Here is a 144179-nt window from a genome sequence, read left to right on the forward strand (position 1 = left end):
AAAATAAAGTAAAGAATGAAAATGTTTGATTGGGGAGTGCATTGCAACATTCAAGAAAGAGGTCAACGAGTGCTAGCTCAACTGGTAGAGCAAGAGCCCCTTGTGTCTAAGGTCTTGGGTTCAAACCCCCTTGACAACTCGTGTGACATGAAGCCCTAAGGAGTTGTTTCCCTAGTCCATATGATGGGTTGGCCAACCTTATCCGACCGGGAAGACTCACCTTAAGAGTTGGGCTGACTCCACCTATGGGGTTAGGTGTGTGTGTTGCAATTTCAAAGTTCTAAGTAATTCTCAAAAAAAAAACAACATTCAAGACAGAGTCATGAGTTCCAGTGGTAGGTTGTTGTTGAAAAATGTGAAGGATCCAATGTCGTATGTCTGATCAATTTTGAAGAAAGGCAAAGTTGAGGCATGTTTTGAGATCTTCCCTTCAGAGACAATGACTCTCTCTCTCTCTCTTCTCTCTCTCTCTCTCTCACACACACACACACACACACACACACAGCTAGGCGATCTTTCTAGTCGTTCCAGAACCATCTCGCTTCCCTTCATTGACCTTCTCTGCATCATATCCAAAAAGCTCTCGCCGCTGTTCACAGACCTCTCTCTCTCTCTCTCTCTCTCTCTCTCGATCAAAAATTTTCTGACGATGTAAGTATGGATCTATGTGAAAATTCCATGATCAATGCACATGATTGGCAACGGTGGCTCGCAGAGACCAACATTGCCAGTGAAGGTAGAGGCAAGGTATTTCATGGCCAACCTCTCTAGAGTTGACGATGTCGATGAAGATGACGATGAGGAGCTGATGGAATAGGAGGAGGAAGGAATGGGTCCTGAGTCGGAATTGCCAGAGAGATTGAGGAACCTCAAGCGTGGGAGGGTAGCAAGCTGCAAGGGGATTGGACCACTGAAACGATTGCCCTACAAGTTGAGGAAGTTCAGATAGAAGCAGTCCTTAAGGGAGGAGGGAATGGGGCCAAAGAACTGGTTGTGGGAGAGGTCGAGCTGAGTGAGATAAGGAAGATGGCGGCACAAATCAGAAGGGAGAGGGTCAGAGAAGAAGTTGGAGGGGAGCTCCAGATCTTCAAGGCTAGAGTTGCATTTGGAGAGGCTCGGTGGGACAGGGTTCCCTGCAAGTCCAGCATTCGGCAAGCGGAGGCTCCATATAAATTGGCCATCGTTTTGGTGCCAGAATTGCACGCCCATGCAGAGCGCCCCGCAGGGTTCAGGACTACATGGGCCAGAGGTGACGTTCACTCACAGAGCGAGTGAAATCTTCCATGCACTTGCTCTGGCATGATGTCGAGTTACCGCAATCAAACATTTTCAAACCCTCCCCTTGACAATTTTCTGCTACAGAGAATATTGGTCGAGCGCAGAGCAGCGCGTTTAGGAAGGGTAGAGTGCAGGGTGACAAAGGGGGTGGTGGGCCACGTTGAGAGGGAGAGTGCCTCGAGTGCTTAGCTCTCTCTCTCTCTGTGTGTGTGTGTGTGTGTGGCGTGATCAGCAGGCTGCAGAAGAGGGCGGAGAGAAGAGGATCTGGGGAAGGCAGCCAAGGCGAGGTAGGGGAGCACAATTGGGGATGGGGGAGAGGGAAAAGGGAGGTTCTACGTCTGTGCTTCTATGGCGTAATTCCCACAAATGCATTGTCTCCCTCAAGGCCAAGATCTCTCTCTCTCTCTCTCTCTCTCTCTCTGCATGAGATTCTCAATAATTGTTCATTTTTAAAAATCATGATCGTCTACCTTCCACACTATCTCGCACGGGCGTCTTCAAATGGGATCTACGGTTGAGGTGATTCGGACCGTCAGATGCACATTTGTAAATTCGGGACATGTGGTAAATTCGGGGCAGTCCCCGTATCCATGTCTTGAACCCGCAACCTCCCCATTGCGAGCCAATGGGATTCAGACGAATATCTTCCCACGTCACGGTGACTTAGAGGAGGAAATCTACATGCTTCAACCAAAGGGGTATGAAGTAAAAGGTAAGGAGAAAATGGTTTGCAGATTAAAGAAGAGCTTGTATGGTTTAAAGCAAGCATCAAGACAATGGTACTTGAAGTTTGATCGATGGATGTTGGATCATGGATTCACAAGATGCAACTCGGATCACTGCGTCTACACGAAGAATTTGGGAGATGAGAAATTCATCATCCTAATGTTATATGTTGATGACATGTTGATTGCAAGTGCTAATATGCAAGACATCAAAGACCTAAAAGAGGAGCTGTCTCAATCTTTTTCAATGAAAGATTTAGGTGCTGCAAAGAGGATACTTGGTATGAAAATATCAAGGGACAGGACGAAGAAGACAATAAAGCTATCTCAAAAAGATTATATCAAGAAGGTACTAGAAAGGTTTGCAATGCAAAATGCAAAACCAGTTTCTACACCTTTGGCTGGTCACTTTAAACTAACGAAGGATATGTGTCCAAAGACACAAGAGGAGATAGCCTATATGTCTAAAGTTTCATATGTTGCAACGGTAGGTTCTCTAATGTATACTATGGTCTGGACAAGGCCAAACATTGCACATGCAGTGAGAGTTGTGAGTAGGTTCATGGACAACCCAAGTAAAGAGCATTGGTAAGCTGTGAAGTGGATACTAAAAGGGACAACAACAAATGCTTTGTATTTTGGAGGAACTGATATTTTTCTAGAAGGGTATGCTGATGCAGATATGGCAGGTGACAAAGATACTCGAAGGAGCACTACTGGCTATGTGTCCACGGTTGGAGGCACATCAGTAAGTTGGGCTTCAAAGCTGTAGAAAGTGGTTTCACTTTCTACCACAGAAGCAGAGTATGTAGCAATGACGGAGGCAAGCAAAGAAATTCTGTGGCTTCACAGATTCTTAGAAGAGCTTGGATTCAAACAAAACAATTGTGTTTTGTACAATGATAGCCAAAGCGCTATCCACCTTGCGAAGAACTCAACCTTTCATTCAAGGACAAAGCACATTGAGGTGAGATATCACTTTATATGCACTCTTTTGGAAGAGGGACAGCTAAAGCTAGGAAAGGTGTATACAAGTGAAAATCCTGCAGACATGTTTACAAAGGTGGTCAACAAGGAGAAGTTGAGCTTTTGCTCATTTTCAATCGGCATTCAAGGATAAGAAGCCAGGATGGAAAGCAGTCAATAGGTTTGGTTTTGAGATCAGTCTCCAAGTGGGAGATTGTTAAGTATGGAGTTTGATTTACCTTGTAATCTTCTGTGGTAAAAGCGCACATTTGTAAGGCCCCCATTATGAGGAGAAGCCATCGTGCGTGAAGGATAATCACTCGCCGGAAACCAAAATTTTCATGGAAAAAAATCAGGGGCAACTTTAGGGGCCTCGAATTTTTTCCCTTCGCCGGAATATTATGGCCAGACGGCGGCCGAAAAGTGGACAGAAAACAACCGATCGGTTGGCCGGTGGCCGGTAGTCAATGGCCAGTGGCCAGTGGCCGAATTCAAAAGCAGACTTATCTTCACAAGGGAGGCCACACATGGGCAGATTGAAGGGTCCTATTTGAACCTATCTACACAAGGGCGGCTACACATGGCTGCCTCTCATGAGAGAAGGCAACCCTTATGGCCTATAAAAGAAGGCCATTTCTACACACATTTCATAGTGTGAAGTTGATGCAACAAGGTGAGTGTGAGGTGGTGATAGTGAAGCAAGGCGGGAGCTTCATTAAGGGTATAATCCCTTTGTAAACAATTTCTTGTTTTGAAGTACTAAAGCCATTGAGTGGCTGCTTTCCCATGGACGTAGCCCACATTGGGTGAACCACGTATATCGTGTGTACTCTCTCTCTCTCTCTCTACTCTATAATCTCGTGTATGTAAATCTGTCTCTCTCCATTAAGTAATCTACTCAATTATCTATTTAGCTACGTCTTATTTCCTAACACATAACTCTCTCCCACCATTTTTCCGTACAATGCCTCTTTCATAATTTGTTGATGGGGCTACACCAATTAGCCTCGTGCATTAATGCATGGTAAATGCCTTTAGAATGTGGTTTTCAAAAGAGGCTACTCCCGGGCCATCTCCAAGCGTCCCATTCAAAGTTGGATTCACAAATTGGCATCACCACCTTATCAAGCTCTTTCATCACCCTGTAGACTAGCAAGATCTAAAAGCCATTCAGTTGAAATTGGATAAAGAGTCAACAGTTTTCTAGCACTTACTATTGCCATCCCAGAATTGGTCTAGTAGAACGAGCCCCTTCCAAGCAGCTGAAAAGTGTATAATTTTTTACTGGTCGAAAGGACCTCGATCTGATTTGTGGGTAGATAACCTAATTATTGTACGATATCTCCTCACATATCATGATGTTGCGCATCAATTATCATCACCAACTACTTCTTCAGCTTCTCCTTCTTCGATGCGTCCTTCCCCCGCACTTACTTATGTGTGCAAGAAACACACCCGCTCAATAGATGGGTGGCTGGTAGCTCATAGCATGCTCTCTCTCTCTCTCTCTCTCTCTCTCCATGTAAGGTGCTTCAGAAGTGAATGTTGAACTTTGCTCAAGATGAGTGCTCCAAATTGTGCTCAAGGGTTCCTTTTACTTATGGAAGGGAGAGCCTTCCGTTCCTTTAGTGAGAGAGTGCAATGGACACAAACAAAGTGGTGAACACTGTGAATGAAGATGCATGAGACTGAGAGATAGAGAGAGAAGAATACGACACAAGGATGTTGTCAAAACCCTCCTCTGAAGGCCCCACTCTGTACGGCGAGAGCGGTCTACTATTGATTGCACAAATCTCTAAAATGCTTTGGACTTGCCGACGATGTCGACGACGATGAGGACGTCGATGAGATAGGCTGAAATCTGAAAACGCTAATGGCTGAAATTTGCAAATCTTTATCTACTGAATTCTGACTCTATGTCGATGACGACGATGCAACGACAACGCGCTGAAAACACAGATGCTGAAAATTACATTTTTCGGGCTGAAATTGCAAACTAAGCAGGATCTGACCGTGCAACAAGGATCTGCTGCGTTAAGGTGAGATCTGCAAGGTCTGGGGGTTCTATTGCAAAGTCTTGATGCTGAAAACTGAAAAATATTGATTAACTGAGGTTCTGTCGTGATGCATATGCAAAATGCCAAGGTTGCTCTGCAAACCAAAAACGCTAGGGCTGGTTCTGTCATCCTGCTGAAGAAATCTGCTAACACTAGGGTTGCTTTGTGGTCTTGCTATCGCTGGGCTGCTATAATGCAAAAATGCTAGCTGATCTTGGTGCAAAACGCTAGCTTGTTGCTGATGCAAAAATGCTAGGTCTGCTGATGAAGGTCCTGCTGAGAAGGTCCCAGTTGAACATGAAGTTCCTGCTGCCTCTTATGCCAAAAAGTGCTAGCACTAGGTTTCTTTATATACTTGGCTATTGAATTTTCCCTACCTAGTTCCCAACAAAAGTCACTTAAAAATAATAAGGACAAATTATCAAAAATAGGTCTATGCTCTATGAAAATGCTTCTGATGGGTTCTGATGGAAATCTGATGATCATGCTATGTGCAACCAGAGGATATGCATCTACTCTAAGTGTGTAGACATGCACGGTCTACAAAGAGACTCACAAAAGTGCCAGAGCACTTCCAAACCTAATTGAATTGAACCCATGTCATGAAGTAGCTTGTCCACGTACACATAGGGTTAGATGTGCAAGTGACTCTCTCTCTCTCTCTCTCTCTCTCTCTCTCTCTCTCTCTCTCTCTCTCTCTCTCTCTCTCTCTCTCTCTCTCTCTCTTTGTGTGTGTATCTGTGCTCGTGTGGAAATAGCTCTAATCCCCCTAAGGGTGGAATTAATATTCAAGTGGTGGGCAGCGTGTCGTTGCCCATGTTGGACCATGTCACCTCCGCCTACTGCAGTGCCCAGTTGCGCCCTCCACAGAGTGTCGCCAGTTTGTCTGTGCTCATTAACCTTGTCCTTGCTCTCGCCGTCCATGCTCTAGCTCGTGTCACAAATGTGTTGCAAGTCTGCTGCATAGCTCCGTTCGAGTTTTAGCATGATAAATCTATCTATTTACTATTTAATAACTTTCAGGCTTGTCATATTGTGTTTGACTCACAAAGCAAGTAGAGAGGCTAGGGCAAACTCTGCTCTGCCTTGTTTATAAGTGACATGGGGTCCAAGTAGAGGGATCAACGATAGAGAAGCTTTTTCGGCCACGCGAGCGACTGGGGCCGTTGGATCGACGCAACAGGGGGTGCAAGATTTATATAGCACAAGAGCTGCATCCATTTCAATTGATCGCGCTAGGCGAGCTGGATAAGGCATCGGAGGGTGTAGGGGCATGTTTGGGGTTCAAGTTCAAATCAACGACAATGGGGAGCCTTTTTTTAATCCGTGTAGATGGGCTCAATGGTGGATTAAACCCTCACCGTAGATCCCACTACTTTCGACGTGTCACTTATAAACAACGCTTTGCACCCCATGAGGAGGTACGACTCCTAAAAAATGAGGCGTTCATGGCATTGATACAGCATGTTGACAACCACACTACTTGCCCATCTCACCATCCTTATTGTGGACACCCAGCGATACTCTTCGACATTTATCTTCTCCGACATTTATCTTCTCCATGGCAAAGCTTCAAGAACTTCCCTACTACCCTTCATGGTTTCCACCTCATTGCTGGTTGGAACCGTCAGGTCAAAGCCATTCCCACAAAATTGCCCAGGGTTTGGCTACATTTAATGATACTCTTTGCCATCTATGCAATGTGTTTGTGTTTTGTATTTGAAAATTGAAATAGACCGATGCACTATGCATCAAACTTTGAAAAACAAGTACTACACGTAGGTGGCTCTACACTACAAAAAGCTATTAATTTATCATATTCGATTCCAAAGGAATCTTTGGACCTGAAGCAAAATGGGTTGGAGGCCATTTTTGCATGGGTTCATGCCCATTAGCGGAGCCTTTGTCAGCATATTCCATCCCCAACTCTATACAAGCCCCGCCATTGCTCCCTTTTGGCAAAGCTTGCGCTCACACAAACCATCTGTGTGTGTGTGTGTGTGTGTGTGTGCACCTACCATCTCCCTGCCTAAACGTCAAGGCGACCTGGGTTGAAAATTGTTGCTTCTTGTCATGCAGTAGCTGCCCTCATCATGCCTGACATCCATCCATCTATCTATATGTGTTGTGTGTGTGGGGGGGGGGGGGGGGGGGGGGTGGGGGCATGCATACACAGTGACACAAAGAGGGAGGCTTCGCTCATCACTGTATGGAACGGCTCTGGCTTAGAGGGGATCTAGGGCCCAAATTTTGGGGGGCGAGGCGGCTTTAATCTCAGCCGTCAGATCATGCAGTGAACTGGGGGTGAACTAGGGGTGAACTAGGGGTGGGTAAACTGAGGGTGGGTGAACTGGGAGTGAACTAGGGACGGTTAAACTGAGGGTGGGTGAACTGGGAGTGAACTAAGGGTGAACTAGGGACGGGTAAACTAGGGTGTGATCATGTGCCATGCCAACATGGACAACGACACACACTAGCGTGGTGGTAAGGCATTCGTGTGGCAATCGAGACATCCCGGGTTCGACCCACACTTCACCCCCTGAGGCGGGTGAACTAGGGGGGTGAACTCGGGATGCCATTTTTGCCCTTAGTTCACCCCCTAGTTCACCGAGTCGACGGACAGCTGAGATTGCATTGCGATTTCCGCTTCTCTTTCCCACCATAGATCCCCCCTGGCTGGAGCCATGCCATATAGTGACGAGAGGAGGCTTCCCATATACCAACTAAAAACATCTCTCTATTGGCGGCTCCCAGGCCAATCCCTGTAGAGGAGCGAGAGAGAGAGAGAGAGAGAGAGAGAGAGAGAGAGAGAGAGAGAGAGAGAGAGAGAGAGAGAGAGAGAGAGAGAGAGAGAGAGAGAGAGAGAGAGAGAGAGAGAGAGAGACCTCTGCCTTTCTCTCCCTGCTCAAGGTGCCATGCCCATGCTCTCATCTTTCTAGAGGGACCATCCTCGCCATTGCTAGATCTTCATTGTGCTTGCTCCCTTCTAGTGTCACCATGACATCTGCTTCGTTTCACAACACCCCCCCTCTCTCTCTATCCATGGCTCCGCATTATGCCTTTGTCTCATCAAGCCCAACGTGCAAAACCAACTCTGTGTGTGTGTGTGTGTGTGTGTGTGTGTGTGTGTGTGTGTGCGTGCGTCTATCGCACGTGTCAATGCAAGGGAACTTGCCGATACACTGTGTGCGAGCCCAAAATGGCTCCAAGCACGCAACTAGCCTAAACTAGTAAACTCAAAGATGGTGATGGTGTGTCACTCACCGCTCTACGCTTGCTATCGTGGAGGATTCCTCGTTGCAAAGAAGAAGGAGCCGCTACTGCGGCGCGCTCACCACTTCACCGCCATCGTGCCGTCGTCGCAATGCTCGATCGCACGCACACACTCTCTCTCTCTCTCTCTCTCTCTCTCCCCCTCTCTCTCTCTCTCTCTCTCTCTCTCTCTCTCTCTTTCTCTCTCACGCATACACACATACACAAAGAGATGAAGGAGAAGAAGATGGACATGGAGCAAGAGCACTCTTCAATTGCACAAATGAAAGAATGAGTGAATTTTAGGTTTAGTTGACTTTTATATGAGCTCGCCCCATTCACACTTGGGCGCCCATGCTTAGCCAACTAATCCCTTGAATGTTCCAGTTAGAGTGCGCCTCTCATCGGCGATCACTCTTACCTTTTTCCTATTGGACCGACAAGCCCGGTACTTGACTCTACCAAATAAATAATACGGTGTCGGTCTTAGGTGATAGGAATGTGGGTAAGGGTATAGGAATGTGCATCAGGGTTAACATGCCCCCCTTCTTGATGTAGGTTCTGTCCTCGGAAGCTATTGAGTTGAAGCTTGCTCGTCAAGGTGGAAGAGCATTTGAGATGAATGTCCTTAGCCTTCTTCAGTCACTGCAAAATCAACAACATTGGCATAGTAATTGCATTCTCATATACATTTTAAAAGCATATGCAGTTGTAGGCAGACAATTTGATTGGTAACAGAATTTTAAACCATTTGTCAGCAATAAACATCAAATTGCAATATAATCAAGTGCATAAACAATTGTAAAGGTAAAAAATTAAACAAGTCTGAGGTCGCTAACCCGTCGCTAATTTAACGGTCGAAAGGCACTAAAGATCGACTATTAATACCATGGGCAAGCTTCTCAGTTTTCTCTGGTCAATTACGTTGTTTAATCACGAGAGCCAAGTATTTCATGTCCGAGGGCTGACTAGAGGCTATACCTAGAAGACCTTGGAGTTAAGCTATGATAAAAGGAATTGCTCATGAAATCATCGCCTGACTTATTTACTTTTCTTTGATCCCCCAAAGTCTTTTAACATTGTTTCAATTTTGATGTGTGTGCTTATTTTGTATGCCTTGGGTTTTCTACTTTTCAAGGAAAAGCGCCCACACTGGGAACCTCTAGGGCTCTAGTACCATAGGTGATATATGTGAGTGAAGTACCAAATCAAGCTAAGATTTCTCTTCCAGCTTAAGATTTTACATTGTGGCACCTTTTTTTTGTACGTTTTCAGCATTTTAATTTTGTAACTTTGGGGGGTCATATAACACTGTTACCCTTCCCAGGCTCATCACATTAGCAAACTCCCTTTATAATACTTAAGCTAAAGGTCAATAGGGACTAAGCCCCTAGAAAGCCCTAGTAAATTTCACACAATGCTGCCCAAATCGGATGAAGAACCTAAGTAACCATTGATTATTAGGAAGGCATTCCCCATGGTGTTAAGAGAAGATCTATAACACCTAGCTTGGTCAAACTAGCTTAGTCAGACTGCTTGCTTTTTAAACCTAGGCAAGTGATTATGACAAAAAATTACATTGAATTTAATGTTTGGTACTAAGCAAATGATTTTTAAACCTAGACAAGTGATTATGACAAAAAATTACATTGAATTTAATGTTTGGTACTAAGCAAATGCGTTGAATATTATGCTACCAATCACAATTAAAGCAGACAAACATGGATGCAAAAAGATAAGGGGCAATGCTAATGGACAAGAAACACTTGTTTGTGTTGATGGTCGTGCTTGATTTGAAGAGAGAACAAGAGAAAGATTCCATGAAGGTCCAAATCCTAACAACAACAACACGTTCTTGTACACACTAGGAAACACAAAGAATACCTCTAGGAGGCACATCAGTGGGAAAAGGTACCAACACTTATTGAACACAATTAAAAAACATAAGGAACCCTAACCTAATTATTTGCACTCCCCCTAGAGAGTCAAGGGAATATGATATTGTAGAGATTGGGGGGAAACCCTAAGGCTAAACCCCTATCCTTGTCGTCGAGAAAAACAAAGTCATCATCCGTGAGACCATATGTGCCACGGCGTATAATCATATAAATCTTCTTCATCATCAGAGGCACCAATGTTTACTAAGAAGGTCACTAGACGCCTATAGTCATCTTGGTCAAACGGATAGGCTTGTGCAATGGGAGATACACTCTCTACTAAGTATGGATGGTCAAGAGACGTATCAACCATTCTAACTCCTCAAAATTCCTCTCACATGCTAGCGTACCTACCAAATCCCATTCACAGGCAAGCACCGAAAAGACCACGTGAAACATTTGTGAAAAGTAACGAGGGTACCTCTCACCCAAGGCAGGAGTGGATGACTCTAGCGTACTAGCCATATCTGTACACGCAAATAGATGATGGTTAGAGTGCAAATAATACAAGGATCGTGTTCTTGTGCATAATGTGTTTTATGATTTTGTGTTATGGCTCTTGCTCTTTTAATTTTTTATCTTGTTTTTGTGAGTATAAGGCTAATATATATTCCCTAAGATTGGAGATTGAGAGGTCAGGGAGGAAGGTTGAGAGGGAAGCGAGTGAATGATGGATGTCAGCAACACTCCCCCCTTCCTTGGGTAGATCATACCTTTTGGAATGATGTCCTCACCTTTTGAAACCAATTGTTCCAAGTTGTTATGGGTGAAGGCTTTAACCAATAGTTTTCGACCTCCCTATGCGGTTCATCTAGTTGCAAGGGTGGTAAGGTACTCTCCCATGATTTTATTTGCAATGTTGTTGTAGGTGGTGAACTTACAACGAGAGGTGCAAACTCTTTCTGTACAATGGTAGGTGGAGTTTGTGTCGAAGCTTCTATTTTCGTATAGGAATTACATGAAGAGCAAGAAGCTTCATTGACTTCCCTGTTCTTGAGCTAGGTGGAACAAATCGTTCTTTCTTTGGTACCAAACTAGCTCTGGAGCGGGTGTGTAGCATTCCGTGATTTTTTCCTTTCCGCGATCTTTGATTTGTTTTGGAGCCACAGGATTGAGCTCATATGGGCCCGATGACAAGTAAGAACACAATCTACGTTTTGGCACCCAGATTTGATCATTTCCTTGATAGTAGCCTTGGGCTTCCAATAGTCGTATAGGAATCCAAGCCACGTTTCTTTATATCTCTTGGGGAGAATGGGACGTCTCTTACCAGTCTCCTGTCTTTTAACACTGGCTATGGTCGCTAAAGAAGATTTAGGGACCCACTTGTATGTTTTCTTTGTTATATTGGGATGGGTCTTGTGTGTCTCAAGCTTTATTTCAACTACATCACTTGAAGCTCTAGAGAGTTGGGCTATGGGGACATATGGTTCAACCTCTTGGACATGCAACATTTTGGGTTTTATTTCCTTAAGAGGAAATATCTCAGGGACTATGGCTTGAGTGGCATAGCTAAGAGTTGGTTTTTGTGTTGTGACACCTCCTGTCCCCCAATCAATAGTGCATTTGGTGGCTATCATCCACGTGCATCCTAGGTTTATATTACCCTCCATAGTTCCAATAGGCATGACCAAAAAGTCTTGAGCTACAACCCCATTGTCATAACTGACAGAAGTGTGCCAGATTCCACAAACCACAGTTTTTTTCTTGTTGACACCCTTAACTTGGATAATACTCTCAGATAGAGGTGGCTTCCCTAAATGACACCACACCCCATATGATAGCAGATTATATTTAGCACTCGTGTCCAATAAGGCATTATATAACACTTTTATAGGTGCTGTTTAGCTCAATAGGGTATTGTAGAGGTGTGTTAGAGTCCAACCGATCATCGGTTTCAACGTGGAATGCATGTGTAACTCCAAGGTTAGCCTCTCGTTTTTGTCTTATGCGTTGTTGTCACTCCTTAGCCTCAGCTTGAGCTTGTATCTTCTTCAATTCTGTTTGTGCCTTGGCTGCCTTTTTTGTATGGATGGCACGTAGCTCCTCTTGGCTTAAAGGATCATAGTATCTTTTAAATTTGCTCCCATTGAGGAATCCAATGGTTTCAACTCCATCAAGAGTCTCCACACGAATGGTTCCTTGTGGGGTGATCTCACATACTCTATATGGTCCTTTTTCTGCATATTTTAACTTTTTCTTTTTGTTACACACTCTATACATAAGGACTTTATCACCAACATTGATATCTTTGTTCTTTAGATGGCGGTCAAACCATTTCTTCCTCCTATCTTTCTCCACAAGTGCATTTTGCACAGCTAATTGCCTCTCTTCATCTAGAGTTTCAAGGATATATAATCACTCAACTAAGGGGTTACCATCCCAACCTTCTTTAGAAGCTACTCGAAGACTAAGAACGACAAACTCCCATGGCATAACCGCTTCTTGGCCATACACCATCTTAAATGGTGTGCTGATAATGGCAACTTTGTACACAGTACAATAAGCCCATAGAGCTAATGTAAGCTTTAAATCCCAATCTGTGCGATGAGCTTCCACCGTTTTGGTCAAGATAGAGATTAAGGTCTTGTTGGTGCTCTCAGCTTGGCCATTTGCTTGTGGATAATAAGGTGTGGACTTATGGTGAGCTATCATAAAGTTGGTAGTGAGTTCTTTTATTACTCCATTTATAAAATGAGTACAATTGTCACTCATAATCTCAAAGGGATAACCAAATCTTGTAATAATGTTCTCAAAGAGAAACTTGGCCGTTGACCTCGCATCGGCCTTATGTGTCACCCTGGCTGCCGCCCTCTTTGTCACATAGTGAGTGGCAACGATAATAAATCGAGATTGAGTGCTACGAGCTGCCAGACTAATTGGGCCTACAAAGTTCAAATGGTTGAGTCACTTTAACAGGATGTAAGGGCATCTTATCCTTTCGTTGTGTGATCTTATAACGTTGGCATTCATCACATCCTTTTGCAAAAAGTGATGCATCCTTGAATAAGGCAGGCCACCAATAGCCTGATTGCAACACCTTTCTAGCTGTTAGTTCTCCTGAGAAATGTCCTTCGGCTATACCCATGTGGGCTTCTTGTAGTATGTATAAATACTCATCCTCACGGGCACAACGTCTAAGAATATCATCCTTCCCTAGCCTGTAGAGAGTTCCTACAATGAGAGAGTAAGGTTCACATTCTTTTAACAGTTTTCAAGCTATGTCCTTACGAAGCTCTTTGGGTGGAAAACCATTAACTAGAAAGTTCACAATCCTCTCACTCCATTCGGGTATGGTTTCGACTAGGAATAGAGAAGTATCGGGAAACTCATCATCGACTCCAGTAGGGGCTTCACCATTGGGTATACGAGACAAATGATCCGCCATGACATGTCTTTTACCAGGTCTTACCACAATGGTAAAATCAAACTCAAGGAGAATTAACAACCATCGTGTAATTATTCCCATGGAACAAGGTTTATTTACTAGATACAACAAGGCTTGATGATCAACATAGAAAACAAACTTGTTGGCCAGAAGGTAGTAGCGAAATTTCTTCATTGCATAAATCATACCTAAACCTTCTCGCTTTGTAGTGGTATAGTTTCTCTCGGCATCATTCAACTGATGACTTGCAAAGCTAATGGGGTAGTCCAGTTTATGTTCTCCTGATTGAGCTAGAACACACCCAATAGCAAAGTTCGATGCATCAATATGCACATGGAAAATCACATTCCAATCGGGCACTCATAGAATAGGAGCGCTAGTCAAGGTCTTTTTCAATGACTCATAAGCATGGTCACACTCCGGGGTCCATTGGAACTCAATAAGAAGCTTTTACAAAGGACGAGCTATCTTGACAAAGTTTAAAATAAACCGTCGATAATAACCAACATGGCCCATGAACCTTTGAACTCCTTTATAGTTTGTAGGTGGTGGCAATTCAGCAATGGCTTTAATTTTGCTCTCATCTGTGGAAATCCCATTTTTGGACACTATATGCCCTAAAATGACTCCATGTTTAACCCAAAATTGGCATTTGAAAGGGTTTAAGGAGATGCGATACAATCTACACTTCTCAAACATTTTGCATAAGCATGATAGATGTTCTTTCCAAGAGGAATAAACACAAAGGTCATCTAAGAAAACTTCACAAAACTTCTCAAATATTCTTTAAAATAAGTGTTTATTAATCTTTGAAAGGTAGCAGGGGCATTGGTTAAGCCAAAATCCATAACAGGAAATGCGAACACTCCAAATTCGGTCATAAAGGCTAGTTTAGCTTGGTCCTCCCGTGCAATTGTGATTTGATTGTAGCCAGAGTACCCATCTGTAAGCTTCCTTCCCTGAAACTCTTTCAAGCACATGTTCTGAATATGGCAAGGGGTAATGGTCCCTCCTAGTGGCGGCATTGACCTTCTTGAGATCCACGTACACTTTTAGTTTCCCATTATTTTTTGGCATGATCACTATTGGAGACACCCATTCTGAGTGCTCAATAGGGAATATGAATCCGCATTTCACAAGCTTTTCAATCTCTTCTTGAACGATTTTTGCATATTTAGGATTCGTGGGTAGGGTCGTTGCTGAAGTGGTTTAGCCATGCTATTCATGGGGATTGTGTGTTGCACCACGAAAGGTGGAACACCTTTGGTGGAACACCTTTAATATCATGATATGTCCAGCAAATATATCCCTGAATTCCTTGAGAAGTTCTTTAAGTACACACTCCTCAGTCTCTGTCAGGTCTTGGGCAATGAAAACAAGTTTGGATTCTTCTCCTGGGTCTGCTAACTCTATTTCCTTAACTATCGTTGGACCATCATAGACTCCATTGCTCCCATCGATAGGTTTTCTTTGAGCCTTTATATACACAACCTTACGTTCCTCTGTGGTATAGGATTTGAAATGTTCAGGTGCAGGGTGTAAGTTTGTGGGGTCCTGTTGTTCTGTGGACTGTGATTTCACTTCCGATTCCTTTTGTCGTTGAGCTAACTCTTGATTTTGTCGTCTCCTTATGGTATGGCCCAACTTTGGCTTCTCTGTAGCCTCTAGTTGTGCGATGTCAATGGATTGTGGGCTACACCACATAACGCTTTGAAGGTATTCACCCCAATTATCTGCACTGGGGGCCGTTTCACTCGGGCTCACGCCCGAAGCTGCGCCACGACCCCCACGCCCTCCTACTCATCGGGGCCTCGCACTCGCCACGATGGCCGGGTATAGGTCGCGCGCTTCAGCGCCATCCATTTTCGGGGCTAGTTGATTCGGCAGGTGAGTTGTTACACACTCCTTAGCGGATTTCGACTTCCATGACCACCGTCCTACTGTCTTAATCAATCAACACCCTTTGTGGGATCTAGGTTAGGGCGTAGTTCGGCACCGTAACCCGGCTTTTGGTTCATCCCGCATCGCCAGTTCTGCTTACCAAAAATTGCCCACTTGGAGCTCGCATTCCACACCGGGGTTCAACAGAGCAACCCTGGCCGCTTACCTATTTAAAGTTTGAGAATAGGTCGAGGGTGTTTCACCCCCGATGCCTCTAATCATTCGCTTTACCTGATAAAACTGCGAAGATCTCCAGCTATCCTGAGGGAAACTTTGGAGGGAACCAACTACTAGATGGTTCGATTAGTCTTTCGCCCCTATACCCAAGTCTGACGAACGATTTGCACGTTAGTATCGCTACAAGCCTCCACCAGAGTTTCCTCTGGCTTCGCCCCCAATTATCTACCAACTTTCAATGAGCATCACATGCCCCTATATAATTAAGCCATTCTGCGGTAGATTTCTTTTCATTTATTCTAGTACGCACATTTGCTCGATATCCTTGCCTCTTATATCTCTTACTCTTCTTGTCTAATTTTTGATTACGACCGATCTTTAGTGAAGATTCACTAGATGAATCGCTTCTTGTGTCTTCTACTCCCTTGGATAGATTGTCATCTGGGGTACCACTGGGCCCTGAATGGTTTGTGCCCCACATTTGCACTAAGAGTTAACTCAGATTCTTCGTCCTTGGAGTCAATTTCAATTGATGATTCTGACCCCAAATCATGTGGGTTATAGTCTTGTGAGGCACTACTGGTTCCAATGCCAGTCAAACCTTCATCTTGTAGGTCATCAGAAGCTATATACATTGCTTCTAGCATATTTAAGGGTATGAGTGGTGGCATTTCATCCCCCTCAGGTGTTACCCAGGTCGTCTCCCTATTTTCGCAAGTGTCTATGGTTGCTGCAGGTGGACCCAATCCACATTATCCGACTTAGTCATCCTAGGTAGTACATCCATAGAAGGAGAATCTTCCCCAACATCAGTGTCCGCTTTACACGTGTAACAATACTACAATGGGGCCGAGTGAACTATGGTGTTAGATCTATGATCAATTATAAACCTGTTTCCTAGGGGATGTGCTCGACCGGTTACAAGATCCACTCAAATGTCAGAATCTTGGAACTGCAGGTAGACATGGTTTTTAGACCAGTCATGCACCATTTTTGCTTCCCTCATGAAAGGACATCCTAAGATCATTTCCGATGCCATAGTGTGCTTGGAGAAATCCATAACAATGAAGGTAATTATTATTTTATGTCCAAAGACCTTGATCTTGAGATCTTCTAGCATACCAATAGGTTTAACAATAGACCCATTGTCCATCTTCACTACTATGGTTGTGGTCGCAAGGTGAGGTCTTCCCATAGTTTCCCAACAATTTTTAGTCACATTGCTAAACTCAGCCCCACCATCAAGGATTCCCTTCACAGTTAATCCCTTAGTAGTGATTGGTATGGTCGCATTGGATTTATCACCCTCAAAGTATTGTCCCAACTTGTTAACAGGTATTTCTAACACAAGGTTCTCATCTAGGTTGGGTTGTGGATCTAAGTGTTCCTCCTCTATTGGCATCTCCCCAGCTCCATCCATCTGTGAAAATTGTGGTAGCGCAAACTTTAGTTCTCCATTGAGGAAGGCTTGAAGAGCTGAGACTAGCTCAGGGTCTTTATATAGTTTGGGCATGATGGTGGTTCTAACTTCTAAAGGCATGAAATCCATCAATTTGGCAATGTTTAATGGCACCTTTTGGGATTCAGTCCCTTGACGTGGGGAAGATGGGATCTCCATTTCTTCGATAGGATCAGGTAGTCCCTCTGTGAACATTCTTTCCATCAAGAAGTGAGTACGCCCCTCGGGGGGTTCACTATGTGTAAAACTACCATATCACGTGCGTTCAAGACATGTTTGTAAAACCCCTTATCTGTAAATTTTGTTAGGAATATAATGTACCCTTTTCTTTTAAAATATGTAAATTTTTTTCAAATATGAAAAAATAATGTCCTTCTGTATATATATTTCTGTAAGTTTCAAGAACTTTAAATACCCTTCTGTTGAACTCACGTGATAGGTTACATTTTTCTTAGGTGACCTCCCCGGGGTACGCCCACTTTCCCATGACTTTAAGTCACTTTCTTCTTGGATGACACTAGGTATTGCTAAGGTTCTATGGACTTGGTGAGATTGTTGTTGCGTAGGGAACACGGTGTCTGTAATCTGGATCTGCTTAGGTGCTGGTTCTAGATCCCTTTGGGTATCTTCTACCAAACTCCTTAATTGCTTGACTTGCTGGATCTCCTCTGTAGGGTTTGGATAAGTTCCTATCTTCTTCTTGGATCCCTGCCATTGTGGCTCATGAAGATCTTCCTTGTTGGTTTCTATCTTAGTGGTTGTTTTGGTCTCCATGATTTCACCTGAATCAGAATCCTCTTCTGCGTCGTTCATATATACGGGGTCGTCACCAGTCCCTACGTTGGTCTTTGAACTAGGGTTTGACTTCACTGCTTTTTGCAATCTCTTTCTTCGTGTTTTCTTCTTTTTTTGAGATTGGGCAATTGATGCTGTGTCTCTTTCCTCAAGAATATAATTTTGCTTTTGGAGCATCGATCGTGTGAGTATGTTTACCGGTACCACATGTGTACTTTGTGATGGCTCCTCGGTAACCTCAATCAAGTTTAATGGCGTGATCTTCGGTGCATTTGGATTATTTGGACATTGGGCAATCAAATGATCTATGCCACATTGATTACACATGAGTATCGGCATTGTAGACATTCTCGCTTGATTGGTTTACATTAGTGTGGCGTTCTTTTGTAGCCTAATAGAACACTCGGCTACACGATGTGGACCTCCACAGTCATAGCATTGAAGAGGTGGTCTCTTAGAAGTGTAATTGATATTTTGGCCTCTTGCCGCAAGAGCAGCTACTTGATATACAAGTTTGACTTGTCCCCAATTGTCCTCCATATAGTATTGTGGACTTTCTTCAAGCACATCCATCCCATAGGCAATATTAGGGTCTATATCTTCCTCACAGCCTTCCAAACAAGAAATATATGACTCACAACCCACTTGATTCACATAAGCGATTCTCGGATGTGGTGGTTGCGGTCCTAGCACTGGAGGTGGTAAGGGTGTCGTTTGAGGGCCCTAGGGACCATGTGTTGTGCTATTTGTTCAAGAGGTGGGGCCGGCATCAATGCAGGCACTCGAGGTGTGTCTGTCCATGCTAAGGTTGGCCTATTGGCCATCGCGCGCTTAAATACTATGCACTCCTTAGCTTGGTGACCATACCTCCCACAAGCATTGCAGTTCCCATTGAATTTTACTCTAAAAGTAGGGCATTCACTGTTACTATGAGGTCCATAGCATACTGAGCACCATTGTTGCTCCCTTCTGGGATACATATGATTGTTTTGCGCAGCACGATTGTCTCTAAGACTCTCTTGAATGGCTTTGGTGAGATCTGCTAAAGTCATCTCATATATCTTTGGCTCCTTAGCAATAGGCTTTAGGGTCATTGGTTGATACCCTGATGCTTGCGAGCTAATAGATTTAAGCTCAACAGACACTCTCTCTCCTTGAATCATTAAATTATCCTCCAATTGGATCGCATTAGTGGCAACCGCTTCCCAAGTGGTGATACCTCTAATGACTAGGCCATTGTATATATCCTCATGTCGTAATCTCTTAATGAATCTATCAAGAAATTGATTATTATTGAAGCCTCATTTGGGTTAAAAGGAGAATTCAAATGCTTCAAGCGACTAATAAAGTCTCTCACCGACTCTCCTTCCTCTTGTTGGGCTTTCTAGAGTTGAGAGGCTACACCCCAAAGCACTCCCTCTTGTATGTATTCTTTCAAAAATAGTCTCCTAAGAGTAGGGTAAATCGTTTTTTCTTCCACCCTTAGGGTTCTAGGGCCAATCTCCTACCTTCCCACTTAAGGTTAGGCTTAAAGCATTACTCTTATGCAGGTCATTGTGTTCTCCTAGAGAATCACATATTTGTTCAAACACTTTGATATGATTTCTCACATCCTCGTCTCCATTGAATTTTTGTGTGAGCTTGGCTATTTGTACTGCTTTACTTCTAGGTTCTCTATCAGGCGTGTTACGCATATTCTCAGCAATAGATCAACCGATAGCTTGAGCAAATGTTGCCAAGTCACCTAAGTGAGCAGGCACCGCGGGTAGAGGTGCTCGAGAGACTACATGTGGAGTAGGTAATGGCATTAGGCTTGGCACCTAGAAAGACCTTGGGTTCCACATTTGGTACGGTGTTGTGCCATGTGGCGGTCCAAAGTTCATATGTGTGGCCCTAGGCATAGCAGACGTCAGATGTGACATGCTAATGCTAGCATGTATGGTTTGATGGAAATAAGATCTTGGGTGTTCTGGTTGTGGAGCATAGGTAGTTGAAACAATGGGAGGGGTAGGGGCTACATGAGTACGAGGACCCATGGGTGTATACGATTGGTACACACTTGTAGGTGCTGTTGTCGGCATTGAGCTACCATATAGCGGTGCTTTTTACTAACAAATAATGTCCATACGTGTTTCTTGGCATGCCCATCATCAGAGTAGGCATGGTAGCTGTGGTGCCATCAAGAGAAAGAGGAGCTAGACTTGGAAAAGTAAAGCTATCACTTGTAGGCTCAGATTGCACTGAGACCCCTGGTGAAACAACATATGGAGGATTCATCGAAATTACCGAGGGAGTCTCCATTTGTGATAAGGTCGGTTGTTTAGCCTTCCCTTTATCCAAGAATCTCATGAAACCCATTGAAGGCATGTTCATCCTCTTGTTCTGTCTCTCTAGCTCAATAACCCTATGGATGACTTCACAAACTCTTTGTTGTTGATCCTCCACACTAGTAGCCCCAGTTGTGGATTGTAAAATATCTAACCAACCCATGTGATAGGTGTGACCTGTGTATAGGTCAATTAGAGTTTCCGTTTGTAGTTCGTACCCCCAATTCTCATTTAGGAACGCTCCATCTAAGCTTGAGGTGCTAGGGGGATCCTTTGAACTAGATGCAATGGGGCTCTCTATGGGTTGACCCTTAGTGGTCGCTAATTCAGGAGCACCCGATTGCTCTCCTAGCAAAGATATTGACATAGGAGCTTTCGCTTTTAAATCTCTTCGTTGCGCTATCGTGCTGTGACACGTACATAGTGGGAACACATGCTACAAGATCTATCTTGTAACTTTTTAGATACATAATTATCTTTCCTATAATGTACATATGCATATTTAAGTATAATAATAAGCCTTCTATCTCATCCTATTATTTTTCTCAAGGATAACCTATCCTTACTTTACCATCAGAAAATACTATGGGAAAAGCTCAATAGCTCCGCCTCTTTAACTTGGGGCAAAAAGCATTGATTCTTTATTTCTACTATCTCATTATCATCTCACATCCTAGCTAGATCCTATATCTAGGGTAAACTCCAATATATATATATTCTATGTATTTTTTATACTTTTCTTATATTTCTTTTTAAATAGCTACTAGGAGGGAATCAAATCCTAGTGGGACACTAGGTGGCATGATTTCAAAGATACACTTATTTTATTGCATTATTGCAAGCATGATTACAAAACTTTGTCAAGGAGCAATGTCATGCTTTCATATGGCATGAGGTGTCCTTTGGAATTAAATGAAAGTTTAGGCTAAGTGGACCACGGGAAGACTTTTGCTGCCAGAAATGGACCCTATTTTGATGAATTTTTTACACAAGGTTCCAATCCAAATTGGAAAATGATTTTAAAATGAAAATCGTAGCTAATGAGCTGAAGTTTTTGCCCATATTTTTACTTTTTTATTTGGAGCCACGGTTGAGGAGATATGATCAAAATACTGGACCCCCGTCTGCCCACATCATGCAGGGACAACTCATTTCCAACTTTTCCAATTCCTATTCACACTGGCTCCTCTCTTCTTGTGTAAACCCTTGGGGGTTCCCTTCACCTATAAAAGGGGACCTCTTCTTCCTTGAAAAGAAACTCAAGCATTCAAGCCATTGATGAGAGGAATTCTTGAGGGAGTGAGTAGTAATGTCTAATTGTACTTAGCCATTAACATAAGCCCAAGCCTACACTTTCTCCTAGAGGGAGACTAGCCATTCTTGCAACAAGCTAACCTTGGAAGATCAACTCTAATCAAAGAAGGTCTTGCACTTGGTGTATCAATCAAAGTGGAATTATCCACTCTTCTTCTCTCTCCATCAATAATGTTGCCGAAGGGTTTGTGAAGTAAGATGTGTTCTACATTGATGTTTTCTTGATTTCTTGTTGTTTTCTTTTTCATCTCTAATCCAACATATATATATGTATCTAATCTCATCTCCTTAAGCAAACCTATCTCTCTCATTCTTAGTAATTCATCCTCTCTGCAAATTCTAGGTTCTCTTTTCTACAGGTACATCTCTCCCCGTAGTATCCTTATTGCCTACGCGCAAGAATAGGGCTTGGGAGGGAAACTTTTCATCTCTTCACTTCTCTCATATCTACATTTCTCACATACTATCCTAGATGAATAACCCACATGATGATCATTTCTATCGCTTTCACTCTGTACGATCTATTAAAATTAACGTATGGATTAGCCATAAAATACACTTTCGACAACGTATAGTGTTTCTCTTTGGCCCAGAAAGGCTTAATGAAATACTTCTATCACCGGATCCCATCATACTACCTCTCATAGACTATAACTTTTCTTTTGACGTAAGCGTAGTTATCTTGCTATGAACCAAGAGGATTTGTACACACAATTAATCCCAATCACTAGACAAAATCTATATATTATGGTAAGCACAAAACTACAATTCCAAAGAACAATTCGTAGCCTATTTGGCCAGCCAAGATTGAATGCCATTAACTCATCTGTTAACCCTTTCATATTACCCATGATACGATATGACCATAGCCTTGATGTTTTCATTTTCGTATTGTTTTGACATTCTCTTTTGTGTTCTTTCTTTGTGTGTGTGAGTGTAAGAGAGAAAGAGTGATTCTTCTTTGATTGCACTTATTTCCAAACCCTAGTCTTCATGGCATCTATGGTTTAACTCCTTCATATAGTTTTTGTTGAGTTCTCTCACAAACTCTCACAGCCATAAGCCCGGTGCTTTCCTGGCAAGACCGCAAATTTCTCGACATATTTTTGGTGAACCCGACGCGAAACTGCCAGGGTGAGAGTTTGTGGGTAACCATGGGTGATCATGTTGAGCAACAGGGAATGCATTTTGACGCAACAACAATGCAAATGTTTCAAGCATTTGCAATGTTCATGCAACAACAACATGCCACTGAAAGAATGGAGATTTCAGCAACGAAGGCCATACAAGCGGTCGTCAATAGAATGGATCAATTCAATGGAAAATATGTAACCAAGTACTTACGCGAGTATGTGAAGGAGATGGAGCTGCATCGCGTGTCAGAAGGTGAGATGATTCAAAGCTTTGAGCTAGTTGTTGCTCCAGAAATTAGGGAGCATGTTAGGGCAATTAAAGATGGGCATGGGAGAAATTGGGAAGAATTCAAAGTAGCTTTAAAGGAGGAATATTTCATGGAGGACTCTGAGAGAGTGACCAAAAGGACATTCTTAGAATGGGTAGTCAAGCCAAAGCAAGGACTCTCAATAACAGAGCTACTTAGGGAATTTGAGCGGCGCTATGCACAACTCACTAGGATAGAAAGGGCCACACTAGATGCAGAGAAGACATATCTTTTCTTACAAGCTGCAGGTAAAGAGTTTCAAGAAAATTTGGAGCTTCTTCTTGAAGATAAAGATGCTGAGCAAGGACTAAAGAACGACTGGAATGAGGTTGAAGGTGCTGTCTCACTGCTTGCCAAATGGCAAAGAAGAAGGGACAAGATGGTAGTAAACACTACAAGTCCTTCCACCTCAACTTCTGACAAAATGGTAAAGCCTAATTTTATCGCTCTTAAGTTTGATGAGTCCATGCTAGATGAGCTTGTGAAGGGAATGTGTGACTTGAAGGTGAAGCTTGCAAAGCTTGAAGAAAAAGTCCAACCATCAGGGCCACTTCCTAGGCAAAGACAACAGCCCAAAGAAGGATTTGTTAATAGATGTTTTTCGTGTGATAGTACAGACCATGTAAGAAGAGATTGTGATGATTTTAGTGATGCTTTGTTAAAAGATGTTGTCTTTTTTAAGGATGGTAAAATCCACTTAAGAGAGACAGGTCTACCCTTGAGAACTAACTTTGGGAAGGGGGGAATGCAAACCTTAGTTGAAGATATGGCAACTAAGCATGCCACCTGTTCAGTTGAGGCAGCTACTTATGGAGTAAAAATTGAACATTTTTGTGATGAAGAGGTGAGTGACCATCATGGTCAAATTTGGCCAAATGTCATGCAATTAGCTAAAAAGGGAAAGCTTACAAAAGAGATTCTACATGAAGCAGGTGATTGCATACGTCTAGAAACAGGATGGAATGATCCAGTGGACTCATTGTCAGTCCATGCCTACATTACAAAATGCCAACAAAATGAGGCAATTGTAGAAGAGAAGCGCATACGTGAGAATGCTGATGAAAGACCATAAAAAAGAGCTTCTAGAAGTGGGGGAAGAAGCGACTCAATGCCTTCTCAAACACCCTCAACACAAGGAGCATCTCCACCTGAAGTACTCATGGAGTAGTCTACAACAGGAAAGAAGAAAGAGCCAACGAAAGGTAAGACAAAAGGCCCAACTTATAAACTACAATCTGATATTGAGGTTGCTACAGATTTAAAGAAAGTCTTGGAGGACAGGATCTTGAATAGCAAGATTGAGTTTACTCTGGGAGAAGTTCTTGGCATTGCAAAGCGTGAATTCCATGAGGAGATCATTGACATCATCAAGAGGAAGAGGCAAACCCTTGCTGAAGTTTCTCGTCCACAGGTTGAAGGGGAAACCTCAAAGACACAAGGGATGCAACTGCAAAATAAGGAGAATGATGGAGCTGTGGTAGGATGCTACCAATCTAGTGGGAGAGTGAAGCAAGTGCATTTCTCAAATGATGATGAAGAAGTTGAAGATATTCCTAGGAGCTACTATTCACGAAGTCACTGGGCAAGGGCTACTACAGAAACTTTGGTCAAGGTAGGTGATCTTGAAGAGCCATTTGTTGCCTTGATTGACCATGGTTCAGAAATAAACATAATGTCAAAGAGTCTCTACAACAAGTGCAAATGAACGATGGACACAGATCATGGCTGGATGGTAAAAGTGGCAAACAATTCATTCGGTGAATTGTATGCAGCATGTCCAGGTGTGAAGGTAACAATAGGTGATGTAAAGATTGACCAAAACTTCTTTGTACAGGATACATCTTCATATCATCTCATCCTTGGACAACCCTACATTGTGGGAGTTCGAATGGAAACAAAGGTAATGGACGATGGTTCAACATATGCTAGAATATGCAACAAAGATGGTAAACGAGTTGTCCAATTTCTCACAGTCTGTGTAAACCATGAAAGAAATTGTGACAACCTCAGAGAACATCCTCTACCAAAGATAAGCAAAGAGTTTCATGATCATAGAGAAATGATGGGTTTTGGCCAAGTACCATTGTAAAGTGGGATTGCAGTGGTACAGAAAGAAAAAGGGTCTGGCCTGATCCAAAAATAGGCGAAACTTTCTCGATGAGCTCCTTGGTAACAAGGAATGGATCAGTATGTTTTACAAAACTTGAAGATTTGAAGAGATGTGAGAGGCAATATGTGCATAATGTACAAATAGGCATGAAAAAGAGTGGGTTGCTAGAGCCTACTGAAAATGTTTTGGGTTTGTGTGAACAAGTTTCTTTTGTAGATACTATGGGTGAGCTTGATGCTATAATGGGGTCTAGTTTGCATCTTAAAAATGAAGTTGTGGAAGTTTTCTCTATGGAAATGTATCAAGTAATAGAAGACTTTAAAGAAAGCCAAACAGTTGGCCCAGAAGTCCATGGAGATGATGTAGGTACAAAGTTCTATTCTATCTCTCATGTCAAAGGTAACAATGTCTGCATGAATAATTCACTTGAATTATTCTTGAAAGATCTTTATGAAGGTGATTGGCTTTCTATTGGAAGCTACTTGAGTACTCTAACAAAACAGGATGATTGGTCTGAACAAGAATTCAAGAGGATACGCAGGAAAGCATATGGGTACTTTTTGAGGGATGGTTACTTGTGGAAGCATCCTAAACAAAAGGGTGCTACACCACAACGGGCTATATGTAAAAAAGAGACTCAAGTAAAGCTCATGCAAGAGTTTCATGAGAGTCTATGGGTTGGACACAGGGGTGTGTGGGCAACCTTCTCCAAGTTGAAAGAAAAATACTGGTGGAAGGGTATGTATAAAGATGGATCTCAATTTGTAGATTCATGTGTAACTTGTCAAATGTATTCAAATATCCGACATCGTGATGGATTGCACCCTACATATCGACTAGCCATGCACTATAAATGGGTTGTGGATCTAGTCACAATGCCTCTAGGACTCTGGCAGATGAGATACTTGGTTCTTGCATGAGAGGACCTAACTAACTAGGTTGAAGGAAGAGCATTAAGAGCAAAAACCACAAAAGTTGTGTGCAAATTCCTTCTTGATGAGGTGATTTGCCATTATGGTTGTGTGGAAAAAATCACTGCAGATAGAGGTGAACTGGATGCCGAAGAAGCAAGGGAGTTCTTTTCTAGATTAGGAATCAAGCTTTCTCTTACTACAGCTTACAACCCTGAAGGCAATGGAAAGAGTGAAAGAGGGCATCCTCCTATCATCAAAGCTTTGGCCAAGGCTTGCGAAGGAAGAGTTGGTGAGTGGCCAAAACTGTTACCATATGCTTTATGGGCTGATCGTACAACACATAGCTCAGTAACTGGCTACATGCCTGCGGAGCTAATGTATGGTCAAAAGACAGTAATGCCGATTGAAGATACAATTCCCACATGGAATGTACTACCTTGGCAAGAGGGGCTTAGCAGGGAAGATCTCCTTGCACTGCGTATAAGGCAGCTAGAGAGAAGACCTGGAGACATTGAAGCTGCAAAAGAACGACATCGACTCAGGAGCAAAGCAATTGACTCAGGAGCAAAGCAATTGACAAAGGTGACTAGGTTTTGGTGTATGATAGTAGCCTTGATAACCAGCACACAGTCATGCGTAAGTTTTCAAAAAGATGGTTTGGACCGTATGTTGTAGAGCATGTGCATGAAAATGCTACTTACAGCTTGTCTGAACTAGATGGTACAAAAGTAAAGATTCCCATTGCAGGAAAAAGGATCAAAATGTTTAAGAGAAGAGGAGACAATGATCCAGAAGATGTTGATGAGGAAGAAGAGAAAACCACAGGTAAATATCAAAGTGAAGATGAAGATTTGGAATCATCCAGTGAAGAAGAAAGCAAGGAAGATGTACAAGAGGGCTGATCTTACAAAGAAATAATGTGGCACATACCGGAGGATGTGCAGGTTTAGAGGGGGTGGATGTCGTGCTGTGACACGTACATAGTGGGAACGCATGCTACAAGATCTATCTTGTAACTTTTTAGATACATAATTATTTTTCCTATAATGTACATATGCATATTTAAGTATAATAATAAGCCTTCTATCTCATCCTATTATTTTTCTCAAGGGTAACCTATCCTTACTTTACCATCAGAAAATACTATGGGAAAAGCTCAATAGCTCCGCCTCTTTAACTTGGGGCAAAAAGCATTGATTCTTTATTTCTACTATCTCATTATCATCTCACACCCTAGCTAGATCCTATATCTAGGGTAAACTCCAATATATATATATTCTATGTATTTTTTATACTTTTCTTATATTTCTTTTTAAATAGCTACTAGGAGGGAATCAAATCCTAGTGGGACACTAGGTGGCATGATTTCAAAGATACACTTATTTTAATGAATTATTGCAAGCATGATTACAAAACTTTGTCAAGGAGCAATGTCATGCTTTCATATGGCATGAGGTGTCCTTTGGAATTAAATGAAAGTTTAGGCTAAGGGGACCACTGGAAGACTTTTGCTGCAAAAAATGGACCCTATTTGATGAATTTTTTACACAAGGTTCCAATCCGAATTGGAAAATGATTTTAAAGTGAAAATCATAGCTAATGAGCTGAAGTTTCTGCCCATATTTTTACTTTTCTATTTGGAGCCACGGTTGAGGAGATATGATCAAAATACTGGACCCCCGTCTGCCCACATCATGCAGGGACAACTCATTTCCAACTTTTCCAATTCCTATTCACACTGGCTCCTCTCTTCTTGTGTAAACCCTTGGGGGTTCCCTTCACCTATAAAAGGGGACCTCTTCTTCCTTGAAAAGAAACTCAAGCATTCAAGCCATTGATGAGAGGAATTCTTGAGGGAGTGAGTAGTAATGCCTAATTGTACTTAGCCATTAACATAAGCCCAAGCCTACACTTTCTCCTAGAGGGAGACTAGCCATTCTTGCAACAAGCTAACCTTGGAAGATCAACTCTAATCAAAGAAGGTCTTGCACTTGATGTATCAATCAAAGTGGAATTATCCACTCTTCTTCTCTCTCCATCAATAATGGTGCCGAAGGGTTTGTGAAGTAAGATGTGTTCTACATTGATGTTTTCTTGATTTCTTGTTGTTTTCTTTTTCATCTATAATCCAACATATATATATGTATCTAATCTCATCTCCTTAAGCAAACCTATCTCTCTCATTCTTAGTAATTCATCCTCTCTGCAAATTCTAGGTTCTCTTTTCTACAGGTACATCTCTCCCCGTAGTATCCTTATTGCCTACGGGCAAGAATAGGGCTTGGGAGGGAAACTTCTCATCTCTTCACTTCTCTCATATCTACATTTCTCACATACTATCCTAGATGAATAACCCACATGATGATCATTTCTATCGCTTTCACTCTGTACGATCTATTAGAATTAACGTATGGATTAGCCGTAAAATACACTTTCGACAACGTATAGTGTTTCTCTTTGGCCCAGAAAGGCTTAATGAAATACTTCTATCACCGGATCCTATCATACTACCTCTCATAGACTATAACTTTTCTTTTGACGTAAGCGTAGTTATCTTGCTATGAACCAAGAGGATTTGTACACACAATTAATCCCAATCACTAGACAAAATATATATATTATGGTAAGCACAAAACTACAATTCCAAAGAACAATTCGTAGCCTATTTGGCCAGCCAAGATTGAATGCCGTTAAATCATTTGGTAACCCTTTCATATTACCCATGATACGATATGACCATAGCCTTGATGTTTTCATTTTCGTATTGTTTTGACATTCTCTTTTGTGTTCTTTCTTTGTGTGTGTGAGTGCAAGAGAGAAAGAGTGAATCTTCTTTGATTGCACTTATTTCCAAATCCTAGTGTTCATGGCATCTATGGTTTAACTCCTTCATATAGTTTTTGTTGAGTTCTCTCACAAACTCTCACAGCCATAAGCCCGGTGCTTTCCTGGCAAGACCGCAAATTTCTTGACAGCGCTGCCTTGCGTAAGCTCTCGATTTCCTTTTCTATAGCCACAATGAGATATCGCTCAACCTCTTGCACTTCGGCAAGGCTTCTACCATCAGGTAATATAACCTCAGAGGGAAATAGTTCTGAAGATTCAGGAGGTGCAGTGAATGGAGTATTCACGTTCACATTCTCTAAGGGTATAAGGTCTACGTTGGTCATGAATGGCGAATTTACTTCCCCACCCCCCTCATTTACATCGTTAGTTCCATGTTCGGAGCGAGTGGCTCTACTAAAGGTTTCCTTCAAGCGGGTAAGCATGCTCGGCCCGGATCGTGGACCCGTAGCATGCATGTCTTGGCTTGAGCTATCAGGATTAGGCATTGGGTAACCCTCCATGACGTCATAGTCAGAGGAAGAGTCACTAGACGCTATATGCAGGTCCTGAGTGGTGCTACCTTGGGTTCCCATTGAGGGCCTAGAGCCTAAGGTAGAGGAATAATGAGTGCCCGTGTAAACGGAAATACTCTCGATGTGCTTGTTCTCTAGCACACACCCAGAGCGTAGGTGCATGTGACCTTGACACTCTAAAGGTGTTGGTGAGTGCCTCTGGAGGCCGCTCACCTAGTTTTTTTTTTTAAGGTGTTTACAACCTAATTTTTTTTTGTACTTCTGGTTCCTTTTTTAACCAAGCCATAGAATATGGCATGCGATAGCTCAAAACGAGCATCTTGGTTAGAGCGACGTGCCGTGCTTTACAGCCCCCGGTTCGGTTACGTACATCCCTCAAAATCCTAAAACAAGTCTTTTCTTAGGAGCAGAGAGGGCTAGAATTAGTAAGTCCAAAGGGTGAGTGTGAAGGGGATGGTGGAGGACTTGAGGAACTTATCCCACATTCCCTCATTCCCTCTTGTGGAGGTAGGGTATATATATAAGAGTGAGTCTAGTATATATCAGAGGACTGAGGCCTGGGCCTGGGCTTGGGCTTGGGATAATGATCTCGATCCAAAATTTTCGTAGAACACACTCACGCCTCATGCTTAAATATTTTTGATTTTTTATAAATTTTTTAAAAGTCTTTTTTTTGGGTAGTCGCCGCGTGCGTGGTTTCGGTGGCCTTTTTGGGCCACACACACAAACTTTTTGCCTACACTAGCCTAACCTTATCTCTTCTACAACTAACTACTCTGCTAACTAAGCTTAGCTACTCTGCTGATTACTAATTGACAGTGAACCGTGAATCTACCTACTCTGCTAACTGTTTACTCCTTCACTAGCTAACACACTAACTATGCAAACGAATAAAAAACTGTGTAAGCAGACATTGGCAGAAACCAAGCTATCTATTAACTGTGTAAAAAACTGTGCAAGCAGACATTAACAGAAAACACTTATTCACTACTAACACACTAACTACTAACTGTGCAAGCAGGCATTGACAGAAAACAGGGATTACACAGAAAAATAACTTCTTCTTCTTCCTCTTCCTTCCTAACTTAAAGACTCACAGAAGAAGCACAGAGTGCCTCTTGAGCTTAGTGTAAGGCGATTCCCCGGCAACGACGCCAAAAATGTGCGCGTATGTCGCACGTCTCAATGCAAGGGAACTTGCCAATACACTGTGTGCGAGCCACAAATGGCTCCAAGCATGCAGCTAGCCTAAACTAGTTAACTCAAAAATGGTGATGGTATGTCACTCACCGCTCTACGCTTGCTGTTGTGGAGGATTCCTCGCCACAAAGAAGAAGGAGCCGCCACTGCACCGCGCTCACCACTTCACCGCCATCGTGCCGTCGTCGCAATGCTCAATCACACACATACACACACACTCTCTCTCTCTCATGCATACACACATACACAAGGAGATGAAGGAGAAGAAGATAAAGATGGAGCAAGAGCACTCTTCAATTGCACAAATGAAAGAATGAGTGAATTTTAGGTTTAGTTGACTTTTATATGAGCTCGCCCCATTCACACTTGGGCGCCCATGCTTAGCCAACTAATCCCTTGAATGTTCTAGTTAGAGTGCACCTCTCATCGGCGATCACTCTTACCCTTTTCCTATTGGACTGACAAGCCCGGTACCTGGCTCTACCAAATAAATAATATGGTGTCCCGTCTTAGGTGATAGGAATGTGCGTGAGCATTAACTCTCTCTGTGTGTGTGTGTGTGTGTGTGTGTGTGTGTGTGTGTGTGTGTGTGCGCGCGCAGTGCTCCACTTCTTGCCAACCCTCCTCTCTCCCACCATTTGTGCTTTTCCACCACCTTCGGTCTCAGACCACATCTCAGTCTCTCTGTGCCTTCTCCCTCAGACCATCGCTCTCCCTTGCTTCGCCTTCTCCCACACTTTCCCAAAATCTTGGAAGCACCTGAGTGACGACACTTGCCTTCTAATTTCCACAAGTGTGATGAGCACACACACATGAGCTGCCCTGCATACTTTAGGCATGCCAACACTATCTATATAAACCCTGCATTGAGAGAGAGAGAGAGAGAGAGAGAGAGAGAGAGAGAGAGAGAGAGAGAGAGAGAGAGAGAGAGAGAGAGAGAGAGAGAGAAGTTTCTTAGCTTAGATCTATCCCACTTTCTAGAGAGAGAGAAAGAAAGAGAGCCCTACATTTCTTAGCTTTGGCCTATCATGCTTTTCTTGTTGCCCTCATAAAGAATTTGTGATGATTTTGCATCCAAATTTGGGCCAATAGATGGTCAAAGATCACAAATTCAAAAGCAAGTGTGAGTGCTACACTGTTTTTTCCATTGTTGGTGTGTTTGTATGTCCCAAACTCCCCATGGTTGTGCAAGTTTAACAATCCCATTATGCTGCTTGCGTTTACCATGAGGTGCTTCAACCTTGACTCATTCATGTTGGTTGTAGTTGTCACAATTTACCTACTAGTTTGCTACCATGTTGTGACTCTTGAGTTGCTAGTGTCCATTGTTCACTCACTGCATAGTCTCTCTCTCTCTCTCTCTCTCTCTCTCTCTCTCTCTCTCTCTCTCCACAACCCACCTTGACATGGAGGATGGAACATGGGGTGTTGTCATGGAGACATGCACTCTAGCAAGGGCTAGGTCTCCCCTCCCACAAAACTGTTCATCAAGTGACATCCAGGAAATGATAGAAATCAAAATACGAGCCTACCACCCCCAAAAAAGGCATGAAATAGCTGTAATTATAAGAGTAGCTAGGGTAGTGACGACTCTCTTTCTGTCTCTCTCTCTCTCTGTCTCTCTCTCTCTCTCTCTCTCTCCATTCTAATCTCACGCTGTCTTGATGTTTCTTGTTTTGTGCAAGGCACACTGGCCTAAAGGAGATAGAGAAAGTAGTTGTTGCCACATGGTGGGCGGACAAGCAAGAATCCCTCCCCCATTATTGATAGTGTAGATAGAGGATATCACAATAGCATTTTCAGTACCTTTTAGTACTCAAGCTGTACTCAAACATTGTAACAGATTCACCATTTCATAATTTTCTTATTTAAAGACGTTAATGTATTAGTTCATCTCTCTCTCTCTCTCTCTCTCTCTCTCTCTCTCTCTCTCTCTCTCTCTCTCTCTCTCTCTCTCTCTCTCTCTCTCTCTCGCTCTCTAGTAGACAACATTTCACTCTTTTGATCATAACTCACTCATTTGAATTCTAGTTTAGGTGATTTATAGCCTTAATCAAAGAGCACGGAGCCCTTTACGCATCCATGTAAAGACAAAAATTTCTAAGCAATGGAAGGCTTTGCTGTAATAGCATCTCAGAATTGAAAAAACTACCAAAACTTTGCGTTTTTTGTTGCCGACTTGAAGGCAATGTCAGACAAAACTTGCAAGGGTGGAAAATCCACACTCGCCATTGAGAATGATGCAGAATCTCCAAGGAATTTTGATGCGAATCCAACCACATCGTCTATAACAATGGAAGCAATGATCATGGCTTAATTGGTCTCATTACAAGAAACCGTCAAAAAGCAAGATGAAGAGTTGCGCGCACTTGCAATGGAGAATGGCACTTTTAGAGTTCTCATTGTGGAGAATGAGCACCTCAATCGGTTTCTTGAAATGCAAAAAACACGCTTGATGCATCTTGAGGATGAAGTTCAAGAATGTAAGCGCTCTCTTGTTGACATGAATGTATTGAAAGAGCACTTGAGCAAAGTTGAGAGTAATCATGTATTGAAAGAGGAAACGATAGATGCAATACGACATGATGTATGTGAGATAAAAAATTCATCCAAATCATGGGCTGATATATGTAAGGATAATGTGGTTTCTACATCTCCTATTACGCAAGCCGTTGTCCAAGCAAAGAATGTAGAGAATGTGGACACTCAAGAATTGCAAGAACGGTTAAAACGCTGAAAGAACATCGTCATTCGTGGAATCAAGGAGGAAATCATGGAAACACCCCAATCTCTTGCGGTTGCTACTGAAGAGTTTTTTGCTACATACTTTGGCATGTCTAGAATCATGGCTTATGGTGCACATCAATTTGGAAAACAAGGAGTCCCTCGCTCGGGAGAAAGACCTATTGTATGTACCATGGCTGATGAGGTAAAGAGAAAGATCATCCTTGACAATAGTTGGATCTACCTCAAAGGAACGGGTTGTAATGTATATGAGGATCACACTCTTATGCAACAAAATGTACGTCACAAAGCATATGAGGAAAGAAGCAAGAAGTTTAAGGTGTCATCTCAAGAAGAAAAGTCACTTGAGGAGGATGCAAGTCCACCCAACAAATAGGGACACATGATCTATGAGACCAACTCACGCTTGCACATAATCTTTTGGAATTGTAACGGGTATCCATGGAATGCAGGAATTGGCATTGATGAGCTTACCAATGACTCCGATGTGATACTTCTTGTCGAAACATGGGAGCATGATGCGCGACAAATTCTTGGATTTGACAAATACGATGTGCATTCTTTGATGTGGGCCAAAAATGCAAAGCAACGTAGAGCCCAAGGAGGCGTAGCATGTATGACCAAAAAGGGTTTGAAAGCTATTTCCATTATCAAAGAAGAGAAGTATAAACACTACTTATGGCTGAAAATCAGCCCACCAAATGGTCAAGTCATGTTTGTGGTTGGTTGCTACATTTCTCACTATGAATCCAACTTTTATGCTCGTTTGGATATGGATAGAGATCAACCCTTTGTTGAACTAGAGGAAGACATTGATCATTACAAGGACCAGGGTGAAGTTATTGTCTTTGGAGACATGAATGCTCGCACAAATACGTTACAACACGACACACAATAAGTCGACATGCCGCATGTCTCAAGAAGAATGGACAACTCATAAATGTATAATCAAAGTTCTAATGATGCAAAAAAATTGGATCACTATGGAAAATCACTTCTACCTATGTGCAATAGTACCGGAATGCTCATTGCAAATGGTGTATCTCTATGGCAAGGCACCAATGACTTTACATGTAGAGAGCACAATGATGATAGCGTGATTGACCATATGTTGTTTTCAGAAGCCACTCTAGAATGCATACAAAGCTTTACACTTGCTGAATGGAATCCAGAATCGGATCATAGGATGTTATATATTGACCTCAAGTGTGGTAAAAGGCCCAAGCATGTAGCCTCCAATCATGATGTGAATCATTCGTACCTACATCTAGACTTCAAACGAGCACTTATGTATGCTGATATGGTGGACCAAATGTTAAGCATGATAGAGCATCAAGAGAGCCCAACATTAGAATTCAAGTGGAAAGTTTTCCAAGAAGTAATTTGCTCTTGTGCAAAGGAATGCTTTTCGGATGTCTTGCAAAAGGTCTAAGAAGGGTAGCACCAAGAAGAAATGGTTTGACATGGAATGTAGTCAAGCCCGAAAGCACTTGCTAAGGTTGGATGCAAGCAAAGACAAGGAAGTTTAATTGGAACGTTCACACACATACAAAGCACTTGTTCAAAAAATGAGGAGAAGGTGAGAAGTAAAAAAACAACTTCTTTTAGCGCAAGAGAAAGCACATGCATGTGGCAAGTTTTGGCAAATCTAAAAGGCAAGCACGTTGAGAGCTTTGGTGACTTGACTCTTGAGGATATGTATACGCATTGCAAGAACCTCTATGAGCAACCCAAAGTTGATAAGATGGAGTGTTGTAGCTCCCTTCCGTTTATGCCTCCCTTCTTTACCATTGAAGATGTATGCCACGTGATGAGTTCGCGTGTGCGCGGAGACATGCGTGCGTACACGGTGCGGTGTGTGCAGGGAAGGGGGAAGAGCACAAGCCGCTATGGGTGGAGCAACCTCACAAGACTTAAGATGAGGAGCTCCTTATTATCATATGTAATGAAAAATAAGGGTATGTACACATATGGGCGGGCGACCGGACACTAGACATCCGGGCGGACAAAAGGCGGAGAGCCTTTAGCCCAACAATCTCCCACTGTCTCATTAGAGAACTGCCGCTCTATCTCTGTCTCTACAAAGTCTACTAGCATGTCTTGCACAGATAAATGCTCTGTTTCGTGAGCATGATGGAGATCACTGGCAAAAAAGACACGTCTCGTCTCTCACTCAAAGCATACTAGCAACAAAATCAAGACTACACTGTTTCGAACCTCAGACACATGCATAGGATATACCAGGCCGCTGCGAGCTCCTCTTGCAATCACTAGTGAACGGTAATGCATCTGGAAAGACTGCTCTCTAAGCAGTACGTGACAACCAAAATCTGCCAACTGTCTCACTGAGATCAAGCTCTGTCTCAGCTGAGAAACATAGTGCACATGTCGTAGCGTGTATGATGCACCACTGGGTAATGACAAACAAACATCTCCTGCACCCTCTATGTCAAACGCCGAACCATCGGCCAAGTGCACACAACCAAGTCTCCCACTAGAAAATGAGCTAAACCACTCACGACATGGTGTGACGTGGAAAACTACATTGCTATCTAGTAACCACCGTGGAGAAAGTGTGCTAACCATAGACAAATTTGCAAGAGGTACACTGGAGGCAAGCCTGACATCACCGTCACTGGCATACATTGCCAACGGTACTGCCTCTCTAATATCTATTAAAGTCGTATCTGCACTACGCATACATCTCCGCTGCTGTCTCATATGTGTGAAACAACGGCGTTTAATGTGCCCTGTGTGACCGCAATGGCAACAACGCATGTATCGGCAAGAGAGAGACCTCCGTCTCATGAGCAGTCACTGTAGACTCAACTGTGTCACACATCATGTCAATGCATAAGCGTAAAAAATGGGAGATCATTCGACCACCACGCTAATCAACCATAAACCAACTAGTAGCTCAATAGTGAACACCTTTAACCTGCATGCTGGAGTCTCACGCTCAGAATATGCGTCGATGTGAGAGCCTGAGGCAAAATCAAAGGAAACCTGTAACCACTATGAGCATACCATAAATGTATGGCTAAGAGCAAAAGTATGGCAAGAAATCTGGGAAAAATCTGACAGAATATCCCCTATAAACTGAGCAAAACCTCAAGTACAATCTCAACCATAAACCATGCCAAACTGGCAATAAAGTGGGAGGTAACTCGACCACTACACAATGCTCAAAAGCATGATCAATCGCATCAAAATTGATGCTCACATATACCCAAAAGCAACTCCACAATCTGCAAACTCTGCAAGCATAAACTGGGACAAACTGCTCAAGTGAACGTAAAGCGCATAACAGTATACGCAAGTAGAGAGAAAACTAGCTCAAAACACATCCCATGAGAGAAATTTCCTGCAAAATATCTGCAAAAACCTTACGTACAATCTCAAAAACCATGCCAAACTGGCAACCAAGTGGGAGGTAACTCGACCACTACACAATGCTTAAAAGCATGATCAATCGCATCAAAATTGATGCTCACATATGTCCAAAAGCAACTCCACAATCTGCAAACTCTACAAGCATAAACTGGGACAAACTGCTCAACTGAGCGTAAAGCGCATAACTATATATGCAAGTAGATAGCAAACTAGCTCAAAATGCATCCCACGAGAGAAATTGCCTGCAAAATCTTTGCAAAAACCTGTGAAACCTGTGACTGTTGATCTGTAGACACACAATCATACGTCAATCCTCACTCCTGCAAGAGTGGGTACAAGAACACCAAACTATATCCAAATTGTGTCCAAACCGACAAAACCTGTCAAAATCTGTCAAAGTGAGAGTAAGCACTCGATCTCTGTCAAAGTGGGAATATACCAACCACTCTAGAAGATGGCATAACACTGCGAACTTTTATGGCGAGAAGATGGAAAAAAATGAACAGAATCTCCTTTGCAAAATGAGTCAAAACTCAATGCAAATCGCAAGCCAAAAAACTGCAGATAACTGCCAGAGTGGGAGTCAACTCAACCACTTCACCATTAGAGAGAAAACTATGAATACGTGCAAACCATGGCGAGAATCTGGAAAAACTCCGGCAGAGTTTCCCCTGGAAACTGAGTAAAAACTCAAAAAAAGCTCACCAAATCACATGAAAACTAGACACACAATGTCTCAGTAAACAAATCCACAAATAGTCTACATACGCTGCCAAAAGCCTAGCAAACTAGCTCACTCCTGACCAAGTGGCTCTATGGACATGTACTTGTCCAAAAACACCTATACACCTATAAATCTGCTACTTGCGAGCTATCTCCGCTCAAGTTGTATTTACATATTCATACATAGCATGAAACTGCACCAAACTGTGCAAAAAAATGCTCTCTAGTGCTTCACACAAGCTGCACTACAACTTGTAAGAAAAACCGTTGAAGAACTGGCAACTACTACCTCATCAATCGGTAAACGCTTCGATCAGAAACGTTGTCCAAGAGCTATGTGCGCTCAAGGAAAAACCTACTCTGTAATGGTCTATCAAATTGTATCTGTCAGTATGTGTCGTCGAAGCTGAAACTGGAGATGATCGTCAAAGTCGAAAAGCCGAGTATGGCCGTTGGAGCCGTCTTTCGCCACCGAGCAAAAGTGCCAATGCTATGGCTACCTGTGCTCAAAGTCGAGAAAACGCTCAATGTCAGTTTTCATCACCGGGCGAAATCGCGCTAGTCGAAAAGCCGCAAATCGGTGTCAAAACCAATACGCCAAGCCGACCTGTCAATGCTCGAGCCTGTAGATGATGCTAGAAGATCGAACTCGGGTCGATTCCGGATAACGTCGGGCTTACTCGTCCCCACATAGCTAGTGTGTTCTCACACAGTTCGCTTTCTCTCAATCTCCTTTCACTCTCTAAACAATTGTACACCAAACTGTCTTGAAAAACACAGTCTCTGTGTTTTGGATTTTTGACCCACTTGCACTCTGAATCAGAAAACAATTTCTTCTATAAAATTGTAGATCTTGAAGAGATCTATATTTTTTATAAAAAAAGTTTTGCAATCAGAGCTTCCTAGCTCAAGTTATGGCCAAAATACTGAACATTTGTCAAGCTGCCAAACTTGAGCGACCTACTTCTCAGCGTCCCTAGCTCACAAAAAACTCGATCTCTCTCTCCCCTTTTGCCTGGTGGAGTGTAAGCTCCTGTTACCTTGATCTTTGAGGTCTACTTGCCGAATCGGTGTCGAACCGCCTCCGATCCGACGCCGCCAAGCACCGAACTCCGTTGCCACCTAGAAATCACCGCCACCGCGTAGCCGTAGCTCTGATACCAATTGATGAGTGCGTGCGTGCGCGATGTGGCGCGTGCGGGGAAGGGAGAAGAGCACAATCCGGTGTGGGTGGAGTAGCTTCACAAGACTTAAGATGAGGAGCTCCGTATTCTCATATGTAATGAAGAATAAGGGTATGTACAGACGTGGATGGGCGGCCAAAAGACGGAGTGCTTTACCCCAACACTGTGCGCTTGAGAAACTTGCTACTAGCAAGGCAAGGGACCTTCAAGTTGTCAAGGCTGAAATGATTAAATGAATAAGCAAGAAAACAAAATATTGGATACACGATATGCTTAACCTTGCACTTCAGCATGGCATGCCTCATGATTGGAGTGCAAATTGGATCAAACCTTTGCACCAAGGAGGAAATGTAAAAAATGTGAACAACTATTGCACTAAAATGGTTGGCTCTTTGATGGCAAACTTATTTGGATGTATCAGGAGATGAAGATAAGTGAATGGGCTGAAAAGAATGGCAAACGTGCGCTTGGCCAAGCAGGTTTTGAAAAGCATCATAGCACTATTGATCACCTTGTCACTCTTCAAGTTCTTATGGAAGCGTCTCGATTGAAAGGAAAAAAGTTGTATTGTTGCTTTGTGGATTTCAAGAAAGGTACCGCGAGGAAATCTTTGGAGACGTATGCAGAGCCTTCAAGTGCTGAGAGAATTCATGCATGCAGTCTTTCGCATCTACCAAAAAGTGATATGTTGACTATGTATGGGAGATGGAATTTCAGAATTTTTTGCAAGCACCATTGGTGTCAAACAAGGATGCCCACTTTCCCCAACCCTGTTTGGGCTACTCATTGATGAATTGGAATGTATGGTTCTTGATTGTATGCAACAAGAAGGCATAGAAGAGGTTAAGATCGGAAATGCAGTCATCATGCTTTTGCTTTATGCTGATGATGTAGTGCTCTTGGCACATACATTAGAAGATGCACAAAAGCTTATGAGTGTCTTGAAACGCTTTTGCCTACATAGAGGGCTGATCGTGAATAGATCCAAAACCAGGGCTATGCTTGTAAAGACCCTCAATGACAAAAATCCATGCATTGTATACAACAATGAGCAACTTGAAGTGGTAGATAGCTTCAAGTACCTTGGCCTTGAGGTTTCATCCAACATAAATGGAAGGATTGCGTAATGTGTCGCTTGGAAGCCAAAAAGAGAACTTATTATGCATTTGAGAACATGTGCAATGTTGGAGAGATTAAGTGTTGGGCTCTCAAAAAGTATCTCTTTGACACATTCATGACACTGATGCTTCTTTATAGAGTGGAGGTGTGGGGTGGTAGCATCGAAAAGTCTACTTGGAAAGAGTTTGAGAATTTCCAAAAGCATTTTCTCACCAACTTTCTCCAAGTCAAGACACAAACACCGTACATGCTCTTACTTCTTTAGTCCGGATCGCTTCCCATAGAGGTCTTGGGCATGCAAAGAATTGTGGAGTACATGCTTAAGACACAACGTAGCCCTTTGTATCGACTTCCTAGAATTGCGTATGAAGCAAGTCAAAAGGTCCAAAAGACATGCAAGAGCAAAATACTAAGTTTGGGGTGGATGCTTGACATCAAGAAATGGTTTGGAAGATGGGATGCATGTCACTTGGTCAAGGATGCATCGATCGACTCCCAAGTTAATGAGGCCTTCTTACAACACCAATGTATCATGGCTTGGGAGAAATCCGAAGGTTCTCACTTCAGCCATTACACCACATATGTTGCCCCAAACTACAAAATCTCTCTTCTTCTCCGAACGAGGTAACCAAACCCATCCCTACATGCTTGAGCCCATCCCGTTGAGTGCGATCCACACCATTGCCTCCATTCGTCTTAGCTTCCATTCTCTACACTGCGAGACAGGATGTTCGGGCACTGGCAAGGAGTCTCATTGACTTTGCACCTTATGCCCTCGTCGAGTGGGAGAGAGTGAGTACCACACACTACTAGAGTACTCATCTTTTGACCACATTAGGTCCTCTTTTCCCCATATATTCAGCCATGAGCTCTCCGTACATACCTTCCTCTCCCAGGTCTAACGACATTGACTTTGTGGCAGAGCTGAAGCAAGAGAGAGAGAGAGAGAGAGAGAGAGAGAGAGAGAGAGAGAGAGAGAGAGAGAGAGAGAGAGAGAGAGAGAGAGAGAGAGAGAGAGAGAGAGAGAGAGAGAGAGAGAGAGAGAGAGAGAAACTTGGACTCCAACTCCCAAGGGCTCTCAAGATTGCAACCAATAGCGCTGGCAAGCTGAGACTGAGATGAGAGAGAGAGAGAGAGAGAGAGAGAGAGAGAGAGAGAGAGAGAAACTTGGACTGCAACTCTTGAGGGATCTTAAGATTGCATTTAATAGCGCTGGCACTTCATGTTGTAGAGCTGAGACTGAGATAAGAGAGAGAGAGAGAGAGAGAGAGAGAGAGAGAGAGAGAGAGAGAGAGAGAGAGAGAGAGAGAGAGAGAGAGAGAGAGAGAGAGAGAGAGAGAGAGAGAGAGAGAGAGAGAGAGAGAGAGAGAGAGAGAGAGAGAGAGAGAGAGAGACTTGGACTCCAACTCCCAAGGGCTCTTAGGCATTAGCGCTGGCACCTTGAAGGCCATAAGAGGAGGGGCAAGGGGGTGGGGGAACTGGCCGTCAACATCTTCTTCATTGTCACCGCTTCATTTAATCTTTGAATGATTCCATTGCATGCTTCCCTACCCACATAGCACACGCCAAATTTCAAATGTATTACAACGTTCATAAGAATTTATTCATGCGTAAATCAGGAGCCGTTGAAGCCGCCATATGTGACAACCTACATAAGTGTTTGGGGAAAATCATTTTTCCAAACATACTGAAGGTGCCAAGGGAAGCGTGTGCGAGTGCAAGTGCGAGAGCAGAGAGAGTGAGAGACCTGCTTTGGGTGGAGCGCACAGCAACGTTATCCTATTGCAGCTCCTTATTCTGTTGTATTAAAGCATAAGTGTATACATGCTTAAGTTAGTAGATGGGTTAGTAGTAAGTGGGATGTCTGGCTAATTGGCTCGAATCCCAACAAACTCCCGCTTGAAGGCCAACACAGCCCAAGTGACCTGGTATGTACAACCGTGAAGCAATCTAGTGGGTTCAACCTATACCCATCAACTCATTGCAATGTGTAAACTGCTCCAAAGCTAAGCCTTCTGTCAAAGCATCTGTTGGGTTGTCGTCAGTGTGTACCTTGACCAAATCAATGAGCTCTTTGGCCAAGAAATCTCTCACGAGATGATACCTGACTTCAATGTGTTTCGATTTGGAGTGAAACACGGGATTCCTTGCCAATGCAAGAGCACTCTGACTATCACAATATATCACTCGAATCTCATCAATGCCAAGATTTTTGACCAAGCAAGATAACCATATAACCTCTTTACTTGCATCCGACAATGCAACGTACACTGCTTCCATAGTGGAAGACGACGTACAATCTTGAAGACATGACCTCCAAGATATTGCTGCTCCAGTAAATATGAAGACATAGCCAAATGTTGGTCTTCTATTTTCGACACAACCCGCATAGTCTGCATCCGCATAACCCACGATGGATGCATCACCGTTCCCGAAGCGTAAACACCTGCCGATCGTTCTTTGGGGATTTGTATTCGAATGGTGAGCCGGGAAGGCACCGGGCCCCTGGCTGTGAGAGGTGCGGGAAAAAAGAGTTGCAGCAGACACAATTAGTAGGAATAGCTCAAAAAAGACAGTTTAGCTTAAGCCCAGTAAACAATAGTATCCCTGCTTAATCAAATGTTAATGGAAATGTTTATGCACTTTACAAAGTTTAACCTGTCTTAATCTAGGTGCTAATCAAGACAATCAGTAAAGAACTGCCTTGGACTGTCTTCTGCCTTCAACTTCCAAAGCCTTGGGTGGTCCAATCCAGTTTATGGTACCATATTAATTTCGGCTTAATGCCTTGGAGATCTTAAGATTATGGCTTAAACGAGATTAGGATTAGGCTTGGGTTAAGAGTTTGTGATTAGACACGGATTAAGGAAGCTTCATGAAATCCAGCTTAGCCTGGCTTGGCTTAAGTGGGTTTATGATAAACTGACTTAGGCTTGAGTAATGAGATTATGATTAATGAAATCAAATTTTGGCTTAGTTTGGCTTAAGATTGAGGCTTTGGCTTTGGGAATTTGAGCTTAGGATTTGCTTGTGTAATTAGTTTAGGATTAGTCTTGGTTTAGCATAGGAAAGCTTAATGGAAAACGAGCTTAGGCTTAGCTTGAGTAAGGGGTTTAGGATTAGGCTTCGATTAGCATAGGGAAGTTTAACGGAAAACGAGCTTTTTCTTCCTCCTAGAGAGAGAACGCTCAAGAAGAGGAGATGGAAAAAACACACCGAGAGTCCTCAAAGAGAACCCCCCTTCCCTTTTTATATCTTGCATGAGCTTTTCCCCTTTCTAGAAAAGGGCCTACCCATTAGCGACGTCGCTAATGGGTACCCTCCCTATGACATAGTAGGCGGGTTTTCAGGCTGCATCAAACACTACGAGAGTAGTGCCAAAAAGCTTTGCAATGGTCTTCTGAGCGTTTCCCACTTCTTTGGCATCCTCATTGGAGAACCACACAGCCGGGCGCAAGTCCTTCTTCTCCTTCCAGCGCTCGTTGGCTGCAGCTGCACGCCATGGCTTTGCTTTCTTTATTTGCTTACACACTTAAGATTTCATTTTTAATTAAACGGGCAGCCATTGAAACACTTTATAGGGTGGGCGGCCATAGTAAATTTGGGTTATTAAAGGCCCTTTGTTCCCTTGTAAGGGCACCACACTTGGCATACATGGCGGCCAAGCTTGCCAAGCTTCTTCATTGGCGGCCTTTGGGCACCACTTAGGCATACATTTTGGCCAAGGCACCACCAAGCTTCTCTAGTGTTTGGCCATGGCCATTGTAAGTGATGACATGCTGGCCAAAGCAAAGCCACTCATGACTTCAATTCCCAACATTTCCGACTAGCAATATCACTTCATTGCCCGTTCTGGTGCTTTGAATGGCATCATAACTACCAAGATGCAAGTATCAGTGTCCGTCAAGGCTAGGCATTAGGTATATTATAAAAAATGCTTCCTCATCGGCCCATATTTGGCATACATATCGGGAACCGCACTGCATTAAGCCAGATGAATTTGACTGATCAAGCCGACCATGGCGGTTCGGAACTGGCCCCCGGTGATACTTAAACTGGCCATATCTTGCCAACCGAAATCCCAATTGACAAACTGGAAAGACTGACAAGCTCCTGGAAGTGAGCACTTCGGACCCATGTATTCCTATCATCTTTGATCTTTTATCAGCAGGTGCTCTGTCCGGTACGGATTTGCTACTGACTCAACTTAAAACTATCATAACTTCTTATCCGTAGCTTGGATTGACAAGCCGTAAAGACAGGTATGTAGAGCCCTTTGAGTACTTCAACTTTGATTAATAAAATTCCAGCTATGAACACTTTAAGAATAATCACTATTTAGCATTACCAACACATCTTTTGGCCCTTAGAGCCCCATCTGGCACACTTTTAGCTTATAAATTGGCTTGTTAGCAAGCCCTTACAACTGCTGAATAATCGTGCAGGATTCAAATACACCTGATTGGCATTCCTTTGCTCATTTTCTTGTCATGGGAGCGAGCAGCACGACACCCACCCCCTCTAAACGTGCACAGCCTCTGGTCTGTGCCAATTTCACTTAATCAACTTCATTAAAATCATCATCATACATATCATCTGATGTATACATAAAATGATCCTCTGGAGGTGGATCTGAATGGGAATCTTCAAGAACAATCTCGCCTTCTCGCTTCTTGAACAAATTGATCCATTTGCCTACAATAGGCACCTTAAGCATAGTGCCATCTAGTTCACTTAATTGATATGTCGCATTATCAAAAACATGTCTCACCACATATGGTCCAAACCACCATTTTACCATTGTCCGCATAGTAGTGTATTGGTTCTCCAAGCTACTGTCATAGACAAGTACCGAGTCACCATCTTTGATAGCATGTGGTCATAGTTTGTGCTTTCCATCAAATGTTGCCTTATTCTTCAATCTTGCCTCCTTAAGCTTCTCTTTAGCCTGTTAAATATCCTCTTGACGCCTCTCAAGCTGGCAAATACGTAGAGCAAGCAAGTCTTCAGTAGACATACCTTCTTCCCATGGCATTATGGTCCAAGTCCTAACTGCGTCCTCTATAGGCATAATGGGTTTTTGCCCATGCATCAATTCAAACGGCATAAATCCTGTAACTGAACTGTGTGTAGTGCGACCAATCCATAAAGCAAATGGCAAGAGTTTAGGCCAATCACCAATATGTCCTTCACACGCCTTCGCTAAAGCTTTAACAATAGGCGGATGTCCTCTTTCACTTTTCCCGTTACCTTCTGGATTATATGTTGTAGTGAGAGCAAGTTTAATGCCCATACGAGCAAAACATTCTCAAGCTTCATCTACATCCAGCTCTCCTCTATCTGCAGTAATTCTGCCAACACATCCATACCTGGAGATAACATCTTCAAGCAAGAACTTGCATACTCAACTGGTAGATTTGGTACGCAAAGCTCTGCCTTCAACCTGATTAGTAATCTTCTCTGGCAAGAACAATGTACCTCATCTTCCACACTCCTACTAGAATTGTAATAAGGTCCACCACCCACTTGTAGTGCATAGCCAATGGATAGGTGGGATGCAATCCATCTCTATGTCGCACATTAGAGTACTGTTGACATATTAAGCATGTTTCCACAAATTGAACCACATCTTTGTACATACCTTTCCACCAATACCGGTCTTTAATCTTAACAAAGGTTGCCCAGACTCCTCTATGTCCAGCCCATAGACTTTCATGAAACTCTTTGATCACTTGCTGTTGAGTTGCTTTGTCACAGATCTTCTACCCGAGGCACGGGAAATCTGTTTTTGATAGTGATATGGTTTAGTGCTCGATAGTCCACACACATACGGTATGTACCATCTTTCTTTTGCACTAAAAGGACTGGAGAACAAAAGGGAGAGGAACTAGGCCTCACCATCCCTTTTTATACCAATTCCTGTACTTGCCTCATAATCTCCTCTTGTTGAGCTTGTGAGACTCGATAAGGAGGTTTGTTAGGCAGTGAGCTTCCTGGAAGGAGCTCAATACGATGGTCATCATCCCCTCATTTTGAAGGTAGGTCCATAGGGATATCATCGATGAACACTTCTTGGAATCCTTTTAGAAAAGTAGACAAGTCTAACTCTTCTTGATTCCTATCATTTTCATTTAATGAAACATTATTAGCTTTTAGAGACTCTTTGACATAAATCATGTACGCAGAAACTGAGATCTTCATTGATTTATCAAAAGAAAGAGGATTTACAAGTGGAATAGTGCGACCACGCTCACTAGCATCTATATACATGTTCTTTCCCCTGTAGGTGAAGTAAATTCTCCTTTCAGGGAACTTCATGTTGGCAGCCATGCGATCAAACCATGGCGCCCCTAGGATAACATCCTGATGTTGGAGAGGAGAGATGAAGAAGTCTTCTTTGTCGACATAGCTTTGGACATGAAGCCTCAACTTCCCAATCAAGGGAGTAACGGAGGCTTGTTGTCCCTTGAAAGCTGCATCAGCTGTTACTATATCTCCCATCTCAAAAGCTTGAATGCCCAACTTGGTGGCCAACTCTATTGATATGAAGTTGAGAGTAGAGCCTGGGTCAAACAAGATGAAGGCATCATGCTCTCTTACCTTTCCCCACGCATAGGAAAGTGATGATTCTTTGCAATGAGCATCCTCTTTTGGAGCTTCGATGGTGGAAGACCTAGGAGTCTCATTGTGAGTATTCTTCTTGGGGAAAGAACGATAGCCATGTCCTTGCTCCCCACACTTGAAACACTTATGGTCCTTGCAAAAAGCTTCAAGTTCTTCAGGAGAGAGTTTGTTTTTACCTTTGTAAACTCCCTTCTCCTTGCACCGATTGTTGTTGTTGTTATTGTTGTTGTTGGAAGTGCCTTAGGAATTATTTTGAGCATTGGATTTCCCCTTTGCATCATTTTTATCTTTGTTTTCCCGCACAAAATTGATGTCTTTTCTCGGCAAAGTCTATCTTTTGAAAGACAGTAGCTTTGAGATGTAAATCCCAAAACTTGTCTATATACTTGTTGATAGACTCATGAGAGAGGAGCTTCAAGCCGCGCCATTCGGTAAGAACTTTATCTTTAGTATCACTTGGAAGAAATTGCTTCATGATGGAAACTCGTAGAGTTTTCCATGTCTTTGGAGCTTCTCCATTGCCACGAAGGCTAGCCCACCATTGACGAGCTGATTTTTGGAAGTGCATCGCTACATGGCGTAGCTTGGAGGACTCTGTGAAGCCCTCGTTCCCAAAGGCCGCATCAAATTGCTGGATGAAGGCCAACACTTTGTCGGTAGCACCAAAGGTGCCATCATAGGTGAGAAAAGAGATACTCTTTCCTCCCTCCTTGAACTTCTTTAGCTTTTGTGACCTTCGCCATGCAGGAAATGATTTGCAATGTCCTCCCCTCTTGTATTCTCTAGGAGAATAGCCATAACTTTCATCGGAAGAGGAGGAAGGTGAAGAAGAAGGAGAAGAGGGTGACCTCTTCCTAGCCCTTTTCTTCCTTTGTTTCCTTTCTTGCCTTTCTGAGTGATGAGGAGAAGGACTATGGGTTGCTCTTTTCCTCTTGGGAGGAGTAGGCGATCGTCTAGACTGCCGTCTTCGTGGAGCCACATCTTCAGAAGAACTTAGACTGTCATTGCTTTCTTTCTCTTTGGATTCCTCCTCTCGAATGGGAGAGAGTCTTCTTTTGGGGGTCTCTTCAAGAGGCCTCCTAAGCTCTCTCTCCTCTGGGAGAGGAAAGAATTCCATAAGCACGAAGTTGTTGAGTAACTTCGGCTTGCAAAGGAGGGTTGCTCATAGCTTGTTGCAACCTAGTGACGAGATAATTCAAAAACATGGGAGCATCATCATTAGCACCTTCATGTGCAAAATCAAAGCTATCAATGTTCATTCTACTCTCTTGATTATTATCAGCCATGTTAACAAAATTTATGTTTATACTTAGTGTATGCTTTGGCAATACAAAACCTTAGTTGCCACTCCTCTTAGCCTTTGAAAATTGGCTCTTAAGTATCTACACCCACGGCTCAAAGTGGTTAATTATAGAGAGTAGAGGAGTAGGTCTAACATAGCAGAGTTGCCAAGGGCTAGCTCCTTTCGGACTTCTTATGGCTCAATAATGGTAAAGCCGTAGGAAAGTCTAAAAAGACTCCATTATTAAGTCCAAAGCTCCCGAGGTGTGCACCATCTCCCACATAGTGGGCTTAACAAAACCGATATTAGATCCCAGTTCCACTTACTCTATTATAATTAACAACATCAACCATTTATAGGCTACTTAAGGACCTCTCTTCTTAAGCAAGAAAAGAGAAACCAAATGCTCTGATACCAATGTAATGGAATTTGCCTATTCAATTTGAGAGTAGCGGAATTTAATGAGAGGACTTTCAAGAAATGATTTTGTGAGCATAGCGGGTTGACATAATTGAAGATAGCAACATAATCATAGCAATTAGTTAACTTGGCATAGACAATACTTTTGCAAGAGAGAGAATTTAGAGAACATGACAACAGTTGAGGACCGGATTTATGTGGAGTCGGTCCCCCCTCCAATAGGCATTTGTATTATGATTTCTCCCATAAAGAGAGACTTGTTACAATACATTCTTTGTGTTCCTTGTGACCTAGGTGAAGCAATGAAGATGGAAAGCTTCATGCATCACCATCATAGCATAACCTAAACTTGAAGAAAGCTTTAACTATACCAAGCCTCAGTCCCAAGACCTCAAACACCTTCGAAGGTGGAGAGAGCTAGCAGGGAATGAGGGTAGGGAAGAGGAAGAAGAAACGTTTCATACGAGAAAGAGCTAGTTCCTCACTTATCATAACTCTTGTGCTAGCATACATAATAGCATAGTAATGAAGAAGAAATAGATGGCAAGCTCAAGCATTGAAGCATGGCTCTTGGATGGATTTGCACTCCATAGCCAAGAGTGTTGGTGTAGGCTCTCAACCTCTACTTGATTGGAGAAAGAGAGGGAGCTCTTGCACTTTGCATAGTACACAATGAGAGTGTTTGTGAGTGTGTGTGGGTGAGTATACCCCCTAAGCACCCCCCTAGCTTGCTTAGGTCGACCCCCCCTTGTAGGTCATGCTTGAAGCTCATTGGACCCCTCCAGGCCTAGCCAATCACAAGCAGGAGCCATTACAAGCAACAGGGATAGCCTTGGGACAAGTGTCCCCCTTTCCCCTTTGAGAGAGAGGACTTGATAAATGCAAAATCAATTAATTAAATATCCTTTATTGTCATTGGACCCCTTGGGTGGCCAACCAATAGGTTTCAGGCACACCATGAGGGCAACATGGGGAGGAACTTGACAAGTGTCCTTGCTGCCTCTTCAAGCTGGGGCTTCCCTTGTGTGTGTGTGTGTGTGTGTTCTCTCTCATCCCCCCCCCTTGTAGGCTCGCCCCCCTCCTTGTAGGGATCTTTTTGACTTTGGATGGGCAAGCCCCTTAGTCATCAAGCATGACTAAGCACTTGAAGTAGGGGGTGTTCCCACAAGCATCTCAGGCAAGCTTCTCAAGGCACTTCAAGCACCTTAATCATGCACCAAGTCAAGCACCTCAAGCATGGATCCAGTCAAGCACCTCAAGCATCTTAATCAAGCACCTCAAGCATGACAAGCACCTCAAGCAGGACAAGCACCTCAAGCACGACAAGCACCTCGAGTTTGGGCCGGGTTCCCACCTCAAGCTCAGCCCTAGCTTACCTAAGGTCAAAGGACTTTTACACACATTATTGGAGGTCTTCAATGAAGCTAACCCTAAGGTCTTATGCTCCATTGTTTAGCCTTGCTCTTGATAGACCATCTCCCATTTGGGCCCCTTTACTATTGGCCCCGTGTTGAGATAGATCTATAAGCACATATCTATATCTTAACACTTGTTCCCGTTTATTCTCCCACATTAAGTGATCAATTTAATATAAGAAAATCATTTGGGTTGGTTAGATATTAGATTTTATGACAATAAATGTCCATCTTTCAGGAAATAGCCATAGGCCTTGTTCCTGATCTTCCTGAAATCTTGGTCACTCCATCCTTTTTGTCTAGTGAGAGTACTTAGGTAGCGGCCAATCATAAGCCACTCTCCGTCATAAAATTCTTTAGAAAATACTTCAAAAACCTGAGCAATATTTCGGCATGTAGATAAGAGGACGTGTAGAACTTCAAAGCAACATCATCACTCGTGGTCAGCATCTCTTCTTCATCTTCAAACCTGGCTCTTGATAACATATCTGGAACAGGGTTATCTCTACCTTCAATATGAAAAACTTCAGGGTTAAGAGACTTAATATAGGCTATCCATCGTAGCATGGCAATGTCCGGAGTAGAGCAGCTAGCAATCATCCCTATCAGTGGAAAGCAATCTGTCTCTACCACAACAAAATCTCCAATAAAGTATTCTTTATCAGTCCTTAGAGCAGTAGCAACGCCCCAAAGTTCCCTCTTAACCTATGGATAACCTCATTGATGAGCATTGAGCACCTTGGCTCCAAATTTCACTGCATACCTATGTCCTTCAACATCATCTTGACCTATAGCCCATCCAATACCTACGGGCTAGTGTCAACTGTTAAAATAATTGGCCTGTCGCATTTATAATCAACTTTCCTCAAGATCAGAGCCTCAAGAAGCATCTGTCGGCACACCCTCTGGTCCTTTGTTTCATCTTTTGAGCCTTCTTCACAGCCCTTAATTGGTAGATCATCAATGAAAGGCATAGTAACATGTGGGACAAAGTCCCTTAATACCTTATTCATGCCATTCATCATATGAGCTACTGGATTAGTAGCACCCTGTGGCAAAGTTCACATCCTTACCAAACCAAGAGGAGTACGCATTGTAGTAAGATCCTTGCTCTCCAAAGCTAATTGGAATTGATCATATCTTGAATAAACCCATGGAGTAATTAGATCTACCTGCAAAGGCCTCAACAAATTCATCCACAATTGGGCCAGTACCCACATTGTGGATTGTTACCTGGTTAACCGGTTGCATCTCCTGAATGAACCTTAATGTACCGTTTTTCTTTGGAATAGTAAACCATCGGTTAGAATATGGTGCACATGATGGCTCCAAAATTCATTTGAATCTTTTCATTAAGCAAATTGATAATCTTTGGCAAGTGAGATTTAGGAACTGGAATAGGACGCAAGCTCCATGGCATGTGTGGAACAGTGAAAACAACCATAGGTGAAACACCACTTGGATCCACAAACCCAATCTCACTTGGCTCAAAAGCGAAAGCTTTACCATGTTTTTCACGCATACCTTGAAAACATTTGATCTCCTCTTCGTTGAGGAAACCATCTTCTCCAACCTTCAGCTGCTGCTGCAATGTCTCCTTAGTAAATTTATGCCCTATATTCTTTGGATTCTTGAGTATAGGCTGTCGAGAAGTCTCCTTGATCATCCCATCACTTCCTTTTGGCAGCGGTGTAGCCACTAGCCTCACTTTCTTTGCAACAATATTGTATTTTGTCTCTACATGTGCTTCAACTGTTTCACTTGAATCATCCTCAATATGCATAAGTGCTTCATATATACTTAACTCATCATACATGTCCATTGAATGGACCTTAACCACTTCAGTTCGCTTTGTAACCTGTTTTGCCTGATCTCCTCAAGCTCTGACATAGTATCTACATAAAATACCTCTTCAAAGATTCCTGAAATCACATCATCCAATTCAAGCACATCACAACCCTACAATTCACTTTGGATACCTGAAACATACTGTTTTCCCCACTTTGGCAAATCATTAAATTTTCTAAAAGATACTGGACCTTCAGATGTTAACCCCAAAAACCCCAAAGAGAAAGCTTCTATTGGCGAGAACTTCTCCTCACTTGTACCACCATAGTCCCGCTTTATAATGGCACTCTGAGAAAATCCTGTGCAAACATGTGCTCTCTAAACTCCTTGCATATCTTTGGCATTGGATGATCACATAGACTATCCTTGTTCCTGGCATGGTCAATACATACAGTTAAGAATTGAACTGCTTTCTTACCATCTCGGCTTCAAACCCTGGAATAGGCCGAGCCATCATCCAGCACCTTGGTTTCCATTCGCACAAAGGTAATGTAGGGTTGCCCCAGAATCAATGGATAACAAGAATGCTCCTGGATAAAGAAATTTTTCTCATCACAGACATCCCCTATAGTTACCTTAACATTGGCACATGCACCATAGAGGTCGCCTGGAAGCATATTGGCAGCTCGAATCCGCCAACCATGGTCCATATCAATAGGCCATTTCCCCTTTTTGTGCAAGCTTTTATCCATCAAATTGATCTTCAATCCATGATCTATGAGTGCTAAGACCGGTTCTTCAATGTTGCCAAGCTTCACAACAGTTTTGGTTGTTGCTCTTGCCCAATGAGTGACTGCTTGGTATACTTTCACTGTCTTCATCTTCATTAAAATGAACATGCCTTACCTCTGGTACGGTTGGATTTGACACCACCACAGACCCTGACTCTTCTTCTTTTTCAAGATCTGCCAAATACTCTTCATAGTCATCCAAAATTGCTTCAATGTCGCAAACCGCCTACTCTTAATTGACTCCAGCTCCTGTTCACTTGGTATCTGCCGATTTCTTTTGATGATATCAATAATATCCTTGTGAAAGTCATGTTTGGCAATGCCCAAAATATCACCCAATGTGAGTTCCACTTTGCTATTTAGAATGCGTTCTTCAAAAACTTTCTTTAAATCTGTAGCTAATTCAATGTCAGATTTAAGCTTATACGAGGGTCCCCTAGGCTTACCTTGCTTTTTGTCCTTGGTTGCATCCTCCATCACCACTTCAGGAGCGGGCTTAGGAGTAGGTCCTTCTTCTTTTTTGGTGTGAAATCTCGTTGTCCTTTTCGATGTCCCAGGAACTTCTTCATCTCTTTTCCGTTTTTCCTTCACCATAGCCTCATTAGCTTGAGACTTTGCAATGAATGCATACACCGTGAGGGAATCCACTGGATCAATCCACCCTGTGGTTTTTCGAATTGAATTCCCTACTTGCCACAGCTTCCCATAAGTTACCTGCCCTATTTCTATTGTCTTCAAAGCATAAGGCCATAATTAACCCTTGGTACTTGCACCATCATCATCACCCTTCCCGCAGACTTGCAACCCATACACCAATTCGTCAAGAACTGGCTCCTCCACTCTGGGTATGGCGAGGTTGTTTTCTCCTTAGGTTCCTCTTCCACAACATCCATGATGTCAGCCACGATCAGCTTCTTGACTCTCATCTGTCATTTCACGATCATATTTACTGCTTTAATGACTATCTTCCAGTCGGATGTTAAGCCCAATTCTCCTGTTGAATCCTCTAGCAACTGCACTAGACTCTTCTGAAGTCGTGGATCATAGCCTGAATGAACAGTTCAACCTTCTGATCCTTCATTGAACATTGCTCTGTCAAGGACAGTTGCTCGAATTTCTTCTCCAATTCCCGTAATAATTCTCATGCAGATAGATTTTTGTTCTTCTTTTGCACCCACTTCATAAAGCTCTGTCTGGTTACCCTTTGCGAATCCTCAAGGAAGTATTCCTCCTGAAGTGCCTTCTTGAAGTCTTGCCAATTCAGGCCTTGAACTGCTTGAATTTCTTTTATTCGCCTCCTAAGTTCCGGCTCCGCAATTAAATGGAATCCTTCCACTGCATTCTGATCATCGATTCCATTATCTTCCATTGCCTACTCGTAGATATTGCAAAACTTGCTAATATCCCGACCTTCAAATCGCTGTAATTTCTTGGTAACTGTGTACCAAGCTTTATGGATCCTCTCTTGTAGATTATACTGTTGTTGGGAAGCCTGTTGTTGTTGCATGTAAGCAGCAAACTGCTACATCATTTGCTGCATGGCTGCCTCTTGCGGTGTCGACATCTTTCTCCATAAACACTGCTCACCCAGCTCGTTTCGCGTCGGATTCACCAAGAATGTCTGGAGATTTGTATTCGAAAGGTGAGCCGGAAAGGCAAGGGCCCCTGGCTGTGAGAGGTGCGGGAAAAAAGAGTTGCAGCAGACACAATTAACAGGAACAGCTCAAAAAAGACAGTTTAGCTTAAGCCCAATAAACAATAGTATCCCTGCTTAATCAAATGTTAATGGCAACGTTTATGCACTTTACAAAGTTTAACCTGTCTTAATCCAGGTGCTAATCAAGACAATCAGTAAAGAACTGCCTTGGACTGTCTTCTGCCTTCAACTTCCAAAGCCTTGGGTGGTCCAATCCAGTTTATGGTTATCGGATTAATTCTGGGTTAATGGCTTGGAGATCTTAAGATTATGGCTTAGGAGAGATTAGGATTAGGCTTGGGTTAAGAGTTTGTGATTAGGCACGGATTAAGGAAGCTTCATGAAATCGGGCTTAGCTTGGCTTGGCTTAAGTGGGCTTATGATAAACTGACTTAGGCTTGAGTAATGAGATTATGATTAATGAAATCGAATTTTGGCTTAGTTTGGCTTAAGATTGAGGCTTTGGCTTTGGGAATTTGAGCTTAGGCTTTGCTTGTGTAATAAGTTTAGGATTAGGCTTGGTTTAGCATAGGAATTATTAATGGAAAACGAGCTTAGGCTTAGCTTGAGTAAGGGGTTTAGGATTAGGCTTCGATTAGCATAGGGAAGTTTAATGGAAAACGAGCTTTTTCTTCCTCCTAGAGAGAGAGCGCTCAAGAAGAGGAGATGGAAAAAACACACCGAGAGTCCTCAAAGAGAACCCCCCGTCCCTTTTTATATCTTGCATGAGCTTTTCCCCTTTCTAAAAAAGGGCCTACCCATTAGCGACGTCGCTAATGGGTACCCTCCCTATGACATAGTAGGCGGTTTTTCAGGTTGCATCAAACACTACGAGAGTAGCGCCAAAAAGCTTTGCAATGGTCTTCTGAGCGTTTCCCGCTTCTTCGGCATCCTCATTGGAGCACCACACAGCCGGGTGCAAGTCCTTCTTCTCCTTCCAGCGCTCGTCGGCTGCAGCTGCACGCCATGGATTTTCTTTGTTTATTTGCTTACACACTTAAGCTTTCATTTTTAATTAAACGGGCGGCCATTGAACCACTTTATAGGGTGGGCGGCCATAGTAAATTTGGGTTATTAAAGGTCCTTTTTTCCCTTGTAAGGGCACCACACTTGGCATACATGGCGGCCAAGCTTGCCAAGCTTCTCCATTGGCGGCCTTCGGGCACCACTTAGGCATACATTTTGGCCAAGGCACCACCAAGATTCTCCAGTGTGTGGCCACGGCCATTGTCAGTGATGACATGCCGGCCAAAGCAAAGCCGCTCATGACTTCAATTCCCAACATTTCTGACTAGCAATATCACTTTGTTGCCCGTTCTGGTGCTTTGAATGGCATCATAACTACCAAGATGCAAGTATCAGTGTCCGTCAAGGCTAGGCATTAGATATATTATAAGAAATTCTTTTGCATCGGCCCATGTTTGGCATACATATCGGGCACCGTACTGCATTAATCCAGATGAATTTGACTGATCAAGGCGACCAAGGCGGTTCGGAACCGGCCCCCGGTGATACTTAAACTGACCATATCCAACCGAAACCCCGATTGACAAACTGGAAAGACTGACAAGCTCCTGGAAGTGAGCACTTTGGACCCATGTATTCCTATCATCTTTGATCTTTTATCAGCAGGTGCTCTGTCCGGTACGGATTTGCTACTGACTTAACTTAAAACTGTCACAACTTCTTATCCGTAGCTTGGATTGACAAGCCGTAAAGACAGCCATGTAGAGCCCTTTGAGTACTTAAACTTTGAGTACTTAAACTTTGAGTAATAAAATGATAGATATGACCACTTCAAGAATACTCACTGTTTAGCATTACCAACACATCTTTTGGCCCTTAGAGCCCCATTTGGCACACTTTTAGCTTATAAATTGGCTTGTTAGCAAGCCCTTATAACTACTGAATAATCATGCAGGATTCAAATACACCTGATTGGCATTCCTTTTCTCATTTTCCTGTCATGGGAGCGGAGCGGTATGACACCGTACCTTTGAGGTACCTAAGAATGTACTTCACTGCTTCCCAATGCTTGATGCCAGGATTTTCATCTATCGGCTCACCACTCCCACTGCAAAATAAATGTCTGGTCTTGTGGCCACCATAGCATAGATGAGACTGCCCACTATCGAAGAACATGGTACCTTAGCCATTTCAGCTCGCTCAACATCAGATTTGGGTGCGTCTTCCTTGCTAAGTTTCAAGAATGCCTGCGTTGGGGTACTCAATGCTTTCCCCCCCTGTTTATTGAAACGCTGCAAAACTTTCTCAATGTATGTTTCCTGAGATAACTCAAGAATACGACGTTTGCGATCTCTTCTGATTCGCATGCCAAGAAATTGTGTAGCATTCCCCCAATCTTTCATTGAAAAATTATTGCTAAGTGTTTTCCTCAAGTTGGCAATTTCCGCAATGGATTTCCCAGCTATAAGCATGTCATCAACATACAAAACTAGAATGATCATCGAGCCATCATCGAGCCATCATCTAGCTTTCTTGTGTACAAGCAGTGATCCTCTTCGCTCCTTTTATATCCTTGAGACTTCATACATGCATCAAATTTATGATACCACTTCCTTGAACCCTGCCTTAAGCCATAAAGTGCCTTTTTGAGCTTACATACTAGCTCCTCACGAGATGTGTTCTCCTGAACAAACCCTTCAGGCTGTTGCATGTAAACATCCTCATTGAGATTCCTGTGAAGGAATACTTTCTTCACATCCATTTGGACAATTTCCATGTCCTCAATCGCTACAAGACCAAGTACGGTTCTAAGCATTGTCATCTTGACCACAGGCGAGAAAATTTCATCAAAATCGGCTCCCTTTTGCTGTTTGAACCCTTTGGCTACAAGTCTAGCCTTGTACTTTGGATTTGGATCACCTAAGGTAAAGTTCTTCTTGTAAGCCCATTTGCAAGGTAAAGCTTTTGCATCATTTGGTAGTTCTACGAAGTCCCAAGTGTCATTAGCCAGAATCGAGTTATACTCAGATTGCATAGCCTGCTCCCACTTCAGCACATCATCTGCCATCATGCTTCTTGGTAGCAGCTTGGCTCACCACAATATATCCACACGATGTAATCAAGACCTGGCTCTAAACAAGCAGGTGGACAAGAGACTCTTGTAGACCGTCTCACTCCTTGACCATTGCTATCCGCTCCCTTTGGAGCATTGCTAGTGAAAGGTACATCACTAGCCTGCTGAGTTGATTTCACTGTCTCTGAGGCAACATCCTCAAAAGTGACTCTCCAAATTTCTATTTCCTTGATAGGTTGTTTATGCATCTTTGACTCATTGAATATCACATGTGAACTACGGATGACTCGACGAGATTCCGGGTGCCAAAGACAATATCCCATCTCTCCATATGCACCATATCCAATGAAAATACATTTGTGTGACTTTGACTCTAACTTCTGTCGAAGTTGTTTAGGCACATGAGCATAAGCTTCACAACCAAAAACACGTAGATGGTCATAACGGGGCTTACGTTTAGACCATAACTCTTCTGGAATCTCATAATTCAATGGCGTACTAGGAAAATGATTTATAATGTGCACTGCGGCCTTGTGTTAGATTTGCCCTAGAAAGCATGGATGTGACTCTTTCCTGAATCGTATGATTCATGCACTCAGCACCTTCATTCTGAGAGAGTGTATATGATGCAGTAAACTATCTTTTAATCCCCCTTTTTGCACAGAAATTGTCAAACTCCTTGGAGACATACTCTCCACTGTTGTCAGTCCGGAACCTCTTGAGTTTCTTGCCAGACTGATTCTCAACGAGTGCTAAATTTTTTTGGAACACATAAAGAACTTGATCCTTATGTTTCAAAGGATATGCCCACACCTTTTGAGTAGAGTCATCTATGAATGTCACAAAATAGCTACCCCCCTAGAGATTTTGTTGACATAGGACCACAAACATCACTATGTAAGAAATCTAGAGGTTCAGCTCACTTTTGATCCAATGGTAAGTGCACGGATCTAGTATGTTTGCCATAGATACAGTGATCACAAACAAGAAAGTCAACATAAGACAAGACAAGTAAGTAGCCAAAACCAGTCAGAGTTCTCATTCCTTTTTGGCTAATATGACCTAGCGGGCAATGCCACAACTCAGTAGACGGCAGCTCGGCTATATATATGTAATCATGACCAACATTTGACACATGCATGGAATACAAGGTACCATGCTTTTGACCTCTGAGTACAACAAGATTACCTTTGCGTACTATCCACGAACCATTGCCAAATGTGGTGTTGTAGCCCAAATCATCGAGCTGACCAACAAAAATCAAGCTTTTAGTCAACTTGGGCACATGCCTGACATTACATAAAGTAAAGTGCGTGCCATTACTTAGATGAAATTTGACGTTTCCAACACCCTCAATGTCTAGTTTATAAGCATCACCAAGTCTCACTTTGCCACAAGAGTGAGAATAAGTAGAGAACCACTCTCTATGTGGTGTCACATGGAAACTCGTACGAGAATCTACTATTCAATTTTGTGCATATTGTGCATCTTCTGTAACAAGAGCCTCGACAGGTAGATCTGCTGTGAAGACCAATACGTCAGAGGTAAGTGGCACAACAACCGCTAGAAGAGTCTCTACAATAGGAGCATTTGAAGATTCTAGCACATTGATCTCCTCTAACCTTGCTTTGCCCTTGTTTGAATCATCAGACTTAGAAGTTTCACCGGATTGTTTATTCTTCTTGCTTTGCTACCATTTCCTGCAATCCTTCTTCACATGCCCTTTTTTATGATAGTGATACCACTTGACATTACGCATAGAACCCCAAAACTTACTGCGTGAGCCCCCACGTTCCTTGCTTTTGACACGATTTTGAGTGCGACCCCTTTGTCTATCACTAGCAACTTACGTATCACCATCCTTCTTTCCTTCGAGAGATTTCCTGTGAGTCTCCTCGGTAAACAGACTCCCAAGGAAGTCATTGTACACTAGATCAGTACCAGGTGCTGAGTTGCTAATCGCAGTACAGAGCGTATCCCAAGACGAGGGTAAACTGCATAGCAAGAAGATACATTTGATTTCCTCATTGATAACCAAACCCCGAGTGGTCAACTGAGTGAAAATGAAATTGAACTCATTAATATGAGTAGAAATAATGCCCTCTTCCTTCATACGAAGGTCAAACAGCTTCTTCATCAAGAAAACCTTATTAGTGGAACATTTGTTCTTATAATTGGAACACAACTTATCCCATACATCTCTAACAATTCTTTCTTCAACTATAGTAAAGTACACAGATTCGGCCAAATGCAAACGGAGGGTAGATTTGGCCTTAGCATCAAGTTTCTCCCGCTCAACATCTATATACTCGCCCTTTGGGCGCTCCATGATAAGATCCGACTGGACTTTTTGTATAAGAACATCTTGAATCCGCTCTTTCCAGATAACAAAATTTGTCCCATCAAATTTTCGGATATTGTAAATATCCTTTTCACCACTAGATGACATGGCTGCAAGCTAAAGATAATATGGCGATAAACACTAGTAATTTTGGAAAAAATTTGGCAGAGTTTCCCCAGAAAAACTGACACAATCTCAATCCAAAACTGTCACAAGAGATCAGTAACGCATAAAAAGTAATGCTCTCAGAGCATAAGACAGGCGCATCAACCACTAACTGTGCATAAAAAGTCAAAAGCTGACCCAAGGCTGCCAACACAGTGTCAAATGCACCTAGCCCTCTCTATACATGTCCTATGGCGAGGCCGCAAAAAGGGGTACTCCAGCAACCTGTATCACCGAAAGGATCTCAGCATTCGAGAATCCCCCAGCTCAAGAAAACCTCACGCTATCAACCCTCACAAAAGGTTATGCAGACAAGAAACCAACCCAGTCTCACAAAGGGCCTCCGAACCAAGTCTCAGAAATGGTCAGGACTGCCAGAAACAAGCCAAATTGGCTCCACAAAAGGCACATACTGCAGTTTCCGCAACTCAACGTACATTCACTGTCAACAACACTGCAAGGTGCAATATACGTGCTCAAACAGGCACCAAACGAAATTTGCAAGTAGTAAACAAATCCCTGTGGGGAGTAAAACTGATCTTAAAAGAGCTCAAGCACTATCAAAAGTGCTAAAACAATACATATGTGCATCAAATACTCCCACTGAAATATATGCTGATGCTAAACACTACAACCTATAAGAAACATGGATGTCCTATATGTATGCAAGAACCTGTGAGGAGATGGATGCCCGAAAAATCGGAGACAATGTCAATGCTGAAAAGTGCTCCTAATCAACCCATAAACACCATCTCCATAGCACATAATAGCCATAAAGCGTCTATATACCATCCCAAAATAGTCTCTGAACAACCTGCACCTGTGTCCTATACCTGTACATGTACCTGTATCTGTAGCAAAAGTGGAGTTGAAAAAATACAACTCCTGAAGCGTAGCTCTAATGAAGCTTTCGACTGCACGAACAACTTCGAAAGGGGGGTAAAATAGAGGACACCTGATGGAAACTCTCTCGGAACGCTGAATTTGACGATGCCAAAATTGAAAACCTGTTTGCAATTTTAAAAGTGCGCGCGCACGGACTCGAAAATGGCAAGCACAAACCCTACTCTGATACCAGTTGAAGGTGCCAAGGGAAGCGTGTGCGAGTGTAAGTGCGAGAGCAGAGAGAGAGAGAGAGAGAGAGAGAGAGAGAGAGAGAGAGAGAGAGAGAGAGAGAGAGAGAGAGAGAGAGAGAGAGAGAGAGAGAGAGAGAGAGAGAGAGAGAGAGAGAGAGACCTGATTTGGGTGGAGCGCACAACAACGTTATCCTGTTGTTGCAGCTCCTTATTCTGTTGTATTAAAGAATAAGTGTATACATGGTTAAGTTAGTAGATGGGTTAGTAGTAAGTGGGATGCCCGGCCTGTTGGCCTGAATCCCAACACATACAAAACTCCTTTCCTTGAATTTGCCAAGATGATTTTTTGGATTTTTATACTATTTCTCTCTATTTCGGGACTCCTTTTCCCCTTACCCTCAACGGACATTTTCGAATTTAAAAATGGCATGATATTATGTTGAGACACTTTTTTTTTTTGAACACTGTCTATAGGGTAGAGAAATGAAGGGCCAAGGCCATGTGTTGAGGAGTACATACAAAATTTCTTTTAGGATAGATTCAAAGAGGAAATTTTGCAAAATAATCAGCTTTTTAAAAACAATTTAACTCTATTTTCTTAAATTTATAACCGGATTTTCTCCTTCTTCCCCTCCTTTCAACCGGTTGCTTTGGTTTTTCAACCGGCCCAAAGCTAAGTTGAGGTACACTTTTCCCAAACATTGGCAAAGGCAATATTTGTGCATGTTGAGGCCTTTCATGAGCCCATGGAAAGCTGAGAGAGAGAGAGAGAGAGAGAGGCACGGTTGTCCGATGGACTCACATGCACCATAGAGATCTAGACTCAAGAGACCTCATGCATCTCTCCTACAAGACTTGAACTTAATATTTGGAGAGAGAGAGAGAGAGAGAGAGAGAGAGAGATAGAGAGAGAGAGAGAGAGATTCGTCACCACCCTAGCTACTCTTAGCATTGTAGCTATTTCATGCCTTTTTTGGGGGTGGTAGGTCCACATTTTGGCTGCTATCATTGCCTAGATGTCACTTGATCAACAATTTTGTGGGAAGGCAGACCTAGCCCTTGCCAGAGTGCATGCCCCCATGACAACACCCCACGTTCCATCCTCCACATCAAGGTGGGCTGTGGAGAGAGAGAGAGAGAGAGAGAGAGAGAGAGAGAGAGAGAGAGAGAGAGAGAGAGAGAGAGAGAGAGAGAGAGAGGCACTATGTAGTGAGTGAACAATGGACAATAGCTTGCTCTGAGGACTTGAGAGTCACAACATGGTAGCAAACCAGTATTGTGACAACTACAACCAACATGATGAGTCAAGGTTGAAGCACCTCATAGTAAGCGCAAGCTGCATAATGGGATCGTTAAACTTTCACAACCAGGGGGAGTTTCGGACATACAAACACACCAAGAATGGAAAAAAAGTGTAACATTGACACTTGCTTTTGAATTTGTGATCTTTGTCCATCTATTGGCCCAAATTGGTGTAGAGTGGATGCAAAATCATCACAAATTCTTTGCGAGAGAATGACCAAGAAAAGCATGATAGGCCACAGATAAGAAATGTAGGGCTCTCTTTGTTTCTCTCTCTCTAGAAAGTGGGATAGCTCTAAGCTAGGAAACTTCTCTCTCTCTCTCTCTCTCTCTCTCTCTCTCTCTCAATGCAGGGTTTATGTAGATAGTGTTTGCATGCTTAAGCTAAGAAAGTATGTAGGGTGGCGTTGTACTAGTATACATCTACTAACATAATATAGCCCAGCCGTGGTTGCCCTTTCCATGTGTCATCTTTTGCGATATGAAGGCTACGTTCCAAAAGAGGGAGGGAGAAACAGAGAGAGGAAGCACGATAAAGAGGGAGAGAGAGGATGCGTGATAAAGAGGGGAGAGAGAGAGAGAGAGAGAGAGAGAGAGAGAGAGAGAGAGAGAGAGAGAGAGAGAGAGAGAGAGAGAGAGAGAGAGAGAGAGAGAGAGAGAGAGAGAGAGAGAGAGAGAGAGATTTTATTATTGTCCTCGGAGGTCAAATATGACCTATGGGACCAAAGTGACATGTGATGTAGTATGTGTATGGCTGATGAGTGACTCTCGATGCTCCAAAATTGTAGTGATGAGAGTCGCAAATGGAGAGCCCACACTTTGGCTGGGAGAGAAAAGTGTGTAGGTCTAAGTTATGGCTGAAAATGTGAGAGAAGCAAGTTCGGATGTGATCAAAAGCTGAGCACTCTAGTAGTGTGTGGTACTCAGACTCTCGAACTTGCAGTGAGCATAATGTGCACAATCGATTTGACTCTTCTCCATTGCCCCAACGCTCTATCTCGCATCGAAGGAAATGGGAGCTAAGCCGAATTGCTACGATAGTGCGTATCGCGGACAAGGGAATAGGCTCAAGCATGTAAGTGTGAGTACGGTTTCCTCTCTCAGCGAAGAACATGGTTTTGTAGTTGGGGGCAATAAAGGTGGTGTAATGTATGAAGCGTGACCCACCGGATTTCTCCCAAGCCGTAATACATTGGCGTTGTAGAAAAGCTTCATTCACTTGAGAGTCAATTGAAGCATCATGTAGCAAGTGTAATGCATCCCATCTCCCAAACCACTTCTTTATGTCTTGCATCCATCCCGTGCTCAAGATCTTGCTTTTATGCGTCTTTTGAACTTTTTTGCTTGCTTCCCATGCAATTGTAGGAAGTCGATGTGAGGGGTTTTGACGCATCTTTATCATGTACTCCACAACCCTTTCCATGCCCATAACCTCAATTGGAAGAGATCCCGACTCAAGAAGTAGGAGAATATATGGTGTTTGTGTCTTAACTTGGAGAAAGTTTGTAAGAAAACGCTTTTGGACATTCTCAAACTCTTTCCAAGTAGACTTTGAGATGCTCCCGCCCCACACTTCAACTCCATAAAGAAGAACCAGTGTCACCAATGGATCAAAAAGATACTTCTTGAGAACCCAACACTTGATGTTTCCCACATTACACATGTTCTCAAATTCATAATATGCTCTCTTTCCCACTTCCAAATGACGCATAGCACATTCATGCCACTTGTGATTGGATGGAACCTCAAGGCCAAGGTACTTAAAGCTCTCAACAACTTCAAGTGTCTCGTTGTTGTACACAATGCATGGCTTCTCCTTATGGTTGGTTTTCACAAGTATAACCTTTGTTTTGGATTCATTTACAATCAGTCCACTATGCAAGCAAAAGTTCTCAAGGACAACCATAAGCTTTTGTGCATCTTCTAAAGTGTGTGCTAGAAGCACTACATCATCCGCATACAACAAAAGCATGATTACCGCATTGCAAATAGTGACCTCTTCAATGCCTTCTTCTTGCATAAAGTCAAGTACCATTTGTTCCAATTGATCGATGCATAGACCAAAGAGAGTTGGTGACAATGGACATCCTTGTTTAACCCCAATAGTGGTTACAAAAATTTCTGAAATTTCTCTTCCCATGCGCAATTGACAAATCACCTTCTCATAGATTTGAGAAACCGCAAGCATAAACTCACTTGGCACTTGGAGTTCTTCCATCCTTCTCCACAAATTGTTACGTGGAATCATATCAAAGGCTTTCTTAAAGTCCACAAAACAACAATACAATCGCTTGCCTTTCAACCGACTTTCCTCCATGAGAACATGAAGAGTGAAAAGATGATCAATGGTGCTATGGCATCGACAAAAACCCGCTTGTCCCTTTGCACGCTTGTCATTCTCTTCAGCCCAATCACTCAATTTCATCTCCATTATGCACCCAAAAAACTTTGCCCTAAGAGACCCAATCATTATAGTCCGGTAGTTGCTTACATTCTTTACATCCCCTCCTTTATGCAAAGGCTTAACCCAATTAGTACTCCAATCATAAGGCATACCATGTTGAAGTGCAAGGTTGAACATATCACACATCCACTCATGGGTAAAATCTCCCGTCTATTTGATCATCTCCGGCTTGATACCTTGAAGATCTCCCGCTTTGCGAGTGGCCAACTTTTCAAGCCCACCGCATACATCCTCAATAGTAAAAAAAGACGGCATACATGGGAGTGAACCATAAAATGGCATTTTTTCAGTATTTGCTTGCTCATATAATTGCCTACAATGTGTGTACATATCCACTAGACTCAAGTTACCAAAATTCTCAACCCGCTTGCCTCTCAAGTTTCTCCAAAATCTTCCACATGCATGTGCCTTTTCTTAGACTTGAAATTCTTGTTGCTTTACTTCCCATCTTCTCTTCTCTTCTTCTTTACTTTGATAGTTATCTTTGTCCATAGTTGCATCAAGCTCTATCAAGGACTTTCGAGCATCTTGACATTCTTTATCAAACCACCTTTTGCGTGATCTATCTTTGTTGATACCATGGAGATACTTTATGGCAAAGCATTCTTACGCACAAGAACAAATAGCTTTCTTGAAAGCTTCCCATTTAGTTTCCAATGGTGCATCACATTGAAGCTTTGTCATCCATAATTTTTGCTCAACCATTTCAATGTACATTGGTGCCCGTTTGAAATCCATACATAGTGATAACTTCTCTTTCCTTTGGCTGAGATTATCATGCTTAGTTGCTTCTTCACATGAAAGTTCAATACATAAGATGCGATGGTCGGATTCCGGGGTCCATTGACCAAACATAAAACTCTTTATGCGATACATGATGGCTTCAGAGAGTAGCATATAGTCAATCACACTATCCCCATTATGTCCCCTACATGTAGATCCATTGGTTCCACTCCACAAAGATACACCATTGGCAATGAGCATACCCGTGCTATTACACATGTGTAAAAGTAACTTTCCATAGTGATCCGGCTCTTTCTCATCCATTGAAGTACGATCATACAAGTGAACTTCCTCCAACTCCCTTGAAATGTATGGCATATCAAATTGTTGAGTATCATGTTGCAATGTTTTTGTGCGAGCATTCATATCCCCAAATACAATAACATCACCTTCACCTTTGAAATAAGCAATGTCCTCTTCCAAATCAGAAAATGGTTGATCTCTATCCATGCAAGCATAAAAGAGAGAATCATGATGAGGAATGTAGCAACCGGCTACAAAAATGGGTGCTCTTTTTGGTGTCATAATTTTCAGCCATACATAACGTTTTTACTTGTCATCTTTCACAATTGATACAAAATCTTCCAGTCCTTTCTTAACCATACATGCCAACCCTCCTTGGTCCTCTTCGTTGCTTGAGATTCTTTGACCACATCAATGAATGTACATTGTAATCCTCCAAGCCGTTAATCCTTTGTGTATCATGCTCCCAAGTTTCAACAAGAAGTACAACATCGGCTTTGCTTGTTAGTTCATCAATGCCAACCCTTGCATTCCATGGGTATCCATTACAATTCCAAAAGCATATTTTCAATTGTAACTCGGTCTCATAGGTCACACATCCCTATTTGCTTGAGAGACTTTCCTCCTCCTTGGGCACATTTTCTTCATGAGAGATCTCCTTGTTTTTATTATTCTTTTCCTCATATGCCTTGCGACGCATATTTTGTTGCTTAATAGTGCGATATTCACATACAAAATATTTTGTATCCCTCAAATAGATCCAACTATTATCAAGGATAATCTTTCGCTTGGTCTCATCCGGCATGGTGCATACAATTGGCCGTTCTCCCGAGCGAGGAGCTCCTTGCTTTCCCACTCTATGTGCTCCATAGACCAGAACTCCGGACATGCCAAAGTGGGTTTTGAAGAAATCTTCAATAACAATGGCAAGAGAAGGAGGTGTCTCTAAATCTCTTCGGGAATTCCACGAATAACAATGTTCTTGGAACGTCGCTCCCGTTCCTTCAACTCCTCCACATCCACATTCTCAACATTGTTTGTTTGAACCATAGCTTGCATGAGTGAGGAATTAGAAACCACATTGCTACCACATACATCAGCCCAAGACTTGTTTGTGCATACATTTTTCATGTCGCATACATCCCGGCTCATAGTGTCAAATTTCTCCTCTTTCAATACATGGTCATGCTCTACTTTGCTCATCCGCTCCTTCAAAGCATTTAAGTCCACAAGAGAGCGTTTACATTCCTTGACTTCCTCTTCAAGTTGCATCAAACGTGTTGTTTGCATCTCAAGTGTCCTCTTGAGATTCTCATTCTCAACCACAAGTACCCTTAGTGTGCCATTCTCCATTGCAAGTGCTCGTAAGTCTTCGCCTTGTTTGTTTACGGTCTCTTGCAATGATACCAAGTACGCCATGATCATGGTTTTCGATGTCGTTGGTTGGGTGGTTGTGTTGCTATCTCCACACTTAGGAGATTTTGGATCATTTTCCACAATGGTTGTGGACCTTGTTGAAGAAGAAGAACCCTTGCGAGTGCCGGAAGACATTGTATGTAAAATAGGAGATGCGAATCAATTTTGTTAAACCTGTTCACTTCAGAAATGCTGCTACAGAAACGCCTTCCATAACTCTGAAAATTTCTGTCTTTACATCAATGCGTAGAGGACTTCGTGCTCTTCGATTGAGGCTATAGATCACCCAAATCGGAGTTCGGATGAAGAAGTTATGATCAAAAGAGTGGACTGCTGTCTTTTGATTGGACAGGGTAGAGAGAGAGAGAGAGAGAGAGAGAGAGAGAGAGAGAGAGAGAGAGAGAGAGAGAGAGAGAGAGAGAGAGAGAGAGAGAGAGAGAGAGAGAGAGAGAGAGAGAGAGATCATCACACATATCTGGACCAGCCTTTGAGAAGAGAGGTGGAGGGAGGCATGCATAGCCCTGAGAGAGGAGGCTCGATGGTGGCATAGCAAGCTAATGAGGGATGCAGGCTCCTACGAGCTGGTCCTCTTGCGGCATTCCCATTCTCTCTCTCTCTCTCTCTCTACCCCGTCCAATCAAAAGATTAGAGCGTCCAAGGCACAGGGGGTGGCTGGATACAACTTCAAGTTCCGGAAGTCCCATTGCTTCAATGTGCTCAACAATGCTGCGATAGGTATCATGGAGTTGAAGATAACTATCAAGCACGGCCAAAGCAACGAACTTTCAAAGTTCAAGAGTAGTGTTGGCTTTAGTTGAACCTGGCAGTATGATGTGCAATAGTGCTAGCTAGATGGCAGGTCCACATCTACACTTCAGTATGCATTTCTCAAAAGCAACAAGTTTCCATCGTTTTCCTAAGGGTATGAATGTATGACATTAATGAAAGTGTATTTGTATGTCTTTAGAAGCTACATAAGATTCTCATATTGTCTTTCAGTCTCTCTCTTTGGCCATATCTCTCTGCCATCATGCAGTGTGTTCTTTTTGGACATGATTTAGTATGCTTGCTTGCCTTAGAATTTATTGTTAGTTGTGATTTTAAGTAGTGATCACTTTTGATGGGTTCGCTTGCACTTTGAAAAGGATTATTGCATGCTAATTTTATACGAGTTTGTAGATGTGGTCTTGGGCCTAACCTTGCCACTCAATAGTAATAATACATTGAAGCCCATGCATGGCTAGGGGCAGGACAAGTGAACCAAGTCGGGGCTGTGTGGAGACCTTCTTGCTAGTGGCGTGATTGCGCACACAATTCATCACAGTCATCACGCACAAAGATTTGAGCCACTTGATAACCAGGTAAATATCTACTGACCAGCTTTTGATAGGTGAGTGGAAAACAGTGATGTCACCATCTTGCCATTGATCATCTTCAATGCCATGTTGCCTTAGGATCATTCACCAACTTTGACAAGCTGGATGTATGTGTGAATCTCCACACTGCTATCATCGGCATCATCTCAAGGATGAAAAGGGGTGAGAAGCTCCAAGGAGTAGCTGCTCAATCACTGGCTTTGGTAGTATGCAAGTTTCTCAGACCTTCTATTTCTAATGCGAGTTTTGATGCCATATTAGATTTCATGGCATCTTTGATTCACATTGATGGACTAGCTTGCACGGTTTTGGAAGAAGGTGTTTGTCTTTTCATTGGGATTTTTAGTTACGTCAGCAAGGAAAGACCGTATGTTACGCCCCATTGTCTTGCAAGAAAGGAAAATAGTTTATTCGATTGTCGTTTGCATCTAAATGTGTGGTCATGATATGGTTTTCAAGTGCACGATCCTCTTGCTATATGCACATATTCACTGCTTTGAGTAGGTATGACATGTACTTAGAGGCTTCATAACCTAGATTGATTGAGGATATCTTGATTTCCATGATATCACGCACACTTGCACCTTGAAGGCATGTGGCGTTACACAAGATGCTGATATGGGCATTACACAAGCGGGCAAGAATTCCGGCCCCTCCCCCGGTCACATGTCACACCAGCTTTAACCAGCAAGTGTGGTTTGGTGCTCGGCAACACACACACACACACACACACACACACACACACACACACACACAGATAGATAGATAGATAGTTCTATTATCGTCCTGGGAGGTCAAATATGACCTATGGGACCAAATGAACATGTCACGTGGTGTGAGTGGAGTTCATAAGTGACTCTCGATGCTCAAAAATGGCTGAAATGAGCGTCGCAATAGAGAGTCCACATCGTGGTTGGGAGAGGAAGGTATGTAGGGAGAGATCATGGCTGAATATATGGGGAAAAGAGGACCTAATGTGGTCAAAAGCTGAGCACTCAAGTAGTGTGTGGTACTCACTCTCTCGCACTTGACGAGGGCATAAGGTGCAAAGTCGATGACACTCCTCGCCAGTGCCCCAACGTACTGTCTCGCAGCGTAGAGAATGGGAGCTAAGACGAATGGAGGCAATGGTGCGGATCGCACTCAACGGGATGAGAGAGAGAGAGAGAGAGAGAGAGAGAGAGAGAGAGAGAGAGAGAGAGAGAGAGAGAGAGAGAGAGAGAGAGAGAGAGAGAGAGCCCGCACGACAGTGTAGCTTTATAGCCGACCATGAGGAGCAAAAGCATGATGCAGAAGGGCCAACACCAAGGCAACTAGAATGAGGTGAGCGTCTTCAACACGACCACAACTGAGGGTCTCTCCATTTCTATCTAGCACGTGTGATGTACCAGGGGTGGTGTGTGTGTGGATAGGTGATGGAAATGGTGATTTTCTATTGGGAGAGTAGGTGAGAGATGGAGTTGAGGGGCTTTGGACTAGCAGAAGGGCTCTCGCATGCACCATGTATACGGGGGGTGGGTTCACATGTCTACAAGGCTCCCTCTCTCCTAGCTCTCTGTGACACACAACGGCATGCAAAAAACTTCCTCTATCTCCCATTTTTTTTGTAGCTACACAGGCAACACGAGGGAGATTGTTTGTCGCTCTATGGGTGCCTTGGATGACATGCATGCCAAATGTGGCACTTTGTAAAGCACAAAAAGTGCTTGAGGAGGGGATGTTGTATCTTGATATGCATTGATTGTGGGATATGCCCAACTTGGTCAGGGCCATGGAGATTTGGGTTGCTTCTAGCAGATGCAAAGCGAGGGTGTCTCTCTAGATGCAATCACATATGCTCTGGGCAGTTTTCAACTAAAGTGAGGGTGTCTTTCTAGGTGTCTCTATAGATGCAATGATTGCAAAATATGTCCAATAGGGTCAGGTCATGTATGCCAAGTGTGGTGCACTTCATAAAGCACAAAAAGAGCTTGAGGAGCTTCCTATCCGGAATGTCGTATCTTGAAATGCATTGATTGCGGGATATACCCAACTTGAGCCGGCCAAGGAGATCTGGGCTCTTTAAGGTGGATGCGAAGCGAGGGTGCCTCTCCAGATGCAATCGCATATGCTCTTGGCTGTTTTCAGCTAATGCAAAGCAAGGGTGTCTCTCCATATGCAATGTTGTCTCATGGAGTGCATTGATTGCAGGATATGTCCAATAGGATCGGGGCAAACAAGAGAGAGATGTTTTTAGCAGATGCATGTTGAGAGAGAGCATCTCTCCAAATGCAATCACGTAAACTTGCACCTTGAGAAAGCCTGGATGTCGTTTGTTGAAATGCACTTAATTGCAAGATATGCCCAACTTTGGCAGGGCCAAAGAGCTGTGGGTGTTTTTCAGCGTGTGCAAAGCGAGGGTGTCTCTCAAGATGCAATCACATACGCTCTGGGCTGTTATCAGCTGATGCAAAGCGAGGGTGTCTATTTGGATTGGATGCACATTGTCTCATGGAGTGCATTGATTGCAAGATATGTCCAGCAGGGTCAGGGTCAGGAAGAAAAAGAGCTATTTTGAGCAGATGTAGAGAGAGTGTATCTCTCCAATGCAATCATGTACACTTGCACCTCGAAGGAATGTGGCATTACACAAGCGTGTCTTTAGGTTACAAAAAGAGTGCATGGATTGCAGGATATGTCCAAGTGTGGCTTTCTGCAGTGGATGTGCAACGAGGTTGTCTCTTCAGATGCAATCACATACCCTTTAGGCTGTTTTCAGCTAATGAAAAGCCAGGGTGTCTCTCCAGATGCATGTTGTCTCATGGAGTGCATTGATTGCAAGATATGTCCAACAAGGTAAGGATCAAGAAGAAAAGGAGCTGTTTTTAGAAGATGCAGAGAGAGGGCATCTCTCCAAATGCAATCAAGTACATTGCACCAAGAAGACATGTGGCATTACACAAGCGTGTCGTTGGGTTAGACAAGGAGTGCAAGGACTGCAGGATATATCCAAATGTGCCTTTTTGCAGTGGATGCCAAGCGAGGGTGTCTCTCCAGATGCAATCACACACGCTCTCGACTGTTTTCAACTGATGCAAAGCCAAGGTGTCTCTCCAAAAACATGTTGTCTCATGGAGTGCATTGATTGCTTAGCACTGCCTTGGTTGACATGTATGCCAAATGTGGTGCACTTCATAAGCTTGTGGAGCTTCCTGTCTTGGATGCCGTCTCTTGAAATGCACTGGTTGCAAAATGGGCAAGGCCAAAGAGCTCTAGGCCTTTTTTGGCAAATGTGAAGCAATGGTGTCTCTCCAGAATCACATACGATCTGGGCTATCTTCAGCTGATGCAAAGCGAGGGTGTCTCTCTAGATTTCGTCTCTTGAAATGCACCGATTGCGAAATGGTCACGGCCAAGGTGCTCTGGGCATTTTTGAGCGGATAAGAAGCGATGGTGTCTCCTCTGGATGCAATCACATACAATATGGGTTGTTTTCAGCTGATGTGAAGCGAGGGTGTCTCTTTAGATGCATGTTGTGTCATTGAGTGCATTGATTCTAGGATATGTCCAATAGGGTCAGGGTTAGGAAGGAAAAGAGTTGTTTTCAGCAGATGCAAAGAGAGGGCATCTCTCCAATGCAATTTCGTACACGCGCACCTTAAGGGCATGTGGCATTACACAAGCGTGTCGCCCGGGTACACAAGGAGTGCATGGATTGCATGATATGTCCAAATGTGGCATTTTGCAATGGATGTGAAGCGAGGGTGTGTTACTGATGGAAGCAGCAATACCCTAGGCTACAATGGCAAAATACGGTTGCGAGCTTCCATGGTTGTGTCCCAGGAAAGGCATTGTAGATGGCGCAAAGCAAGGGTAGGAGGCTAAGCACTCTAGAGCAGAATCTGTGTACTTTAGAAATGGTGCATGGAGCCAGTCAGGTAGGTCTCTTTGTAGCTTTTGTCTTGCCTAGTTGCAAGCTGATCGGGCCCAAAGTGCCACCAAAGTGCCACACACCTCCCCCTCTGTCAACGACCAAGCATTATGTTTCTCCTTACTCCGAACAACTGAGCAAAGAAATCATGAGCCAACCTCCCATTTATGCATCTGTGCATGTCTTCAACTTCCTTCACCCAAAGGCCGAAAGCTTCACACATTTTGGGGCAGAAATCTAAACTATATGATTTTATATGCTAGTGGCTCCTCAAAACAGCTATGTCCAATAGGGTCAGGGCATGTAGCCAAGTGTGGTTCACTTCATAAAGCACAAAAAGTGCTTGATGAGCTTCCTATCTGGGATGTGGTATCTTGAAATGCACTGATTGCGGGATATGCCCAACTTGAGTAGGGCCAAGGACCTCTGGGCTGTTTTCAGTGGATGAAAAGCGAGGGTGCCTCTCCAGATGCAATTGCATATTCTTTCGACTGTTTTTAGCTAATGCGAAGCGACAGTGTCTCTCCAAGTGTCTCTCCATATGCAATGTTGTCTCATGGAGTGCATTGATTGCAGGATATGTCCAACAGGATCGGGGTCAACAAGAGAGAGCTATTTTTAGGAGATGCATGGTGAGAGAGGGCATCTCTCCAAATGCAATCACGTAAACTTGCACCTTGAGAAAGCCTGGATATCATCTCTTGAAATTCACTTAATTGCAGGATATGCCCAACTTGGGCAGAGCCAAAGAGCTCTGGGTGTTTTTCAACGTGTGCAAAGCAAGGGTGTCTCTCAAGATGCAATCACATACGCTCTGGGCTATTATCAACTGATCCAAAGCGAGGGTGTCTCTCTGGACTGGATGCATGTTGTCTCATGGAGTACATTGATTGCAGGATATGTCCAACAGGGTCAGGGTCAGGAAGAAAAAGAGCTATTTTGAGCAGATGCAGAGAGGGTATATCTCCAAATGTATTGAGAGGATAGCTCCTCCCATTTACCCCCTTCTACAGGAACAAAATGATGCATCCTCGGGTTTCCAGCTCACCCTCCTCCTTATACCATATCCTTGATTACTTGGTGAGCCCAAGGCTCTTTTTCCAGTATCTGAACGTAGAAGCCACCACGTGGCATTAAAATAAAAATAAAGCATCACTGCCATGAAAATCTTTAACGAAAAATGTGTCGTGAAAAGCTACGAAGTGAATAAAATAAAAAAACACTCTGCGCAATCTTCTATTCCCAGATCATCAAGCTGGAGGGTACTTCGGATGCTTGCCGACGTATGAGCACTCTCAATCAAAACAAAAAGATCAGATATTTCGTGCAATCAAGGGCCATGGGAGAGGTTTGTTCTAGTGCTAGTGAAATAGAAGATATCATATTTCAACCGATGATCAGTTGGCCTGATCTGGAGTCGAATCACGAAACTCATTCCATTCATAGGCCCGTTGAGCACATTTTTGTGTTGATGCTATCAGGCTCTTGGCGATGTAGACGGTAGAGGGCGAAGAAATGGACTGAGGGTAGAAAAGCTTAGGATCGATCACGCCAAAGCTTATGATGGTTATCCTCAAGTAATTAAGCAGTGGCTTCAGTGCAACTAGCTGCTTGTGCTTTTAGCAGAGTGTGTGAGGGAATTAGTGGCAGACAACTCAATGTCGAGAGAAAGGCATTGGGCAATATTACCACTAGTGCAAGCCATGATTTGTTGAGCCATTGGTTTCAATCGCACTCCTTGTCCAGCTCTGTTGATCGTTGTTCGGTGGATCCAGTGAACCGACACATGATAGGTGAATGCACACCAAACTCTGAAACACTTGCAAAGTTTTTTGAAAGAAGCTGTGTAATTGAGCTAATGATGATTTGTAATCGTAATATATTTTGGCATATCCTCTCAACCACTCTGAATCTACACCCTTGTAAGTGGCCGAATGGCCGTGGGAAAGCTCTCTTAGCCTTTAAGTCAAAACCCTTAGTTTTAGAAAAATGAGATATAATTAGCTTGAAGGAGTTTTGAATGTTCACTGTGAGAGATTCTTGCTGCTACAAATTGTAATCCTCTTTTCTCATGGACTGGTAATCAGAATTCATTTCTAAATAGCACATTGTGTTCCTTGTCGCTTGCTCTACAATTTAAGTATAAGCATTCTCAATTTTGTTGTGGTTTGTGATGCATTGCTTGTGAGCTAAATGCATTGATTTGAAGGTTAAAATCGTTTTTTTTAATGTTTCGACCATGGATAAGTGTTTCTATGCTCAAAGGGGACCTTTCCGAGTAGTTCTGTTTCATTTTTCTGCACATTTTTTTGTGATGGATCGTGATTTATGTACCTTCCTAGATGGTTGCAAAACTTGGTAGGATTGTGCCCCTAGGTGTTGTAATAATTCTCCTTAAGTTTCATTGCATTCCGAATTCGTTTGGATGCTGAAAAGGCGTGATGACCTAGAGCGGTGAGATTGGACACATACTGATTTTCTGACTAGGAAGTAGTTGATTTTCTTTTGTCATAGAATGAGTAGCCCTCTGAGTTCACTTTGGTGGCATTGACACTCTCATTAAGTCTCTGTACCCATCCCGAGTCGCTTCCTTGCATATTGACATTATGTTAGTACAAAAAGCTATGTTGTAGATGTCAAATCGCGGCGACCCGCTATCATTGGCGCCGCTACCGAGAAACTGATCCTTAGGTGGTGAGTGACTCACTATACAAAACAATTGATTCCAAAGCTTTTGGCAACCATCCCGCTTGCACATAGACAGTGAAGCAGATAGACGTAGGTTTAGTGCTTAGTAGGGTGGAGTCCGAGACTAGCCAATGCTACTCCTTATGAGCAAAAAAAAAGCTGTGAGTGAAGTACAAGAGAGTATTTCGTTCTCTGATTTTCCAATGCTTGGAAAGGACTGTTTCACCACACACTTTGGTGTCGTTTTTGTACTCTTAAATTCATTTATGTTTGCAATTTGTTTCAGTTCATAGGAGTAGGTTAGGTAACAAATTACACCATCATTTGGGGCCAAAAGGATCGAGGGAAAAACTATCAAAAACCTTATTTTGATGTTGAAGACCATAACTCTAAAAGGTTGAAAAATTGATGGCTAGAGCTTCAAAACTGAACCGATTCCAGCAAAACCTTCAGAAAGGGGATAGAAAACACTTGCTAAAAATAGACTGTGCCAAAAATTTCCAATTTGCCTATCCAACATGGGTCCATGTACCTTTTTGGCAAAATGTACTAAAAGCCCCAACAACTTAACGTGTACATCTTTTTATAGGGGCATCTAGGAGACCCAAAAAAAGAAAAAAATTAGAGCTCTTTAGCTAGTGCACTTCTACTTGAGACCCTTTTAGAATCCTCCTTGCATTGCATACACTTGGCTGCCCCCTTTTGGTAATTTCTGCATGCTGCACACCTTTGTCCGCCCGACTTGGCCGCCTGCTCACCTTTGCACCTACCTTTGAACACCCTCTCTCTTTCTCTTGCTTCACTGGCGGGATATGCCCCTTGGATGGGCTTTGGACCCTTTCTCTGCGAGACCTTCCCCTATGCACTAACGATATCTCTAGTTGGTGGGGCACCCTTGCCTTTACTATCAAAAAGGCCCTCTCGGGCGCGGGATAGAGCCCCATATCCTACCACATCATCATGCTTGGCCGACCGCCGTTCTAGCTTGCACTGGCCAAGGGCTACCACCGTGCGCCACCGACTGGGCAAAACACCACCACGCCACTCCATGCACCACCATGGACAACCCACGTAGCGCCTGCAGATTGACGGCCATAGCCACGAAGGAGAGCTCTCCACACACCTCCACACTCCAAATGGGCACCACACTATGGATCTTATACCTTGTCGTCCGAGCTTCAATCCATGCATGTGGGATATATTAGCACCATATGGCATTTCCCAGGCTCCCCTATCCTCTTAAGGCCCTTGGAATTCCAAAAAAACTGTTTTGAATGTACAAATTTTTCCCACCCTTGGAAGGCTTGCCAAATGGTCACCAAGTGGTCCGATTGTCGAACCGAAAAACCCAATCGGAAGCTCACTATGCTGACTCAAAAGTGCTCGGCTCCTACCGCATTTCGGGATTCCCCAAGGCCCCAAACCGAGGCTGCAAAAGTGAGAACTTTCATCTGCAGTCCATCACAAACAATTGCACCCAATCTTCCAACTGCTATATCTTTTCACTCTGGGCTCTGTTTGACTAGTGGTCAACTTCTGCTAGCTCCATGCACTGCATAGCACCTTCTCAAACTCTATCAAAACCCAAAAAAAACCAGATGGCACGACTTCCCATGTGGTCACAGGTGGGCACCCCGACAAAATTTCAATTGGCCATCAACTGCAATCTGCAGCTCTGATATACAATCTAAAAATACTGGTAGGCTCCATAGATTGAGCAATACATGCCTATACACTAACATCCACTTGGACCACCTGTCCCCAACTGCTCCATCCGAAAAGAATCTGCAATGCACTACACCTTCAACACCAATATCTTGGGCTCCATAGCTCTATTTGATGAGCCATCTGGACCGGCTCTTTCAGCACTTCAAGATCTACACTTCTAGACCCAAAGATTTCACCTTACACCTCCTTCATCGCCTCCCTAAATTAGCCCCTTCTGAAGCCTTTCTTGGCCTATCAACCGCATCAGCCATACATCTCTGTTGCCACCTGTGTGCCCATGATTTTCATAGTTGCTCTAGCCCTTTGCCATGGTTCTGCTAACCTGCACATACCTGCCCATGCCATCTTCTATGGTCGACTAACTTTGGCTGTGCCATGATTTCCACCCCTTGTTGAGCATTCATGCTCAACCAAAAAAGAGCTTTATTCACCTTCTAACTGCAAAACCTGGCACAAACTATGAGAAAACCAAAACCATATTTACACAGTCTTATTCTGCCTACTGCCAAACCTTCAAGTGGGTTGGCCCAACCCCCTACATCACATAGCTTCCACTGGATCAAACACCTGCCATCGGTGTCTTCCACCCATCTATAATTGCTCACCATAGTTCCATCCCCCAACACATAAACCATCAAGTATGTAGGTTTCCCATAGACTACCTTCAGCACTCCATGTATACCTCAGCAAACAAGCATCCACTCCATACCGAGAAAAACCAAGCATACCACCATAAAAAAACATGTACATGACACCAAGCTCCAACACATGTGTGACCCTCCCTCCCAACCAAATAAAGTGGAGGACTCATTTATAGACCCTTGCACCTGTTGAACCATCCACCACATAGGTGTATCTACCATCATATTCATCAACCATAGGTTACATACCTTCAATGGAAACAAAGCCACTACCTGGGATTCTCCTTTATCGGCCACTAAACATGTCTGCTGCATCAAAAACTCCACCACCTTTGGCAACACAACCTCTTCTTTGGCCACACACTTGATTCCAACATCATTGAGTCCTTCCTTGTCAATCGTTCCTTCAAGGTCGATCAACACCACCTGCTCTTTACCTTCAATCACCTTCTCTTCAAGCACCTCTTCTTCCGCTGCATCATGCTCCACCAAGGAAGAGAGAAACTCGTTCTCTATTGCATCACCCTGGTCTATGGTTTCTCTATCTCTTCTGGTGAAACTGTGCACCTGCATATCCCAGTTGTAGGCCTAGACTGCTCCACTTGGTCTTCATCATGCACATCAGCTTGCTATGTTCCTTGTTCTTCTTGCACATGGGCTACTACCATATCATCAAACACATAATAAGGCAACTTTGCCTTTACAAGCTTAGGTTCATCAGGCTCCATCTCCTTGCCATAGGATGTGGACTCATCCACTCTATTCTCCTCACTTGTCTCCCAGCTACTTGAGCTTGTATCTTCACCACCACCGGCATCATATACTTACTCCGTATCTGCATCTTCATCCACTTGGTGCTCCACAAAAGCTTGATCATCTCCATGGCTTGCTGACTTTCTTCATCTGCTTCTGAACCCTCAGTATCTGCAACCCGATTCCATTATGCTTCCTTTTCATACAAACTTTCCACAAGAACATGCTTTACCGCCTTAAGCTGCACTAGAACCTCAACATCTGCTACCACTTTTGCACCTTGGTTTGCTTCAACATGGAGCTTCTCCTCGTTGACAAACTCGTCCACCCTCGACACATGCACTTCACAAACCGGAAATCTCCAAGGAACATAACCAACCATAGGCCTTACCTTAACAGGCTCTGCACTTTGAACAACCGGAACCTTGACCAAAGAACACTTTGAGACCTCCACAAGAGGCACATAATCTGTTGGCTTCAACATGCCGAGCTCCAGCTTCCGTTTCACCTTTCTGCTCTTCATCTTGGCCAAATAGACCATATCTTCATAGGTATCCGCACTGTCCTCAACCTTTCTCTAATCTTTGGATGCAAGCACTCTTGCAGCTTCGACAATTTCAAGTATTTGTTGATTTTTATCCCAGTAGCAACCTCTAACTGCTTCCAACAGGCTTCAAACTGCTCAATGGAAATAGAGAAATCCTTACTCACATCTTGGCATACCGCCTTCAGCTTTGCACCCGCTTCCTCTGCCGTACCTCTCAAAACCTCTCTAGAAAGTGACGTGGCAACCTTTGCCATGATTCTTGATCATTGCTCTTTAAACCATCGAACAAATCTTGGCTCGTCCTCGCATCAACAACGGCATCGTCTGCACCTTTTTTGCATCCGTCAACGTATGCATCGACAACATCCAAAACTCAGAATCGGCTAACCAATCCTTGGGATCTTCAAGTCCCGTAAATATGGGACCAAAACTTGGCTCCACCATCTCTGACAGCTTCAAACTCGACCATCAAACACGTTGACCATCAGCTAACCGCTTCGTTGGCTAAAAAACACCACTTCCAACCTCAAAGTGGAGCATCAGACTGCTCCTCACTAGGGGCACTAGACGATGGAGAGGGGGAAAGGGGAACACGCCCAACACACAACACAATGCCACACTATAGCGCAGGGTATACACAGTGCCCCAGTCCACTAGAGTTCACCTTCAAAACTCGACACTACCCGCAAGCAAACCACCACCTACGCACAACCATATGCACACACACCTTGCAATACACCAAACAGACTAGATCACTCAGCTCTGCTCAATTCATAGCTTTCCACAACCACACAAACTCTCTTTATCTCTCTTTGCATGACAAACTTCAGGGGGGCACACACGCCGACACACGCCCAGAAACACACGCACACAAGGAGAGAAGAGAAGGGGGAAGGGGGAATGACGCCAGGAGATAGCAAATGAATGGTCTTCTTGCATATACAACCATGTACAATCAATCCACAATGCCTGCCGGCACAACCCTTGGCAAAAAGACAAGCACAAAAAGCCTACACGTGCAAAAAGCTACCTTGGCAAAAGCCCCAATGGCCAAAAGCCCCAAAAGATTAACGTGTACATCTTTTAATAGGGGTGTCTAGGAGACCCAAAAAACAAAAAAATGAGAGCTCTTTATCTCGTGCACTTCTACTTGAGACCGCTTTAGAATCCTCCTTGCATTGCATACACTTGGCTGTCCCCTTTTGGCAATTTTTGCATGGTGCACACCTTTTCCCGCCCGACTCGGCCGCCCGCTCACCTTTGCACCTACCCTTTGGCATACCTTTGAACACCCTCTCTCTTCCTCTTGCTCCACTGGTGGGATATACCCCTTGGATGGGCTTTGGACCCTTTCTCTTGTGCTCCATGGGATGCCTTCTCTCTCTCACCCCACTGCCACTGCCACCTCCCGCGGGACCCTCCCCTATGCACTAGCGATATCGCTATTGGGGGGGCACCCTGGCCTTTACTCTCAAAAGGGCCCTCGGAAAAATATGGCAGAGTCTCCCTATAATCTGAGCAAAATCTCAACCATTAACAACATCAAAGATACCAAAGTGGGAGATCCCCTCAACCGTTATATAATCATAAGTATGATGAATGCATTAAGCTCATGCTCGTACATGCAACCTAATCTACTATTTTGGGTCTTTTTACTAGAAGGTTGTACATGAGACTCCCCAAGGTTGATGATAAATGAATGGTATATGCCAACCCTGGCATCCGTATTGATGCTCAATGCATCCTCTACTAGTCTATTTATGGTAGGCAACTCCATCATCCATAGGGACTGAATCTACATGTTATGACATAACCATATGATCCTCTAGCATGAGCACTACTTGAAGACAAAACTGGAAATGAAATGACGAGACATTGTGACTGAGACTGAAACTGGGATTGTATTCATAATAATTAGATTACAGCTGGTAAGAATCAAGTATGGCAAAAGATGACTTTGGAGTTACAGAAAGAGAGAGAGTGTGCAACAAATGATTACAAAGTGATAAAAAGATCACATGAGTGTAAAGAGTCTAAGACTACAAAATAGCTCATAATCTAGGCATCTAAGGATCTTCCAAAATGAGTAGTGGGTCCTATTTATAGGCTACCGTACTGGTGTCTAACTAACTATGCCCTATCAATTATTGTGGTGACTCGCTAGTTACTGCTTCTGAAGGCTTCAAATGTACGCGAGTCTTGCTGGAGGTAGTTTCTACATTCCTCCTCTCCTTTCTTGAATTTTGGTATATATCAAAATTTCCAAATAAGATTCCCAAATTTTTTACCAATTGAGTGACCAATAACAATTCCAATATCGGTTCCAATTTCTTATTGTCGCTTGTATTTGGACAACCAGCTCTCCTATGTCAGCATATGACTCAAAGGTGCATGCTGCTAAAACCATTGGATCTACTTCATCTTGCAAAAAACAAGTAGTAGGACACCAATTAACTCACCTAGTGTCTGTCCAACAAACATAGCGTCTGTCCAACAAACCCTCTTCTTGTCATGTGCCTTCTTCCTCTTAGATGGTGTCTGGGATGTTGAGTTTCTCAAGCGACTGGGTCATGGTGGTCATGTTTGATTCTCCTCTAGTATTGAGGGTCACTTTTTGTTTTTGGATTTGCAAAGCATCAAAGAGGGTTCATTATCTTCAAGTTTTTCAAAATACTTGCATCATGAAAATCCTACTGCAAAATGATACGATCATACAAGAGGTTGAAGACCATGACAATGGTCTTGAAGGTGACCATGTCCTTTAGTAGCAACCATCTTCCATTGTTGCATTAACTTCTTTACCATCTTCTACCATCATATCAGCCACAATCTCCATCACCATGTCTCATCATGTCTACTACAATCTCCATGCACGTTGCATATATTTTGTTGAATAATGAAAAAATCATATAATTAAAAAGTAAACACATTTTCTCAAATTATACGTGAATACACAAATAAAGTATTTTTTAACCAATCGATAGCTTATCAATCAATTACCTACATATGTAAGGGGCAAAAGTTTTTAATCGGTTACCTTATCGATCAAAATTTTCTCTCTCTAGCCACTTACAAATTCTCTCTAACCATTATAGATACCTACTCTCTCTCTTACTTGCAATCACATATCCTCTCTCTAGTTAGAGGTAGGTGATTAATTACACTTTAAACTAATAAAATATATTAATTTAATTTTTTTTAAGTTGTGTGTACCTATATGTCTATTTGATGCGTCTTTGAGATGTCCTACTTACATATGGGATTTGTAGAGTAAATAGCCACTACATGTAAAGTTTGATTCACTATCTAATGCATTTTAAAGATAGTTTAGGGGGGTGAGGTTTAGACATTATTGTGGGTTTTCTCATTTGATATAGTCTCTTACTCCTGCAATAATTTAGGAAAAACATAGATGACACCTTTTATTTGACTCACCGGTCCTTCTTGAGGTTTTGTTTTAGAAGACCATAGATAGCATGTACATTGTTTGATTTGACCATGGCATTTCCAACTTCATGCAATTCTATTTAGAGTTAGTATAACTCCAACAAAATGTGAGCTATTAAATGTCACGTTGTCGTGCTCTGGCACTTACATAGTGGGAACGAATGCTACAAGATTTATCTTTGCAACTTTTTAGATACATAAGTATATTTTCTATAATGTACATTTCATATCTAAGTATAATAATAAGCTTTCTATTTCATCCTATTATTTATCTCAAGGGTAGCATATTCTTACTTTATCGTCAAAAAGTACTATGCGAAAAGCGTCAATAGCTCCGTCTCTTTAACTTGGGGCAAAAAGCATTGGTTCTTTCTTTCTATTATCTCATTATTATCTCACACCCTAGCTAGATCCTATATCTAGGGTAACTTTCAACATATATATATTCTATGTATATATTTTCTTATATTTCTTTTGAATAGTAGCTATTAGGAAATAATCAAATCCTAGTGGGACACTAGCTTGCATGATTCTCAAAGATACACCTATTTTAATGCATTATTGCAAGCATGATTACAAAACTTTGTCAAGGAGTAATGTCATTCTTTCATATTGCATGAGGTGTCCATTGGAATCAAATGAAAGTCTAGGCTAAGGGGACCATAAGAAGACTTTTGCTGCCAAAACTGTACCCTATTTTGATGTTTTTTTAACACAAGGTTCCAATCCGAATCGGAAAAAGTATATAAAAAAGGGAGTTGTAGCTAATGAGTTGAAATTTTACCCCTATTTTATTTCTTTATTTGGAGCCATGGTTGAGGAGATATGATCAAAATGATGAACCCCAGTCTGTCTACATCATGCCGGGACAACTCATTTCAAACTTTGTCCAGTTCCTGTTTACACAGCTCCTCTCTTTCTTATGTAACCCTTGGGGGTTCCATTCACCTATAAAATGGTATCTCTTCTTCCTTGAAAACCATTCATGAGGAAGTGAGAGTAGTAATAACACCATATTAGAGAGTTTGAGACTTTAGAGAAAATTTGGGAGTCACCAATGTCTTAAAGATTTGGCCATATGGACAAATCTCAATCTATTTTTTAAAGCCAAATCCTTCCACAAGGTACTACTTGAAAAGCTCTTTTGAGCTATGCTTTCAAAACTTTGGCTAAGATTTGGCCATGTGGTGAAATTTTAAGCTCATTTTGAGAGTGGAAATTGGAAAATTCTCAAATTCACTAATATGGTGTCTAATGCCTAATTGTACTTAGCCATAAACATAAGCCTAAGCCTACACTTACTCCTATAGGAAGACTAGCCTAATCTTGTAAGCTATCTTCGGAAGATAAAATCTAATCAAAGAAGGACTTGAACTTGGTGCATCAATCAAGGCTTGAAGTCTTCCCTCTTCTTCTCTTTCCATAAAAAATGGTGAATAGCTCCCGAAGGGTTTGTCAAGTAAGATGTGTTCTAGTTTGATATTTTGTTGATTTCTTGTTGTTTTCTTTTTCATCTCTAATCCAACATATATCTCTAATTTTATCTCCCTCTCTAACCAAATCTCTCTCTCACTCTTACAATTTCATTCTCTCTATAAATTCTAGGTTATACTTGCTACAAGTACATCTCTCCCTGCAGTATCCTTATTGCCTACAGACAAGAATAGGGCTTGAGAGGAAAATCCTCTTTCCCTCACTTCTCTCATATCTACATTTTGCACATATTAGAGTTATCCTAGATGAATAATCCACATGATGTGAATTTTATCGCTTCCACTCTATGCGATCTATTGCACTTAACATATGGATTAGCCGTAAAATACATTTTCAACAATGTATAGTGTTTCTCTTTGGCTCAGAAAGTCCCAATGAAATAATTCTTTCACCGGATCCTATCATACTACCCCTTATAGACTATAACTTTTATTTTGACATAAGTGTAGTTATCTTGCTATGAACCAAGAGATTTGTACACACAATTAATCCCAATGACAAAACATATATATTATGATAAGCACAAAATTACAATTCCAAAGAACAATTTGTAGCTTGTTTGGTCGGCAAAGATTGAACGCGATTAACTCATCTATTAACCCTTTAATATTATCCATAATACGATACGACCATAGCCTTGATGTTTTCATCTTTGTGTTGTTTTGATATTCTCTTTTGTGTTCTTTCTTTGTGCGTGTGAGTGCAAGAGAGAAAGAGTGGGGATTCTTTGATTGCACTTCCTCCAAAAGGCTAGACTTCATGGCAACTATGGTATAACTACTTCATATAGTTTTTGGAGCTCTTTCACAAACTCTCATAGCCAAAAGCCCGGTGCTTTCCTGGCAAGACTGCAAACTTCTCGACAACGTTTCTCTCCACGTTCTAGTCCTTGGTATAACCTTGTTTCTTACAAAGAAACAAGCAACATCTCTACTCATAGTGACTTGCTTTCAATGCAATCTTTCCTGATGTTTGGATCCATGGTTACTCCCTTGGTCTTACAATGGGACTAAAACCCCCTACGTTTGACCTTGGTAGTGGCTTCGATACTTACAATGAGTAAGATTACATTTTGTATCATTGTTTTACTATTTGTGTTTGCTTGGCTTATGTTTGCAGTGACTTGTTTTCAATGTAGTTTTTCCCACCATTTGAATCCATGGATCAACTCCCTTGCTCTTACAATGGGACTAAAATCGCTTGCTAGTGCCTTAGGTACTTACAACATACAAGATTACATATAATATCATTGATTTATTGTTTGTGATTAGGGTAAGCACTTGAACATGTTGTCTTTTGATCACAATTTAGTATGTACGATTAAATTGTTGTATGGACATAGTGTATCACATTAACTTGTAAATGGTAAGTTATCATCATGTTCATGAGAAATATTTTGCAGTCATCTATTGCTCATTTTTTCTTAGATTTATGACTTTGTGAATGGAACACATTTAATGTAGGTAATCTATATATCATGGTTGGCAAAGTCACAAAATCAGGGAGTGAATCTATAGAGGAGTTCATTTACTTGCAGCTTCATGTTGCTTTTGAGAAGATAATCTCCCAACGCTCATTCAAAGTCTTTGGATTCAGACCCTTTCGTGAAGCTTTATGCCAAGATACTACAATGATTTGGCTAAGAGAAATGGCAAAGCATGTGGGGGCATAGAGATTTTGGCAGAAGGGCAACTAGAAAACGAGGCCATGTGGATTTTAGGACAAGTAGTGAGGGTTGTTGAGGCTTTTGATCGAATAGTGAGGACTCAATTAGGCCTTATGGATTGCGTGAAGATGGTTAAAAATATTTATGAAAATTAGAATAAGAAGGGTAAGCATCCACACAATTATGATAAGCCTTGAGCTAATGGAGAGGTGTAGGCACCAGTGGTGGAAGCATCTGCTACTCCATCGCCGCCAGATACAGGTAGCAATGTGCCTCTTGTGCTCTATAGTTTTCACCATGCTTGTATCCAATTCTTGGAAACTGCCAATGCTAGCAGGGACAAAATTTAGCATCATGGAGAAAATCAAGAATACTTCATGATGGATTTACAAAACTAATGTCATTGTAGTGAAGAGATTCAAAGGACAAGCCACTGATGATGCTGAACTTATGGCCTCTTGTGAGGGAAATTTGACCCTCTTACACATGTAAGCATCACTTCACCAATGGGAATTTCACTACAAGAAGTTATGTGCTCTTGTGACGCTATTAGCGACGGAAATACATTGGGTTTTTATAATCCTCAGTGTCGCTAAGACCGTCACTAACAGCGTCAATCCGGGAACGTCGCTATAACGGTCGCTATATGCGTCACTATAATCGTCGCTATATAGTGACGCCTATAGCGACGATCATAGCTATGTTTATAGCGATGTTGCAGAGCCTTATATAGAGACACTCATAGCGATGCCCGAGAGATTTTTTTTTGGTGGTAGGGCATTGAATGCCCTGCCACCCATCAACCATATTGAATGTTTCATTAATTGATTCACCTTTGAAAAAAAGTGCAAGGATAGATATAGACCCAAAATAGTCACCCACAAGACAATATAACCATTAACTCCATCATCCATAGTGTGTATTGTTTGCAAAATAAAGATACAAAACTAACAAGCGTGAATTGATGAAAGTAAATTAATGACAATTGTACACATCATAGGCAAAATCACTTGATTGCAAAAATAACTTGATTGCTAAACTTTGCAAATGTAATAGTTACAACACCATTGTCATTATTGAAAAAATATACATGGTTTTCAAAAAGACGTATAAAAGTCGTCTCATGATACATATGCTATGACAAAAAGAAACTAATGCTATCTAGCTACGACTGGACTTACGACGTCTAATCAGACGTCTCATCGCGTCCAAGCGGCGTATCTGTTGGATTCTGCAAAAAAAACAATAAGACAACTTTCTGTAAGTATAAACATATAGCGACGTTTATAAAACAATACAACAAATAGAAAAGAGTAAACCCTCATACTAACCATGCCGCCGCGAGAACTCAGAATGTCCATCAGGGCATTTAAGACCTTCTTGCCTGCGTACTCGCGCTTGTACGGTGTGGGGTCACATCCTGTCATCAACCACTATCAAAACATACAAAGAATCCATTATGTTAGAATTTAAAAACCCTTAAACCCTAAACTATCAAAAATAAAGAGCAATGTAAAAACACTTACAAAATCGGCCTCAAATGATGCCCACCCGCCGCTCTCGAAGTGGTGCGAGATCCCTGCCTCTACTCGCGCTCTGACTGTCTCCTTTTGTTGCTTCCCCTTGTCGGGATTCTCGTGCGTTGCTTTCTTCGCATTCTTCCAATCTTCTTTGGCCAGTCAATCTGGTCTTTTCCACCCATGCTTGATTGCTTTTTGCACTTCGGAACGCTTGTGCTTACAGTATTCACACATTCAAACCTTCATCAGGTCTTGATTGAAGCGTTCATCCCGTGTTGGAACGGGAAACTCGTCATGAAGCATGCTGATGACTCTGTCTTTTAAATCACTCGGTACTTCACTCCAGGTGTTTAATATGTAGTGTCTAAATACCTGAGAGCAAAGACTGCGCATGCACGAAATCACCTTCTTGCCTTTATCATCCAAGATGATGCCATGGCTGAAGTCGACGGAGTAAGGCAAGCCCTATCGCCTGTGATGCGTGAACCTGGATGTCCCGACAGGGGTCTCTAGCGGCGTGTCGACGGGGGTACGGACATCAGGTGTCTCCACTGGAGTCTGGGCCCCGAAGCGAGGAGTGTCCACTGGAGTGACTCTTGGAGGAGTAGCTAGTGGTGTGTAGCCGCTAGGAATGACCGTCAATCGCGCCAAACCTGGTGTCGATGGCGATGTCGTGGCTGGTGTCGGGGCGGGCAAAGAAGGGGAGGGGAAAGAGCCTCGTCTAACACGAGGTGGTGTCGAAGCATTGGTGGCGGCATCCCCACAACAACCGCCATCGCCACCACTAGAGCGCAGGTGGCTAGGCGAGTGTGAAGATCGTCTTGTCAACACCGAAGCTTCGGAGCGTGTTGAATGCTCCGAAACAGAGGGAGACGCGGCCAGAGTAGGAATGCGTGATGGTGCACCAGAGCGATGACGCTCCACGTACCATTGTCTCTGCTCGGGTGACAAATAAGAAAGAAACTGCTCATCATCCATACCTGCATTAAACACACGAACATTTAAATTTAATATTGAATGAATGGAGTAGAAAACATGGACAAGTAGATAGATAGATAGAGAGAGAGAGAGAGAGGGAGGGATTCTTATGTAGAGAGTTTTTGTTGAATTTCTGTGAATTTGTAAAAGCACTGCGCTTCGGGTGCGATGGAGACTGAAGCTGCAATCGCGAAGGAAGTCCGTATTTGCTCATAGATGTTGCTTGCTCCACCACTAAATTTAGTTGATCGGGTGAAAGAGACGCTAAGAAGTAGTAGTAGTGCTTCTTAGCCTCTCTTTCACCACTAAATCTAGTTGATCGGGTGAAAGAGACGCTAAGAAGCAGTAATAGTGCTTCTTAGCGTCTCTTTCACCCGATCAATTAGATCTGACGGTGGGACGAGCTGCATCTGTGAGCAGAGACATATCACTCCCTTTGCGATTGCAGCTTCAGTCTCCATCCCACTCGGAGCGCAGTGCTCATCGTCCCTGCTTGTGAGAAACATACCTAAATCATACGTACCTGGAGTGGATGCAAAGACCATTAAATACAATGACGCAATGACGCATATAAACAAAAATGGACAAAAAGCCACGTGAATACAATATATATTATAAAACAGAGCAAAATTGTTCAAATACAAGAAGGCACGTGAATACAAAGCTCATCATAACTGGTAAAGAAGGGGAGAATCCTATAAGAATCCCAACCATCTCTTTCTTTTTTGACATAGAACTTGAAGGTGCTTGTAGCTTTGGAATGTTCAAAGGCTGGCAGCAACAGAACGCATTCTTCTTCTATTCAACTTGAGTGATGGAAGAGGCAAGTTGATAACTCAAAATTTTCAATCGAAAGAGAGATAGAGAGAGAGAGAGAGAGAGAGAGAGAGAGAGACAACACGCACATAATCAAATCTTGCAGTCGAAAAACCAGGTGGTGGAGCTGCATGTGGCCTTGGATTGCCCAGGATGTGAGCGCAAAATCAAAAGAGCGTTATACAACATGGAAGGTACCTAGAGAGCCAGAGTTTTTATAAAACGGAGCAAAATTGTTCAAATACAATATTTATGGATTTAAGAGGTCTCTCTCTCATCCTCGCATAGCTCAGCGTAACTTCCTATATCTATATAGAGCTCTCCGTTTAGACAGATGTCCTTCGTTTCATTTTGTAGATCCTCTGCATGCACCCCATAGAGAGTATGCTCGTCTGGAACCACCTCAGCGGCTTCTAACTGAGCATCCCCTCTGATCTCCTCCATTGATGCCGCTGTGATTGGCACATGGTAGCCTTCATACGTCCGTGCACTATGAGGGGCTACCTCTATGACCTACCACCAGTTTGATGTAGACTTTGTAGGATGAAATATCACCTGCGAGAGCCACATAACTTACATAAGAGCTTCCAAGCACATAACTTCTAAAATGGGATGTTAACTATTTACATACTTGTTCACAATGCTCGGGTAGTACGAAAGTATCTCTTAGGTCAGTCCATTTCTTAGTTGAATCCACCTCAAGAAAACCAGACTCTCCTCTACGCACAGTAGCATTGCAACCCTCCATGATTATCTTGAACCATTGCACGTCGAACAAGTCGACAAAAAATCCTCTATAATCGATCCTCAAAATCTCTTGTAGCATGCCGAAGTAAGTGAGTTCTGCTACCACAGGATTTGCATCAGAGGACCGTCGTCAACTAGACTGTTCAAATTTTGCCATGATTCCACAATCTTGAGTAAAACGCTTTTTGTCGATCCGTTCCACCCTAAAATGTCGACTTTACACCATGCTACTGTGTATGACTTATACTACAACGAACAAAGATTATGAGTGGCCGTTCAAACATCTAGAAAGTCACTAGTCATACATTGCAAACTTACCTTGGTCGCGCAACCTCGAGAGTATTCCCACTCTTCCTCAGTCACTTCTTCACCGCACTGTTGTGCGCTTTTCAATTGGTTGTGCAACCATCTTAAGCTCATGAATGTTGGTAGGCCCTCTAGACCCGTCGGACAATGCATCGGTGGTCATCTTCTCCGTCTTCACTCGATTCGTGCCCTTTGTCAGTCTTGCTTTGCATCCTCATTTTTGTGAAATCCACTTTTGCATCACTGGATTGTGAAGCATGATTTTAGCCTCTAGATCTTCCGTCATATTCTTCTCAACACCGAGATTGCACATGACAATCCCAGATATGCGCTCATTATCTATGGTTTGCCATAGCGTGTCCCGGCTTTATCAAATCCATCTAGCCACTCTCCAATGTACACTAGGGACTCTGATACCAGCCAACCTTCTGCCATGCTACCCTCCGGACGTGCCTTCTGACGTACATATACCTTGAGAGTTTTCATGAAACGTTCTAAAAAGAACATCCATCTGGAATATACTGTGCCAGCTATTTCCACCTTATCAACTATGTGAACAAGAAGATGCACCTGAATGGTTAGCATGGTAGTAAGAAAAAGTTTCTCAAACATGCACACAACCTCCACATCGTTTAGTTTGGCAAATAATATGGAGTCTACATTGATCTCCTTTTGTGAGATCCATTGAACCCACTTCAGAAGTTTGTAGATTGTGTTACGGACGTCAAGAGACAAACATCCCTCAATGGCCACTGGTAAAATAAATTGCAAAACACGTGCAGCAATGATATTAAAGTCCACACACGAATTTGTTACAAAATTCCCACTATGATATATTCCACTATGAACATACCTGACACATTTTATGCCAGTCGTGTGACTTCAAACCGGTACGCTTTCCTTCTTTAGTAAAACACGTTTGGAGCAAGTGCATTACGCCAGTGGGGGTCCGCAAAGATCGAATGGTCTATTTTACTTTGCGTTATTGGGCTCCTATGAAAATCCATGGTGCTTTAGGGAGTTTATCAATCCATCGGACGCTATTTGCGGCCAATATTGCTCCATACGATCCACATTTCCAAGGTCAACCCTGGATCTCAAAGTATCTTTCTTGCCGGTCAGATGGTCCCATAGTATATTACCCACATTCTTGAATATGTGCACTGGATCGATCAAGTGATTGATCATGAGTCGGGTCTAGTATGGTAACTCGTACCATAGAGGTAGTCTCTTCATCCCTCGGGGCAATCCGTCATCACACATCTCCTTCTTCTCTAACCATGCTTGTGCAGACATCGTCAGTGGCTCTCTTCCCAAGAAGCCGTCGCGTAACACATGATTCTCTGGAAGATACGCTTGATGACCTTCGTAGATTTGCTTCTTCAATGAGGGCGCCCTACGTGGATTCAGTCTAGGTCCACATGTGACACATGCTCTGTATCCGCTTGTTTGAAGCCCTACATGTATACACATGATAATAGATAAGCTTGAGAAAAACCAATATTTACAGTGTTTGAGTGAGAAGTGTAAATCACCTGAGCATTCTGTTAGTCCGGGATAGTCATGCATGGTCCACATTAGAATGCCTATGATCAAAGCGTTCCATCGACCTGTGTGTCGGCTCATGTCCACCACTTCTATGCCAATCCACAATTGTTGTAGCTCTTCCAACAGTGGACGAAGATACACATCCATATTCTTCACTTTATATCTCCCCGGCACAATCAAGCTTAGCCATAGGTGCCCCTTCTTCATAGTCAACCATGGGGGAATGTTGTATTTGACGATGACAACGGGCCATACACTATAAGATGTTGATCTTTGACCAAATGGATTTACGCCATCCATAGCCAGGCCTAAGCGCAAATTTCGATCTTCCCTGGCCAAATCCGACCATGTTTCATCTATATGTTTCCAGGCTACGCAATCTGCAGGAATCCGTAGCACACCATCCGAAGATTTATTCTCCTCATGCCATGATGCTAGGGCGGCCATGGACTTATATTCGAAGAAATGCGTGATGCGAGGAAGTAGAGGAAAATGTCGCAAAACCTTTTGCGGAATTTTTGTTCCGTGGAGATCTACTCGATATCTCTCGGAATCACATTTCGGACACTTCTCCATGTCTATGTATTCCCCTCTGAAAAGAATGCAGTCGTTAGGACAAGCGTGGATCGAATTGTAATCCATCCCCAAGTTTTGCAAAATCTTTCTTGCTTCCTCTCGAGATTCTGGCATCACATTATCAACTGGCAGTATGTGCTCTTTGAGAAATCTACACAACGAAAAAAATACAGTACAATTGTGTAAAAATCTATCAAATCATTATACATCTAGTTTTTTATTACAGTAAACTAATTGTAATAGATCAGCTGAAAAGCGCTATGACGCTAGTGTCACTCCATCCAAACTTTGCCTGCATGTTGAGAAGAACCAGGAGTGCCTTCAATCTAGACACATGTGCTCCATTATACAATGGCGTATCGGCTTCACTTTTCATATCATCATAGATAAGCCTTTCTGAATCCATGATCATCTCAATCATTTCATCGATCTCGGGCTCAAACATTGCCTCGTTGGGAATGTGGTCTCTATGATCATCCCTCGAGCTGTCAGAGGCTACATTTGTGGGCTCACATATGCTGCTTGACCAAGGCACCTGCGAACATGTCGATTGGGTTGCAAGTTTGCTACCTGTTGGCCAGCGTCAGAGTCCGATGAGTTATAATTGGAAACAACTCGATCTATAATAGATGGATTGAACTCGCCAAGTTCGTGAACGTGCTGCAAAGAAACACGTCTTGTCCGTCGCATAGCATGCTTGCATTGATTACAAGGACATAAGATCCTCGTTGAGAGATAGGTGTTTCGGTTGGACGGCCCCACATCCTCGTCACTACTCATAATGAGGGTAAAAACCTGATAACCTGGACAACAAATTTAATCTTCTATTGGCATTCTTCATCTTTTATCTCTCTCCCTCTCTCTCTCTTTGTTCACACTGTAAACTACGTCACATTCTCTAGTCATGTCCAATCCCCGCACACCTCGGTCTAGAGGTGCACAGAGATTAGAACCACCGGATTATAATCTCGTCTTTATTGGCCAATGCCTAAATTTGTGGGTACAAGAAATCTACACATCCACGTCTACATGATAGTGCATGTAGTGGACAAAACCCCTTTGCCTCTTCTCTAGCTATACGCTGAGGCGGTTCGGGGCGGGCAACAAGAAGAGCGGCCTCTAAACACCCTTTGAGGCTCCCGTGCTACTCAATTGGGGCTGGGGCAAGCACAATCAGAGACAACAACAACCCACAACCAGAAACCAAACAAGAAAAGGGGCACCACCTAGTTGTAGATGCGAACTAGGACGCACGTGATATCTCCTTGTACTCAAACGCACAAAGAGAGGGGAATGCAAGATAGCCACACACACCAAACACAAACATTCACCACGCCAGAGAGAGGTAAAGAGCACAAATCAACTTGAGCAACTCAGTCTTAGCCTTAAAAACTAGATGCACACAAAGCTTGATGAGAAATAGAGAGACAACACAAAACCCGACCTTGCTGCCAATACAATAATTGTCTTAGGGTCACGGGAGCCCTCTCACCGAGCACCCTCTTACAATTGAAAGTTTTGGCAAACAATTCAACAAGCCCTCAAACCACCAAGCATAAAATGGCACAACAAACTTCAAGGACAATATACCTTCAAACACCTGATGAGCCAACTTATCAAGTCAATTTGGAGAGAAGAGTCGTAGTTACAGCATACAATTGCACCCAAAACTATAAATCTTATTTATGCACAAGAGTAGGCTACAAGTGTGGTGAAGAGTATAGTATCACTCCACTCCTCTAGATGGCATAACTAACTTCAAGCTTCTCCATGCACCTATGTGTAGTGATGGAATAGAGCACTCACAATGCACACACTCTACACAACTAGGCTTGAAGAGTGGTGTGTTATGTGTTGAGAATGGTGTGGTGTAGTGTGATCATGTGATGATTTACAAGGGAGAGAAGGGCTCTATTTATAGGTTTTAGAAGCCCCGATTTGGATTAGGCCTAATCAAGTTTGAAGGAATAAAAGATTATGCATATTTTTATTTTTTTTTAATGAGGATGGGTCTCTCTTGTCCTTTGAGTCACATGGATGTGGGCTCAAGGGAAGAGAATTATTGAGGATGAAAGGAGAGAGGATGGAGTGAATAATTTGGGAGTGCCTACTCTAGTAGAGGGTGCATTTTACAATAAGGTTAGTGGTTAGTAGTTAGTAATTATGACTACAAAATATTTACAAAATCATTCACCAAATGGTGAGATATATGATGAGAAAAGTTAGAGAAGGGATGAGCTTGTAAAGAGAGGTTGAAGCTTGGAGAAGTTGACATTCACCTCTTTACAACACCGGAAGAAGAAGCAGTCAGCATGGCAAAGTAGCGCGTGTCAATGAAGCTATGTTATCTTCAAACCTTGGAAAATTCATGATAAAAGCCTTCATTTGCAGAGGTTATCCTTGGATTTTTGCTGATTTTTGAAGTTCTTTACAAAGCTTAAGAGAGTATGGTAATATGGACATATATGTAGAGAGAAAGGGGGACACATAGGGTGTAGAAATGGAGGATGAAGGCTATGGAGGTGTGAGAGATGTGGAAATGGTGAAGAGGGTGAATTAGGACATGGGAGTTGCAGGTTTGGGAGTGGGAAGGAGAGGGAGGAGTGTGTGTGAAAGAGGAAAATGATAAAGTGGAAGAGGGAGTGTGGCTGCATAGCATGGGCAAACTGGGGTCCACCAATAAAATCATAGCTCACAGCTCGTAGCTCAAAAAAATATGAAAAAATTTGAGGTGAAAGTTCAGCTCACGAGCTACAACTTTTGTTTGTATCACCTTTTCAAATTCAGGGGGCATGTGATCTTTAAAAATTCAGCAAAACCGATTGTTTTTTCCACTGCACAAGGTCCTTGTGAGGTCCTTCTTTGGATACTTCTTTTGAATACCTCCAAGAGTGAGCTCCCCATGGTGCATGCATACATGCCACATACCCTTGACCTTATTTGGTAGGTCTATAATTGAAGATATTATTGAGATCATGATATAAGTGAATAGTACAACTAAGAAAATCAAATATTGAGGGGTCTAAAAAAATATGTACATGTCAAATATAAATAATATAGGTGGAAAAAATATAAAGGGGTCAAAATAAATCTCTCTCATTATAAGTCTACCATAAAAAGATGAATATTTTTTGTGGTCTAATTTATGAGAGTAATAGAGAATAGATGTAGGAAGGAAAAATGACAATACTGAAAAAATATACATATAAATAAACTAGTTTTTTTGGATTTTTGTTGGGATGGAGTTACACCAAAAATAAGAGAAGTTTGCATGAAATTATTTTTATATGGAATAAAGAGTATGCAAAATGGTAAGAAAAAATATGGTAATGGTGAGTCAATGTACATAGCATAAATAACACATGCCTAAGTATAAATATTTAAATAAATACCAAAATAATTATGAAAAATCCTTATATTTAGGCCCTATATACAATGAAATATTTACACACAAATGGGCCATAATATACTTTATTTTTTTTATTTTTTTGGCTCAACTGGCCCAGTGACTAGCTAATTAAGGGTTTTTAAGAAGATATGGGAAAAGTCCCCTAACTCACACACACCTATATACAGTGAAATGGTAGGGATAACCAAAATGTTTGAGTGATTTGATAGGGTGAGGTAGCTTACTATGGCAATTATGGAAAGCCGAAAAACGGCTATCAACGCCATTCTTGCAATGTAGCTGATACCTGCTCAAAGCACTTAATTCTTACTCTAGATTTGATGGACTGTGGGGTGTGTGTGTGTGTGTGTGTGTGTGAGAGAGAGAGAGAGAGAGAGAGAGAGAGAGAGAGAGAGAGAGAGAGAGAGAGAGAGAGAGAGAGAGAGAGAGAGAGACCCTTGGAATCGTCATCTTGCATCACTAATTTCTGTGTAGGCTCATTTTGCTCTTTCATTGGCTGATCATGACGGCTTATTGTATGGTAGCAGCAGTTGAACATTCAGAAGGAATTGTTGGTTTTCATGGACTGTCAAGGCTGTGAATTTTCTCATGTAGGAAAACGGAGTTTTTTTCAGTGTTTTTCATATGAGCAAGTGTTTTTCATACAATGCTTACCATCATGAGCGCACCTTCAGTGACATGCACTAAAATCTAAACTAAATCTAAAAAAATATAGTATCTAGATCTAATTTAATCTTAAACTCAAAATAAACCTAAGTCTAATGTAATATAACGTAAATCTAAATCCAACGTAAATAAACATAAATTTAATCTAACGTAAATCTAACTAAAAATAAACCTAAATCTAATCTAATTTAACTTAAATAAACCTAAATCTAATCTCGCGTAAGTCTACATCTAACCTAATCTTTAACATATCTTGGGATAGTTTCCTACGACGTTAAAACTCTCTTCTTCTCGTGTGTGTGTGTGTGGGTGTGTGTGTCCCAATAAAAAGAGGAAAATGGTATAACCTTTCTATCACCCAAGTGTGATAGATTGGTTATGCCATTTCCCTCTTGAATAACAGGTCTTGAGTTCAACTCCTCATCGGCTATATCTTTAAGGTCTCTTCAATTAGTTTCCTATGATGTTAAATTAAACTCTCTTCTTCTCGGGTGTGTGTGTGGGTGTGTGTGCACGCCAATAAAAGGAGGAAAATGGTATAACTTTTCTATCACCCACGTGTGATAGATTGGTTATGCCATTTCCCTCTCGAATAACAGGTCTTGAGTTCAACTCCTCGTGGACTAGAATTTTAAGGTCTCTTGGGTTAGTTTCCTACGACATTAAGACTCTCTTCTTCTTCTTCTCTCTCTCTCTCTCTCTCTCTCTCTCTCTCTCTTCCTCTCTCAATGTGTGTGTATGCATTCTTTGTTTATGCATGTGTGTGTGCGTTTTTTGTTTATGCATGTGCTCTCTCTCTCTCTCTCTCTCACTCAAAAACACAATGTGTGTGTGTGTGACAGAGAGAGAGAGAGGGAGAGAGCAAGAGGGGAAGGGAACATGAGAGTGAGGAGAGGGAAGGATCATACCTGGCTCTCCTTCCTCTCCTTGTGTGTGTGTGTGTGTATGGAGAAGAAAGAGAGAGAGAGGGAGAGCGTGGGTTTCCTTTGCTTACTTGAGCGCGCGCTGACAACTCAGATCTGAGATCTAAATTTTCGTATGTTCTCGGTTATTTTTTTAGCCCTGTCGATGTCTCTATGAGCGTCGCTAAGTTATAAGTAACTTAGCAACGCCCATAGCGATGCCGTGGGTTTTCACATTTGAGTGTCGCACTGCGAGCGTCGCTAATATTAAGTACCTCTTGTAGTGTTTTCCCCCACCCATCATGCTTGCTGGTTTTTTAATTTTCTTTTGAAATGGAGGCACCTTGATGGCTAGCTAGAGAGATTGAGCAAGGAGAGAAAGAACATCCAATATAATTATCATATTCAAGCTAGCATGTGGAGCATCATCCATGGATTGGCGCACACCATCACCTTTTTGCATGCACACAACTACACACATAATGACATCCATGGAAGTAACATCATGTTTCCTTTTGGATGGCATGTCGTTTATTTGGGCGTGTGCGATTGGGGGCAAGATACCCCCTACACCACTAAAAAGTCATTTCTTGCTTTAGAAAACTTGTTTTTGTCCACACGTCAGGAGTGAACTGATGGATTGCACGTGAATGCATATTTACAAACCCACCAATTTTCACTGAATTAGGAGATATATATCCATTGAAAGAGGCCATGTTATTATTTCCCATAGCAAGATTAGATCCATTTGATGATTGATAGCACAAATCACCTTCTTATAACCCCATATTTATAATCCTCAAGAATTCATATCTCCATTTGATGATTGCTAGCACAAATCACCTTCTGATAACCCCATATTTATAACCTCATTGATGAACACAAATCTATTATGTGTTTTTTGATCTTCGTCAATATTTATGTGCATTTTTAAATGGTTCAAGTTGTTTGTACTGAATATTAATTTTATTGTCTACTGCATCTTTGTTACTTAGATTAAGTACAAATTAATGTTGCATAATTAATCTCTTCCTTAAAATTTGGAGTCAACGAATCATGAACTAATGTTTGATATCGTCTTCCTTGATCGGAAACGACCACAAACCTATATTTCTTATGTCGGCATTGGGATTGATTTACGATGAGGTGCAATGCATCCTTGTTGGAAGTTTCCAATAGCAACGGATGCCGGATCAAGAAAATGAGGTGTCCAAGAAGATTTTTAGCCTTTGTAACAAAAAATAATTGTAATTATCTTGCTTGAATCCATTAACCCTTTGCTCACTATGTAATCATGAAGACTTTGGGATTATGAGCTCTCAAGTTGTAATTTGTGCTATTCTTGAAATAAATCTAGTCCTTATACATAAAACTCATAGCCAGTGTATAAAAGGCAACTTTGTAAAGTTTAAATCATCATTATTATTAATGAAATCAAGAAGATAAGGTTTTCTCTATATGTTGTGTGTTCTCTCTTTCTACTGTGTCTTTATCTCTTTGCACCGCACCACACGATCATCATATCAAAATTTCAAGAGCACCTTTGTGCTAGTCCCATTGAGCTCTACAAATTGGTATCTACATTGTAAATGTTTTGCAAGATCTAGGTGCTGGATTCTACAACTTTCCAAGTGACATATCTCACTATCCGAGTATTGCTTTACGATTCTATATATTGCATCAGATTCCCAGCACTTTGAAGCACCTAGTAGGTGTGTCCAACATCATATTTGATGACCTGCAAATATGTTCTTGGAAAAAATGCATTTTTTCTTGTGAGCATATTTTAGGTTTGATGACCCAAATGTGTTTCTGATGATGCTTGGATGATGTCTACTAAGTTTGGTATTGTCTGAAATTGGTTTTCTATTTGTTTTTCATGTGGATGTGTGATTAGATCGAAGATGTAAAAACTAGATTTTCATAGTTAGAGTGCACATACACAATTTTATCGGAGTGTATTGTGTTTACACAAGAGATTGACAAACTCTTGGTGTGCCTCCATGTCCTAGGCGAGACATTGGCTCCATTGCTAGGGAAACGAGTACCTAGGCTAGTGTGGACACGCACAAAACAAATAGAGTTGCTTGATTTAGATTAGCTCAATACAGTAGAATAGCAGACTCGATCAAGGTATCCTTCTTTGTGATTAAGTGGAAAGTTTCAACCATAGAGCTAGTAAAGAGATAGAGTAGAGTGATTTGAGTAAGTAGAGTAAGTGTGGAAACTTTGTGCGTAGCTTTGTGGTTGTTATGGCAATGAAGTTTTCTCTAGATTAAAAAATGCAAAAAAAAATCAAAGTTTGTGTAGAAATTTGTAGATTAGAGTGTTTTTTACATTGTTTCTTTGTTATTCTCCTTTCTATAGGAGTAGAGTAAGTAGAAGACTGTCACAAGTACTCTGCTCATCTTGGATTTGGATTGAGTTGAAGGATCCTCATTGTGGTTTTGAAGCTTAAGTGTGGTGAATGTGTGAAAAGTGAAACATAGTAAAGCAGATTGTGATGTGAGATCATAGATTACATGTATAGGAGTGTGTGCACCAATGAGTCCTCAGTATCAATAGAACAAACTAGCACCACCACCACCAAGATATGCATGAATAACAAAAAATCCACAACGAGGAGCTAAAAGACAGGGATCAATGTTGGGACACCAACCACCACTGCTAGGTGAAGACTACGCAGTCGTGAGGTATGTGTATCCATACCAATACCCAAAAGAGAATGCCTTAGTGTCGATACAATCATATTACAAAGAGGATAGCTATGGGTATCACCATGCATACAACCCTAATCCACCAATGATTATGGAGTCATATGAGCAAGAGAATCTCGCTTCATCCTCTAGTAATTCTCAATCGAGAATGAATAGTGTACATCCAAGTGAAGTGCTTGCGTTGAGTCAAGGAACACTAATACTCATCGCAAATCAGGGAGAATCTAGACCAAACACATATCGCCAGAGATCATATTCCCAACAACCGAGACAACAAAGAACACTAGGACCCTGTTTCAAATGTGATGGAGACCATTTGTCCAAGAACAATCTGACAAACCAAGCTAACGTTGGAACAATGTTCCTAATGTGACATGTAATGATAATGGATATTGTGGTGATTGTGAACAAAAACATTTGTACTAGGATTGTCCATAGAACCCAAAAAAAGGAGTGATGGTGAACTTTGTAGAGCTTAAACCCTCTTCAAGTGGATCAGACTTAGATAAGAAAGTGTCATTGAAGGTGGTAATAAGAGCGTAAGCGAAGCAAAAAGCGACAAATGAGCGGGGTAGAAGTTACTTTAACATAGTTGTGAGTGTGAAATCTGCAAGGAAAGATACAAGGGATAGAAGTAGAGTCCATTACCATCAAAAGATAAAGGCAATAACAACTACAATGTCACAAGCTCTAGCCTCACAATAACCAACAAAACTTTATCTAGTGTCATACTAGAAGAAATCCCTGGGATTGAACAAAATCCAAGTAGAGTAGAGCCAAAAGATGCGAGTTCAAGAGGTTCAAGTTTAGTTGATAAAAAGTTTGAGTCATTGGAATCAATTATGAAGGCTTATGAAGCGAGACTAGATGACCAGCAGACAATGAAACATTAGTGGATGACGTATCCCAATGCAAAGATAGAAAAGTGCAGGTTAGATATTTACAAAAAATTGATTGAAATGACTGAATCACTTATGGAATCTCCACCACCTATGCCCAACCAAGTTAGGATAATACCTCAACCTCCTATTGACTCTAAAGCAGTAAAAAAAAACAGGAGATTAAGATTTTAGCTAACTATGGGGCTAACACAAAGAACTTAAATGAGAGGGGTGAGAAAGAGAATAGACTAGAGGTCCAACGAGGGTCCATTACCCTTAAGGGATTAGTAATGTGCCTACTTGTGGAGATGGAGTAGCTAAAAAAGTGTAGGCAAACACAACGAATGAGTCTATCTACTTGTCTTGCCAAGGGCAACCCTGGGGAGTAAAGGACCTGGGATGACTGCTAGTGGGCATGGAATCCTACAAGGGCAAGGAGCTATAAATAGGGAGGTAGGGAGGAGGATTCTTCTACGTAGTTCCTAGGGGCTTTACACTGATATCAAAGCTTGTTTTTTTTGGGCAAAGAAGGTGTGGTCTGTAGTCTTTTCATGTTGTTTTCCATGCTCATGCAAGTGAAGGAGCCAACGAGGATGAAAGTGCTCGAAACATGAGCTCGCGGGTCAGCACAGGGCTGCTAGATGTGGGAGAAGAGGGAAAGCCAAGAGTTGTTGCACCACACGAAATAGTAGTTATTAGTTAATTGGAAATGCTACCGATGTACAAAATTGGCTTGGAAATTGGCAACATCGATGAAATTAATACATAATTATGAAGCGGTGCCTTTAACGACACCATTAATTAATTCAAGCAATGATCTAGGAGTTTAAGCTCCCTTTACAGTTTTTCCCAGGCCGTTAACGGCTCCATGATTCATCAACAAGATTAATTAAACCTAAGCTGTCACCGATGAACAAAATCCTTATGTGTCGGTTTTCCAAAATCGATTGTCTTCCTCTTTAAGTCTTTAGTTATCATCATAGACTCCTTTCTTTTGTTACTCGCTGAGATCAACTCCCTTCCTGCCTGCGAGCTCCCTTGAATCGTCTATGAAAATTCCTCCTTGCTTACTCGAGAGCGAGTTGCTACAGACGGAAGGAGAGGTTGCCCTACAAAATACGTAAATAACATGTTGCAATCCATGAAAAGCACAAATCGGCATACCTGACACATCCTCGAGTACGTAACCAACGTTGCACGTGAACAAAGAGAGAACGAGAGTGGGAGAGAGGGAGAGAGCACGTGCAGGTGCACCTCCTAGAACTGAGTGCTACGCCAGCACAACGAGAGAGAAGAGAAGAGAAGAATACACAGACACTGGGTGCAATCTCCCCCGTGCAAGAGTGACCATTTCTCTCTTGCACATATTTCATTTATAGATTTCTGGAATGGTCAAATTGAGTATAAACTGGCCGGCCGGTCATAAATGGCCAAAGCTCATAAAGAGCACTTGAATAATAAAATATACATAAAACATGATATCCTTTGCAATAGCCTAGCTCTGTCAAGCCTTTTCCACCTGACAGCTGCAATAAATAATAACATGTCAATTTCATAACATACCTCTCCGTTGGAAAGCAACTGTCCTCACTTGCAAAGATAAGAAAATCTGCAAACAATACTTGTAAGAAACAGTGATTAGAAATCATTGTAAAAAAAAAAAGCACATAGTGAAAATAATGAAACTGAACAACATTGCTTATGCCTGTCGTCATCCACATACTACCTATTCTAGTGTCCCATACCACTAGAATAAGCAGTATATGTCATACCCTGATGAATCAGGATATCATTGGTCACACTCATCATAATCATTTCGCATACTGTCGTGACAACCCACAAAAATTCAAGTACAAATATCTGCCAATATATATCCGCTTCAAATCCCAATCCAAATATTCAAATCCAAAATCATTTTCATTATGTACCCGGGTAACAAAATCATACCAGTTACAGTGGTGGCCAGCCACTGCAGCATGATTTTGTGATTGGTGTTGCCTAAATCGGCGAATCTACACCAATATGACGTGCTGCCTAATTCGGCGAATCTGCACTAATGCTGCCTAACAGCGAATCTGTATTTTATATTGTTTAAAAGTCATGAATTTGCAATTTATCAATGTGCTGCCTAAATCGGCGGATCCGCAGCAAGATGAGTATCTACACACTGCCTAAATCGGTGAATCTGTGTGTCTGTGACCAATGGACTAGACAATACATAAAGAAAAAAAAAATTACTATGTTGTTGACATTACACTATAGAATATCAAAGCACTTACAAATTGTTGTGCACTATCCCAGATCACCGTAGCTCACATGAGTAGCATGAGGATTTGGAATGGGTGTCCTTGAGTATGCGTGCAAGAGAGCCATGTTGTCGCTTTGAATGGTATCAAGAAACACAGGTAGGAGTTTGGCACAATCTTGTATGAAAGAGGCACTATAGTCAACTACTAAGGAATAAGGTTTAGATGAGTATAGATATTTGGTTGATAACAAGGGAGAAGGGTATCATAAAAGTGGATAAAATATGATTAAGAGATTAGTACTGAAGCTGTAAAATGAGTTTGCAAAATAAAGTAAAAGAGATGACTTATCTGACGTCCTCGCATTATGGTCTGCATAGGTTTTGGTGAATCCTTAAATGAGTTAGAGAAATGTAACAAAAACAAATGAAGATCATGATAAAAATCATTTGATTAAGGTCAAGTAAGACAGATACTTTAATTTCCTTAAAATTGTGGTAAACCAAATAAAGGTAATGGTGTTGAGTAGTGCTACTGTACAACAACTAGTAAAATATAACAATGTGCCATTTGAAGAGGAGAAAACCTAGAAAATCTTCAAAATTTTATAAGTGAAACCAATTGTAAGTCACATTGTAATCGTTGATGGGGCATATTGTCAATGTAATTCTGGGGGGGGGGGGGGGGGGGGGAGGGAGGGGACAAAGATAAAGCGACATCACATGTGTCATCGTTCGGTATACCATGAGTAGATACTAGGGTATAGAGACAAAGATAAAGCTACATCACATGTGTCATCGTCCGGTATACCATGAGATATGAAGCCACTTGCATTGTCTATTTAGTGAGTGAGACCACTCACTAGAGTTATGAGAGTCCTCAGGTTGTTTATGCGAGAGTGGGGAAACACGAGGAGAAACATTCATAGAGGGAGATGTTTGACCGTGTGTGAGTAGAGACTAGACATTCAGAATAAGGAGATCAAATGGGCAGAATCTGGGTGGATCTAATCCAATATATGGGTGCAAAATTAAAATGAACCAAAGTGAAAAAATTAAAACTAAAAGTTGAAAAGCGACAGACTGAAATTGAATGAAATCATCTTCATTATTGTTAATGCCCGTGGATGTATGGCATCCGGAGAAAGTATTTCCTGTGGTCATTCAAGAGCTTCCTCAATGTCTACCGCTATAAGTAGTCATATTGGGAGGGGAAAGAGAGAGGGCGACATAAAATGCTATATTACTCGTCTTCCAAAGGCCTATGGGACCAAACTGATTATGGTTCTAAGACAATGCTTGGGTACAAAATAAAATTAAGTAAAGCGAAAGACTAAAAGTCTAAAATTGTCGGAGTAAACCATTATCATCATCCTCACTGCTGGCCACTGTAAGCAGTCGTACTGGGGAAGACAGAAAGAGAGAGAAAGTGGGATGCAAAGTTGATATTCTTTTGATTGGAGACAATCCACCGAATCGCAGGGCAGTTCATCCAACAGGGCATGGTATTGTGTGCTATTTCACACGAAGCTGCCGGGCTTTTTTTTTTTTTGAAATGGTGAAGACCAGTGGGTCTGAGCCTGAGAATATGAAGTATTAACCAATCCACATAATCGTAAACCAATGTTGCAAGACCCAAAGATGCCAGATATACAACCAAATTGCGACAAAGAGGTTGTTTGTAGAAAAAAAGGTAAAAAAATAAAAAAAAATCATAGGAGGGACATTAAGCACCAAAAGGTACAGTTAATTCAGACCCACCATGGCATCCGGCCATTGGCAAATCAGTTCTAGTAATGCAATATACATGGTATTCAACTATGTCTACTGATATAACTGCCACCTAGAAGTCAATAAAAGTAGACAATTGATATCAGACGCAATACAACTCTGAATATTGGAAAGTTTCTGAATATTGGACTTTCCAATTCTTTATATTGGTAGAGACATGAGTTGCAGCACAACTTTCTTTCAACGGGCTAACAAATACCATCAATTGTTTACTGTGGCGTTAGATAGCAAGGCTTTCCCTGTTGTTTTATCTGTAAGCTAGGCTCATCTGGTAACTCGATCATTTCGTCCACTACATATACAAGTGTCCTCAGATCGGACCCAAAGAATATCCGCCGCTGGTAACACATTAAGGCAGCTACCACTCAGGATTAGAAACCAACTTGTCAGTTGCTCTGCATCACATTTGCATGCAAAGCTAGCAATCACTATAAGGCACTGGACCAAGTGTCTAAGGAGCGTCTATTGGAGCTGCATAAGGCATGCAGGCCGGGAGTAAGAGACTGGACTGCGAGAAGTCTACTCCGAGTACACCATAGTGTATGTCTCGGATGGCCACAGGAGAGGTTGAGGGAGATTGGGAGCTTCGGGGAAGGAAGGCAGCCCGATAGTCATGGTATGGTTGAAAGCGAAGCTAAACGCTCACTTTACTAAGCAGCAGAGAGAGAGAGTATTGTGGGGTTGCATGGCCGTCGGTGAGAACTGAGAGAAGAGACCGAGAGTGTTATTCTACTGGCTGCCATCGGCATGCGGTGCCCAGGCTGTAGAAGTGGGTGTCTGAGCAGCAAAGTTGGTGACGCTGCATGGCGGCTGAAGAGGTGATGGCTGGAAAGCGACGAGAGAAAGATAGAGCGATAGTGGGAAAACCACTGCATGGGTGGTTGGTCGAGCGGCCGTAAAGAGAGAGAAGGTAAGAGATGAGCTGGGTGGCCGCCGATTGGGTGTAGGGTATGCATGCAGTGCTAGTGGGTAGGCCACTATGCAGGAGTGTCATAACGCTTTAACCGTCACCAACAAAGTTGGTGTGGATTGGCGGCTCTCAATGTGCATGGCAAGATGTAAGTTTTATAATATAAAAAAAACGTGGGGAAAAGGTGCATTGTCACTACTCGATATCATCCAGCTTGCCTGAGCATGGGTGCATGACGATTGAGCATGCAGCAGGAGTGTTTGTGTGCATGGGAGCAACACTGTTGATCGTGTTGCAGTTTATGCTAGTGGATGGCCGCCATTGTTTGGCCTTTGCGGCATGCGCTAATTCAAGCAGAAAAGAAGATCTATGCGCTAGCTGGAGAGTTGGATCAAAGCAACCAAAAACGGCCGATATCTCACCTTGTTTTCTGTCATTATTATTATAATTTAAAAGATTTATTTTCTATGGGGCTCTTTCCCGCTCCGATGAGTAATTGATCTCACACCACCTCTCTTCATATGGTATTGCTCGGTGTGAGCTAACATCCTTCGACACTCCTGTTGTGCTACAACGGTGATCATCGTCTCCCTCAATGGCCGCATGGTGTCCCATATGATTGCCCCTCTTCTTCTTTTGCAATCATCTATAGAATGTCTATTCCATGTTCTTCTTGAGTGGTAAGCCTTGAGTTCAAACCTCATCGAAAAGGTCTTTCATACGACGCAACACCTCAAATTCTTCTTCTATTGTTTTTATAAAAAAAACGGTTTCTCTCTTTTTGAAAGCCATCATGCAATCTCACTATTGAAATCCTTACTAACATATCATCAGTAGCATTTTCTTATAACAAAATTATTTGATTTAAATAACTATGCAGAAATATGAACAGCTAAGTCGTACACAACATGAAATTTGATAAAAAGATGCAACCTATCTAGAAATGATAAAGAGAATAAAAAATAAAAAATAGGTACACCAATAATGATATCTGAGAGAACTTATCTTTGATAAATGGATGTGTTAACGATCTCCATAGCCATAAATTAGTTCCTATGTCTTCCTTTGTTGCTCTCCATATCATGCAAGAGCGTTGCCTTGAGCTCTGATACCACTGCTACAGACGGAAGGCGCGGTTGCTCTGCAAAGTACGTAAATAGCACGTTGCAATCCATGAAAAGCACAAATTGGCATACCTGACACATCCACGAGTACGTAACCAACGTTGCACATGAACAAAGAGAGAACGAGAGTGGGAGAGAGCACGTGCAGGCGCACCTCCTAGAACGGAGTGCTACGCCAGCACGGCGAGAGAGAAGAGAGAAGAGAAGATAAGAATACACAGACACTGGGTGCAATCTCCCCCCGTGCAAGAGTGACCATTTCCCTCTTGCACGTATTTCATTTATAGATTTCTTGAATGGTCAAATTGAGTACAAACTGGCCGGCCGGTCATAAATGGCCAAAGCTCATAAAGAGCACTTGAATAATAAAATATACATAAAACATGATATCCTTTGCAATAGCCTAGCTTTGTCAAGCCTTTTCCACTTGTCAGCTGCAATAAATAATAACATATCAATTTCATAACACGAGTCTCCTTCAAGTTACTCGAAGGCCGAGAGAGAGAGCAAGAGAGAGAACCTTTTACTTTGCCTCTCCTGCTTGAGAGAGGGAGACCTACTTTGGTTTGCCTTCTGCATTCCCTCTTTGCCTTCTTGAGGACGAGAGCAAGAGATCCTTCGTTTTTCTTGCTTTACTAGCCGAGGATGAGAGAGAGAAAGAGAGAGCTTTCCTTTGTCTTGCTAGTCGAGGACAAGAGAGAGAGAGAAAGCCTCCCTTGCTTTTCTTGCCAAGGACGAGAGAGAGAGAGAGAGAGAGAGAGAGAGAGAGAGAGAGAGAGAGAGAGAGAGAGAGAGAGAGAGAGAGAGAGAGAGAGAGAGAGAGAGAGAGAGAGAGAGAGAGAGAGAGAGAGAGAGAGAGACCTACCTTGATTTGCTTTCCAAGGATGAGAGAGAGAGAGAGAGAGAGAGAGAGAGAGAGAGAGAGAGAGAGAGAGAGAGAGAGAGAGAGAGAGAGAGAGCATCCCTTGCTTTGCTTGTTGCCAAGGACGAGACAGAGGAAGAGAGAGCTTTGCTTTGCCTCCCCTCCGATCTTCCGACACTTCTTCTCATCGAGCTTTGAGGAACCCTCCTGCTCATCACACTTGCCTTTCTTCGTTTCCTCTTTACCTTCCTCGCTAACAAAAAGAAAAACCCTCTTGTTCTTGCCCTCCAACTCCTTATAAATAAGCCCCTCCCCCACGCAGTCGGCGCCCTGACTGACGTGGCATGGAAGTGGGTCCTATGACATGGCACGCCAACCAGTGGACTTTGCCAAAAGCGCTACAACCGGCCCCAAACTTGATCGCCTTCCCCTGCCAAGCCATTTTTTCTTCATTGTCATCGCCTTCTGAGGCTTATAGCGACAAGTGCGAGCAGATTTTCTCCCCTGTGCTCTCGTTCTCGCTGCTGAGTGTTAAAAAGAAGTCTAAAAGGTATTGTTGAGGGAGTTGAAAGTGGGTTGTGAGGCAAGTAAACCAAAGGTTGGCTAGAGGATTGGCCACGACAGGAGAGTTGAGGAGCTGAGTGTTAAAAAGAAGTCTAAAAGGTGTTGTTGAGGGAGTTGAAAGTGGGTTGTGAGGCAAGTAAACCAAAGGTTGGCTAGAGGATTGGCCAGGACAGGAGAGTTGAGGAGCATGGGTTGTAGACAAAAGCTGAAAGCCGCCATGAAAAGAGCTGGTTGGTGGAGAGAGAGCGTGGAGCAATGTTGAAGGCGGCACTGGGAAAGGTAAGCAGGGTGATAAAAAGGAGGAGTAGAAGGGACAGCTAGGACATCAAGGAGTGGTGTGTCTCTTTGCTTCTTTGAACAAAAGTGGGTATTATATCCTAAGTAGTGGTGCAGCCATTGAGGTTTCACAATATTGCAGCCAGCTATCAACTGTCTACTCTAACAAGAGAAAGAAAAATGGGGCTATATTTTGGGAAATTTACAGCTCTCTGAGTACGAGAGATAAAGAGGAAGGGACCGCACGATATTGGAGGAGGGCACACAATGGCCATGGCTAGGATGATCTTTGCTCACCACCATCTGCGAGCCCTGTGTGCTCCAAAACAAAGGGTTTTTATTTGATGGGGTTGATGTGAATGTAATCGACTGAAATAGACACTGATATATTATGATAGTTGTGATTATCAATTGATGTTAAGCGAGTTTCTTTTCTCTACTTACAAGCAACTTCATCAGGCTCTCCCTCAAAGCCGGACTACTATAACTTTCTCCAAATCAAGCCTCCATTGACTGCTATATCTCTATCACCCGTGATTAAATTTGAATATCTTTATCACCCTAAATTAAGCCGTTTGTTTCTCCAACGCTCTCAATTTAACCTGGTCATGGCCAATTATCTCTCAGTTTAGCTGATTCTTTTTTTGCACTCAATTGAGCAATTTAATTTTTTGATTACACCATCTCTACAATACACACCCTCACAGCTAGGCACCCCCACCCCGTGTGTTCCCGACTATACAAAACGCACTCTGACATCATCACCAAGTAACTTGAGTCCAAACCATTGAAGAGGGTTCCTAGCCCTGTCTTGCAGGGAAAGCATGGAGTAACGCGAGAATTTTATACGGTCCTAATTATCATGTTCCAAAAGACATAAAGTCCAAATACATTTTTCCCCATAGCTTTCAGGGGCACATAAATTTTGGACTTCCAGACCCTTGGTACTATGAGTCTCTAGTTTTGCTTCTCTTAATAAGAGGGAGTGGAGGGTTTCTCAACTAATGGAGACCACCCATCCCCACTTTCCACCCCCACACCATTAGGAAGGGAATGGGGTCTAAGGGGGACTCTTTATGTGCCATGGGATTGAAAAGGAGATTATGGAAGGGGAAAATGGGTGGATGCCATGTGGACTGAAATGGTGGGTATGGCAGGTCCTAAAAGTAAGTGGTCAAACTTGTGCTCTTTTACAAAATACAAAGAGAAAGCTCTTATAATTTCAAAAAAATGAACTTTTCTCTAAATAGTTGAGTAGAAACCAATACTTTCTCTCTCTAGTGGCTGTCAGTTTCTCCCCCTCTCTCCTAAAAAGGGGTCCCTCCAAAAACGTGTTGATCATTCCCTCCCTCTCTCTCTACTGTACCATCTCTCACTTCTCTTCACTTCACTTTCAGTTTTCCCTCCCAAAAGCTCTGCTTCTCTTTCCTTCCTTTCAGTTTTCCCTCCCAAAATCTCTGCAGCAGAAGTTGAACCTTCTTTCCCTCCTCAATATTACTGCATTCTCCTCAAGATGAAGTTCTCCATTTCTCCATGAGCCTCACTAAACACCTCTACCTAAAGATGAAGATCTGCTGCATATTCTTCTGCTAGATCATCCCTCTTCTTTCTTCAACATGTTTCCTACTCCTTCTCCATTGTGCTCTTCAGAGAGGATCTACTTTCCTCTCAAGCTTTGCAACATTATCTTTCCAATTAAGCCAACAAGCAGGTGGATCAGTATAGCAGTAAGTGGCATCCTTCATCTGATGTACCATCAAGAATCTTGCTCTATACAATTGAGAACATGGATTTGCAATCTCTAACCATAAGTGTTTGTCTGTAGGTTGTGCCACTATTCTCCATGGCATCATCGGATACTTGACGACCTAGGAGTGTCATAGACTCCATTTCATGCAGCAATGTACAAGACGACAGTGGATGTTGGGTGACGATGGAGTTCAAATGATTGATGTGGGTGACAATGCAGCCCAGCTCAAGAGGTGCACACAAGGTCTCAAGGAGACACATGGCTTCTCGAGCACACCATTGGAAGGGAAGGATCATGGAGTTCAAGAAAGCCCATGATGGCAAGCATCTTGCAAAGGTGAAACATGTGTATGTTGCTTCACAACTGAAGCTAGAGACAACAATGGCTCCATCTTGGTTTCCTACAAACTGTATTTTCACTCCTCTGTCAATTTTTTAGATTGTATATTTTGTATTTGTGTTGTATATATTGCTTTGATGTCTATAAGGCTTTCATTGCTTGTTCATGTTTGCAGATGTATTCCCATCTAATTTTGTAGAGTGGGAGCCAATAGAGTCCTTCACAGGAACTTTTGAGGCCATCCACGTTGACCTTGGAAAGCTTCTCTATGTTGGTTGTCCATCCGTGGAGCTTGTCTCACGGGACTTTTCTTTTTATAACCATACTTATGTAACGCCTAGGCAAACTGGGTATGGTAATCTTTCTCCAGTTCATCCACCAGCCTTACAGAGTATGGAATGGCCTAAACCTGATAGTGCCTTGTTCACAACAACCATAAGGAGAATCGAGGTGGATGTGTATTCAGCAATGAAGTGCACCTATGGTTCCCATAAAGCTTCCCTAACTTGGTTTATGTCCCTTCATGTGTTCGTGTTTATCTTTCGACTGCAGAGTGTTCACACGACACCAACAATGTGGACTTGCAAAGGGGAAAGTGCGATCAACAGTTTTCTTGCAGTTGGATAGCAGAATAAGGTGGTCAACCACCAGGGAGATACAATCAAGTGCTCTGTAGTTGCTGAGAATGTGGTGTGCAGATACCATATTGCGAAGCAAAGCTTGTCAATTGTCTTTCCCTACAGAAGATGGAAGCTGACGAAGGGAGAATGGGAGGCACTAGACTCTGATGTTGCTCCTAGAGAATCAATTGTACTGCAAATATGCCTCCACAATAATGCAGTGCATGACATCTCGGTGAATAACGACTGGAGTCTCAGTCACCTTCGTGAGTATCTTAATCTTAGATATACCTTGCCCAATCAATATGTTTTTCTGATCAATGAAAAGGTTGTTCGTTCCAAAAAAGAGAAGAGCTTTCTATGTGAAAACATTGGTTTTCCACGATCTTTTAGTGTAAAATCTTGTAACTAAAACGATTTCGCTCCCATTAATACTATGGCATTTTGAATCTCTGTCTCATTTTTTAATTTGTTGAAGATTAAGTTTGAAATATGCAAGTTTTTTAGTTTCGAGCGTGAAGACTTTCAATGTTGGTGTCTTTCAATGCTTATCGCGTGATTTTGTTTATAATTATAGTTTAAAGTGAATTTGATGTTAATTTTTAGTGCTTTAAAAAAGTGACATTGAGTATAAAAGTCACTTGTAGGTTTTAACTTCATTTCTCACATTCAAAAAAACACAAGCTTTCAGGTCTCTTCCGATCTTCTTCGCGAGCAGACCCATGGCAACATCTTCTGATGCATTTCTCACACAATTACAGAAGATAGGACTTGCAGATTGCGCACATGAACTAGTCAGTGTGTTTGAGGGGACGATTGACATGCATGCCACTGCTAACCTTCATGTAGAGGGATTCCAGAGCTTTATTGACTATATGATGGAGCATATGGAAGAATATGCAATAGTCTTCGAGGGATCTAACATGGCGTAGTTGCCAGTGGATTTTCTCAAGCACCTCTATGCGGCTGAAAAAAACTTTTTCTATAGCTTATTGAGGTTTATAAAAGGGCTTACTGAGTGGGACTACAGGACAGAGGATGAGGATGACCTCATAGACTTGGGCATGGGGTGCATAGGCACCCAATTCATCTCTTGGGACATGGTTCTGGTATTGCTTGGGGAAAATAAAAGGAAAAGGCCGACCAAAAACCTCGTGTAACCATTGTGGAGGAATCAAATAAATTTGATGAAGAGGTTGATGAGCAGGCTGAAGCATCTATGGCACTTGTCCTCTTGCAATATCCCAGCTCCACTAAGGAGGAAGATGGGATGATAGAGGGAGACGAGGTGCTGGAAGAATCTCCTGACCTCCAAATTCTTACTTTGCATGCAGTGGTGGTGGATGGTCGTCACTTCTTGTTCCTTGATGATATTGCAAAGACACTAGGACTCAGAGAAGATGAATCGCTCTTAGTGATCTCTATCTATGCGGGCATGAAAGATCCCAGTGGAAGGCAAGAGAAGGTCAACTTTCAAATTGACTTTGAAGACCAAGGTCTCCCACCAAGCCTGTCATTCCTCTCTAGTGAAAACGAATAGAATTTGGTACAAACGGTGGAAAATAAACTTATGGAAATCAAATCATGTGCCTCATTTTATGAAAGCATCCCAGAAAGCGCTTTTCTTCCACACAAACCGCTGACCATTATGGGTGGAGAAGATCGCTCTAGCATCGACCTTACAAGGAAAACTCTTGAAGAGATGGATGAGGAAACTGAGGTATCCACTTTTTAACTTTATCGATAGTAAATTGTTTCCTATAGCAAGTGTCGAAGTTGTTTAAAATGTTTTGCAGACCGCATACCATGTTGATAAGTTTGCAATGCGTACTGGAGGTTCACATAACAATCCTGTGGCTAGAGATAGCTCCCTGTGACACTATCTTGGCCATCTGGGGCCATCCGTTCTTTGAGTTGTGCACACATAGTTCTCCAATCATGGTTCCGCGGAGCTGCTCAAGTGAAAGGCATTAAGTGCCATCCTTCCGGAAGATTCCCTTACCCTTAATGCTCACAAGTGTATCTTGGTGGATCGACAGGCCGCATTGTATGCTTTTACAGGACAACACCCTAGGTCAGCCCTCTCCCACTATGCCTTAAGCCTAGGTCAAGGGTGACAAACCCAAAGGAGATTGTCAAAAATTTTGGTGTCAAGTTGGCCATTCTCCCTATACGAAAAGATATAATTTACAAGAAAACCAACCAACCATGATGTAATATCCAGAGCAATATAAAATAATTTTTTCTTCTATATTTTGTTTGTCTTTTCATGTACTTTCTTTTTCTATTGCACATATTGGCCAATAAATCTTTTTCTTCAATGCATTCACACCTCCTCGACCATCCAAGCACCCGTCTGACGTGGGACGTCTACCGGTGAATATTTTGTGAAACGGAGCCGTTTCGGGTGCGTACGGAGGTCGTGGGTGCACAGGGCTTTTTTGTGGCTTGTTCCGCTTCATTGGTCATTGCCGTGGCTTTTGGTCGTCCCATGGCCTCCGTACGAACCTAAAACGGCTCCGTTTCACAAAATATTCACCGGTAGGCGTCCCACGTCAGAAGGGTGCTTGGATGGTCGAGGAGGTGAAATCTAACTACTTGATTAATTCAAATACTTCAACAATAAAAAGTACACAATTAACTATTAGAGTTACACCGAATGAGAGAAAATCGAGTCGTTTTTATTATATCGAAAGATTACAAATTTGATAAACAAAAGTTACATGGGAAAACTAATTCTTATGGAGGCACCCTTCATTCCTCAGATTGAGCGTTAGAGCTAGATCTGTATTTTTTAATGTAACTCGCTTTGCATGAACCATACAAGATACACCATGTTGGAACAACTGCACCAAAATGTCCTCGGTGGCATCCTGTAATGCCAAAAGAGCCGCACACTGGATACGTGTAACTGAATCTGAATATTCGTCCATTATTTCTCTTACCACCCGAGAAAAAGCTACCTTTGGTATTATTGCCTCCATGCTCTTTTGATATTTGCGGATCTCACATAGAGAAATTGTTCCAGGCTTCCATCGCCTTTTCTTTTGTGCTATTGGTGGTGGTGGAGGAGCCGCTTGTTTGGCCCATTGAGGGTCATTTTTATACTTCTTCCTTCGGTCTTCTTGGGCTTGCCGCTCTTCAGGTGTGAGCTTGTCCTTTTTCTTTTTTGCACATTGTTTTGCTCTCTCATGAATTTTTGTTGGTCTGGAGCTCCCAACCTTTGCTAGTTGGGCGGCGTGAGCCCTGCCCTCTTCCGCTCTCTTCTCCGCCTCTACTCGTGCTTGTAAATTAGCCAAGTGGGCTCTCTCAGCCTCAGCTCTCTGCCATTCTTTCTACTCTCTTTGCCTTCTTTGTTCTTCATGCAATTTTTTGTGATTTTCTATCTGCTGCCTCTTTCTTTTCTAACTCTCTCATTCTCTTCCTCGTCTTGGCATCTCATGCTATTGAAAGAGGATCATCGAGTATTACTTTGATCACCCTTTGTTTGATTCTCGGAGGGAATTTCCGTTGCGTAGTTGCGGTTGCTTGAGCTTCAGATGTTTCCGTTGCTTGATCTCCAGTTGGCCATTGCTTGATCTTCAATTGCTGTTGTTGCATGAGCTCCAGGTCCTGTTTCTTGTGTTGGTCTGTTATGAGCTGCAAATGCTCCGACGTCCAATAGAGGTGTGAAATTTTCATGATGTAGTGGCTGGAGATCACCAAATATCTATCGCAGGGTGTTTTGATCCTCTGTAGTTGAAGGTTGGGAGAGTGGTTGGGTGTTAGGAGCTGGTTCTTGTGATTGAGGCTGTGGATTTGAAGCGGTGGATTCTGTACAAGGTGCTAGTTGTGGATTTGCAGAGTTGTCAGTGGAAGTGGTGTCATCATTGTGTGTGGTGGTGTGCTCTTGTGTATCGTCCATGTTGTGCAAGATATGAGTGCGTGTATGTTTGGGCTTGAGAGGATCTTCTAAAATGTGCAAACAAGAAATGAACTTTGAGTTGTGAGTTTTGACTTATATAGTACTTAGACTTAAAAAAAATTTAAAAAACTCAATAAAATCACTAAAAATTAAAAAGGACTCCAAAATAGATGAAACTTGAGCCATGGGACTAATAATTGTCACCTTTACAAATCACTTTGCATCACAATGCATGTTTACAATAGAAATGGTTAGTGTCAAAAGGAAATTAAGTTTCCACCCAACGCTGCCATCACGCCGCCTTGTCTCCAACCAACGTTGGAATCGATATTTTTCACTCAAAGCATGATATGATTGTGATCGCCTCAAGCTAACCACTTTTTCTATTATACATTTTAGACTTCTTTGTTCTCTCGTCTTTTTTCTCTCTCCCCCTGCTAAAACTCTGTAGAACCAATTGAACATCTCGTGAAGGGAATTGCTATTTTTTCTTCCACCTCCATGTCGTGTATTTTTAAAAGACACTGCTTTTGCTTGATAGTGTGAGAGCTCCATCCCTTGGCTGCTCCAAATGCCTAATGAACCATAAGTGTCGAGGAAGAAAGCACTATGTGCAAAAAAATATGCTGAAAAAAAACAAACTTTAGTTTCGCATACAGATGTATTTTGATTAAAAATATCAAATGTGAAACACACCATGTAATTTGTTATGTGTGTCTCCCGCCAAGCATCCACCATTTGTGCTGTAAAACTATTGATTACAAACTTTAGGGTGGATATCTCATCATCTGTTAGCTTTGCCTTTTTGAGAAGACAAAAAATATCATCAGTAGACTGCCACACACAAGCACACTTAATTCCTAGGGCTGCTTCATTACCTTTGTAGGTGGTAATGTCACACATCTTTTTCCACAATTGAAACTCATTGGGACTTTGGGAGTTTGAATAGTTTGAAAGCAAATGTCTAGCTTTAGTACCACCCATACAAACTTTATTAGGGCGATCTTGTGTACTTCCAGACGCCTTCTTGTCTTTTGATAGCTCAACTGCACCCCCCTGTAGACCAACACTCGATAGAATAGATTCTAGTTCTTGTATACACTCTTCTCTTCTTTCTGCAGGCTCCATATTCCAAGCGTAAATAATATGGAGCATAAGCAACTTGTCAAGAATTTGTAGAAGGGCATGAATGGTGCACACATGCACATTTATCAGTGGTATTGAAAGAATAGGATCCAAATTTGGATCATCCATGTTTTGATTAGGAGATACTTGCTGGTCACAGCTGAGGATACCTTGAAACCATTGTTGTAGTGATTTACCCACTGCTTGTGTAGTGGGTACACCTTTTGCAGAGTTGACTGTAACTTTGCCTCCCTTACCCTTACCACCTTTCAACTTGCTGGCCTTTTCACCCTTGACATCGGTTCCCATTGAGACTTTATTGTGGCAGCAATAAATGCATGGAAAGAGGGTCATTGCACCTTGCTTGCACCCTAAAATACACTTGAGTGTTTTCAAGTCTCTTGACAAATGCCACTCAACTTGGAACGTTCCAAGACCTGAAACATGCAATCTCAGTCCTTCTTGCTGTTGTCGAATGACATCAACGATTGCTGTGTGATTGAAATACCATTTGAGAGTCTCATGTGTCTCATGTGGGAGATAAAAAGCTGCCAGCCACCAAATATTTTTCTCTGATTGAACACCTAAACAAGTGTTTACCTTCTCATTGGCATTTAGCTCCACAACAACACCCACCAAGGCCCTTCTCATCAACGTAACACTTACCTTTTCGAGCTGTTGACCTTTAACAACTTGGAACTCATCAAGCTTCATAACAAATATCACTTTCCCATCACACTCTCCTTGTGTCAACCCATAAACCTTATCATTGACTCTTAGAGCTTCAACAAGTCAACATACACATTGTTGAACTCGTTGTAGTAGAATACTTTGTTTTCATCTAATGGCATGTCATCCTTCACATGCTGAAATCCGCCCAACAAGCTTTCAACATCATTATTGGCGCACTTTTTTGCAACACTGACATTGTAAGGCATTGGCAAAAACCGAAACAAACCTTTTGTCCGATGACCGAGTGTGCACTTCTATACAAAGCTTCATAGGCCTTGAAACTTATTCCTGCGCTGTCACACACCTCCATCATCTCTTGAGGTGACACAATGTTCTTTAGCTCACTGAAATACTTCTGCCGCAAAACATTAGCAATGCCAGTGTTGGATGGATCATCTAGTAGCTCAACAAACTCCTTTGGCTTGATGATATGCTGCAGTAGAGCACGTCCGGTTGTTTGAGCATCGGGATCAATTCCCATCATCATTTGAGCCAAGTTTTTGCATATTGAATTACTGTTACACAAACCTGTAGAACATATAGGAAATCAAAATCTTGCATCAGTATTCTTACCGAGTTTGATGGACACGTTTTTTTGAGATCCACCACTTGAGGATAGCAAAGACATCGCTTGTCTCTTGCGCTTACGAATGTGGTCGCCGAGGGGAATGTGTGTGAAATGATCGATTCGCCGACGCATATTACGTGAAGGTGTTGTAGTTGAACATAATTGTCTAGTCGACGCTCCTGCTCTTTGTTTTGATGCTGTACTTTTTCATTGAGATTCGCCATCTCATCGTTCAGTTGCTTCATCTTCTTGTTGGCTTCCTCTCTAACTTGCTGTAGATATTTTTTAGACTTCTCTTGTAGTGATGAATAGGTAGTTAAGAGATGTTTACTTGCTTCCCTTTCATTGACAAAAGCTGAATACAATCTCCAGCAGTAGGCAAACAGTCCACCTCTTCTATCTCCAATAAAACGTAGAAGCTCAGTGACATTACGAAAGGGTAGTGGTGCATTAGTTGTTGGATCACCTGGATAAATGTGGCCATCAACCCATAAGTTGATTGCCTTGCACCCAATGCTTCATAGCTGATCTGTAGCATTGGGATTCGATGTGCCAAGTCACACAGTAGCATACTCCTGCTCCAAATCAGCGTTTAATCGATATCATTTTGGCTTGTTAGTAATGTCTTGCAGTGGAGGGAGATTGAATGACATGTTTGTTAGCTAATCAAGAAAAATAGTGAGAGAATGTGTAATGGTGGCTGCTGCAGGCAGGAAAATCTGGCTATGGAGGGAAAAAGTGGAAGGTACTCAGAGACAATAGAGAAGGGTTATGTTGTGGAGGGAAGAAAATGAGGGAGTGTAGCTCAATCTCTTTTGAATTCATTGATCATGAGGGATTTAGAGAGAGAAATGCAGCTACACACAGAGGTAATGGAGTTCTCCATTGCTCTCACCTGAAGCTGGAATGGGAGGAGAGAGAGCCTGAGAGAGAGAGAGAGAGAGAGAGAGAGAGAGAGAGAGAGAGAGAGAGAGAGAGAGAGAGAGAGAGAGAGAGAGAGAGAGAGAGAGAGAGAGAGAGAGAGAGAGAAGATATGCAGCCTTGGAGGATATGCACTTTCTGTCAGATGTAGGCAGCATAGAATGTCCTCTTGATGATTGGGAGGTGGAAGTGACAAGAGAGAAAAGGTAGCAAAAGAGAAAGAGTTGGCTCACGTTTTAGAGAGAGAATATGCAAAATCTGCTTTTTGGGTAGGGGGACTAAAAAGTGTTTCTTTTAATGAGAACTAAGTGAGAGAGAGTGTTTTATATGTTAGAGAGAGAGGAGAGACATGGAAAAAGACATTTTAAAATTCAGCTACCCACCTCTCTTTTGTGTTAAAATAGCCTATTTTCAAAATACAAAATATAAAAATGGTATTTTTTTAAATCTCAGCATACGGCCTTTTTGCCCCCTCTCTTTTAGGCTTGGTCAAACTTGACTTAAGCTTTAAGAATTCCTTAAACTGCCAAATAAAGAGGCCCTCCTATACACCATTCCCTTCCTAATGCTCACACTTTGTTTTTTCTTGTTTTCTAATTACTACAACATGATTATTCATACACAAAGTTTCTTTTTATGGTTTCCATCACAAATTTGTTAAGACAACCCTTCAAACATTGTAAAATTGGCACCAAGATAATCTTTTCTAGAAGAAAAACAACAACCCTTCTTCATTAAAATATCCCAACCCCAAGAGTTCACTCCTCTTGGTGGCGAGAGTTTATAGCTCCTTGTGTCTTTAGTTGCCCATACAACTGAATTGTCCTGCAATCTGAGCACAAACCCGCAATGACTTACTTGCAACTTGGGCACAAACCCACAAGTAATATCTTGCATTTTGGGCATTAACCAGCAAGATGTGTGCACCCATATGCACTGCTTTAGCATTCACTCCGCTAAGCCCTGCCTCATCCTTGGATATCAAAGGGAGTTTTCACTATATCATTGGTACAAACAAAGTGTGTTGACCATAGAAGATGGAATGGGCAGGTATGTGCAGGCTAGCAGAAGCATGTCAAAGGAATAGAGCAGCTATAAAGATCATGGACTGATAGGTAGCAGTGGAAAGATATGGTTGATGCGGTTGATAGGCCAAGAAAGGCTCCAAAAGGAGCTAATTTGGGGAGTAGATGAAGGAGATTCAAGGTGCAATATTTGGGTCCAAAAATGTGGAGCTCAAGTTGCTGAAGGAGCAGGTCCAAATGGCTCATCAAATAGAGCTTCAGACTCCAAGATACTAAGGTTTTAAGGTGCGATGTGTTGTAGATTCTTGTCAGACAGGGCAGTTGGGGAGAGGTGGCCCAAGTGAATGTCAGTGTATAACCATGTGGTGCTCAATATATGGAGCCTACCTGTCTTTTTAGATTACAGATCATAGCTACGGATTGCAGTTTATAGCCAGTTGAAGTTTTGCCAGGGGCTAGGTTGGTGCCCACCTGACCACATGGGGAGTCATTCCATATGGATTTTTTTGGGTTTTGATAGGGTTCAAGATGGTGCTATGCATGTATGGAGCTAACAAGAATTGAGTGCTCGTCAAACAGAGCCAAGAGCGGGGAGTTATTGAAGTTTGAAGGTTGGGTGCAGTTGCTCGGAGTTGGCCACATATGACTTTCTCAGTTTTGACGACCTCTGTTTCCGATCCCGAGAGTCTTGAAATGCGGCCAGGTACTTGTGGATTGAAGTCGGTATGATGAAGCTTTAGCTAGGCCCGGCGGCTTGGGAATCTAACCCCAGACCGAGATGTTGCAGATTGGTGAAGTGTGAGGGAAAAAATTGAGGAGGTGTGCTTTTTTGTAAAAGGTTTTTGGAGCTTTGGAACTTACCCCAAGAGGGGGCACCGCAACTGCTACCACGTGGCCAGAAAAAACCAACATGCAATGAAGGATGGCGGGCTGTTGGGGTATTTCAGCAGGGTTGTGAGCACATTGTAGAGAGACGCGGAGAGAGAGGAGGTTGGAGCTCCAGTGGTGACCTGGCCAGGCAGTGACGACAGGGGTTCCCACGCTCGGGCCATTTTGAGGAGATAAGTCAGCCCCCCCAATAGCGATGTCGCTATTGCTCACTAAGGGGAGGGGTCCCGCGGATAGTGAGCTAGAGGGAGAGAGAGCACAAGGCCATCCGAGGGAGTGATAGAGAGACAACCGGAGGCCGATCAAAGAGCAGTCAAAGAGGAGGGAGGGGAGGTGTCCTATGGATCCAAAGAGAGAGAAAGAGAGAGGGATTCAAAGGCCCAAGAGGGCAAGTGCAAGGGCAACCAGGTTGGGCGGACAAAGAACCAAGAGGTGTATCATGCAATTGTTTCCAAAAGTGAAGTGTGCCAAGTGCTAGCAATGCAAGGTGAATTCCAAAAGGAGCTCAAAGAGAACTGCATGAACAAGAGAACTCATAATTTTTCTTTTTTTGGGTTTAGTTCCCCCTATAAAAGGAGGTAAATGTTAATTTTTTGGGGTCTTTTGGGCCAAGGTTTCTTCTGGCTCTTGGAGTCTTTTTTCATTAGGCTTTTTTTGGCATGTTGAGATTTTGGCCGAGGTTCATGTGGTGTTGTATATGTGCGAGAAGGCTATTCACTACTCTCTTTGGGGGTCATGCCCCCTTCCCCCTTCTCTTCTCTGCTTGTGTGCGTGTGTTTCCGGCATGTGTGCCCCCCCGAAGTTTGTCATGCAAAGAGAGCTAGAAAGAGGCTATGTGTGTGTGCAAGGCTGTCAATTGAGAAAAGCAGAGTGATTGGGTCTCTCTGGTGCATTGCAAGGCGTGTGTGCCTAGGGTTGCATGCAAGCAGTGGTTTGCTTGCGGGTAGTGTCGAGGTTGAAGGTGAACTCTAGTGGATTGGAGAGCTGTGTATAACTTGGACTATAATGAGGCATTGTGTTGTGTGTTGGGTGTGTTCCCCTTTCCCCCTCTCCATCTTCTGGTGCCCCCACGGAGGAGCTGTCTTATGCTCCAATTTGAGGTTGGAAGCGGTTTTCTTTAGCCGACAAAGCGGTTGGCTGATGGTCGAGTTTGAAGCTGGCAGAGGTGGTGGAGCCAAGTTTGGCCCCATATTTACGGGCATTAAAGATCGCGAGGATTGCTTAGCAGATTTTGAGTTATGGATGCTGTTGATGCGTATGTTGACGGATGCAAAAAAGTTGCTGACGGTTCCTATACTGATGCAAGGACGAGCCAAGGTGTGGTTCGATGGTTTAGAGAGCAGTAATCAAGGATCATGGAAAAAATTGCAAAGTCAATTTCTAGAGAGGTTTTGAGAGGTGATTACGCTAGAGGAAGCTAGTGCAAGGCTAAAGGCTATACGCCGAGATGTGAGTAAGGATTTCTCTATTTTCATTGAGCAGTTTGAAGCCTGTTGCAAGCAATTAGAGGTTGCTACTGGGTTAAAAAGAAATCAATATTTGAAGCTATTGAGGTTGTTAGAGTGCTTGCATCCGAGGATTAGAGAAAAGGTCGAGGACAATGCGGATACCTATGAAGATATGGTCTATCTGGTAAAGAGGAAGAACAGGAAGGTAAAGCGAAAGCTGGAATTGGGCGTGTTGAAGCCAACAGATTATATGCTTGTTTTACGGAGGTAGAAAAGTGTTCTTTGGTCGACCAAAGGCGGTTCCAAGTGTTTGAAATGCAGAGCCTGTTGAGGTAAGGCCTATTGCTGGCTATGTTCCTTGGAGATTTCCCGTTTGTGATGTGCATGTGCCGAGGGTGGACAAGCTTGTCAAAGAGGAGAAGCTCCATATTGAGGTGAACAAAGGTGCAAAAGTGGTAGTAGATGTTGAGATTCTAGTGCAGAATAAACAGGTAAAGCCTGTTCTCGTGGAAAGTTTGCATGAAAAGGTAGCAGAATGCAATGGGGTTGCAAATACCAAGGGTTCAGAAGCTGATGAAGAAAGTGATCAAAGTCATAAAGATGGTCAAGCTTTTGTGGAGCAGTAAGTGGATGAAGATGCAGATACGGAATTGGTATATGATGCCAATGATGATGAGGATACAAGCTCGTATAGCTGGGAGACAAGCGAGGAGAATAGAGCGGATGAGTCCACATCCTATGACGAGGAGAGGGAGTCGGACAAATATGAGCTGGTAAAGGTAAAACTGCCTTGTTATGGGTTTAATGATATGGTAGTAGCCCATGTGCAAGAAGAGCAAGAAGCAGAGCAAGCCAATGTGCATGATGAAGACCAAGTGGAGCGGTCCAAGCCAACAGATGATGATATGCAGATAAAGGTGGTGTTTGGTTCCGTGCTAACGGCCATGCTGATGAAAGTGGTGGTGGAATGTGCCATGGTGGTGCAACAGGTGCATAATTTTTCCAGGAGGGATGGAGCAGCCGTGCCTGTGGAGGAAGATGAGATGGATGCAAAAGAAAACAAGTTTATTTTTTTCCAGGAGGAGCATGATGCAGCGGTAGAAGAGGTGATTGAAGAGCAGGTGGTGCCGATCGACCTTGAAGAGCCGGTTGACGAGGAAGGGCTTGATGATGCTGGAATTGAGTGTGTGGCCAAATAAGAGGCTGTGATGCCAAAGATGGTGGGTATTCCGATGCAACAAACATGTCCAGTGGTGGACAAAGAAGAATCACAGACAGTGGCTTTGCTTCCATCAAAGGTATATAACCTATGGTTGATGAAAATGATGGTAGATATAGCTATGAGGTGGATGGTTCAGTAGATGCAGGGGTCTATTCTTGAGGCCTCCACTTTCTTTGGTTGGGAGGGAGGGTTAGACATGTGTTGGAGCTCATTTTCAGGTACATGTTCTTTTGATGGTATGCTTGGTGTTGCTTGGTATAGAGTAGACAGTTTGCAGAGGAATGCAAGGAGTGTTGAAGGTAGGCTATGGGCAGCCTACACACATGATGTTCTATGTGTTGGGATACAACACTATGGTGAGCAGTTACAAATGGGTGGAAAATACCAAAGGCAGGTGTTTGATCCAGGCAGAATCTATGTGATGCAGGGGGTGGGGCAACCCACTTGAAGGTTTGGCAGTAGGATGCAGTAAAACATATGGTTTTGGTTTTCTCATAGTGTGTGCCAGGTTTTGCCGTTAGAAATGGAATAAAGCTCTTTTTTGGTTGAGCATGAATGCTCAACTAGGGGGTGGGCAATGATGGTACATCCAAAGTGTGTTGACCATAGAAGATGACATGGGCAGGTATGTGCAGGCTAGCAGAAGCATGGCAAAAGACTAGAGCAGCTATAAAGATAATGGACTGATAGGTAGCAGTGGAAAGATATGGTTGATGCGGTTGATAGGCCAAGAAAGGCTCCAAAAGGGGCTAATTTGGGGAGTAGATGAAGGAAATTCAAGGTGCAATCTCTGGGTCCAAAAATGTGAAGCTTGAGTTGCTGAAGGAGCAGGTCCAAATGGCTCATCAAACAGAGCTACGGAGTCCAAGATATTAAGGTTTGAAGGTGCGGTGTGTTGCAGATTCTTGTCAGACAGGGCAGCTGAGGACAGGTGTCCCAAGTGGATGTCAGTGTATAACCATGTAGTGCTCAATTTATGGAGCCTATCTGTCTTTTCAGATTACAGATCAGAGCTACGAATTGCAGTTTACAGCTAGTTGAAGTTTTGCCGGGGGCTAGGTTGGTGCCCACCTGATCACATGGGGAGTCATGCCATATGGTTTTTTTTGGGTTTTGATAGGGTTTGAGATGGTGCTATGCAATGTATGGAGCTAACAGGAATTGACTGCTTGTCAAACAGAGCCGAGAGCGGGGAGTTATTAAAGTTTGAAGGTTGGGTGCAGTTGCTCGGAGTTGGCCACAAATCACTTTCTCGGTTTTGACGGCCTCAATTTTCAATCCCGAGAGTCTCAAAATGCGGCCACGTACTTGTGGATTAAAGTTGGTATGGTGAAGCTTGGGCTAGGCTCGACGGCTAGGGAATCTAACCCCGGACCGAGATATTGCAGATTGGTGAAGTGTGAGGGAAAAAATTGAGGAGGTGTGCTTTTTTGTAAAAGGTTTTTGGAGCTTTGGAACTCACCCCAAGAGGGGGCATCCCAACTGCTACCACGTGGCCGGGAAAAAACCCACATGTGATGAAGGATGGTGGGCCGTTGGGGTATTTCAACAGGGCCGTGAGACCATTGTAGAGAGATGTGGAGAGAGAGGAGCTTGGCACTCCAATGGCGATGGTGGAAAGCCGGCGGGCTCTGCGGAGTGGCACAATGAGGCGGTTTTGGTCTCTGGTGGCAGCATTAGTGGCACGCGCACCCGCTTGTGGGGATTCGGTGGTCAATACGATGATGATGTGGCCAAGAAGTGACATGCCGCCTCTCCCCAATAGCGATGCCACTATTGCTCAATAAGGGGAGGGGTCCCACAGATAGTGAGCCAGATGGAGAGAGAGCACAAGGACATCCAAGGGAGTGATAGAGAGACAGTGCGAGGCCAGTCAAACAGCAGCCAAAGAGGAGGCAGGGGAGGTGTTCTATGGAGCCAAAGAGAGAGAAAGAGAGAGGGAGTTTAAAGGCCCAAGAGGGAAAGTGCAAGGGCAACCGAGTTGGGAGGACAAAGAACCAAGAGGTGTATCATGCAATTGCTTCCAAAAGTGAAGTGTGCCAAGTGCTAGCAATGCAAGGGAAATTCCACAAGGAGCTCAAAGAGAAATACACGAACAAGAGAACTCACAATTTTTATGTTTTTTGGGTTTAGTTCCCCCTATAAAAGGAGGTAAACGTTAAGTTTTTGGGGGTCTTTTGGGCCAAGGTTGCTTCTGACTCTGGAGCCTTTGTTCATTAGGCTTTTTGGCCTGTTGAGATTTTGGCTGAGGTTCATGCCGGTAGTGTGTTGATTGTATATGGTGTTGTATATGTGAGAAGGCTATTCACTACTGTCTCTGGGTGTCATTCCTCCTTCCCCCTTCTCGTCTCTGCTTGTGTGTGTGTGTTTCCGGGTGTGTGTGGGCTAGAGAGAGGCTTTCTGCGTGTGGAATACTATGAATTGAGCGGAGCGAACTGATTGGATCCGTCTGGTGCATTGCAAGGCGTGTGTGCATAGGGTTGGGTGCAAGCGGTGGTTTGCTTGCGGGTAGTGTCGAATTTGAAGGTGAACTCTAGTGGATCGGGACGCTATGTATACCATGGGCTATAGTGAGGCATTGTGTTGTGTGCTGGGTGTGTTCCGCTTTGCCCCTCTCCATCGTTATAGGATTTGAATGAAGAAGGTTCGAGAGTTTTCCTACTAGGCAAACATTTCTTACATTATATCTTCAACCAATCCTTCCATATTAATACAACTCAAAGAAAATTAACATGTTCAATTGATGCACTTTCAAATTGGGACTGACCCAATGTTTATAAAGTGTTCTTCCTAATTACTCATGCTGCATTGAATAAAAAAGAAGTTTCCTACCTGTTCATGAGCATTAACATCACGTCGTGGGATAAGTGGCATATCCTCATTCATCGGAGCCTTTCCTTTTCCTTTACCATCATTGCTTCCGGCTTCGTGATCATGTGATCCACCATAGCAAGTTCTCTTGGGTTCCATTCTCACTACTAGATAATCAATTTAACCAAATGTGCTTTGGACTTATTGATCTCTCAAAGCTTTGATGCGGTAGTCACCAAGTTGTTTTCCACAGCAGCAGCACAGCTCCCTTCTCCCAAGTGTGTGTAAAACTGAGTAGGAATGTCCTTTATATAGAGGTTTCGAGGTGTCTTCTTGCCCAAATCAGCCCCATACATCCCCTACTTGCCCCCTCTTGCTAAATGCATGTGTAGAGGTGTCACAAGCTCTTACTTGGCCATCAGAGGTCTCCGGCCTCTTTACCCTTTTCGGTGATACACCTTATGTACTTACCCATGCTTATAGTCAACCATACCATAAGAGATGGGTCCATGGTTGTGGGTCATTTTGGGAATCCATGGACATACATACACATGCACATGCATACATATACATACCTTAGACTTAGGAATTAATTTATTAGCACTAGGATGAAAATTAATTGTCTACAGTGAGCTTAGCTTATCAAAAATTAATTTTGAAAGTTCCTATTAAAAGAAAATCTTGAGGATGACAAGCTAAGGTGTCAGGTTCACACACCTGCTATATTTAGTAGTTTTTGAAATGAGCAGCTATTTTTATGGAAATTCAGGATGGGGTAGATTTAGACAAGACGGTTGCATTTAGGTGGGTGCAAGCGCCTCAAAACTTACTATATTTGGACAAAGGTGACAAAAAAGTAAAAATTTCAGTTTTGAAAATCTTACATCAATATATTCATCATTAGTACATCAAAGGTGAAAACACGCCAAAAATAAAAACTTTCTATTTATGACCAAAATTTCCTGATATTAACCCTTTACATGAGAATCCCCTCTACAAGGGTGCCAAAGACCTTACATTCTCCCCAATTGTCATATAACTAAGCACATGGCAAGTGAATCCTGAAAAATAAACACCTTGCACAGAGTGTGAGAGACCGGGCTCTACACAACATACAAGGCTTATACTATTTGACCCTAAAAACAAAATTATCTGTCAAATTTTGATGAACAACAATTATTAAATTATTTTTGAGCAAATTTATGTAAAACTATTTAATTAACTTCCAATCTATTTATAGAGTTAAGGGTTTGCTTTATTTGTAAAATTTACTCTCCACATTGATTACCTTTTGAGAATGTGCCCAAGAGCCATTGTTGTCTTCTTATATACAATTGTAATTTTAATTGAAAATGTTTTGGATCGAAAAAAATTTGATTGAAAAACTAAGAAGTTATACGGCACCCCATTTTTGTTGATGTGGCACCACATAAACGGACATATAATATGGGTCACCAAATAATATGCCTATTATTTGCAAATTATTCATCTCTCCAATAACAAATAATTCTACCTAGAAGGTCTTAACGGAGTCCATAGAGGAGGTACAAGCAATTAGAGCAGAACCAAGGTTGAGAAAACGGATCTAAGGATAAACAATATCCAATTGGAACAATCCAATTCCTCACGAAGGATAGATCAGCCTGGAGATCTGTAGGCTAGTAGAGAGGCATGGCATTGTGAAGATAATCATTTGGAGGAAAGATCCTCCAGTTCAAAAATCACCTTTGGCAACAAACAAGATCAAATCTATGTTAAGGTCTGTGAAAGGATTTAGAAGCTCATTATAGAATTAGATGACATCAGATGGTGGACCTTCCCATAGGTTGTAAAATTCATCAAAAAGAAAGAACAAATGCATCCAAAGCTGTGGTTGTGGACCTAGTAAACATAAAGAATGATGAATTTCTACTCATCTAGATCAACTACAAGTTAAGAAAACAATGAGAATCATTTTGAAATATGATAAGCATTCAATAAATGAAACCAGCTCCATGGATGGATGATTAAACAGTGGTCCATGCCAGTGAATTAGGAGAGAACCTATAGGTTAGAGTGAGAAAAGACAAGTTCAAGACCAATATTCTAATATTGGATGTTGAAGGAGCATATAGTAAGTTATTGGGTAGCCTTGGATCATGAGTGATGGAGCCATCCATGATTATGCATGCCAAACATTGACAATTTAGGGACCCAATAGGCGTACTCAAGTAAAGAAAAACAACACTAGAAGATGGAAGAAGACAATGCATCAAAAAAATTGTCCACATCAATGAATATATTTCCTAATGTAGAGATAGTGCTGATGGATCAAGAGAAAGCAAAACGACAAAGGTATTTGTATCCAAAAAAATGCACTAAGTCTAACCCAAAAGTAAGACCAGTGAATCTAGAAGAATTAAGACGAATAGTTGAAGACTTCAAGTTAGATGAGGGTCATAGGAAGACCAACATAGATAGTTTTGATCAAATTAGTGAACAAATAGATAGAGAGATAGGTCTGGCTAAGCTTGGAAATCTCTGTAATAAATATGTAGTAGGGATAAGAACAAATAAGGAAGAAAAATCATTGACTTAAAGGAAAGGTTGTGGACCAATGTTAGAGGTTAGACACACCCCATGGAGACTAACTACTCGGAGGATTATCATTTTTTGTAATTATTCATTATTGAGGAAACTTGATTTTTCACCTTGTAAATATTGGGACTTATAGAAGTTTCCAGATTGTATCCCAGTTTTGATAGATAGATGGAGTAGTTGGTTGATTTTGGAACTTTAGGGTTTGAGAATTGTAAGGTATATATACCACTTTTTGACCTTAATGAAAAACCTTTTGTCATTTTAAAAACAAGTTTTTAAGTTTTTGAGTGAGCGTACTGTGTACGAGAGACAGTGTGAGCTTCATCTTGACGCTACGTGTGCACCGGTGGTCGGAATCGAGTGTGGAGAAGTGCAGCGTGTTGCCCCCGGCGAGAGCTACGCGTCAATACCTACATTGCACGCGTACGGTCCGGTTTTGCAAGCTCCTTCTACGAGCTTCATCTGGTGATTGGGTGAGCATACGCTGTCTGATTTTGCATTGTAGCATATCCACGCGTTCACATTGAGTATAACTACACATTAGGCACTTTCAATTTCAGAAACGAAGACCTGCAAATTTCGGCCAGACATCCTACGTGATTTTGCACTGGGTGTTTTGGGTTGGGGTTTTGGTTCATAGACCTTAGGGAGAGTGACCTATTAGTATTAGTAGGGTCTCCCTCAAGTTCTATGGTGTTTCGAGATTGTTTGATGGGTGTTCGGCTGTAGAAAGCGTTGTAGGAAGTTTCCTCTTATGCACTCTTGAAGTCTGTGACTTAGACAATTGGTAAAGACCTCTCTGTAGGAATTAGTTAGGAGTCGGTCGAGTGTAGGTTGACACCTTATGCTTGCTTCCACGCGCCTGTGGGTCGAGCTTCGTCCTTAGCTGACATTATATGTTAGGTGAGTTCTCGCTGTGCTGACGTCCGTCGTGGCGTATTCGTCCAACATTGGTGCCGTTGCCGAGGACGAAAACCTTAGGTAGGTGAATGAGACTAATCCTTGAGGATAGGGAGTTTTGGCTTGCCAAAAGTCTTGTTTTACATTTAGATAGGATCAGAGGGTGGAGGACTCTCTAGGTCTTAGAGGGAGTCTAGGAAGCGTGTGTCTGGCCTAGATCCATCGACTTAGGTAGATTTAGGTAGACTAAGATAGTTTTAGGTAGTAGTCGAGTTGTAAAGTAGGAATTGGAGTGGTAGAAGCGGTGAGAGGAAAGCTTGAGAGTCCGGAGAGGCCAGAAAGCAACCAAAACACCATTATCACCATTTCACATGATAAGTAGGAGTAGAGTAAGTAGGACATCATGATTCAGGATCTAGAGCATTTCATGCATGCATACTTGCTTGATAAATTCATCACAAGTTTGCAAAAAGACGCAAAAGTGTGTTTGAAAGCCTAAGAGAAGTCAAAAAGTTACTGTGAGTGTTTCTGATAGAGCTACAGAGCATCAGGAGCATTTCTGTCAGAAAAAAAATTAAATTCAAGCCAGGAGACATCCTACGCGTAGGATGTCTACAGGCTAATATGTGTGAATTTTGGGATTTTGAGTTGACCACTGTGTTCAGAAGGTGGGGTTTACCCTCATTTCAACTGGAAAGTGGAAATTTGACCATATCTTGACAGGATAAGGCCAGATAGACTGAAATTGCCAGACATCCTATCCAAATTGTGCCAAAACATTATTTTAAGACCAAAACCATAAGATGGCTACATGAGCATGTCTTGCATGATATATTGAGTGACTGAAAGGGGTTTTACCTCATTTGGGTGAGAAAATTGGGTTCAAAGTGGACTTTAGCACTTTTGACTGAAAAAGGCAAGAACAGCTAAAATTGGGGACTTTTGAAATCCAAACCAAAATCTAAGCATAACATTGGGTTACTGACATCAAGGGGAAGCTGTGGGTCAAGTCTGGGGTCAAACAGGCCAAAAAGACATCCTACGCGTAAGATGTCTTCTGTGTGATTTTGGACTCCAAACCAAATTTTGAGTAGACCAAAGTGATCAACAACCCAAGGGGAGCCTATGCTTTGAATTTGAAGCCATTCTGATGAAAAAGACATCCTACGCGTAGAATGTCTAAAGCAAGAAATTAAAGCCAGATACTAACTGTGAGCATAGCAAGGTGTTGTATAGCCTAAGGCAAGTCTCCAGGTCAATTTTGGTCCAAATTGGAGTTGATTAGACTGATCAAGATCAGCAACAGGCTGTCGGAACAGATTTCTGACTCATTGACCAGCTAATAGGTGTCCAAATCAAAAAGTAAAAATAGCTCTAGACTCAACACATCAAGGGGAAACCATAGTGCAAAAATCCAGGCAAAACAAAGCAGGAGACATCCTACGCGTAGGATGTCTATCTAGGCCTACTAAAGAGAAAATTTGATTGAGCTTAGACAGTAAGATTCTATTTGGCTTAAGGGTTCCAGAACTTCTTTCAGAAGTGAATTTGGACCTCGTTTGTCCATTTGACGGAGCAAAGACTGAATTCACACTTTTTCGCGTAAATTGACCAACATTCGAGGGAAGCACAGTTCCAGAATAGCATACCTAATCTAGAACATCAGCATTGTATAAAATATAGTAGTGGTTGAGATTAACTCTCCAGTTATACCAATCATTACTAAGATAACCTCTAGCAGATAAATGCTTTGATTCGATTGCCTAAATTAAACGCTTGTGTACAGGTATATTCAGCAACAAAGCAAGAAGTTGTGCAGAGACTGATCCTTTGTCAGGTCAGTGGTTGGATTTGTGATAAATTGCATTGATAAGTTTGATGAATTTAAGATCAGGAAGATACATTGTTAGAGACCAGAAGGTGGCAGATGACCAAGGTAGCTTAGTGTCCACAGAGGAGAGTGTAACTTAGGCCGCTGGCACCGATTATTGAGGAAGGTAGCGATACTGACACTTCGTCAGACAAATCTTTCTTCATGATGGGTAGTCAACAGCCAGGAGGTTTCACCTATGATGGACCAATGCCAGGAGGAAGCACCTCCCAAAATCCTTTGAATGATTCCAAGCTCACTGTGATCTTCTTAGAGGGAACAAACTCGAGGGGAGCCCTAGTCTATTCTAACTATCGAGGACGCAAGTGCATTTGTATTGAAGAGAGGCCGGCTCAGAGATTGGAGATAATCCGAGTCTATGATCATGGAGATAGATTCCGAGACGAAAAGGGGAACCACTATCTGATAGTTAGTAACCCTGAAGATTACAACAGATATGGAGATAACGTGGCGAAAGGGAAAATGGTTTCAGAAGCTCAAGAACTGCCACCAAATATTGATCGACTCAGAGCTATTTTTATGTATGATAAGAAAACTACCAGGGTTCTAACTTCTAACGAGAACGTGGGAATCTATAAGCATGAGAGTGAGGGTATAGTCGCTTACTTTCGCAGCAAACAACCATACGTAAACGAATTAAGCAAAGACAAGGTTCTTTACTTATTCTCTTATGAAACTACTCTGGGGAAGGGTATAGTTTTTGTTGATAGATACGGGCAAGAATACCAACGTATTCTCCCAGAGGAGGTAGAAAGGGCAACAGGTCTAGGAGCATCAGCATATGCCCTTGAGGAAGTGCCAAGAGAAACCTACACCCCAAGTAAGTCGACAAATCCCTTTTCTGATGAGTATGACACTACCTCACATTCCACCCGACCGCAGGCATCCAACAACCAAAACCAACCAGCAAATCAGCCATCATTGCAGGCATGGCTTTGACAGAGTGCAACAATGGAACAAGACCGAAGCCGAGATGGTTATCAAGCCGCACGAGGGCTAAGGGATCTGCAAGAACCACCACTCTATTCAAGGTATCAAGGAGAGAGTAAGACAAAGACTCAAGGGTCAACAGAGCCTGGAGGGCCACCCATAGAACGAGTTCAAAGAGATGAACCATCTCTGGTAAGAACTGTTAGAAATTATGGCTTAGGAGCACCGCTGGGAGAGGAACCAGCCTACTACCGAAGATCTGAGGAGGTATATCAATTAGGACGTGGAGATCCAATGATGAGGTTTGTAGACCATCGTAGAATTAGACCTTCTCAAGTGCAAAAATGGGTAAACAAGAAATACACAGGAAGCAGAGACCCAAGAGATCATGTAGCAGCCTTTGTGCGTGTAATTAGAGCCGAAGAGGTGTTAGACTTTCCTACCCAATTTGCAGGGTTTGGACTAACCCTAGAGGATGACGCTGCCACTTGGTTTGACTCTGTAGAACGTAGAGACTTTGAGTCTATGGAAGAAGTGTTTGACGAGTTTATCGAGGAGTTCTCACAAAGGGGAATAGCTCATAATATCGTCTCACAAATCCATAAATTCAAACAGAAAGATGGGGAATCTGTACGAAAGGCAGCCCTAAGACTAAAAAGATATGTTAAGTTCTGTCCTGTGGAAGAACTGCCAACTCATTCCAAACTCATGCTGATATTCATCCAAGGACTAAGGAATGCGGATCTCCAGAAAGACTTACATATGAAGAGGAGCATGACGTTGAATGAGTTGACCAAGGAGTCTCTTTACCTTGTGGACAATTGTGCGGTCTACAAGGAGGGGGAGTTCAAGGACCTTGACGACGATTCATCTTCCCAACAAAGTGGAAGCAAGTCTTCTAAGACAGCACCAAAAGGAGAAGTAGCTGTAAACCAAGAGAAGCTTGTAGATGAAGTGCTAAAAAAGATTAACTTGTACGCCAAACCCCAGGTCAAACAGCCCAAGTGGTGTGCTATTGAACAAAAATGGACAAACCATGGAACAAAGGAATGTTATTATAACAAGGGGTATGTGAGAGAGAGACCTTACGCTCCCCAAGCTCCGGTAGCTTCTCCTCAAGTTCCATCGATGCCTAGGTATCAAGCAGGCAACCTACCAGGTCCTGTAGGGGTAGAAAGACCACAACCGGTGTTGGGGCAACAACCACCCCTACCAGGATTACGACCAGTCAGTATAAGATACACACCAACCGTAACCGAATCAGAAGATAAGGCCTTGGTGCCTATGCATGCATATTATGAAGATCCCAATGGATATGTGGAAAACTCTGTCTATTATCCACCGGAAGAACCCTCGACACCAGAACCATGGAGCATGATAGGAAGTACAAGACCACCAACAGCTGCACAGGCAGCAGGAGAAGGAAGGTATAGCTTAGATGAACGAACATTGTTGTTCATAGCCAATGGAGGCATGGGCGGACAGAGACATGCATACCAACAAAGAGGAGCTCAAGGAACACCTCAACAACCCAAGGGACCCTGCTACAAGTGTGGTGGAGACCATTGGCTAAGAGACTCTCCTCATGATGAAATCATTAGAGTCAACGTGTATTGCACCGAGTGTGGAGTTACTCATTTGATTCCCAATTGTCCTAAAAACCCGAGTAAAGGAGCAAAAACCACCTTGAACATGCTAGAAATAGTACCTTCTAGTCAAAAAATGAACAATCATACCTATTCAGGCAGTAACACGAGTCCAAGCTCAAACAATGACGAACCAACCCATAGTTGAAGAGCCAAAAACCGATGCCCAGAGTTCATAAATGAAAAATCAGAGAAGCACTTGGAAAGCTAGAAAAGCACGTATGAAAGCCAGGAAAGAACGAGAGCAAACACCTCTATCCGAGGAGTTGAAACATACAAAGGATAGATTATAGCGGTTAGAGGATCTAGCTAGCTTAAGCTCACACACCACGGCAACCATAGCACCCAAGGAAATAGCAGAGCCCAAAAGTGTAGGATCAGGAGGATCTGGCCAGACTCAAAAAGAACCAAACCCAAGAGCAAAGGTGGATGACCTATCCATATGTGGAAATAGAAAAACAAAGGTTGGAAATGTGTAAAAAGATGATCGAAACAACTCAATCATTGATGGAAGACCCGCTGGGTAAATCTACAAATTGGCATGAGGCACCGGTTCCAAACCCTATCCAACCAACTTTAGAGGAACAAGTAAAAACAAAGGAAAGACTCACTAATACCTATGAGTCCAGAGGAGAGCCTATCATAGTGCCAAACATGACAGATGAGGCAAGTGATGGGTTTCAACCTAAAACATTGGCAGAAATGGGTAAGGACTGTAACGGTCTAGATGATCTGTGGAAGAAAATCCGTGAGGCCAACGAGGCTAATAGGATGAGTAACCACATGAATAGCACGAGAAAAGAAAAGAATGTGATCTTACCTCCTATTGAAGAATTTGAGGCAAAGTCACAAATGAACTTTGAGATACATTCACAGGGGGGAGACCAAGGATCAATTAGTTCGGGGCACAGCCAACCAGACTCGCTGAGAACTTTACCCTCTTACCTAGGAGAGTATGAAGCCAAGTCGGAAGTGAGAGCAATACCATCTCAAAGACTTTGTTCTAACAAAGTGATGGATTCGCAAGGATTGATTGAGTTATTGTCCACCCCGATGGCATGCACAATCACATTAGCAGAACTCCTAAGGTTACGACCAAACATGTGGACCACAGTAGGTAAATGCCTAGAAAAATTTGGAGTGAAAGACCCCACCTTGAGGCTACAGGAAGGGATCAGAGAGTTGGACAGACCTCAACTAAACACTAGGCTAGTACCATTAAACAAGGTTGGAGAGTATTGTGAGGGAGAAGATGGAAACACCACGCTACCAGTAGAATTCCAAGGAGTAGTTTCCAAAGCTATTCTTGACAGTGGAGCGGGAGTTGCTAGCGCCACCAAGGAAATCTGGAAAAAATGAAAAAAACCAGCTTTACGGGCTACCAGAATGAAATTGCAATTGGCAGATGGGTTCATGGAGAAGCCTCTAGGACTCTTAGAAAAAGTGATTATCACTTCGTGTGGGATCGAGTATGAGCATACATTTGCAATAGTTGATTTCGACAAAAAGAACAATTATGAGATCATCTTGGGAAGACCATTCATGCGACAATTGAAGATGGTCCAAGATTGGGGTTACGACCACATCTACCTCAGACATGGCAAGACAATAGCTAAAATACACCTGAAAGACCATAGTTACAAAGATGTGAACCAAACACCTATGGAAGAGTTTGATTCAGCTACAGTAGCACGATCGAAACTCCCAGCATGGTTAGGGCAACAAAAAGAGCTATGGATGTACAGAGCTTCACATTGTGGAAGATTAAGAAGAGAGAAATACGTCTTAGAAAGAGCAATTGAGGACAAGGAGTTTATTCCAGAACATTTTCCTGAAGATGCCTTGGAACCTCTAGAATGGGAACACATACTAGCAACATTGGATGTCTGTACCATTATAGATAGTCCAACAACAAAATTTTGCGATAAAGATGGCTATGATGTGCTACCCTATTACATGGTAAGCATTATACCAGGAGAAGATGAGACGATAGAACCACCAGGACAAGTTTTACAACTCCTCTGAACATCTGGAAGTAAATGATGATGCAAATAATGAGTGTACAGGAACCTCAAGTGAGTGTGGAAGGGAACCCGAGAATGTTAAGTTTTATGATTTTGCTAATCAGCACCCTAGATGCCAAGAACGCTATAGGAGGAAACGAGCAGGAAACAAAGTGAGAGAGAACCTGATGCCCAAGATAAAAGGTAAAACTCACTATTTGATGCTTGTAAAAGCAGACGATTGTGTAAAAGATCAAATATCAGGAAGATTCTCAAAAGATCGAAAGGAAAGAACGCGAGAGGAATTAAAACAGGAACGAAAAGCTAAAACAGAAACAAAATCTCAAAAATAAAAAAAAGAAACAACAAAAGACCAAGAGTGGACCAAATTGGAGCGTAAACAGAAATACCAAGAACTGAAATGGTCTTTACGTGAGATATGGACTACCGAAGAAGATAGTGATGGTAAAGGGGAGTCTGAAAAGGGAAACATGAATGTACCATCACACTATCGGAAAATTTACCATCTAGGATAGAAAAATCATAATGACACCACCAGTTAGGGAAAGAACCAACCAAGAATCTTACAATGGGCCAGAAAATGCAAAAAGGATAGACCTTGCAGAACCAGGTGAAAAGCCTCAGCCGGTCTATATAGCAAACGATTTAGAGCCTGAAGAAGAAGAACGGCTAACACAACTTCTCAAGAAGTATAAAGATGTGTTTGCATGGTCCTATAAAGACCTCAAAGGAGTTGATCCATCGATATGCCAACATACAATTCCTTTGAAATCAGATGCAAAACCTAGCAAACAACGTCCTTATACATATAATGACACATTTGCTAAACGAATCAAAGAAGAGATTGATAAACTGATGGAAGCTAAATTCATCTATGAAATCGAACATACAAATTGGGTGTCACCCATTGTGGTAGTTCCCAAAAAGAAAGGAAAACTACGAATGTGTGTAAACCTCAAAAAAGTAAATGCAGCCACCATAAGGGATAATTATCCCTTGCCAATCACAGAACATGTACTTGAGCGGGTGGCCAAGAAACGGTCTTAGTCCTTTCTGGATGGGTTTTCAGGATGTAACCAACTGGCAATAGCAAGAGAGGATCAACACAAAACAACATTTGCCATAGAATGGGGAATTTATGCATATCGAGTTATGCCGTTTGGTTTAACTAATGCTCCAACCACCTTCCAAAGGTTAATGACGCACGCGTTCACAGAATACCTAAGAATATTCTTAGAAATTTACATGGATAATCTTTGTGTGCACTCTCTTCTACGAGAGAAACATATTGACCATTTGCAAAAGGTGTTTGAAAAATGCAGGACATATCAAATCTGTCTTAACCCAGAAAAGTGTATATTCATGGTTAAGCAAGGCCGCATCTTAGGACACATTGTCTCAAGAAATGGCATAACCACTGACCTAGACAAAGTCAAAGTCATTATAGACCTACCCAGGCCTACTAATGCTAAACAAGTGCAATCCTTCATGGGACCCTACGGATATTATCGAAGATTCATATACATGTATGCGGTTATCGCACAACCTATGTATCGTTTGCTAGTCAATTTCGATTGGACCGAGGAGTGTGAAACTTCATTCCAAAAGCTGAAGGAAAACCTTATATCAGCACCTGTACTGAAGGCACCAGATTGGGAAAAGATATTCCATGTTCACATTGATGCTTCTGCATATGCAATCGGGAGTACTCTGGCTCAACCTGGAGACGTAACAATGGATTTTCCAATATGTTATGCAAGCCGACAATTACACAGTGCCGAAAAGAACTACACAACCACCGAACGGAAAGGGTTAGGAATGATTTATGCTGTAAAGAAATTTTGGCATTATTTGCTCGCAAACAAATTTGTGTTCTTTACATATCATCAAGCTCTTTTGTATCTGGTAAATAAACCATGCAATACAGGGAGAATTGTACGCTGGTTTATTATATTAATAGAGTTTGACTTCACAGTGGTGGTCAAAAAGGGTAAAACCCATCTGCGAGCGGCTCATCTTTCAAGGATACACAACGGGGAAGAGTAGATGATGACATACCAGATGCTTATCTTTTCAATGTTGAAATGGTACCCAAATGGTCTCAGGAAATTGTTAGCATTCTTTCCTTTGGAAGTAGATTTGATAATATGGAGTATAGATCCAAACAACAAACAATTCGACAAACAAAAAACTTCCAGTTGATAGCAGGACGGCTGTATCATCTAGGATCAGACCAAATCCTACGATTATGTATAAATCCGGAAGAATTCGAGTGCTATCTTGAAGAAGCACATGTCCAGGATTGTGCATTTCATTGTTCAACAGTGAAAACACACCAGAGACTGAAACAGTTAGGGGTTTATTGGCCAAATATGTATGCGGACACACATTCTTATGTTACCAATTGTACTATGTAGTGCCAAACGACCAATGGATCACGCAACATTGTTTCAGGTAAACATTGCACCTGCATGGAGTCAGGTCTGATCTTTCACTTTGAGTTGGTCCTTGAGCTCAAGGACCTCATCCTGGCTGGCTTCTTGATCTATCTCCGCCGTTTCTTTGGCGTTTCTCATGGATTCAACTTCTTTAGATTCCTCAGCCAGCTATAGGGTCAGGTTATCCCTTTCCCTCTCGGCGTCTATCAGCGATTTGATGAGTTGCTGACATTCCTCTTCAACTCCTTGCATTCTTTGTGTTGCTGCCTGATTTTCTTCCTCCATTGCCTAGCATCTTTGCAATGCCCTTGCTAGGCTGGCCTGTAGCTCCGCTTCTCTCTCTTTCTGCCTTTGGCTTTGTCCTTGTAGAGAGTCTACTTCCAACTTTATCTTTATTTCCGTGGCCTTGAGAGCTGCCATCTCACTTTCTGAAGCCATGGACTGCGCTCTTAACCCGGTTAGCTTCGTCATCACCACATCCCAGTCGTTGGAGGGTGGGTGCAGATCCACTATATCTGTGGCAATTTCTTTTAGTTCCACTATCCTGACGCCTTGCATTTGTTCTTTAGGCCCTGTGCTTGCCAAGTCGAATGCGACTATGGCAGCCTCTTCTATTGTATATCCTGCAGCTAGGAGGTCCAAAAATGTGTGATATGAATCATCCGACTCTTGTTGCTCACTTCGAGGCTTAGCCTCTTCCTTTGGCTTCGGCTCCTAGCTCTGCTCTTGCTTGGCCTCTTCCCATTCTTCTGGTTTGTCTTCAGCCTCTTTATCTTCTTGTGGAGGGCTGATAGGAGGTGGTGAGGGCGGGGGGCTGGGTTTAGGGCTAGCTGGTTGGTAGAGAGGTAGGATTTCTCTTTAAATCTCTATCTGCTTTAGTCTTTCTTTCTCTCTCTTGGCTCTCTTGCTCATCTAGCAATTTTTGTCGTATTTGCTCCACTTTCTCCTCTGTGAAAGGTACATGCGGTATATTTTCTGATGCGGCATCAAGAATCTCAAAAGTTTTGATATAATCCTCGAATCTGTCCCTTTGCACTCTTTGGGGTGATCCTGATATTGACTCTAGAGATGGCTTCCAGAGTTCACTCAAATCACCTTTAAGTGCTCTCTCTGCTTTGAAGCTCTCCATCAGCCTCTCTAATCTTGCTGCTTTCTGTGACTTTGTTTCTTTCACCGGCACTTGGGCAAACTCTTTCTTCCCCTTCTTTTGCTCGGGCTGCTCTTCTAGGACCGGCTCTAGCCGCCTTTTCAGTCTTGTGGCAACCCTTGGTGCTCTTTGTGGCTCTTCTTCTTTTTCTTCTTTTAGCCTCAACCAGTCGTTCTGAGACGGGGGGTCAGGCCATCTTCCTTTTGCGTGCAGTGCTCCATAAATCACCTTAGTGATTAGTTCTCCTAGCACAATATATGTTGGCTTCTTGTTACCCATCTTTACTAGGTTGTCATGTATATACGTTGCATAATTGATTATCTTAAGGGTGCCTTTAGTCATTGCCCAAGTGAATGTCGTGGCAATTGCACCTGGAGGCATTCTATACTTTTGTGGCCTCTTCGTACACATGTGGAAGTATTGGTTGTACAACTGACTCATGACTTCCACTCTTGGGTTTGAAATATCTTCAAAGGTGTGGTTTCCTTTCTTCTCATTGTACACCTTGACCTCATCCCTTCTTTTAGTTACACTATCCCCCTTGTTGGAGAGGTCTAGTGCATCTGCTACAACCTGCTCAGTGATGATTATTTCTGTTTCTGGCCTACCTTGTAGATCTGTCACTTTGGCAACTCCATCTTCTTTGATGGTTGTCACAAACTCCCAGACTCTCTTTATGTCCACCCCTGCCGATACTGCTTCAAAGTAGTTGTGGAGATCAATCTTCTCCAAGTACCCGGCCATCTTGCTTCTTACAAACTCATTGAGTTCTCGTGGCCAAATTATGTTGGAGACATCCTACACGTTGTCGTGTTGTGACACGTACATAGTGGAAACGCATGCTACAAGATCTATCTTCTAACTTTTTAGATACATAATTATCTTTCCTATAATGTACATATGAATATTTAAGTATAATAATAAGCCTTCTATCTCATCCTATTATTTTTCTCAAGGGTAACCTATCCTTACTTTACCATCAGAAAATACTATGGGAAAAGCTCAATAGCTCCGCCTCTTTAACTTGGGGCAAAAAGCATTGATTCTTTATTTCTACTATCTCATTATCATCTCACACCCTAGCTAGATCCTATATCTAAGGTAAACTCCAATATATATATATATTCTATGTATTTTTTATACTTTTCTTATATTTCTTTTTAAATAGCTACTAGGAGGGAATCAAATCCTAGTGGGACACTAGGTGGCATGATTTCAAAGATACACTTATTTTAATGCATTATTGTAAGCATGATTACAAAACTTTGTCAAGGATCAATGTCATGCTTTCATATGGCATGAGGTGTCCTTTGGAATTAAATGAAAGTCTAGGCTAAGGGGACCACGGGAAGACTTTTGCTGCCAGAAACGGACCCTATTTTGATGAATTTTTTACACAAGGTTCCAATCCAAATTGGAAAATGATTTTAAAATAAAAATCGTAGCTAATGAGCTGAAGTTTCTGCCCATAGTTTTACTTTTTTATTTGGAGCCACGGTTGAGGAGATATGATCAAAATACTGGACCCCAGTCTGTCCACATCATGCAGGGACGGCTCATTTCCAACTTTTCCAATTCCTATTCACACTGGCTCCTCTCTTCTTGTGTAAACCCTTGGGGGTTCCCTTTACCTATAAAAGGGGACCTCTTCTTACTTGAAAAGGAACTCAAGCATTCAAGCCATTGATGAGAGGAATTCTTGAGGGAGTGAGTAGTAATGCCTAATTGTACTTAGCCCCATTAACATAAGCCCAAGCCTACACTTTCTCCTAGAGGAAGACTATCCATTCTTGTACGCTATCCTTGGAAGATCAACTCTAATCAAAGAAGGTGTTGTACTTGGTGTATCATTCAACGTTGAATTCTCCCCTCTTCTTCTCTCTCCCATCAATAATGGTGCCGAAGGGTTTCAAGTAAGATGTGTTCTACATTGATGTTTTCTTGATTTATTGTTGTTTTCATTTTCATCTCTAATCCAACATATATATATGTTTCTAATCGCATCTCCTTAACCAAACCTACCTCTCTCATTCTTATCAATTCATCCTCTCTAGGTTCTCTTTGCTACAGGTACATCTCTCCCCGCAGTATCCTTATTGCCTACGGGCGGGAGGGAAACTTCTCATCTCTTCACTTCTCTCATACTATCCTCGATGAATAACCCACATGATGATCATTTCTATCGCTTTCACTCTGTACGATCTATTAGAATTAACGTATGGATTAGCCAAAAAATACACTTTCAACAACGTATAGTGTTTCTCTTTGGCCCAGAAAGGCTTAATGAAATACTTCTATCACTGGATCCCAGCATACTACCTCTCATAGACTATAACTTTTCTTTTGACGTAAGCGTAGTTATCTTGCTATGAAGCAAGAGGATTTGTACACACAATTAATCCCAATCACTAGACAAAATATATATATTATGATAAGCACAAAACTACAATTCCAAAGAACAATTCGTAGCCTATTTGGTTAGCCAAGATTGAATGCCATTAACTCATCTATTAACCCTTTCATATTACCCATGATACGATATGACCATAGCCTTGATGTTTTCATTTTCGTATTGTTTTGACATTCTCTTTTGTGTTCTTTCTTTGTGTGTGTGAGTGCAAGAGAGAAAGAGTGAATCTTCTTTGATTGCACTTCTTTCCAAACCCTAGTCTTCATGGCATCTATGGTTTAACTCCTTCATATAGTTTTTGTTGAGTTCTCTCACAAACTCTCACAGCCATAAGCCCGGTGCTTTCCTGGCAAGACCGCAAATTTCTCGGCATATTTTTGGTGAACCCGACGCGAAACTGCTAGAGTGAGATTTTGTGGGTAACCATGGGTGATCATGTTGAGCAACAGGGTGTGCATTTTGACCCAGCAACAATGCAAATGTTTCAAGCATTTGCAATGTTCATGCAACAACAACATGCCATTGAAAGAAGGGAGATTTCAGCAACGAAGGCCATACAAGCAGTCGTCAATAGAATGGATCATTTCAATGGCAAAGATGTAACCAAGTACTTACGCGAGTATGTGAAGGAGATGGAGCTGCATCGCGTGCTAGAAGGTGAGATGATTCAAAGATTTGAGCTAGTTGTTGCTCCAGAAATTAGAGAGCATGTTAGGGTAATTAAAGATGGGCATGGGAGAAATTGGGAAGAACTCAAAGTAGCTTTAAAGGAGAAATATTTCATGGAGGACTCTGAGAGAGTGACCAAAAGGACATTCTTAGAATGGGTAGTCAAGCTAAAGCAAGGACTATCAATAACAGAGCTACTTAGGGAATTTGAGCGGCGCTATGCACAACTCACCAGGACAGAAAGGGACACATAAGATGCAGAGAAGACAGATCTTTTCTTACAAGCTGCAGGTAAAGAGTTTCAAGAAAATTTGGAGCTTCTTCTTGAAGATAAAGATGCTGAGCAAGGACTAAAGACCGACTGGAATGAGGTTGAAGGTGTTGTCTCACTGCTTGCCAAACGACAAAGAAGAAGGGACAAGATGGTAGTGAACACTACAAGTCCTTCCACCTCAACTTCTGACAAAATGGTAAAGCCTACTTTTATCGCTCCTAAGTTTGATGAGTCCATGCTAGATGAGCTTGTGAAGGGAATGTGTGACTTGAAGGTGAAGTTTGCAAAGCTTGAAGAAAAAGGCCAACCATCAGGGCCACTTCCTAGGCAAAGACAACAGGCCAAAGAAGGGTTTGTTAATAGATGTATTTGGTGTGATAGTATAGACCATGTAAGAAGGGATTGTGATGATTTTAGTGATGCTTTGTCAAAAGATGTTGTCTTTTTTAAGGATGGTAAAATCCACTTAAGTGAGACAGGTCTACCCTTGAGAACTAACTTTGGGAAGGGGGGAATGCAAACCTTAGTTGAAGATATGGCAACTAAGCATGCCACCTCTTCAGTTGAGGCAGCTACTTATGGAGTAAAAATTGAACATTTTTGTGATGAAGAGGTGAGTGACCATCATGGTCAAATTTGGCCAAATGTCATGCAATTAGCTAAAAAGGGAAAGCTTACAAAAGAGATTCTACATGAAGCAGGTGATTTCATACGTCTAGAAACAGGGTGGAATGATCCAGTGGACTCATTGTCAGTGGATGCCTACATTACAAAATGCCAACAAAATGAGGCAATTGTAGAAGAGAAGCGCAGACGTGAGAATTCTGATGAAGGAACATCAAAAAGAGCTTCTAGAAGTGGGGGAAGAAGCGACTCAATGCCTTCTGAAACACACTCAACACAAGGAGCATCTCCACCTAAAGTACTCATAGAGGATTCTACAACAGGAAAGAAGAAAGAGCCAGCGAAAGGTAAGACAAAAGGCCCAACTTATAAACTAAAATCTGATATTGAGGTTGCTACAGATTTAAAGAAATTCTTGGAGGAAAGGATCTTGAATAGCAAGATTGAGTTTACTCTGGGAGAAGTTCTTGGCATTGCAAAGCGTGAATTCCATGAGGAGATCATTGACATCATCAAGAGGAAGAGGCAAACCCTTGCTGAAGTTTCTCGTCCACAGGTTGAAGGGGAAACCTCAAAGACACAAGGGATGCAACTGCAAAATAAGGAGAATGATGGAGCTGTGGTAGGATGCTACCAATCTAGTGGGAGAGTGAAGCAAGTGTATTTCTCAAATGATGATGAAGAAGTTGAAGATATTCCTAGGAGTTACTATTCACGAAGTCATTGGGCAAGGGCTACTACAGAAACTTTGGTCAAGGTAGGTGATCTTGAAGAGCCATTTGTTTCCTTGATTGACCATGGTTCAGAAATAAACATAATGTCAAAGAGTCTCTACAACAAGTGCAAATGGCCGATGGACACAGATCATGGCTGGATGGTAAAAGTGGCAAACAATTCATCCGGTGAATTGTATGCAGCATGTCCAGGTGTGAAGGTAACAATAGGTGATTTAGAGATTGACCAAAACTTCTTTATACAGGATACATCTTCATATCATCTCATCCTTGGACAGCCCTACATTGTGGGAGTTCGAATGAAAACAAAGGTAATGGATGATGGTTCAGCATATGCTAGGATACGTAGCAAAGATGGTAAACGAGCTGTCCAATTTCTCACAGTTTGTGTGAACCATGAAAGAAATCGTGACAACCTCAAAGAACATCCTCTACCAAAGGTGAGCAAAGAGTTTCATGATCATAGAGAAATGATGGGTTTTGGCCAAGTACCATTGTAAAGCGGGATTGCAGTGGTACAGAAAGAAAAAGGGTCTCGCCTGATCCAAAAATAGGTGAAGCGTTTTCAACGATCTCCTTGGTAACAAAGAATGGATCAGTATGTTTTACAAAACTTGAAGATTTGAAGAGATGTGAGAGGCAATATGTACATCATGTACAAATAGGCATGAAAAAGAGTGGGTTGCTAGAGCCTACTGAAAATGTTTTGGTTTTGTGTGAACAAGTTTCTTTTGTAGATACTATGGGTGAGCTTGATTCTATAATGGGGTCTAATTTGCATCTTGAAAATGAAGTTGTGGAAGTTTGCTCTATGGAAATGT

The 144179-nt window shown here is 42.4% G+C and overlaps 1 pseudogene; it reads right to left on the bottom strand.

The window, feature by feature from the left end:
- Positions 1-15334: 15334 nt before the first annotated feature.
- LOC147419188 (25S ribosomal RNA) lies at positions 15335-15985 on the bottom strand (annotated as a pseudogene; the record flags this gene model as incomplete).
- Positions 15986-144179: the final 128194 nt, after the last annotated feature.

Source organism: Adiantum capillus-veneris, chromosome 29, assembly GCF_014529385.1.
Source record: "Adiantum capillus-veneris isolate H3 chromosome 29, ASM1452938v2, whole genome shotgun sequence".
Lineage (NCBI taxonomy): Eukaryota > Viridiplantae > Streptophyta > Polypodiopsida > Polypodiales > Pteridaceae > Adiantum > Adiantum capillus-veneris.